At 37.5% G+C, this 135,920-nt stretch overlaps 2 protein-coding genes across 6 annotated transcripts; one reads left to right on the top strand and one right to left on the bottom strand.

The window, feature by feature from the left end:
* The first annotated feature begins 17,801 nt into the window (after positions 1-17,801).
* TNIP3 (TNFAIP3 interacting protein 3) lies at positions 17,802-116,517 on the top strand. 5 transcript variants are annotated; one of them, XM_082728455.1, is made up of 14 exons: positions 17,802-17,907; positions 30,414-30,499; positions 67,768-67,888; positions 82,374-82,460; positions 85,702-85,782; positions 87,468-87,533; positions 88,959-89,090; positions 91,294-91,422; positions 96,891-97,010; positions 100,020-100,145; positions 104,357-104,407; positions 105,277-105,375; positions 108,292-108,352; positions 115,904-116,517. In XM_082728455.1, the coding sequence occupies exons 1-14, from the start codon at positions 17,905-17,907 to the stop codon at positions 115,933-115,935; spliced, it is 1,194 nt and encodes a 397-aa protein (XP_082584581.1). In that variant the 5' UTR covers positions 17,802-17,904; the 3' UTR covers positions 115,936-116,517. The 5 variants fall into 5 exon arrangements, with proteins under 5 accessions (XP_082584581.1, XP_082584582.1, XP_082584583.1 ...); XM_082728456.1 differs by having other exon boundaries at positions 105,322-105,375; XM_082728457.1 differs by lacking the exon at positions 85,702-85,782 and having other exon boundaries at positions 17,846-17,907.
* On the bottom strand, positions 102,150-104,025 carry LOC309863535 (uncharacterized protein). Its single transcript, XM_082728460.1, has 3 exons — positions 103,885-104,025; positions 103,025-103,234; positions 102,150-102,421 (listed from the first exon to the last, which is right to left on the bottom strand). Exons 1-3 carry the CDS (start codon positions 103,940-103,942, stop codon positions 102,249-102,251), a joined length of 441 nt encoding a protein of 146 aa, XP_082584586.1. The 5' UTR covers positions 103,943-104,025; the 3' UTR covers positions 102,150-102,248.
* Positions 116,518-135,920: the final 19,403 nt, after the last annotated feature.

The following is a 135,920-nucleotide window of genomic DNA, read 5'->3' on the forward strand; positions in this document are numbered from 1 at the left end:
AAGCACAGAGCCAAGGGGCTCCATCTCACGATGCTGAGATCATGACTTGAGCCAAAACCATGAATTAGGTGCTTAACCAACTGTTCAACCCAGGCTCCTTCATTAAAGTATCATTTTAATCAATGGACACATGAAACTTTACTTTGTTGTATTACAATTAGTTTAGGGAATATGTTTTGTCAATAATTTACCTATGAATGTATGAAATCAATTCGAGATTTTGAAATATGATTTTCTAAAATACATCCAAGAGATTTCTTCTTTCACAAAAGGAATATTTACGATCATCCACAAAAGACTAGTTTTCAACAATTTGAAACTGATACTGAGAATTCCAGAAGTTGAAATGGTTGACTACAGGTTTAGTTCTGGTAATAATGAGGGGAAGATGTCAGATAAACCAGAGGCAACGTCCACAAATATCCTGCTTCCTTTTAACTGCCGAATGGCATTGCATGCTATTTACCTACCTCGGAGGCTTCCAAGAATTCAAAATACCGTGGCAATATGTGTGGCAGTGCCCTGCTTCCGTCTATTTACTTCCTTTGTCTCAACCTTGCTCTACTCTCCCATCACCTCTCTTTCCTATCTCACTGGAATTATATACTTCCAAAAGCACTCCATAATAAATAGACACAAGCCTTTTATGCATACACAACCCTTCACACATACACATACATACACATCTTACAGTATGCTTATGTATATACATTTTATGTTGTATCTATATATGGTGCTTCTATAAACATCAGTACCAATAAACTAATTTATAGACGTTAATACTAACATTGGCAGAAGCTAAAAAATGAAATCTAAAATCAACACATGTTACCATTTTACTTGCCAACTATACCTTTAAAAAGCTGGAAAAAATAAAACACATATTTCCTAACTGAAAAACAAGTAAAAGATGATAGGTAGGTAGGTAGAGATATGATAGGTAGGTGTGGGATTTTTAAATTATGTACAATTTGTCAACTCCAAATCATTGAAGAAATGTTACTAATATGCTAGGACATAAAAATATGTGATAGATTATAATCTGCTTGAGAATATTATTTTTTGAAAATTTTGCTAGAGGGTTTAAGTTTCCTCTTTCTTACTAGTATGGTTAATGGGATTTTTTTCTTCATTTCCTCTGAATGTTTCCCTATCTCCTGGAAATTGTAGAAATTAATGTTTTACTCAATCTACTTGTAAGGAGGTTTTAGCATATGGTTTGTGAAAGGGAGAATCACAGAAGGGCAGTTCATATAGAGAGTGTTTGTTTTTCTGAGGCAACATTTAAGGTGAATTTAAGCTCAGCATAGGTTGAACACAATTTCACATGTCATTGGCACTGTGTGATGAAATTGTACCTTGAATAATATCCTCACCCTTCAAAGGGAGTGTAGATATATTCTCCTATTCAGGCTCATTTCTCATGTCAGGTTTATATAAAATTGCCTGCATGTTAATTGCCCAAATTAAAGGGTAAGAAAATAGCAGTCATAATAAAAGATTTCCCACAAAATCATCATCTAGTCTTACTTTTTCCATATATCAGAATAGGGGCTTGTCTGTTTTGTCCAAGTCTCCAGATTTCTAGAACTGTCAGTGATACATCAACAAGTTTAAGTTTAGCTGAGGTGGTTTGTGTATGTTCATTTCTTGTCATCAAAATGTCTTCTGTTACTTTGAAAATCCTTGTAAACTTTTTTGAGTGTTCTTCACTGTGGCCAATTTGGAAAGACCTTTTCTTTTTAAATGCCTTTATTTAGAGGAAACATAAATAGAATAACCATCAAAATCCTATCTCTGCAAATGGTTGAATTCAGAGTTAGTGAAGTATTTCATCCAGAAAGTGATGCTATGATGTGGATGAAATGAAATGTAATGAAAGCAATCTTTATGCAATGAGAAAAATCTAGCCCCAAAGACATGGTGTAAATGCTTACTAGTTAAGTCTTTAAACTATGAGTCATGAGCCATGATTAGAGAAGTATTCCTTCTCAGCTTTCAGTAACCATGAAGGTAATTTTTATAAAAGTAGTTTTTTACCCTACCCATAGTGATAGCTAGAAAAGATAAACTCCCACACAAGGCAGTGGTGGGGGCAGTGAGGGAGGAGGTTACGATCTGCGTGGGAAGCTGTAGGTTGTCAGGGACGCTTTATAGTCCAAGATGAGGCTCCTACTCATCTAGCTTGAGCAGTTAGCAGCCACTTTTTAGTTGTTTAGCTGGCCCTGCTCTCTCTCTCCCACACCCCCCACCATCAAATCCAACACATATGTTCAAAAAACAGCTTGCAGTTCTTATTAGAACACTTGAGCTTTTATCTACTTGCACCAATCAATGGAATCAATTATTAAGATCTTATTAACACATATTTTATCATTCAAGCCATATGTTTCTGTAAATATCTCATTGAGTTGTTCCATTTAAAAATAAAGATAGTGTATCCCTCAAGATATTGTGTGTGTGTGTGTGTGTGTGTGTCCTTCAATATATTAAACTCAGCATTTCATTCAAAGTTATCCAAAGCCTTGTTCCCAGTTTTTACCAGACAAATAATTCCTAATTTCTATCTTGGCATTGCTCAGTCTGATACTGTGGCTCAAAATTATCTTGGAAAAAAATACAGTCCCCCTGAAGTAGCACTTACCAACAAGAAATTGATATTCTGAATTTATTTTTCTCTTAAAACTGAAGTCTTCACAATACTTTTTACATTAGCTTTTCTTTTTATCACAGACCAATCGGAAATGTCCACATTATATATTTTGTGTAAATGTATATGTGTGTCTATGTCTCTCTCTATACTCATGTGCATACACTCATATAGACAAAGGCATATGTGATGAAAAATAAAACAGAAGTCACAGCAGCACATTTTCACAAATTGTTTGTCAATTCCATAATCCTACCACCACCTGAAAAGGTGTTCAGTGGTGTTCAGATTAACAATCCTAATCTGAAAAATCTACAGATTCATGGTGGCCATGAAGAGTTTGAAAGTTGATGAAGCCACGCCTCCTTGTCACTTTAGAGGCCCTTGTATGCCTCATTAACACAGGGTAAGGAAACGGAATGCACTGCTTACTTCCCCAGCCTCTACCGCCTGTTGCCACACCCTGAGGAAGTACTTCCTCTTTATCCACAATTTTAGCAGGAGCTTTTGTGGTCTATTTTCCAGAAATTAACTCCCCTTCCAGTTATCACTCTGATTAATTCTGAGAGCCCTAGGGAACCATATCACATATTCTCCAAGGCAAAGGCCTCAGGTTTTCAGATTCTAGTAGACATGCCTGCAGTCGCTCAGCAGCTGTGGCAGAATTGACCCTCACAAGTTTGTGGTCTTCTGAGAAGAACAGTCCTCCAGTAGAACTCCTCTGGTGTTCCCTTGATGGCCTTGGGGAGTATCGCTACCCCACCTTATCCCCTTACCACAAGTAGGATGGGGATATAATTTTTCTTAAGAATTTCCCAAAGAGTTGAAGGTAATAGATACGTAACTCAGAAAGTACCTTACAACTGTGATTAGAGACCTGAAGATGGCTTCTTGTGACTCTGTGTTGCCAGCAGTAAGGAACAATATAACTCCCGACTCATAGGAAGCCCCAGATATTCATACCTCAGGGGTCACTGAGGAGAAATGTTCTCTTCTGTCCAAACTGATTAGCAGAATGTCTGAGATGATCTAGTGACTTTATAGGTAGCCTCTTCAATCCTCACAACAACCCTATCATAATGATAATTACTACCACCATCATAATAATCCTTTTTACAGATGAGGAAAATAAGATCCAGAGAGGTTAAAAGTCATCTTCCTCAAGATCACAAAGCCAGGATTTGAAAAGTGTCTGACTACCTCACTTCAGGGATCTAGAGACAACTAAAACTCTGCTGGTGATCAGAGCACTAACTTCAAACACTCGACTTAATGAAATTCTGACAGCTTCTTGAGTAAAGAAGACAGGAGGGAACCTTGCCACGAGGAAGAAGTCAGGTGAGAGAAAGCAGCAACCATATTCTGAAGGTTAGGAGGAACAGCTGACTCTGAAATGGCACCTCCCATTGCAGACCTCCAAGTTACAGCAGTGTTAAGGTTGATGCTCTCTGAGTCGAGAGGAAAAGACATTCTTCCAGCCGCACAACTGCCCCACCTCCCCCACCTTGAGACAGGAATCCCAGCAGATCCTAATACTGCACCCCCAGTATCATGTGCAGTGGGAAGGAAGAGAAAGAGACATATTATTTCCACTATCCTTTAAAAAGCTTCCTTTTAGGTGCCTGGGTGGCTCAGTAGGTTAAGCCTCTGCCTTCAGCTCAGGTCATGATCTCAGGGTCCTGAGATCAAGTCCCGCATCGGGCTCTCTGCTTGGCAGGGAGCCTGCTTCCTCCTCTCTCTCTCTGCCTGCCTCTTTGCCTACTTGTGATCTCTCTCTGTCAAATAAACAAATAAAATCTTAAAAATTAAAAAAAATAAAGCTTCCTTCCCATTCTAAAGAAAGCCCGGTTTTACAGGTAAGCATACCATATTGTTAAGCCATGATTAAGCCATGATTCGTCTGATGGCTTTTGGCTTCGTGGCTTGGGCTACGAAGGTAAGTACATATATGACCCTTGAACAGTATGGGTTTGAACTGTGTGAGTTCACTTATATGTGGACCTTTCTGAATAAATACAATACAGCACTGTCAATGTATTTACTCTTCCTTATGATTTTCCTAATGTTTTCTTTTCTCTAGCTTATTTTATAGTAAGAATACAGTATATAATACACATAACATACAAAATATATGATAATTGACTGTTTGTTATTCGTAAGGCTTCTGGTCAACAGTAGGTTATTAGTAACTAAATTTTGGGCAGGGGTCAAAAGTTATATGTGGATTTTAAACTGCATGGGGACTTGGTGCCCCTAACCCTCACTGTGCTCAAGGGTCAACATGCATATATATGCGTGTGTGTGTGCGAGCATGTATTTGTGTGTGTATACACACACAGTCAGAAATAAAGCAATAAGGTCAAGGTAAATTACTTGTCAGTGAGACAAGCAAGAATGTAAGTCTTACTCCTTAAAATACAGATGGCAATTTGCAGTTGCATTTCCTCTACATAATTAAATTCATGGCAGATGGTACAATTCTTTGCATTGTCATGTAGATTTTACAACTACTCTAAAAAATAACAATTTTAATGGCACATTACTTCATTTTATCTGCTATCCCAAATTACTTGATGCCATTGCTTCAAGATTCTACAAGCTCAACGACAATTATAGTGACACTTCCTGTAAAATTTATGAAGTATATGCTCAAGTTGTAGTCTAAGCTGAGAAAATGGAATGGCTTTAAGAGACTTTACTGCAGAAATCTCTATCCTAGCAACCATCTCTAAAGAGATGGATACCGGCCTAAGATAGCACACTTCTTCCTCAGTCAGGGTGTAAACATGATTCTTAAAGATGTACAAATATAGCTGAATCAGGTATCTTAGCTCTGCCCTCTAGGCATAACTAAACTTGACTTCATAATCCTAAATGCTCAGACTAATTGCCAGGGAGCACCTTTTCAATAACAAAACTTCCAGACTTGCAGAACCATCACAGCCAAGCAGCCCTCCTGTCTAAAGAACATTGTCCATATGATAATAGAATTTGCTCTACCTAAACAACCTCTCCCAGGAAGTTCAACTTTCCTGAACTTTCCATATTCTGACCCAATCCAAGTTAGTGCTTTTGTTCATACATGATCTCCAGTCATCCTTTCATTGGTCAAGCTTATTAACAAATGGCAAATGGACAAAATCATATTTGCTGAGGGATTCTTAATCCATTCCCTGTACCTTTCCTTAAAAATCAATCACTTCCAGTAAGTACACAATTATTTCATCGATCCTTTCTAAATATTTTTAAGTCTACTTTATTGTAACTACCACAATCATGTTTACCTTGATTCATCTTCTTTTTGGCCATCCTGATTCTGTTGTTTACCTATAACCATCACAGGTGTCAGAAAGAATTTTAACCTAAGCCAAGACCACCTATCTCCAACATATCTCTTCCAAAGCTGTGGTTCTGAGGCTCAAAGAAAGGCCCTGGGAATTTGATGATTATATTCAGAGTCTTTGAACTTTTCCACCTTCTGCTATCATAACCAACAAGCCTAAGTCTCACCCTATTCCCCTACACCGGGGTTCTCCTAACAGTCAGTACATACTGTGCAGATTTGTACAACTTTCCATTCATATAGACACAGACCACTTTGAGGAAGAAAAGAATTAAGTAAAACACTTCAGTTTCTCCTCCCAAAGGACTGTGGGTGTAATAGTTTGACTTACTCCTGACCCTCATGGCTGATTCTAAGATGTGATAACTGACTCTAACTCCCCAACTGTGTGAGGATGTTGGCCTATTTTCTCCCTGGTTCTCATTCCTGAATTTCTCTTGTAACCTAACATCCTGACTCACTGTTTTGGCTGAGTTTTCCATGCTAATTGGCAAGCCAGATCTCCTAGCCTCCCACAGAAAACATCCTGATATCCACAGTTTGCCCACATAGCTCTCTAGTCATATCATCAGCTGAAGCTGAACCTAAGCTGACACATTTCTCAAGTTTCCAGCAATGACTGGAACACTTGCTTTCTGATTTCTGCTTGCTTGGGAACTGAACTGCTTCCCAACTTGAGGAAGTTGTGTATATTTTTAAAAATCTTCTAATTGCAAATTTGTTTGCATGAAGCCTCATCTCACTCTGTTTTTCCCCATATAAACTCTTCATCTGGATCCATTCCTCAGGGATGATGCTGGTGATATGTCCAGAAGAGAGTGTAGACAGCATCCCATGTGAAAGCGTGAATGAGTTTCATACTCCGAGGCTCCTTTGTTTCCACATATCATCCTGAGAAGGATTTGCTTAGGTAACAAGGTGGAGATGCTTTTCTTTGGAAGATTTTTCAGAGGTTTTCTTGTAAGAAAAACAATGTGTGTGAGGAAAGAGCCCGGCTTTCCGAGGAGTACAGACCACAGGTGTCTAGTGAGCAAGCAATGACAAGGGAAGAGGCAGCTGCTAGATGTTCTGGCTCCCCGAGGGGGCAGGGACAGACCATTGGCCTCATTCCCTTAAGGGGGCAGTGAAGCATGACTTTTTGAGAGATGGGAAATGAGGAGCCTGGGTGGGCAGGGTGTGTGTTAGTATTTAGAGGAATGATTTCAGAATGAGGCAAGAAGTGTTCTAGACCTGCTTGAGGGATTACAGAGCAAATGGTAGAGGATTGATTGTGTTGTTTTGTTTGTTTCTCTCAGAAGTGAGGCTGTGAGCCTGTGCATTGGATACCCTTAAATGTTTTTCAGAAGACAAAAGTAAAGCCAGAACTACATAGAATTACAGAATTACAATGTTTAATAGTAATGCACATTTTTGAGTATGTGACAGGGCAGTCTTTCAGTTTTTGCTGTGCAGCAAATCACTCTAAAACTTAGTGATGTTATAAAACGAGCAATTATTTAGCTCACAGTTCCATGAATTGTCAGCTTGGGGTGGGCTCAGAGAGGAAGTTTTGGCACAGCGGGACTCACATATCCGTTTGTAGTAAGCAGCTGGCCAGGCTAGGCAATCGTGTTGGCTGGCCATTAAAATAGGTGGAAGGAGAGGGAGGGAGCACCTGGGACACATGTGTCTCCTCTTGATGAGAAAAACTGAAAAGTCACATTGCTTCTCCCATCAAGAGAATAAAGTCTATCTCTCTATTCCCTGCATCTGGGCTGGCCTTATAGCTTACTTTTGCCGGTATAATATACAGGAGGTAAAGTCATTTCTGAGCCTAGGCCTCAAGAGGCAGTTCGTTTCTGTCCCTCTTTTTCAGCACTCTATCAGTTACCAATGAAACATTGATGAAATATAATTGAAATGTGAATTGCTTTCTGGATGGGAATGTGTGGGTCAAAGCTGGCTGTTTCGGGTATAGCATCAAACTTACAAAATATTGTGTTGCTTCAATAACTTAGCCAAAGTCAATATCACACTTTTTGCCCAACATCCATGAAGAGTATATATTTCTTGAGAAATGACAAGTATTTAGGTTGGTATCCTTTTTGCTTTGACTATCACAGGCTTATTGTTCTCCTTTACTAAGACAGTACAGATTCCTTATGGAGGTGGCTATTACTGTGTGACTTGTAATCAAACAGGCTTTGAACTATGGGCATATGGAACTTCTACCCTAACTGAAGAAATTCACAGAGAGCACTCCTCTAAGATCCTAAGGAAAAGTTTGAATCTTGTTACCAGGGACACAAGACAGGATGGAAATCTCAGAACCTGGCAAAAATCAACAGCCAAAGAAGAGATTTCTGGGGTTGTTCATGACCTCAGAGACAGACAAACCATGGATAATGTCCAGGATAGATAGTGACTAAGAAAATTCCCATGGCTTCCCATCCCAAATGGAAGGCAACCACACAGATCAATTGGAAGAAGTGACAGCAAGATGCTTGACAAAGGAGAAATAAGCCAGGTCCAAATGGAATATATTTATAGCCAAGGATGTCTGAATCATTTTGATATTCCCACACAGAGATGAAGTAGGAAAAGATGAGTGTCCAGAAGTCCATCAGGAGCAGGACAAAGGAGAGAATTTCAATTCTAGAAGATGCAGTGGACTTTGAGAGCTAGCATTAATGCCATGGCTTCTGAAGTCAGACCCAACAAACAAGAACCTAATGGTGGAAATAATCAGGTTCTCCAATTATAACCAGCAAACATCCCACCAACAATTGACTTTCAAACTCTACACCTTCCTGTCCACCTGAACCTCATTTTATAGACTACATCAACTAATTTGACTTCAGTAGGATGAGACAGGTCACAAACTAGAGAGATAGTTACCTCTGGCAATTCACAAAACTGGCCATGGATAGGCAATTAAAGGGCTACTTCCTTGGTAGTGTTCTGCTTCTTGAAATGAGTGTTGTTTATACAGGTGTATAGTTTTTGAAAATTCATCAAGCTATACTTAGATATGTACACTATTTGTATGTATTATACATCAATTAACAATTTAAAATTTAAAAATAAAAGACTGCCGACTAAATTCTTCTAACATTGATGTTTGGACTTTGCTTTGGCTGTGTTGAGAAGAAACATGTAGTCAGAGGTTGTAACCATGAGATGTTTTCCAGAGAAATGAATTCTCCTTTTCACATTACCATTACCTGTAGTCACAACCTTTGGGATGAAAGAAGGAATCACACAGACACTCATGGATGAGCCTGGCGAGATCACTGGGTGCAGTGACACTGACCGGAGAAGAAGACATGAGTTCCTGTTAGATTGTGAGTAGGAAGACTGTGGGATCAAAATCTATATGGACTTCCACATTACAGAGGGTGACACAGATTTTACTAGGGTGGGACCAGAAATATTCCACACCATTTATTGTGAGAAGAGCAGTCAAAGAGACAAGATCATTACATTTTTGGAAGGTGTATTAGAAACACCCTATTCTGTTGTGTCTCTTTACTTTTATATTATTTCCACACTCACACAGGACTCTTCACTTCTGGCACATCTGGTCACCAAATGCATGGAAGTTTTCCCCCACAACAAGTAATTTTCTGTGACATCAGCTGTGTGTCCTACAATTGAACTCATATCCAACACTATCTACCAAAAATAACGTCAGATCCTGGAGGCTAAGGGCTCAGTCTCACAAGTCCGCCCACCTCCAAATTCCGAGGCCAGTTGAAAATCTAGATTACCATATGTGCTTTTGACAGATTGGGTCTAGATTAGGAGCTCCAAAAACTCCCTGCTTGGACTTTAGACACCAGTCACAAGTCCAGGCTTTTACCTGTCTTTCTGACTGATACATCATTGATGGAAGTTCCCTCCACTGCAACGTTGGTTAATTTGCTAGAGTACTTCACAGAACTCAGAGACACATTTCACTAGATTGTTGGTTTATTATTAAAGAATCTAACTCAGGAACAGCCAGATGGAAGATACACACACGGCAAGGTCTGGGGAAAGGGTGTGGCGCTCCCATGATCTCTCACAACATGCCACTTTCCCCAAATCACCATGCGTTTACCAACCCAGAAGCTCTCCAAACCCCATTTACTAACAGAAGCTCTCCAAACCCCATCCTTTTTATTGGAGTTTAATGGAATTTTAAGGGGCTTTTAATGGAGGCTTGTTTATAGAGGCATCATTGGCCATTATTGATTGGTTCAAACTCCAGACCCACTCCCCTCCCTGGAGATCAAGGATAGAAAGAAAAATTCCAACCCTTTAATCTCATGGCTGGTTAATAGGCAACCTTAGTCCAAAAGGTTACTCATTAACGTAACAAAAGGTAATTTTATGGCTCTCATCACTTAAGAAATTAGGGTTTATAGAGCTCTGTGCCAGAAAGGAGGACAAAGTCCAAATACATATTTTAAATTAATCGCAGTATCCACACAGTATCCACACAGTATCCTGTGTGGCTCAGTTGGTTAAGCATCTGCCTTGGGCTCAGGGGCTCAGGTATGATCCCAGGGTGCTGGGACCCAGTTCCCTATATGGCTCCCTACTCATCGGGGAGTCTGCTCCTCTCTCCCCCTTTGCCGGCTGCTCCCACTACTTGTGCTCTCTCTCTCTCTCTCTCACATAAATAAACAGAATCTTAAAAAAAAAATCAAATCAAATCAGTCAATCAATCACAATATCGCAAAACGTCTTTGCGGGTAAATGTCATGTTCTATCCATCCTCAAGAGAACTGGACTTTGTTTCATTGACTGAGACAGCACACCATTTTGGTTGGCTTGGATATATTCAAGCAGCGTGAGAGGACAGAAGAGATTGAAATGAAGAAATGAATGGGCAGAGGGAAATTGGAAATGGTGAAGTCTTTTAAGTTTAGTTTTGATCTACCACTTAACCCAGCTGACCTTAGAAATTCTTGGTTGATATGTGAAACAATCATAATAATCTGTGTGGGACGGACAGTGAGAAAAGTATGTTCTGAGACACACAAGCCAGGGTCTGAAACCTAGCTATGCTAATTACTGGCTGAGATAAGATAGCCTAGATGGTACTTCAGTTCTTGCTTGTCAGAGCTGATGTTGGATGTTTACACCTACTCTAGTTCAGCTGTCCCCTCTCATTGGCTAATGCCTGTGCTGACCCAGTCGTCAAATATTTTGAATATCACTTCGGCATCTCTGAGTTTCATTTTCCTCATGGCAGCTAGTGATGCCTTGTTTACTAGTCACTATAAAGAATACATGATATAATACAATGCTTCTCAAACTTTAATGTTTATTTTTTTTATTTTTTTTTTTAATTCTAAGTATTTATTGGTTACAGATTACTCCAAAGGTCAGAAAGAGAGTATAATTCAGATGTGATTAAATTTAAAAACCTGAAGAAAGGAATCTATAGCACATGAATCACTTCCTACTTTTCTTTCCATGGCCTAAACAAGAAAACCACCAACTAGTTACAACCCAACAGTCAGTGAGGCTGTTTTCAATGTTTGTAGCCTGTGTTGTTTAAAATTCAGTTTGGCTTCTACTTAATTTATGTTATTTTATCCCAAACATCTGTATGATTTAAAAATTGGTTGTTTTTGAGACAATGAACAACTGTTGAGAGAATCTTTCAACTTTAATGTTTATTAATGAGATCCCTTCTCATACCTGGAGATCTTATTAAAATGAAGATTTTGATTCAGTAAGTCTGGGGTGGGGTCTGAGATTCTGCCTTTCTAACAAGTTTCCTGCTGATCCAAAGACTTCACTTTAAGTAGCTAGGAGACATTGAGGAAGATATGTGTTGTGAGCACTGGCTATTGTGTACCTGTACTCTTGAAACAAATAACACATTATATGCCAATTAAAAATAAATCAATTAATTAATATAAATAAATTGGGGGAAAATAAAGGCACTGCTGGTAAGCAATAAATAAATAAATAGCCAGGAGATAATGTTTGTAAAGCATCTGATACATAATAGATGATCAGAAATTATTGCTAGTCATTATTCCCAGTGATCACGATCATGAAACTCATACATCTGAATGGCTTCTACTTATAGTTAATTGCCATACAACACAACAATGATAATATAAGTTATTTAAATTTATCCAAGCTAATGTTTATAATGAATTTGGCTCAATTTCAGCAATAGGCTTTGTCCATATGTGTTTATTCTTTATATTACACGAATCATTTATTCACAATTTTAGAAACTAGAGAGAATGACCATGAAAACCTCTTGAATTTATGACATTATTTTTTATTTTTCCCTCCATTTTAGTAGATAAAGGAGAGACTATAATTTATTAAATGATAAGAAGTGTTCTTAGCATTACCTAATCAGAAATATTATTGCCAACAGTAATACTTGTTATCCTCATTCAGTAACAAAATATTACACCTAATAATGATACCAATTATGATGTGTATAGAAAAGAAAAAAATGGGAGGGATATGCAGCAAATTACCTGAAAATGGTGTTTTCTTAGGAAATCACAGTCTAATATCAGGAATTATTTCCTCCATTTTTTTCTCTTTCCATGTGATATAGTTTTATACCCTTAAACTTGCCATAATTCCATGTTTGACATTTGTAATTAAAAAATTAAAGGAAAAAAAAAAAAAAAAAAAAAAAAAAAATTAAAGGAAAAGCAATGATTACTTTTGGTCCTTGGATATGCTTGACTTTCTGGAGTCCTAACATTTTTTTGTAAAATAGACAAAATTTTCTTGAGAATAAAGTACTTCCTCTTACTGCCAAGCATTTTTACAGAGCAGTGAAGAACATGGTGAGATCAGCTTTTCCTAACGCTTACTTAGTTCTTGGGAGTAAATTGGGCATTCGAGTATATACTTTTAAGTTGTGCTGAGAGTCCAACTCCTCTAGGTCGTGAATGCTTTGGTTTAAGAGTTGAATTAATACACTTCCATGAGTAGAACTTACTTAGGATAGACACACTTGTAGACAATGCAAGGATTGTATTTTTGATATTTTTTTTCTCCTCAAGGGACATTAAAAACCATAAAACCAATCAAAATGGAAATGTGCTGTTTGCTATTTGAGATGACACCAAATTATAGACTCTTTAGCCCAGGATAGGATTTTTAGGCATCATCTTGTCCAAATCTCATTTTTAGGTAAAGGAATAGAAGCCTTTGGGGGTTAAATGAATCTGATCTGTAGTAATGCTGTTAGAAAGAGAGCCCCTGGAGAATAATGAATTGGTTTAAATTATTGATCTCAGCATTTTTTTCCTTGGTGTATAAAATGATTTCCAATACAAATTTTAAAATTATTTTGAGTTTCAGAGTGCTGGAGGTGAAGATTACATTTGCTATGTAATCTTCTGAGTCCTCTGGGATAAAACAGTGAGGATCCCTCCCAAACGTCAGAATAGTAAATGACTTTTCCTTAAAAAACCATAAAACTCATCATTTTAGTAACTGTTTTTACAGTTTTAAAGTTCCTGTCTATTCCCGGGTGCACAAACCTCACAATGTGCCGATATGCAGTTTAGATCTGAAGAGCGTAAGAAGACATTTGGCTGTAAAGGAGGGTTACAGAAGGTAGAAATAACAGCTTAGGATCAAAAGTTATTTCTCTATTTTAGATTTTCAATTAAAAACTTCTAAAATTAGAACCTTCTAGAAGAAAAATTCCCTTCAGATTGGATATGTAGGGCTTCCAGTACCCAAACTCCATGTTCACACAGATAGGGAATGTGTAAATTATTCAATGCTAATCCTGTAGAATTTGATCCAGAATGCCTGACTTCTAAGTTAATGCTCTCTGGGTGGTAATTCCTACAAGATAGAAATGATCAAAAGCAAATTTAATGTTGAAAACAGTTATGGTTCCTGAATTTGGATGAGAAAATAGATTCATGTGTATTGAAAACAGGAAGGGATGCCGTTGTGGTGCAGGTAAAAGTCAAAGGAGTTGTGTGTCAGAGTTCTCCTGGGGCATCTCCACTTGTCAACACCTGGGTTGTCTTTTAAAGATCACCATGTCTTTGGGCCTGGTGTATAGTGATAACTGGACTTTGGTCCCTAACAGCTGCATTTCCGATTTATCTACATCCGTAATTCTCATCCATCCTTTCATCCTCTTTAAAAAGGAGATTTATGCCCCTTCTCCACCACCCCACCCCCCGCCAATTGTTTGCCTGATATATCCTCTTTTTGGCAGAATTTTTCAGAGAATGGTTTGTTCCAGTCCTTAGGAAAAAGCAGAACTATGATAATTTAATGGATCTAAATCATTTGTTGTTTAGCCCCTTGTTATCCATAACCGGAATTTTTTAAAAGTATACACACACATACACACAGTAATGACAGAGAACTCAGGAAAAATGTATAGAATTACCTAAGTTCTTAAAACAGCAGTTCTATTGAAAAAAAAAATGGAGAAAAAATTCAAATTTAACCATTATATATATGTTTCCAGAATTTTATGAACGGATATTCAGTTTTGCAAAATGATGACAAATTGTCTGTTCTCTGTGTCAGTTTTCATCCAGATGAGATTTCATCAAATAGCAAAGTCAGCTATACTCCTGGTTGTTATGATAATTTGAATCCAGGAGGGAAAAAAAACAACACTACTTTTTTTTATGAAGTAGAAGGCCCAAATTAAACACTAAGCTTTATTGCCAACAAACCAGGATAGGAGACAGTAAAGCACAAGCCATATTCCCCTTCTAGTTTGATATCCAGTCAGCTGAAGCTCTTGGCACAACCATCTCTGTCCTTCAAGTAGTATTACAGGTGATGTCCTTCAGTTATAATAAAAATACACTCTTTGACTCTCTCATGGAAACAGTAAGGACCAAAGTGTGGCAAGAGGCTGGGGCCTCCCCATTGAAGGGCTCTAAACGGCCATCAAATGTCCCTAATCCCAAGAACGCTCTCACTGAAGAGACAGAATCTAGTTTGAAGAACTCCCAAAGAAACTCTACTTTCATGAGACTAACATTGTCAGACTGGCTTTATCATATTTCTTAGAAGCTTTGAAAGTAAGTTCCTCAACTGTAGTATTTGCATTATGGTCTTCATTCAGTGAAGACACCCATGATGTAGAATCTGGGATGTTGGGAAACGGAGTTGGTGGCAGAGAGGGAGAGGGGGCAGGCCTGGCATGGGGCCAGAAAACAAGCTCGTGGAAGCACTTTGCTGGGCTTCCCCAGGACACTTGTGACTGGCCCACAAGGTGCACCTGAGGTCCAGGTAGCCTTCTTACTAGGAGACACATTTGGCTCATCCTTCCAAGCAGACTGGATTTGCCCTTTCCCAAGCCCAAAGCTTGGAAACCTCCATCTCTTAGATTCTTAAATACACTTGATATTACCTCTGGATAAAAGAAGAAACATTGTATGTGACTTTTTTTTCCAAACTCAACTCACAAGGACCTTGTCTTCCTTCTCTAGTCTCATTTCCTCCTTCTTTCCTCCTTTCCCTAAGACACTGGTACCTGCAAGCCATGTGAAATTAACTTTAGATCAATCACTTTAGACACTAGTCTTCAAGTTTTATGAACATATTTTTCAACTCATTTCCTTGTTTTTTTCTTAAAGGTAAAGCATTAAATAAAATGCTCTCTTGTGAATAGTAAAAATAGTTTGGTCAGCAAATAGCAATTTTTTATTCCAGTTGATACTGAGTGGCTTAAATATACATGAGAAGCAATGCAGTGCCTTATGGACCAGCCACATCTTTGTTTCATGGTAGTGTTCGATAGAGTATGGCTTCCCTTTCACCATTTGGGTGGTGGAAAGTGGAGGTAACAAGATCTGCCTTTGTGTTTATGGACTCGGTCTTCTCTAGCATTTCATGAAGTCAATAAAAATCATATCTTATTTCATTTTCCATTCACTAGCATCATCATCCCCACTGTCCACCTCATAGTTTTTAACGGAAATAACCTTCCTGCATAACCCTCGGTAGACTCTGAAACAAACTTCTATGCTTTCTCTACATTCTTTAATTTACATGGTTGTCAAATGAAGAGATGCCTGGCTTGAGACAAGATTGGACACACTTTGGGAACACTGGAAAACTTTAATGACAGCAATTACATTGTGCATTTGTGTAGCACTCTGTAATTGTAAAAGAAGTTACAGCAATGGAAGAGCTTAAGTAGATGTAGAGATTCTAGCCTGTAAGAATTACTTTATCACCTTATTGCTGTTTGTTGATATGTCTTCTTGCTCTTTTGATATCACATTAAAATGGCATAGTCTTGTGAAACATTAATTATTTTTCTCACATGGAAAGAAACTAAGAGGATAAGTGTCATTTTGTGTTATTTAAAAATACTTGTTAAAAGAAATGTTCAAAAGACTTTAGGAGACCTTGCAACAGTGGTATTTTCATATTAAGTGTTTAATAACTCAGATTAAGGACAGGTTGTTTGCTTCCTAGTTTTGTTTATATTTTTATTTTTTTTTTCTTTTTTTAGGTTAAGGGTCTATGCAATCTACATGGCATTATGGAATATTTTTTCTTTTGAAAAAAAAATTTTTAATTTAATTTTCTCTTTTTCAGTGCTCCAAGATTCATTGTTTACATATAACACCCAGTGCTCCATGCAATACGTGCTCTCCTTAATACCCACCACCAGCCCCACCCAATCCAATCCCCCACCCCCATCCCCTCCAAAACACCCAGTTTGTTTCTCAGAGTACAGAAGGGCATAAAGAAAAATATAATGAATGTTCATGACTTCACCACCCAGGATTGATACTTACTAACATTTTGTCATAAAAAAGATAATGCTGAAGTTCCCAATGTAAATCACTGACTTCACAAAGTCTTTGTGTCAGAAGTGGAATCACAGAGGTGGGATCCTCCTTAACTCACGTTGTGGAGTCTGTTTTCCTGTGGTACAATGCCTTGTGAGGAGAGCTAGAATCAGTCACCCAGGCAAACTCTGACCCACTCCGGCCTCTCCAGCGTATCGCTAACCTGCTATTTGCTGTTTACTCAAGCTTGCCATGACTACCTGAAGAATGAATGCTTTGACATAAACAAATGGTACAAATAACCATTAGTGATTACTACTGGGTGCTTCATCAGCCATGATTTCATTCCTGGACTGGCACAAATTTCTGTATCATTTTGGAGATGTTTGCCACTGCTGATAATTACATAGACTATTTTCTCATATGGTGAGAAAAATATACATAATTCCTATTCTTTTGTGCCAGTGAAACAAGATAGGGACTATAAATATAATTTCCCCTCTAAGTTAAGAAAAAAACAAAAAACAAAAAATAAAAAAAACACTCAGCAACTTCTTTTTTTTTTTTCTTTTTAAGGTACTGGGCTTATTTCTTAATTTCTTTGAAGGATGAGTATTTAAATGTTAACCTGGGTGCAAGCTCTCTCAGGGAAAGAATTAGGAAGATGAAACAGAGGAACATTCCTAGAAATGAGTGTGTGACTTACGTGGTCCTTACAGTAAATTATACTAATTCTACATTTATGTTTATGTGTTGTGGTCCTATTAAGCTGAGATAACTTTTCCATTAAGTGGGCAGGTTGATTTCCTGTAGTACCCCCAATTGCTTGAAGAGGTGTATTGTTTTCTTGTGTTTCCATTACAACATGTAGACTAAGAGGGAATCCTCTGTGGTATTTTCACATAGGTTATGAATCTTTTATCTGGCGGTTGTATTTGTATCTGAGGGGTGAATATTAATAGCCTCCTGGCAGCAGAGTGACTTTCTTAAAAAAAGGGGTTTCCCTATGTATGGGTGGATTAACCTTTCAAAATATATGTTTCTACTTAAACCACTCAGTTACTGTTTGATTCAAAGAAGCATAACGACAACCTCGCCACATCTCTGTTAGACCTTGTAGTATGCTTACCTAGATCTGAGAGGGACTTTCAGTAGAGACCATGGTGAGTAACGTAACGCGGTGTGCCTTTACTTTCATTTCGCTTGCTTACCAGGGTTTGCTGTATCTTCATTTCTTTTTTAAATGCTTAAAGTTTTCATATTAAAATGGCATGTGTGATTGATGATAAGTTTTGCAATGGCAGTTAAGATATGGTTTCGTGTATTCCAGGTGGAAAGTTAGGTGGAACTTCTGAAATGTAATAATGTCAGATGTTCTCCTTTAAAATTTTCATAGCTTTTACCAATTAGCCCCTTTGTCCACATCACAGAACCAAGCTTTTGAAATGACACATTGAACTCTATGAATGTTATCCTATATCCTTTATTATTTCTAGCAATTCTGTAGCGAGTAACTAAATTTAAGTACTTATATGAATAATTTAACTATGCCTTGTCCTTTTTGTCTATTATAGGGGCTAACAATCTTGACTGAGGAATAATCAGTGTAGGGAGTCAGGCAGCGTGTGTCACTGTAATCTTCATGGTACAATGTAATCATGTTGATGGATGGCATAATAAAGCTCTCAAAATGTGTACTTCTAAATATAAAGTCACTGGTCTGTTCTATTCAAATAGTCAAATGTTGCCAAGGAAATAGAAAAATAAACCTCCTTGGGCATACTTCAGGTGTAAGCAATCAAACTGACATCCAAGGGAAGTTCATTTTAAAAGTCAGGGGCAAACAAAGGTAGACTGAATGCCTATGATCATAGGGACCATGTTTCATTAACCAAGCAGCATTAAACTTCTGGCTTGACCACGACATTTCTTGCTATGAAATGCTAAGGGACTTCATTCTTAGGAATCACAGGTCATGCCCTGTTGCAGAAACTCCAAAAGCTCTCTTTTAAACAGTACAGCGTCCACAAGCCTATCCCTCGTAGCATAGGGCTTGCACAGGACCTTAACAATACGTGTGAGAAGCAAGTATTTGTAGGATGGGTTGATGTGAACTCACTATTTTCAAATATGTTCCCCTCACTTTTTTGAGGCAATTTTTAAAAATCAGAATTGTAATGTATTTTTAAAGACCAGGAAACATATCTTCTCATTTCCCATTTCCTCTTCATTCTCTGTCTCTCTTTCTCTCTGTGCCTCTCTGTCATCCTCTCCGCTTGCTTCTCCTCTCTCTCTCCACTGTCTTCATTTTAATTAGTATTTTATTGGCTTCCAGTACCACTTTTCCAATGAAATTCGTGGCCACTGTACCATTTTCCAATTTAAATGTGGTAGATGACACGTGAATGAGGAAGAAATCATAGTTTTTGAACATGGGAAATTTAATATTAAGCTCAGTCCCTCCTGTTAACGGAATGTGAAGCACATAGGCACTGAAGGAATAATACAGGAACTACATAAGAGAGATAGGCATCCCTATGCCTAGTCAGTCAAGGTCCCTGGCCCTGGACCGTCAGACTCTACTGGGGTTAGGCCTCTTTATTAGGTCAGTGGGGGTCAGGGTGGGGAGGAAAGCAAAGATGCTTACTAAGTTCTCTGTCAGCCGAATATTCCTGCTGAGAATAAAACCTTAGACCTCGTTTTAATTAACTTTCAAAAAGTGCTCTTTTATGCTCTATTTTTTAACGCTTTAAAAACTATCAGTTTTTAAACCTAGTGTCCTCATTCAGATTAGATCATGAGGATCCCTCAGAGGAAAACCTGTGAGTCACAGTTGTTCTCCCATCTATTTGGAGTTGGGAGTGTTTTGACTTTTCAAATATTGTTTTCATGAAGGATGAAAGACTTGGAGTAAAAGAAACGTACTTTATACACATATGTCCTCAAGTCTCAAGAAAGATGCAAAAATTAAAAATGACTTTCTACTGAAATTGCACAGAGCGCTAGTAAAAAACTCCTTTTATTTGAAAACACAGCCAAGATTCAATATCGTCACGGTTTTAAAATTAAAACAACATATGGATGAAAATTATTCTAGTGGCCACAAAGCACAGTTTCAACAAATGGATCCTTGGATTGATCTAAGAAAGTAGAAAACTTGGATGGCCGAGAAATAGTCACAGTGGGGCAGTTGGTACACAGTTAATAGATCATCATGGTAAGTAATCAAAGTTAATTATTCTATGCTTTTGTATAAATTCTGTGAGAAGAAACATATTAGGCGGCATAATTCATAAAATACTTTTGAAGGCAAATTATCCCTTTAACAGTTTTAAATTATATCTTAAATTACAAATATGGTGAAATGTTTCCTTTTGATGTGAATGAATATTGATAAACAGAACATGTTATGTCTTGGTGACTCTAAAATAGATTGTATGCTTACAGGTTATATCACTTTAATAGATCTACTTTAATAGATCATCATATTTGCTTTTTCTCCTTCAACTTTAGAGAATGTATCATCAATTTTCACAAATTCTTTCCTAGAAGAAGGCATTCAAAAGTTTTCTGGGAAGATAACTTACATTTTTTGAATTACAAAAGGCAAAACAGCTGGGGATACTGAATTAAGCCAAAAAGAAAGTTGTTCCACCTAAACAAAAGAAAAATGCGTGTGCTTCCCTTTTGAATTTTTCTTTTAGAGAGGAACATAAAATACTGGCACAGTATGAAAACTGTTACATTTGAATTATCATTGAAAAAAATGAGCAGAAAGAACTTCAACTTTAAGGTGTTTAATGTAGACAGATTTCATCCTACCTAAATATGTGTCAAAAAAATAAGATGACTTTCTCATTAGAGATTGTCTTGCTGCTCGTCTAAAAACAAGAAAGAGGGCACCTAGGTGGTTCAGTTGGTTGAGTGACTGCCTTCGGCTTGGGTCAGGATTGAGTCCCACATAGGGTTCTCTGCTTGGCAGGGAGTCTTCTCCTCCCGCTGACCTCTCTCCTCTCATGCTCTCTCTCTTTCATTCTCTCTCTCTCTCTCTCAAATAAATAAATAAATAAAATCTTAAAAAAAAATAAGAAAGAAATATCAAAAAACATAAACATTAACAGTAAGATAAGAATAAGGTGAAAACTATATAATTAGTGTGAGAGGATCTTAAATTCCACAGGTAAAAACCTAAGCACGCATTCTGTAGCTTAACTCCAGGATTCAGGGGTCAAGTCATCTCAACTTTGGATTACCAACAGAATTCCTTTACTAAAATCCCAGAGCTGAGCTCAACAATTATTAATTAATTCTTATTATAATTAAAGTCTTTCACTTATTTTTTCTAAGGTCATCTTGAGACAGTGTACTTATTTAAGTATGTTTGTTAATCTGGAGATAATCACCTGTTAAAATTCCAAGGTTATTTCTTTGTGGTCACTGATATTTAGACTTACTGCAATCATTTGATTTTTTAATATATTTTTAACTGAAGTAAAATTAACAGTGTTATATAGACTCAGATGTACAATATAATGATTCAACATTTCTATACATAACTCAGTGCTCATCGCTGTAAGTGTACTCTTAATCCCTTTTATCTTACAATTGCTTGCTTTTAATAATAACAATATTTTGAAATAGAGTCTCTTATATGGCTTCTATTGTTTAAAAATTTGATGTCGGTCAGAATACATTCACTTAAAGCATATTTTTCTTAAAGCAAACAACACATCCTTATTCTCACATTTTCATGATTATCAGCAGAACAATCAACATCCACAAATAATAACATACATACTAGCATTCATGTTCCATAAAAATCACTTTCTCTGTAGGCTTACAGCGAGTTTTAGACATTAAACAAGATTTAAGTTCCGCCATTTTTATTTAGTGTATACTAAATAGTGCATCTGATCATTACTATAGAACCGAATAGGCAACTCTAGGCAAATGTGCTTGTAATTAGAAAGCACTAATTACATTTAATGTAATTAAATTAATTACACTAATCACATTAAATGTTAATTTAATGTAATTAACATCTAACAATTAGATTATCTATCTAATTGTTATCTATCTAACATCTATCTAACATCTATCAATCTATCTAACATCTAACAATTACATTAACATTGTTAATTTAATTAACATCTAACAATTAAATGTTAATTTAATGTAATTAACATCTAATTCATTGTGCCAATGAATTAGAAATGCTTTCAATTCCAATCTCTTATTTAATCCTTATGTTCTTCCCTTTGAAGATAGGAAGTATTATCCTACTTCACAGATGAGGGTATATTGGGGCTCAGAGCTTAAATAATTTGCCAGAAGTCCCAAAGCTTGTTTGACACTAAATCCAATCCTCTCTACAATATACATGTTAAGAAAGGTGAATTCAGGGACGCCCGGGTGGCTCAGTGGGTTAAGCCGCTGCCTTCGGCTCAGATCATGATCCCAGGGTCCTGGGATGGAGCCCTGCGTCGGGCTTCTTGCTCAGCAGGGAGCTGCTTCTCTCTCCGCCTCTGCCTGCCTCTCTGCCTGCTTGTGTGCTGTCTCTCTCTCTCTTCCTCTCTGACAAATAAATAAATAAATAAAATCTTAAAAAAAAAAAAAAGGAAAGAAAGAAAGGTGAATTCATCATTTAGGGAATTCAGTGAAGTTCTTCAGTAGAAATTCACATGCCTGGGTGGCTCAGTCGTTAAGTATCTGCCTGCAGCTCAGGTCATGATCCCAGGGTTCTGGGATTGAGCCCCACATCAGGCTCCCTGCTCAGCAGGAAGCCTGCTTCTTTCTTTCCCACTCCCCCTGCTGTGTTCCCTCTCTAGCTGTGTCTCCTTCTATCAAATAAATAAGTAAAATCTTAAAAAAAAAAAATCCACATTCCAAGAATAGTTCCCAAAGCTAAGCTGGATAAAGACCAAGAGTAAACATATGCTTATCTTGCTGCAGAATGAGGGACTATTATATGGAAAACAAAATCCTCTCTATAGGGTAAGAATTGGCCTTTGGTTGTATTTTGGTGAATCTCTCAGATGCATACAGCATGAGTGATATTGCAATGTATATAACCCTAGGATGACCAATTCCATAGCGCCTGTGTAATGGAAGGGCTCTTAGCCATTATAATGTCCAATCTTGGCTCACTTCAGAAATGGTGATAAATACCTTATTCAGGAACAAGCATGTTTAGTGACAGCCCTAGTGACAGAATCTTGGTCTCCTGACTCCTGGTTCAGGAACTTCTCCAGTGTCAGTTTCCAGGTGTCAGTCTTCCATATAGAAGTAGTGCAGGTGGCCTGATAGGATTGAGTAATAGAGAATCTGTGATGGCAAAGAATTTTACTTTATTGCTATAAAACAAAAAGACTTCTTAGAAGGAAATAGATGATAAAAGTCCCCTGATTTGACACCTTTCTCAGAAACATGAAATGGAAAAAAAAAAAAAAAAACAAAAAAAAAAAAAAAAAAAAAGGCAGTTCTTTTGGGTATTTCTTTCTTTTGGTTTAGCCAAGCTATGTGTAGCCAAAAAATCTTTCTTATTCTTAATTTCCTTCAAGCCATTACTGTAAATGAGACTGGTATGTATTTTCCTCTCCTCCAATTTCTTCCACACTGCACTCAAAGGGCCTTAAGTATCTGTTAGATATAGGAATCTTACTTGCTAGAAGATATAAATGAATGAAAACCTAGAACATATGCTTATTTTTATGACATTATCATAGGTTCTTAAAAACCTTGAGTATTGGGGTGCCTGGGTGGCTCAGTGGGTTAAAGTCTCTGCCTTTGGCTCAGGTCATGATCTCAGGGTCCTGGGATCGAGCCCCGCATCGGGCTTTCTGCTCAGCGGGAGCCTGCTTCCCCCTCTCTCTCTGCCTGCCTCTCTACCTACTTGTGACCTCTGTCTGTCAAATAAATAAAATCTTTAAAAAAAAAACCAACCTTGAGTATTTGCCTAGTTTTGAATAGAAATTATCTGAAGTATTTTAATTGAATCCTAGCTTTTTGCTTATAAATTTAGGTTGGTTTTATAATCACCTGAATGTTTTATAGTTTCTGTTTCTAGGCTAAGTGAATTCCTTCTTTTTTTTTTTCCTTTTTAAAATTTTTTGGGGATATGATGACTTTGATAGGGATCTGTGGGGCTAAAGTTTCTTGAACATAGAAACTGGTATAAACAATAATTTAGACAAAGCTGAGGTATAATTAGGAAACTATATTCAAGAAAAATTTTACAGTTCTTTGGGCGCCTGGTTAGCTCAGTTGGTTAAGCGTCTGACTCTTGTTTTCGGCTCAGGTCATGATTCAGGGTTGTGAGATCAAGGCCCAAACTGGGCTCTGTCCTCACTGAGTGTGGAGACCGCTTGCGATTTTTTCTTTCCCTCTGCCCCTCCTCCCTCCTCTCTCTTTCTCTCTCTCTTTCTAAAACAAATAAATCTTTTTAAAAAATGTTACAGTTCCATGTACTACTAACTGCTGGCATAATTCATATTCTTCAATTCATTAACTGAATGTTTGTGGAACATTTAGCACATATATTACAGGCAGTGTACTTGGTACTGGAGATTCCGTTGTGAACAGAACAGGCATAAAATCACAGAATTTACAGTCTAGTGGAGAAGAATGGTCTTTAGTAAGTAATCACTCACACATCAAAATAGGGAAATTACAACTATAATTGCTACATGAGGAAGGTTCATATAGTTCTAAGAGTATATATATTAAAGGAATTTGTATAATATGGGAAGTCAGGAAAGATTTACTTTAAAGAGAAGAACAATCTAAGAAAGAACAACTGCTTCAAAGTTTACAGCAGAAGGGAACATGGCACCTTAAGAAACTGACAAAATTTTCTTGTGGGTGATAGAGAAGAGGCTGAAAAATGCTTCTGGGTCAATGTGGGGGAAGGGATCATTTTTGGTGATCATAATAATTGGGGGACCATGATGTTAAGCATCTTGCAATACCAGAAGTGTTTCCACACAATCAACAACTATCATCTCCTACATCCAGTATGTAACCCATCTAAGACATGCAGAGCTCCTTAGCTATTACCAGGACTTTGGTCATTATCATGAGAAACCATTAAGGTGCTTTTATTGTGGGGGTGGAGAAAGGGGAGATGACAAGGTCAGATATATGTTTTCAAAAACAGACAAACAAACAAACAAATAACCTATGCTTACACTGTAAAGAGCAGATAGAAGGGAACCAAGAGAAGGAGGCACAGCAGTTAGGAGGTTATTCCAGTGGCCAGGTAAGAAGGAACACATTACCAATGGCTTGCAAGCTTTGGAAAAAAACCTATATGCTTGAAGTTATTTCTTACTAGTCAATATAATAGAACATTAAGCATAAAGAAAACTTTCTTTGGCCCTTTAGCTCCCCAGTTCACTACTTGAAGGAGAGCCACACATGGAGGCAATAGCAACCATGCTGCACTTCTGCCCTAAGCGTTAATCCAGTAGTGATCATGTTCACCATCCCATGGTGACAGTAACTATTTGCCAGTGATAGTCATACAATTTCAGAATTCAAGGAATATTAGATATAATCCCATCGGACCTTGGTCCTGCAGAAGAGGACTGAAACCTAGAGAAAATAATTGTTATCCTTAAGATTTCATATCTAGGTAATTTAGGAATTGGGACAAGAGGAAAAAAGTGTCTAATGTGATGTGCTTTTTTCCCCACATTTCTTTCTTACTAATATAACAAGGAACTCAAAACTGTTAGCATTATTATCTGAATATTGGCATCAAATAAGCTCATGCTTTGGAAGGGACAAAAGGTTATGAAAAATACACTCAGTAATTATGGAAAGTAAATAGGGAGGAATTTTTTTAGAGAGAATTGTGTTTTGTTTGTTTACTTTGTTGTTTTTGAAAAAATGGAATTTTAAAACCTTTAGGCAGGGCATTCATTAACTGGTTCTTCACAGGTCCTACCACCGAGCCCCACCAATGTATGTTAGTTTCCTGACCCTGCAGGGTTTTCCCACTCCTGACTGAAACTAATGCTCTTTTTCTATCCTCCACTTAACCAACTCAGTATGGATTAACCATACTGACCATTCTCTTTGTAAAACACACAGACTGGCACTCAAGGCACGCTGAATGCTTACAGCTGAGGGCATTCACTTATTTCTGTTTCAAAGTTGAGTGGGACGTTACACCAAGAGTCGGCCTTTATTGTTCCCCTGAGTATTTATGACAATCTTATTTTTCCTCCAATTACACACTTTAGATACAATTTATATAAGCTGATGACACATGAGTACAAAAAAGATAAAAGAATTGCTGTTTCTAAACAAGCTCATTTGAGTACCTTGGAAACATCCAGTAACCGTGAGCTGCTAAATTTAAACTGGATGTGGGTGAGGCAAATATAAAAGATTGAACAAATATTATAAAGATCTAAAAGCATTATTTTCAGATAGCTTCGTAAATGTCTTAAAATTCTAGTTCCCTTGTAAAAAAAAGAAAAAACCACAATTAGAATTCACAGAGGATTTGTTGGGGGCCAGAAAGCCCATGTGGATTACCCTCAGTAGACTCCTCCTTGGAAAAGAGAGATTGCCAATTGGTGTGCACCTGGGTATTTTAAAATAGGATAAATTAATATGATACTAATATATTATTCTTCATGATTCCCAGCCTTAAATAGTTTTTTGATCAACTCAACATATATAGGTCTCTTATGTGAATGATATGAAAGCTTTTTTATGTATTGGACACTAAAACATCACTTCTAAAAAAAATCAATAAAATTACATTTATATGTAAGTATAAGTATGTATGCCTTTATGTGTAAGGCATGTGGTTTTATAACATATTTATTTTTATCATATTTTATCATATATAGAGAGATATAAGAATAGTAATTTTCATGATTTCATGTACTTACCTAGAACATTCCATCCTTAATGTATTGAATCTGGCTCACATTCGATTTTAGTACAGGTGGATACTGGAATGAAACAGACTTTCTAGGTGAGAATTACAGGTTCTAAATTATATGTCCCATAGGAAAGAGCACTATATACAGATAAAAACTCCTTGTCAGCTTCAAGGTTTTTCTCTCTTAAGTGGAGCTCTCAGGCCTTTGATTCCACATATGTTTTGATACATTCCAATGCTATAGCATAGGCTTGACCAACACAAAAACTTATACGATGGTGGAAGAATTCTTTGGTAATTTTTAACATGACATTTTCAAGGTCTATAAAACAGATTCTTGCAGAGTTGACTATGACCTCTAATACTCACATCCTAGTCCTTGAATCTAACTTTAGAAATCCAAGTGTATTAAAAGCTGTCACCACAAATGGCAAAAAGCTCATAAAACTTGGTTTACTTCCCAAAGTAAGTTTATCCTCTAAAGTTGTGTTATTTTGGAACTGTGGATTGTGTAAACTTCTGCTTAAACAATCAAACAGCTTACGATCTTCACTGATTTACTGAAATCCATCCAAGAATCCAGGACATCTTTTGGTTAAGTTAAACAGAAAGCAACAGCTGCTTCTTGAGCAGGGGTAAAAAAAAAATCCCTCCTTAAAAAGAGGAGTAAGGGAGGGGGAGAAGAAGAGGAAAAAGAAAATAACCAAATGATGGAAACAGAAATGTGTTTGCTTTTACCTTAGAGGGTGCTGTCAGCCAGTCAGGTACTCTAACATCTATGGTTTTAATTGCAAATCTTTTGGTTAAGATTTGAATCCTAAATCTTAAAATTAAGAAGGGTGAAGTACACTATCTTCCCTTTATCTTTCTACTGTTTGGTATTCAGATACAATTTGCCATAATGAAAATCCACCACGTTCTGTGTTACCTTGGTTGTCCCATTCTGTTTCAAATACTTAAAATGGTTAGCAAGATAAAAGGTTTGAATTACATATTTTATAAGACATTAATGAACCATAATCCAAGGTAAATGCAATGTACTGCTGGAATTGGCAGTTCTTACTCAATGTCTGCTAGTTTGTTGTAGCGGCTTTGTTCCTACATATTTTCATGTCTCCACACCAGCCAATAAAAATTTTGGAAATCCATTCCCTCCCTTTTAGACTGATTTTGTGCTTTTGCTCAGTGAAGAACTATTGAAGAGAGAACTTGAGGAGAATTCCTTATGTTACAGTTTCATGTCACCCTGAACTGTAATTAGTTAGATAAAGTTCAGAGGCACACGAATATTTGCTGAGTCTTAAGACACTTCTGAATTTGTTCATTTTCTCTGTGATTAAAACAAATGAGGCACTGGTATTAAGAAGCGCCCTGGGTCCTTAGGGTTGGCTTGTTTTATTTGTTTTCACCTGAAAGAAAAGTCTTTCAACTGCCAAGTGTCCTTTACTAATTGTCTTCTTTGTCGCCATTCCATTGGAAAAATATCTCTATCAATAAAAAAGGTTAAATATTAGAAGTTATAATATTGGCTTTTGGCTATTGGCTTTTCTGATTATCACTACTCGGTATTTTGACTTCTATACAGAATAATAACAAGTATAAAATCTCAGCATATGAAAAGGCTATTTAGAAAGGAAATACAATGTTCAGTAAAATAATACCTTATGATACCAGTCTTGTGTGTTTCCACTCAGAGGTTTTATCTGTGCATCTTAAACTGTAAAATTCTAAGTCTGGAAATTTCCCTCTCCACATGCTGTTTTGGGGTTATTTACTTAGTTCAATTGATACAAAGTCCTTACCTAAGAAATATACTTTTATGAGTTTTGGGAAGCACTTGGCTCAGTCAGTTAAGTGTTCAGCTCTTGATTTCAGCTCAGGTCATGATCTCGGGGGGTCCTGGGATCAAGCCCTGACTCAGGCTCTGTGATGAGCGTGGAGCCTGCTTAAGATTCTCTCCTTCCTTCTCTCTCTACCTATCCCCATGCTCAAGCACACGTGCTCTGTCTCTCTGAAAAAAAAAAGAAAGAAAAAGAATGATGTATACTTTTATGAGTTTCATTCATAATGTAAAATTTTTGTATGTTACTTTTAAAATATTTTAGTATTAAAATGATATCTTCCCTTATTTCAAACTTGAAATTTTGTCTGTATCATGTTTGAATATTTAAAAAAAAAAAAAAAAAAACAGTAGAAAACCACGGATTACGAGTTCAATTGGCTTGACATCTAATCCTAGATCAGCCATTTTTTAGCCAAATCACTTGTCCTCTTCTAGCTTCTGGTTTTTTCTCTTGTAAGATGATGGTGCCAAAACACTCAGAGTATTCTCCAAGGTCTCAATCCCATGATTCTCTGACATTCCAGGACTCCATGTGTCATTTCAGATCTTTTGTGATATTATCACTCTTTTAAAAGTAGCTTTAAGGATAATGAAGGCATTGAAGACATTTTTAAAAACTTTTCTACAAATTTATGTGAAGGAATTAAATACATTTTTAAAAAGTCTTTCAGAAATTACAGCATAAGCACTTACTGCAAGTTAGTTTGTCAGGTAGCACCTCATTTGCCTGCCTTTTCAATGCATTTGCAGAACTGTGTAATAATTCCAGAGTGCCATATAAAGAAACTGGGCACTTTTGCAATACTCCATAATTAAAAGATAGCTGTACTAGTTGGTGGTCCAATTCCTACAACAGTCCTGAAAGGCATTTGCTTTCATCTACTAACTGGCTACCATGGTGGTAACAGATGACTTTTAAACAGCTGTCACAAGCTGAAAACAAAACAAAATAAAAAAGCCACCCTCCCACACTATGTACAGACAGCTTGCCAATAGCTGAAACAAATCTTAAGATCATTTTAACAAACAACCTCTCCTCCCTTTTTTTTTTTTCTTTTGGTTATTGTTACAATTAAATAGAAACTCATAAAACTCAGACAAGCTGGTTTCATGTTTCTTGCAGACCTGAACTGCCTACATTTTCTAATGGGATCACAGCAATTAGTGGTTTCCAGATGCATTTAAAATGTGTTAAGTGCCTGCAGGAATTGGCTTTTAACACACACACGTCTTCAAATGCTTCAATCTCAAGAATCTACTATAAGCCCCACGAGGTACTATGAAGTCTATATAATGTTTGAACAAAGTCGGGTGCTTACACTGCAATTAATAGGAAAAAAATGGGAAATTTCAAAAATTCTGTGTCTTACATACAGTTTTCTTTTTATTTCCTTCTTCTCTTTTAATGGTCACATCACCAGTTCCCTTATTATCCAAAAATCATAGAAATAATTATCAACTTTCATTAGAGAAAAATCTAGAGTGAATGGTGTTCTGAGAAGAAAGTTCTTGGTGTACTTGGGTCATTAGGATTTCTGGAAAACTCATTCCTGGACTGTGGCTAATTGAACTACAAACATGTCAGTCTGACAATTTTAACAGTTTATGACTCGTCCGTTTAAATGTCCAGCTTTCTTTTACTTGCTCCTGGACAATTTCTCCCTGTCATGAGACTCTTCTACAACCGAAAGACTGAGTCTTTATGTTTATACCTAGTGTTTTACCTTTGGTTGAAACTAGGCAGAAGACGACTTTGTGGTCTGTTTTCTCATAACTGGCAGTGCTGAAAATAAGACATGAGAATAAAAACATGGCTTTTGATGAAAAATGTATTTAACAGGTGGTTTTCTTCTCTAGTCACTGACATGGTTACCTTCCCTGGAGACCCATCCAAGCCTCACGTCCTTCATATTTTTTTTTTCTTTTAGATTCCATGTGGACGACACATAAACAAAAATGAGAAACACGAAGAGAAACTGGCAATGTTCACCAATCAGCTTGAGGATTCTGAAAGGTAATATGACATTTGATTTAGAGGACATATGCCTATAATAATAATGTTCTAACTGAGCACTTCTGCCATCAGACACAGTTGATGAGTCCACCAAAAGTGGATGAGAACCTAACCGGATCAAACCACATAGGGTAGATAAGAAAAAGAGGGGGGATAACAATGTGGATTACTTGAATATATTTTCTTTCATTGCTCTCTTGGGGGCAAGAATCTATAGTAGGTCATGGAGGTTTTTGTTTATTTTTTTAAGTATTTGGTAAATTTACCTTGGCAAGTTTGGACCTTAAGATAATTTCTCTTGAATAGTAGAAATTAGCTCCTAGAAAACAACTCTAGTTTATTAATAACATGAAGTGATCATGATATCTTCTCTCCTGAGTTATTAAATCCTTAGCTGAGGGATAGGGTGAGAAATTTACTACATCAAAAATTCCCATCCTTGGGCACTTTCCATATTCTCTCAACCCTTTATAGATTTTCTCAAGCTTTCTATTCATTGACCCACATAGATTTTTCTTTGACTTTTTATATGGCACCTTTTAGGTGCAAGATATTTTGCTTGCTACTTGCAGAAGATGAGTCAGATACTGACCCTATCATCTAGCTTACTTGCTGTCCAGAAGTGAAAAACCAGACACATACCTCAGTGTATTATACCTTCAGCATTTGCCTCATAAGTAAGGCCTATATACACTTCTCTGAGAAATCAGAGGAAGGTGAGAATCCTAGTTGTGGCCATAAAAAGATGCCAGAAGAAGGAGTTGTCTGGCCTGACTTCTAGCAAAAGAAGATGGGAAAAAAGATGAAAAAGTGAAGGAAGAAGTGTTTCAGGCTCAAGGCAGAATGTGTACAAAAATGTCCTCACAGGAAAATGAGGACTTGTGTAGGGACCAGTAAGCAGTTCATTCTGGCTTCCACATCTGGCATGTAATACAAAACACATCTTGAGTGAGAGACTAAATAGCCGGCAACTTATTCTGTGGAGCAGTGTTTCTCTGTCTATAAAGACAAAACTTCTTTCAAGTTAAAGTTAAAGAAATAATAAAACTCAGGTTCATAAGCCGGTGTTTCTCAAATTAGTGCTCTCATAACCTGTAGTTCTGGAGACACATGTTCAGGGTTCTTGGTCTGTGAAAAGCTACTCAAGAAGAGAGGTCCATATGTACTTCCAGTATGGGAATCATGACCCCATATGAGGGGAGGGAATTTTGAACAGGGCATTGACAATAGGGTAATCTGGCAACAGTGCTTACAATTGGCATGGAGGATGATTAGAAGCTTGAATAAATATGGAAATGTCAATTCCTCCCATTCCTCTCAACCAGTTTCTATAACAAGCATGTTAGTCTTCAACTGTATAAGTTTAGCATCTTAATTTGTACTACTCTTTGTTATTCTATAACTGTGCTGTGTGTATCAGTCTTCTCTCCCTGATAAGATTTAATCTATCTCAAGAGAAAGAACTCAACATACAGCCCAACAGTATAACCCACCGTAGGTCCACAATAAGCACTGATCTATTTCATATAGAATTTTATCAAACGTAAGTAAAATACAAAATGTACATCACAGAAGTACTCTGGGGATTAACCAATTATACTGACAACTCTAAGATACTATAGATATTACAGAAGCATAGAATACAACCTACAATGTTGATTTCTAGGAAAGCTGATACCTTACTCTCCTTTGATAGAAGAGGTCCACGTTTGCCATATTTTACCAATTTAAAAGAGAAAGAAGAAAAGTAAGGAAAAGAAAGAAAGAAGGAGGGGAAAGAGACGGAAAGAAGACAGTCAAATCCATTGTTCCTGTGTTTTGAAGATATGTATATCCTTAGCATTTTCTGTATATCCACTCTGAAGAGGTAGGGATTAACCTCCTCCCCTCCCCCCACACCATTGTCTTCATGTGGAGAATTATAAGGACTCCATGGGTTCCTGGGTCTTACTCTGTTGCCTCCTCCTGCAATGCACAGGCATGTTGAGATTCTCTCCATTTACTAATGGTGAAAATTACGCAGAATTTAGTAGTAACGTATTTCTTTCTCAGTAGTAAAAAAAAAAAAATGTGTATTTCTGAGAGAAAGGCGGGGTAGGTCTTTAACAGTAATTTGAAATGTTCAAGAGATAGTTTTCAGGTTAACCTTTCAAGGTGTATATGACTCAGGGTCCAGAAGAAGTGTGAATGGATGAGGCAGATACTGCAGGCTGCATCTCTGTCTCAGGGGAGGTGAGAAGGAAAGAAGGATAAAGGGAGATGAGAAGCAACAGGGCAGCAACAGCAGTGCGAATGCTGAGTCATCGTTCCCTTCTGCTTTCCTAACCGGACTCCCTTCTAATTGAACCGTTTTAGGCTCTCCAGGGGTAAAATTTGCCATCTCTTCAAGTAGTACATGGTGATACTATGGATGTCATACCAAACTTCTTTGCAAAGTAGAAGTAAATAGTAGAGGTTTTTATGGATCCCAGGGAAGGATTATCAAAGTAAACACAGTATTTTATAGGTTTTTATCTCCCTTTAATAGGATCTCAAAGCATCTTTGTTTTGGAGTACTCTCATAATGCTAGCTCCTCATCTTAATTTTTCTAAGGTAAATGTTTGTCTGTCTTAAAGTTTATTTTAAGAAATGTGAGTATTTTTAAAATGAATTATGTGTTCAGAAAGTTATAACTTAGCAAGGAAAACTACTATGATTCATTATAGCCTCATGTAGAGGTAATCTCAGAAGGATAAAATGAATGTTAAATTCTCATGAATTGCCTCTTTTACCTGGCATTAAACTTATTCATGATGGCACTCTTTCAGCCTATTATTAAGCATGATTGAATACAATCTCAGTCATTCATTGCCTTCCCAGCACGATGTACAGGTTTTAGATGCACTTAAGGAGCTTCTGTGAAGTTCAGAGAACTCAAATGCCATTATGCAAAACATTGGTGTACTTTAAGAAAATAAAGCAAAGAGACTCAATTATTACTAAATTTGTGGTTTTGGGGGAAATGTAACTAGCCAGTCTGTTAGCTTTTCGATTAAAAAAAAACAAATAACCCAGGGCACCTGGGTGGCTCAGTTGGTTAAGTGACTGCCTTCGGTTCAGGTCATGATCCTGGAGTCCCAGGATCGAGTCCTGCATCGGGCTTGCTGCTCAGCAGAAGTCTGCTTCTCCCACTGACTTCCTCTTCTCTCATGCTCTCTCTCTTTCATTGTCTCTCTCTGCCTCTCAAATAAATAAATATTAAAAAAAAAAAAACAAATAACCCAAAAAAATAATAAAAATAAAAATAAAGCAATAGTTGCTAGGGTTTTGGGTTTTTTTTTGTTTTGTTCTGTTTTGTTTTTTAACCATACGAATAGTATACTCCCCTCCAGATGCAGTATTTGGCAGCCAAACAGCTGCTGGCTATTAAATGTCCCTTAAAACTCCATTTTTTGCTCATAAAGGGAAGAGAAGTACAGGGACATTTATGGGCTGACAGGCAGATGTTTTTGTTAGAGCAAGACTGTGTATTTGGTAAGAGAAAGCTAAAGTGATCTCTTTCATGATATCATCAGCATTTTTACAATTCTTTTGGCTTCTTTGTTTTTAACTTCCTTCTTACCTGACCCTGAATTAAACTATTTTGGAAAGGCAGAACAAAAGACCGCTTGTACAGTTGCTGTCCACATTGAAGAGAGGTTAGTGGTACCATCTACTTTCTCAGAGAGACATAAACTATTTTCTGTCCCCTCAGATTGTTTCATCAGGTAGAAGAGAAATGATTTTGAAGTGTTGAGTATTTTTAATGACTCACAGAACATCACAGGTCATCATGATTTTTTTTCTCATAAATTTTGCTAATTCTTAGTCATGCTTTAAGTAGTTTCAATATTAAAGTTCATGAAACAAATTTGTCAGTTTTTCATAAATTATAGATATTCAAACTAGTAAACATCAAAGTCATATTGGATTTCTGGACAGTATCTCAATTATGTGTTTATGTGTAACATTAAATAAAACTAATTTTTTATTAGATGTATAAATTCACAGAGATTTAAGACAAGAGACGAGAGACTGTGGACTCTGAGAAACAAATTGAGGGTTTTGGAGTGGAGGGGTGGGGGGTTGGGTGAGCCTGGTGGTGGGTATTAAGGAGGGCACAATTGCATGGAGCACTGGGTGTGGTACATAAACAATGAATTTTGGAACACTGTGAAAAAAGTTAAATTAGATTTAAAAAAAAAAAGAATCTACTTATCAGTTATCTGAGAAGGACGGCTTCTGCCTCTCAGCATGAAATTTGTGTATTCAGAGGCTGTCTCTGCCAGCTTTTACCTCAACAGAAATGTCTCTGATATTAACTGTGGAGGGACAGAGCTTGCTGAGCAGGTCACAAATAACATGCAGTTAGCTGAATGAGCTGTATATTAGTCTTCTTTTTCTGTATGTGCCAACTCTTCGAGTTGCCTTTTTTGCTAAAGGCTTCAGAATTTAAGCTCAAGGCATCTCCTCCAATGTGCTAATTAAATCCACAGATCCTTCTAAGGTGGTACAGTCAGTTTCCATGGATCAAACTTGACACAGTTTGAGCTGAATAACATGATGGAAGATACTGCATTAGCAAAACTCTGGTTTTCAGGGCAATTTGGAAATAACAAATTCACGACTCTCTTTGTGCTGTTTGGACAGGAAGTCACGTAAATATACTATGTGATGAAATAATGAAAAAATAAAGGAACTCAAATTTGGAAAATTTACTTTATGTTGGTTCTCTCTTATTCTTTAATATAAATTGCAAACTTAAATGCCCTCAGCAAATCAGGTTTTTTCAACCTCTGGTAGGTTTCTACTTCGAAAACTCTCTATGTCTGTTCAAACATAGGTTTACTTTAGAGAGTAGACAAGTTATGAGCAGAATTTGATATAAATTTTTATTCCCCACTTTTAGTCATTTATATCATTTACTAATTTTTATTTTGATACAGTACTCTGGCTGTCGCTTTATATTCGGAATATACTGCTCTGTTAGGATTGCAATTACTTACTTCACACATCACCTCATTTTCCAAGGCAACTAGACTAGAGATTTCACATCCAGAAAATATTTCTAAGATAGGGACATCTGCTTTCCAAAACAATTACTTCCATTGCTTTAACCATGTAAGTTCCATTATTCTCTTTATATTACCAGATCAGTGTTTTCCGTTGTTGTAGAAAATACCAGCACATTAAAAAACAAAATAAAACATATTTTTAAAGGTTTATTTATTTATTTGAGTTGGGGAGGGGCAGAGGGAGAGAGCGAGAGAAAGAATCCTCAAACAGACCCCCTACTGAGTGTGGAGCCCTACTCAGGGCTGGATCCCAGGTCCCTGAGATCTGAGCCAAAAAATCAAGAGCCGGCTGCTTAACCCCCTGAGCAACTCAGGTGCCCCCAAATAAAACTTATTTTAAGACTGAAACCATTTGGCTTGCTTTGCCTTTAAAAAAAATGTTTCATTTTACTTTTTACCATATCACCCTTTATATTAGAACACAAGCAAGAAAGGAAACATAAATATTAGCAGCAAAACTTAAGTTTCACAGCCTATCCTGTCATTATTAATACTTGAAATACTGGAATACGACACTGTTGGGGTGCTATTATTCATAATCAGACTTAAATCTGTTTACTATTTTACACAGCTTGGAAAGTCTTTTCACATCTATATCTAAATTTGGAGTAGGTTAAAAGGGTACATGGAAAAGTAAGCTTTGGTGTGTGATTCTTGGTTTCTTCCAGTGGTTTCCATATCTTATCTGCTGAATGGTTAGTTTTGCTTTGTATAAGAAAAGAGCTGATGACAATGTATAGCACATGGTATGTGCCCTGAAAACATTTGCAAAATGAGGGGATACAGTGGAGATTAATTTAGCCTGCAAGGTTGCTCTACTCTTATGCTAAGAAGAACCATTTTCTGGTCATTACAAATTAACCTGCCACCATGCCATCTTCTTATCCTCCTTGTCTTTCTCTTCCTTTTTGAAGTTAGTTTTTGTTTTCTAATTACAACATTAAAACATTAGCTCTAAGTCAGTTCTTTCTGTGTATGGCAACTTTCAGAGTTCCTGTATTTATGCAAAACGTCTTCATGTTTAAAATACAGATGGAAAAAGAAAAAAAGAAAAGAAAAATTAGGTTTAAACCCACTATCCCAAATAGCTACTGATAGAATTTTACAGATGTCTCTCTGTCTCTCCATTTTTTTCTTTAAAAATAGGACCAAAGGGGTGCCTAAACTCAGTGGGTTAAGCCTCTGCCTTCGGCTCAGGTCATGATCTTAGGATCCTGGGATTGAGCCCCAGATTGGGCTCTCTGCTCAGCAGGGAGCCTGTTTCTCCCTCTCTCTTTCCCTGCTGCTCTGCCTACTTGTGGTCTCTCTCTCTGTCAAACAAATAAATAAAATTAAAAAAAAAAAAAAAAAAAGGACTATAGCCAAAGGTTGTTTTGAAACTCTTTTTAGTAGGTGTATTATAAATATTTTCCCAAGTAAATATTTATCTCAATATATCTAGTTATATAATGTTTCAATATTTATTTATTTATTTATTCTCTATTTGAGACATTAGATTGAACTCAATCTTTTACTATCAGGAAAAAAAATGCTACAAGTACACTTGTATTTGAAATTTTTGTGTACATTCACTTTTGTTTTTTTGAGTAAATTCCTTTTTTTTTTCCTTTTTTTTTTTTGGAGAGAAAGAGCAGAGGGAGGGACAGAGGGAGAGAGAATCTCAAGCAGATCTCCTGCTGAGCCCCAACCTGGGGCTTGATCTCAAGGTCCTTGGGATCATAATCTGAGCCAAATAATTCGAGAGTCTGAGGCTTAATTGACTGAGCCACCCAGGCACTCCTTTGGATAATTAACCTAAAAATCCTAAAAGTGGATTATTGACTGAAAATTTAGAAAAACTTATGGCTTTTGATATGTATTGCACAATTCTCTCAAGAAAAATAACACACACCAGTTTACCTTCTCTGCAGGAACAAAGAGAGTGATTTCTTCTACAGTATTGTTATTGCTCCAAATATTATTCACTGTTGAACCAAATACCTTACTCTGGTCAAAATTTCTTCCCTAAGAATATTATCCTTTTCTTCAGTTAGAAGTTTCTCTCCTACTTGACTTGGTTGGCTTTCTAGATGTCCTCACTAAATCAAATAACCTACCTATGATATTTTCTCTACAGTAAATCCCAGCAGACCCTGTTTTTTCTAACACCCTCACTTCTTGAATGCCATTCAGCTCTCCAACCTGGAATTTTCCTTACCACCTCAGAATTTCCAATCTTTGCTTCTTTTTTGGCCATTCCGTTTTTCTAGTGAGGATTTTCCCAAATGTGTAGTCTTGGGACACATGACTGGTTAATAGGTATTTAGAGCAAAAGTGAGGGAAACGATCTCAGGCTACTACAGTTGACCTGGTAGATTTTGGTGCAGCCTCTCACCTCCACCCCTCCGTGTTCTCCTCTGTGCCTTCTGTCCCTGAATCCAGAGGCTTTGGTTTTATCTTCCCAAAAGAATCAGCCTCTGGCCACACAAGGGATGTTAAAGACAGTTGCCAGGCTGCAAACGTCCATGTGGGAAGAGACCTCAGGGATTCAAATGTTCCAAAATCAGACACCAAATCAACCCCCTTGTTTTCAACTTTTTCCTCACTCCTTTCAAAAGCTTAGCCTCTCAAGGACTCTTTGTTGCAAATTGTCCTTACTTCCTGGTGGCTTTCTCTCTTTAAAGAGATGGATTTTAACTTCCTGTGTCCCAGTAATGCAATTTCAACTTCTGCTTTTCTTCTTCGAGAAACTGATTGAGAAAAATCTCATCTACTGGTGTCTCCTCTCCCAATTCTCCTTGTCATTGTGGGTTAATATAGTTTAAAGAATTCATTTGTTGGGATATTAACAGAGCTCCAAGAAAAGAGTTTAATTGTTATGTATAATCTACCTTTTTTTTTTTTAAGATTTTATTTATTTGAGAGAAAGAGAGAGAGCATGAGCAGGGGGAGGGGCAGAGAGAGAAACAGACGTCCACTGACCATGGAGTCCGACGCAGGGCAACATCCCAGGACCCTGAGATCATGATCTGAGCTGAAATCAAGAATCTGCTGCTTAACCAACTGAGCCACCTAGGCACCTCTGTACTATCTACCTTATTGATATAATGCTTATCTGATTGTTAGGGAAATAGAGTATGTTCAAGATCAATTTTAAGAATTAGTTTATAGGGGAACCTGGATGGCTGAGTCAGTTAAGTATTGTTTCAGCTCAAGTCATGACCTCAAGGTTATTATGTCAGGGTCTGGAGTTCGAGCCCTGCACTGGGCTCTGGGCTCAGTGTGGAGTGGACTTCAGAGTCCTTCCTCCTCCCTTCTGTTCCACATCTGCATTTCCCCCTGCTCATGCTCTCTCTATAAATATATGCATATATATATATATATGCATATATTTATATATTTATAAGTGAGCCCAGTGTTTAGGTACCATCTGAGGTTTAATGTTTTCTGACATTTTCAAATTAATGGCCAGAGATAGGTGAACTATCAAGTGTACTCACTTCCAACTAATTTCATAGAGTGTTAACTTGTCTCATTTAATGCTTCGAGTCTGAATTTTGCCTCACTGATCTCAAACCCAGCATTCTCCTTGCCTTCATTCGTCTGCTATGTCTTAGCCCAGTCCTTTCCTTCTGGCCTCTCAGAATCACTTGTTTTTGGAGTGTGTGTTCTTCAGCAAAGATTTGTTTTGCTTTGTAAGCCACATTGAAAATCCCGTTTATTAAATAGCCAAGTTAATCCCATTTACATTTGTTGATATTACCAGTATGTTTGCTCTCAATTCCGTCTTATTACTTGATGTCAGTATTAATATTAGATTTACTTTGTTTCCCCCTCTTCTTAATCTGTCGATTTTGCTAATTTTTATTACTTACTTTTGCATTTAGGAAAGCTTGTATTTCGATTTTAGTAGTTGATTAACTAGCTAATAACTCTTTAAATTCCCTTTATCTTTTTTTTCCCCTTAATTAGGCTTCTATGATTTGTTAGACTTAAATGATATTATTTGACTTCTATCTATAATCTATGCAGCAATCAATGAACTTATTGTAATTTCTACTTTTTCTCTTCTCCAGTTTTTTTCAGCTACTTTTACTTTGTCAGAACACACACAATTTACATAAGACCTTTTCATACTTGTTCTTACCTTTGTTTGAATCCTGGATGCATTCTTAGATCTATAATTTTAATACTCATCAACAGTCCATTTGCAAAGATTTCCTTTAGTTTTGATACATATAAAACAGTTTCGCGGGATACAAAATTCTTTATTCATACTTCCCTAAATTAAAAAAGTCATTTTTTGTCATGTTTTTGTTATGTTTCAGTCAAGAAACTTTCATAAGTTTCTTGGTTTTTTGTTCCCCTAATCATATTTTTTCCAATTCTTTAAAAGTAAACAGTTTTGCTCGACTCTGTCTTATAATTTCCAAGGTATAAATTATAACAATAATATTAAGATTTTATTTTTTTCTTTGGCTATAGTTTTAATAGTAGTTCTACTCCATTGTATTTTTCTTACTAAAAAGAAAGATTTTTTCTTATTGAGGAAAATCCAATGTATATATGATCTGTTTTGTTGTTCTATACCTAGTACTTCTTTCTGATCCTTTCATTTTAGTTGTGTTCCCTTACTCTAAATCTCTTATTAGACTTGCACATATCTATTCTCCCTAGGATACTTTGTAATTTGGGCTTAATGGGTGAAATTATTTTTCTTTTTCTTCAATTTATTTCTTGAATTTGATCATCTCTCATTTTTTTTAAAAGATTTTTTATTTATTTGACAGACAGAGATCACACGTAAGCAGAGAGGCAGGCAGAGAGAGAGATAGAGAGAGAGAGAGGGGAGGAAGCAGGCTCCCTGCCGAGCAGAGATCCCGATGTGGGGCTCGATCCCAGGACCCTGAGATCATGACCCGAGCCGAAGGCAGAGGCTTTAACCCACTGAGCCACCTAAGAGCCCCAATCATATCTCATTTTAAATTGTGCTTTTTGTTCACTTCTGTCCTGAGTTTTCTGAATTTATGATTTAAGGTTGTCTTTTACATCTATGAGTACTCATTTAGAGATGTTTACATTGTTGAGGCATGTGTTTTATTGCAGTTTTCCTCTGTTTCCTGTTTGTTTTTTATTAAAGAATATTTCCATCAGCTAAACTCCTTTAATTCTCATTTTCTATTTTTTTCTTTCAGTTTTTAATGGGCACTGCCCATCATCCTATAATCATTTTCCTGAACTGAGGATAGGAGTTGTTTCTTTGTAGATATGATGAGTGTGTATTACTAGGTTCTTTAGTTCAAGAGAACCCTCTTCTGCTGATGAAGATAAATGATTTTCCTTTGGTAGTTGGTGTATTCCTGGTTGATGTATATTCTGATTTTATTTCCATGGGGTTCAATTCCACAGCTTGTTTACTTATATCCTTTCACCACCAAATTCCACAGGGCTTTTCTCATCCTCCCCTCCTCAGTCATGCCTTCCCAAGGTTGCCACTGTTAAAGAGACCTTGGCTTTCCAGACTCCAGAATGGTGAGAAATACGTTTCTCCTGTTTAAGTAACCCAATCTGCAGTATTTTGTTATGGAAGCCCGAGCAACCTGATACTTATTTATGCTGCAGGTGCTTGTTATGGATTTTATTTCCCATTTTGCTGATCTGTAAGGATTTGGGAGTATGTGTGGAGCAATTTGGATTAGCAGCTGCTAATATATAATAGGTATTTAGAAGTACAGGTAATTTGCATTCCTTAGAGAACCATAATAACTTTTAGTAGCAATCCTATGATTACCAAACCTAGCTCAATTCAAGACTATTAGAAATTAGAACATTTCTAAGAATTATTTCATCTCTATATAGTGGTAATCTTTGTTTAATTATTATATGGTGTAATTTATTAGGAGATGGTGAAACCCCTTATCATCAATGGCCCAGGGTCACTCACACCTATCTCTTTGTGCAAACTTGAGAGAAGTTCTTATATACTGACAAGTAAAGGGCATCCACTATTTCAATCTCACCATTTAAAAACTGTATTGTGGTTAAGAATGTGGTTTCTTGAGTCAGACTGCCTGAGTTCGAATCTCACATTTTAAGTAAATTACTTAATCTCTCTAAAATTTTCATTTTCTCATCTTCCCAATGGGGATAATCATAGTTCTGAAGATTAAATAAGATAATACATATAGAGCCTCTGACACATAGTAAGCATTCAATTGCCATGCAGATCTATTTAAAACAACCAATTGGCAACCAAATTAGGCTATGGTATATTTCTAACTTTGCTTAGAAATATTTTCAAATTTCAGTAGTTATCTTAGAAGCAGTCATGTAAGATTAGGTATAGTTATATGTAATGTGAAAATTTGTTACTGGCTTATCTCTTACAATAACAAATGTATTATAAGAAACATCTAAGGCAGTTCTTGGCCCGTAATAAACTTTAATACATATTTGTTGAGGGAGTAAATAAAAACCACCTAACAAAATGATTAACTGCTATTTATCTCACCCCACTTGGGATCAAAGAATAGAGGATCCTGATTCTTCTGCAGTTATTTTATGGCGACTCAGAGATAGAAATAAGTATGTGTGAGATTTGTCATAACTTTATTGATCTGAATTTATAAGACTAATCTGGAGACTTATCTCCTCTGGGCTCACTAATCTTTCTATCATTATATAGAATTTTGGGTTATTATAAGCATTATTTATACCCATTGTGACATCTTTCTTTCCAATAGCAAATGAGTGGTTTTTGCACACCAGATTTTCCAAAGCCAACTGGGTATTTGGCAATTCAATTCAATTCAAGACACTCTCATCACTCAGGAAATTCCAAGGGTGTTAGGGGTTCTGCCAAGAACAAGGGACAAAAACCTATATATATATATATATATATATATATATATTGTTGTTGTTGTTTGTTTGTTTGTTGTCTTGAGATATATATATATATATATATCTCAAGACTTTATTTATTTGAAAAAGAAAGAGAAAGAGAGAGAGAGCAAAGCAGGGGGAGGGGCATAGGGAGAGGGAAAAACAGACTCCCCACTGAGCAGGGACCCTGATGTGGGGTTCCCTCCCAGGACCCTAGGATCATGACCTGAGCTGTTTGTGGACTTAATGGACTGCTGCTTAACCGACTGAACCATACAGGCACCCCAAGACCAAGTATATATTTAATTAGATGACACCCATTTTTTTGTTCCTTTACTCTGGGTGGTAAACTATGCCCCAAATCTGCATGTTTGGGGCACCTGGGTGGCTCAGTCTCTAAGCTCCTGCCTTCGGTTCAGGTCATGATCCCAGCGTCCTGGGATCAAGCCCCACATCAGGCTCCCTGCTCAGTGGGAAGCCTGTGCCTCCCTCTTCCACCCTCCCTGCTTGTGTTCCCTCTCTAACTGTGTCTCTCTCTGTCAAATAAATAAATAAAATCTTTAAAAAAAGAAAGAAACTGCATGTTTGTTGTTGTTTTCATTGACTAATATCTTAACTCAGAGCAGTTAAATAAAACACTTAAAAATTACCTGACTTATGAAATAGTGTAAAGAGGAAGATTTAAAGGAATATAGCACTTACATAGAATTAGTTGCTTAAGCCATGGACATTTAACTATCATAAATCATGCATTGGTGTATCCTGGTTTCTACCAAACTTCAGTAGATTTAACCTTAATTAAATTTTCTGATTTTTCTGAGACTTATAAATTGCTCTTTGTGATTTTTAGAAGTTCTTGCTTTGTAATGATCAGACTCTAATATCTTCTTTATATTCTAGATTAAAATACATCATTGACCATTGTTTTTTATTCATATTGTGCTTGTTTTTCTTTATACTTTTGAACACATCTCTGAACATTCAGGGTCATTTTTCAATTGTCAGTAGTTAACGATGCTAAAAAAGAGGAAAAAAAAAAAAACCCAGACCACATACACAAAGATATTTTCACTAATATACCCTCCATGACTGTTCTTTTCCAACAAGATTTTCCTCTACCTGACCACCTTGTTTTGTTCTTAGCTCTTTGCCCTTTGGAGTCAATACTTAAATCTATTTGTACTGTGAGTCAAAATGTCAAGAGGCAACCCCATAAATACAAAATTAAACAGTTCTGTAGCTCAGGGGCTTCGTATAAGAAAAAACCTAGAGTAGGTCTAAGCCTCATATTTCAACACCTTTAAATAAATTTGTATTTAAAAGATCAAAATACTCAGTCATGTGTCTATAATAAAATGTTCTGACAATAATGAATAATTTGCATTATTATCTTTAAGAAAAAAAGTCAAACATGATTACACTTAACTTACTGCAAATCAGGCAATAACCACAACTTCCTTACTGTGTTAAGGTGAGGATTAAATTTGGTCAAGTCTTATTCATTTGCTTACTCAACATATCTACAGAAATGTCTTTGTAGAGATGTCTAAAAGATACCTAAAATAAGAGGCTCAAAAAACAAAAACAAAAACAAAAAACCCTCCTTCTGTAAGTATCCCAAATTTGCTCCTCCCTCAGTCTTCCGTCTCTCAATAAAGGGCAACTCCATTTTTTTGGTTGCTTATTTTCTGTCTCTCTTCCCCTTCTCCTTTCCTGTCCTACAGTTTAAATTCAAACTACACCCAGAATCCAACCTTTTCTCTCCACTTTCCCACTAACACACTGTCCAAACCATTAGCACCTCTATCTGGATCACCGCAATTATTTTCTAAATGGGTTTGTGCCTTTTCCCTTACCTCCTTAAACCCAGCAACCAAGGGATCTTTTCAAAATCAATCACATCATTTCACCCCTTTGCTCAAAAACCTCATCTCCTCAGAATAAAAGCCAAGACTCTTTTTCTTTAGTTGAAGTGTAGTTGACCCACAATGTTACATTAGTTTCAGGTGTACAACATAGATATTCGACATTGTTAGGCTCACCAGGAAAAAGTCATGTCTTTTTAATGCTCATCACACAAGCCCTCATTGAGCTGACTCCCTTTTATTTCTAGTATTATGAGCTACAGTCCCCCTCCTAGCTCCTTCTACTCCAGTCATATCTTCCTCCTTGCTATTTGTAGGACATATCAGGCAAGCTCTAGCCTTAGAATCTTGACACTGGCTACCTTGACAGGAAATGACTGTTTGCCCAGTAAGTTACATGGCTCCCTCCCACACCTCCTGCAAGGCTTGCCCAAATGTCCCCTTCTCAATGAGCCCTGCCTTTGATCACCTATATAAAAGTGCAATTCTTACCTCCTCAAGCTAATACCCATAGCCCTAATCCCATTTATATTGCTTTGTGTTTTTTCTATAACTCCTGTACCTGTGAAAATGCGCACTAAACAAGGAACTAGTGCAGATGGGAAAGGAGAAACACACATAAGGAAAGTCAGTCAAGAACCAGAAAAAACAATTACAAAATAGAACAAGCAAATAAATAATAACCATATTGAAATATGATCAACATCACTGATAATTAGGAAAATACAAATTAAAATAACACTGAGATATCCATTTCGGCAAAGATATTAATACATACAGAGCTGACTTCATTGCACGAAAATAAGAAGTCTTACACATAGATGACATAAATGAAAATTACTATAACCAATTATGAAAGAAGCATTATTAAAAGTTTGAACATTCAGGGATTAAGTGTCAGGCATCTGCTCAGGTCATTATCTCGAGGTCCTGGGATTAAACCCCGTGTCTGGCTCCCTGCTCCGTGAGGAGTCTGCTTCTCTCTCTCCCTCTGATTATATCCCCCTGCTTGTAGTCTGTCTCTTTCAAATAAATAATGAAAATCTTTAAAAAAAAAAAAAAGTGTGAATATTCATACTCTTTGACCCAAGAATCTAACTTTGATAGATCTATATAAAAAAAGTTCAGTATATAAGAGTATACCTAGACAAACACTTCTTTTTTAAAAAAATATTTTATTTATTTCTTCAAGAGAAAGCACAAGGAGGTGGTGGGGCTGAGGGTGAGAGAAAAGCAGGCTTCCCACTGAACAGGAAGCCTTTGGGGCTTCATCCCAGGATCCCCAGGATTATGATCTGAGTCCAAGACAGAAGCTTAACTGACTGACCCACCCAGGCAACCCTAGACAAATATTGCTATTACAGATTGATTCTAGTGAAATTAAAAAAAAAAAAAATAGAAACAACTAGCTTTTCCATTATAGGGAAATGAATAAATAAATTTGGTCCATTTATAATTTTCAAGTAATATTTGGCCATTAAAAATCATTGGTTAACACTATATGTATGAACCTGAAAAAAAATTTCAAAGTGCTACAAAATAACCAAATAATTAGCACAATGATGTGTAATATGGGTATATTATTATTTTAAAAAAGAAAGGAATAAAATACATAAATTGAATAAATAAATATCATATACACTTACATTTGTTATGAGCCTAGGAAAAAACATGGAATATTTGTGTTAATATTAATTATTAACTAAGGTAGAACTCAGGGAAGGATACAAAAATTATTAACTTTTTCTTTTTGTCTTCACTAATGTCTGCTTGTTAAAATGCATGCACTCTTATAGTGTAAAAATATCCAATAAAAAAAGTGTATTACTTGAAAATGCATAGCCCAATACTTTAATCAATATGTAATAAATCTACGTATTATACCACATTCTCAAAAAGAAAAATGATGACATTTTTAAATCAACCATGTGCTTTCAACATTGAGTTGATCTAGGATATTTCCTTTGATTCCCATATGAAGAAAATGAGATCCTCGTGCACATAGCAGTTTCTTGGTATCTGGCCACTGAATAAATGAATAGATGCATTAGTTACTAAGCAAAGAAGAAGCTAAGTACTTGCCCAAATAACAGGTAGGTAGGGGCAGAGGTACATCCGGAATCCAGGCCTTCCAATTCTGGGTCCAGAGCTCTTTCCATGACCACATAGGCTTGGATGAGCAGCAGGGAGAAAGATGTATTGCCTGAAGCAGTGATAGACTTATCCGAAGACTTATAAATATTCTACCTCTAAATTCACCTAAGGCAAAAATCATAACAAGGAACAATTAACTACATTTTCCTCTAAGAAAGCTAGTGATATTTTGTTTTGGGTTTTTGCTTTGGTGTTTTGTTTTCTGAAGCATGCAAAATAATGCTTAGAAATTAATTTTAAACACATGAGACAGAAAACAATACCTAATAACCAGATGTTCTACTCTGGAGCCTGCTGTTCTGTCAGAAGCAAGCCGGTGTCCACACGCCATCTTGCATGGTTTCTTTTGTGGGGCCTCCTGTGGTCCTTTCCAAGCACTAAATAAAGCATTAATATGGCTACCCTGTCGTTCTCTTTTGTGGAACATTTGATTAGCACCTTTTCTGGACTTTCCTCACACCCCAAAACTTCCTCTCTTGCCCCCTACTCATTCAGGCTCATCTGAAGCATCCACTGACGTAGCTTAGAGTCCATTCATAAATTAACCATAGTTACTACAGCCACCAAATTTCCCCCTTGACCTTCAACTCCTACTCTTTTCCCCAACACACAGTTCCACTTTTACTAATATTCAGAGTCTGTTACCAAAAAGTGACCTTTACTTTCACTCCCACCTTGCAGATCCAAAGAACAGTTTCACTTTGTGACAATCTCCTCTGGGTTCGTTCTACCTAAGACACACGATTTTCCAGTACAGTTCTGCTTTCTCTTTTGAGTCTGAGCAGAGGACTTGGAATGGCCAATGAGACTGGAGTTCCAGAAATCCAATGGATGAAAAGAAACAAAAAGCTCTCTTAAGGGAATAGAAAGAAAACAAACAAACACACACTCACACACACAAAATCTATTTAAGAAAGGCTAGCCAGTGTGCCTGTTTGCTGGCAGTAATTCCCTGGTCATTAAATCAATCATGCCCTGAGCGTCAGCCAGAGCTCTTTTTTGAATTAGAGTTCTGTCATAGGCAAAGGAATTTTCAGATGGGCAGTTCACTGGTGGTTACCAAAAGCGCCGTGGGAGCTGGAAGCCTGCTGGTCAGGGCATGTGCGCTCAGGGATCCCTTTATGCATCCAGAGACCGCCAGTGGCTCTGCAGCTGCCAACTGTCAAAACTGTGTGTAAAGATGAAAAACGTTGCTCAGAAGCGTGGAAAATCCCCTCAGCCTGACAAGTTCTAACTAGGTACAGTTTTGAGAAATTGGGTCTAAATAAAGCCTGCTGAGGGCCCTACTATAACGTTTTTGAGAAATCTTGGACTGTAAAGTGTCCTATTCTTAATTTAAGATTATGCAAAGGGAATTTGTAATTTTCATAATGTCATTGTTGTAAAAACTCTTCTGCAGTCATCCTAGTCACCCTTCGCCAGTGCTTGGTTCTCTCAGGTGTGATCGGTGTTACCTGTTGGGTGAGAACTAGCACGAGGAAGTTCTTCCCCTCGTCTGTATCCATGTGGGGCCAGTAAAGGAGCTGAGGCAAAGTGGTTGCAACGCCTCAACATACAAACAGAAGAGATGCCAATGTCACCCCAGTGTTGCCAGGTAAGGGCTCTGCCTCTGACTGTAGTTTTGAAGAGTGGACACGGTTGCCTGGGCACCACCAGCCCATGGAGTGCCTTCGTGTAATTGAGAAACAGGTGCTTCTCCTTCTGGGAATAAGCAGCCCAGTGCAGAGCTCTTAGAGAGGCAAGTGGAGAACCAGGGAGATCCCAGCCTTCCCTGCCCCCTCAGTCGGGGCTCTGATGCTGCAAGCAGAACCATGCACGCTGTCAGTCACCCTGACAAGTTCCCTGTCCCAAAGTCACCTCAGAAGGATTGAGTTCCCTTAGCTTCCTTTCTTTGAAACATTCTTCTTAAGGCGTCTCAGTCTGGCACACACCATCCGTTCCAGCTGAGTGTGGGAGAATTGGGGAGATAAAAATCAGTTCAGTTATAAATTTAATCTCACAGCTCTCAACTTGTCGTGGGTTGAAACATTTAATCGATGGTTGCCGGTGACATTTTCTAATCCATTTGACGCCTAGACTAGCTCCTGACCGGGACATGTGGAGTTCTGTGGGTTCCCCGGCCAGCACAGGGGAGCAACATTCTTTCCTCAAAGGCTTCCCGCTCACCTTCTTTTACTCTTAAATAAAAGCTGCTGTCAATAGCTATCACAAATATTTTACTCAACTCCTCCTAGCTCTTGCCCTGGCTGTTCCCTGAGGTTATGCATGGAGTGGGGAGGAAGGGGCCACCCCCATAAGCTCTTCCCAGTTTTCTTGTCCTCCACAGGGTCTCTTGATTTTCTTTCTTTGTTTTGCTTTTGGCTGGAAATGTCTATCTCCTTGCCCTCATCCTTGCCCAGTGCTTTCACCTGGGGCTGCTGTGGTGTGTCCTGGCGTTCTCAGAGTATTTTATTTTTTTGGAGCGTTTCACCAAATCCCCTCTCAGGTTTTCTACAACTTTTTGTCTCTAGCTGTCATAGAGGATCTGTACCGTTTTCAAAAGAATTTTTGGAAAGTTTTACAGGTTAAAGATATTATCTTTCTTAGGAACCTCCCTAATTCTTCATTTTTATTTAAAAAACTTAAATACTTAAGAGTTTTGTGTATATTTTATGACGTAAACTCTAGGGTCTTAGTGCAGACCTTAGTCGCTTTTGAGAGGGGTTGTTCTCATAGCATATTCCATGATTTTGTTAACATTCTTCTTGAAACTACTTATGTTTTTCAAACAGGTATACTAAAATTTTAATTATTTGAAAGTAATTTAATCTTCCAATCGGTATTCCTGGTCCTCACTGGATCTTCTGAGCCATGTTTATTAAGCAAATTCACTATAAATTTGTTTGGAGGTCAGGTAATTATTGTTATTTTTATGAAATTCTGGAATGTAATCTCCACAACAGCAGAGATTTTCTTCTTCTTTTTTTTTTTTAAGATTATTTATTTATTTGACAGAGAAAGATCACAAATAGAGAGGCAGGCAGAGGGGGAGGTGGGGAAGCCGACCCCCTAAAGATCAGAGTGTCTGATGCAGGGCTCCATCCCAGAACCCTGAGACTATGACCTGAGACAAAGGCAGAGGCTTAACCCACTGAGCCACCCAGGTGCCCCTTCTTTTTCTTTTTTGTTCATTGATATAATGTGCCAATCAGCAAGAAGAACGTCTGGCACATAGTAGGTGTTCAATAATTATTTGCTGAATGGATGAATGATAAAATCTAATCGTTCTCTTTTTATTTTGCTTTTTTTTACCTCTGTAAAGCTGTGAGGATGATTTCATAAGCAAATAATACGTTTTGGGTTATGTTTTCTCTGAATGCGGTTCCTTACAATGAAAGTCATATACCACTTTTCATAGCTACCCATAAACTTAGTATCTTTCCAGTAGTTTATTGTTTTTCCTTTAGCATTTTGGTTTGAAAAGGTTTTAAAAATGTCATTGTCATTGCTTCGTTTTTCTTTCCTATAACTTACAAAAAAAAAAAAAACCCAAAAACAAAAAACAAACAAAAACATTGAAATCTTTCCTAGCCTGGATCCTTAAGAGGAACCAAATATTTATACTGAACCAGAAATATATCTATTACCTACACCCTTCAGTTCTTTTTTAGAACCCCTTTTTAAAAACACGACAAAATATTTTTATTGCTACTCAATTTTTAAAATTGCTTTTGCCTACTTGCAATCTTAGTGAAGTTTTCCCATGTGTGTTTATTCAGTGAAGCAAGATCTGTCCTTAGGGAAATGTTTCTTTCTATGACTTAAATTTATTTTCATACTAGTGGATCTGTATCATGAAATTCTACTGCTCACAGATAAGGCCTTTGACTTTCTAATATGGCTCTTCATATTAATTAAATTATTACTAGAAATCCTCACATCTCTTTCTTGATGGCGACCATATTTTGAGGAAGATTCCTAAATTTGCCCTCAAATTCCTTCAGAATCTTTGGGTAAATCCCTTTTTTTTTTTTTTTTTTTTTTAATGTGTAGCTGTGTCATAAGACTTAGAATAGATCCTACATGTGCTTGAGCTTGGACTTAGGTGTTAAGAAACACCCAAAGTCTTTAACGGGAAAGTCAAAAACCAAGTTTCTTAACTCTGAACAGTCACCTGCTTGTTCTTTTATTTTTTTAAGTTTTTATTTTAATTCCAGTTAGTTAACATACAGTGTTTTTTTAGTTCCAGATGTACGATATAGTGATTCAACACTCCATACATCAGCTTTTACATTGCCCTGATAGTCTCACTCTCTTCTGTTTTTTTTCTGTCTTTGGGGTTTAAATACACTGTATTTTATTAACGTTTATTAAGCTCCATAATTTAAGCCAAGTTGGCTCATGTTTATTCTTGAATATTTTAAATTGAATTCCTCTCCTGCCTATGGATGTCTTTACTAAAGGAAAGGCCTTTAGTACTCTAATAATACATTAATCAGCAAAAGCAAAATATGAAAGTTTATATACCCTTAGCCCCAATTTTAAAAATACGTATGTGTATCTAAAGAAAATATTTATTCAAATTTTCTGCATTAAAGTTGTATTCTTATCATTATCATAAAAATATTTATTACAAAAGATTAAAATACTTGTTATTCCTATTTATTCAGCATATTTGAGACTTGACATTGTTAGATATTCATACTTACATTTAGCATGAATATATATCTTTAAGCAATTAATTTTTTTATCTACAAAACTAAATTCTTTTCTCTGCATATTTATGATTTCATTTTTCTGAAAATAGTCTGACCAATGTCGTGGTTTTCCAAATCTCACTGGAATTATGAATCTAATTTTTTTGTGTTATGATCTCCATGACATACATAGTCAACCACACAAAACTATTTCCTGTACCAGTCCCGATTTTTCAGTTCTTCAGGACCTAATCTTGCATGTGAACCTTCTTTTATACGTGTCTTCTTCTTTCAAATGATACTTGCTATGGGGGTGGGAGAACAAATTTTGAAAAGATCTACCTTTACCAGTGTCACTATGATCTTTCTAATCCTTTACCTTTGGCAGTGAACACATAATCCTTGCTCAGTGGAATGCAAGAGTTAAGAGGGTAAATGATCTCATCTCTGGGAACCTCAGTTTCCTCAACTGTAAGATGAGGCAGCTCCAACCTCAAGAGGGACTTTGGATTGAATGAGATAAAGCACATACAGTGTTCAGTACAGTGCCGGGCTCAGTAAATGCTGCCATCCACATGACTAGCCTGGATGGGCAGGCTATGTTTGTCATATTTCAACAAGTGTCTCTGAGTGAGGGTGAATGTCCTGTCTTTAGGAGAAGGCTACTGTTTCCCACCCCTCCTCTCATCACTTCTCAAAACAATGTCACCTTCCCCACCTGTTGGTCTCTGTTTTCACTACAGAATGCTATCTGGCCTTTGAAGATGCTCCTTTTTCCACTGGATATCTGAAATACCAGTTATATGGGAGGTTCACTAGGTTGCCATATATTCTGACCTACCCAATTTAATAATTCCTATTCTAGTATTGTGTGTGTGTGGTTGCACTTACACAAATACTGCATTGCTTTAATGTCAATCTTGTAAAGATGTATTAAGAACAAAAAGTAATTTTATACCAAATAATAAAATTATTTTGCTTTGCTGGTTTCTTTCATAATCATGACCCTTGAAAATTCACTCTTAATTCAGTGTTTTGATATTTTGTAAAAACAAAGAAAAGCCAGTGGTTGTTTTTTTTTTCCCCCATTTCACCACACAAATAAATAATCCATTCTCTACACTCAGAAATGACTATATAAGGTTTGTATAGTGTTAGAGCTTTTGCATCTAAAAATAATATGGTGATAGGGGTGCCTGGGTGGCTCAGTGGGTTAAGCCTCTGCCTTCGGCTCAGGTCATGATCTCAGGGTCCTGGGATTGAGCCCCACAATGGGCTCTCCACTCAGCAGGGAGCCTGCCTCCCCCTCTCTCTCTGCCTGCCTCTCTGCCTACTTGTGATCTCTCTCTCTATCAAATAAATAAAATCTTTAAAAAAATAAAAATAATACAGTGATAAAACCTCATTATAAACATCTGTGATGTTCTCCAATGTCAAAGGTCTCATCCTTGTGTAAAAAAAAATTATAATTATTGAAAGGAAAAAAAAATCCCCTTTTATGCACATTCCTTTCTTTATGAAACACATCCAAAATGATGAGGACACTCTTGGTTGATTTTGAAGGTTAATGGACCTTACACAAAGAAATTTTACGAAAATATCTGTGGAATCAAATGAGAAAAAAATGTCTTTCTAAGACTTTTGTTTTTTCTAGTGTGTATGGATTTTAGCACTAACCCACATTTCCAAAAGTAAGCTTCCACAATATGAATTCAACAGAGCCTATATATTTATTGTAAGTCCACAGGGAGGTGAAATGCCAGCTATTACAGAGCAAAGGTGAAGACATTCAAAGTTTGGGGTTTTGTTTGGTATTTTGTGCATTTTTTTCCTAACTGGGTTTTAAATAATATGGTGAAAATAGCTCATTTGTTTTTCTGAAATGGCTAGAAAAGACCATCAAACTAATATGATTCATACAAATGTTCTTCCTCTGTATTCTTTTACAAAACACTTAATCATCTTTGCTTTGTTTTGGTTTGCACTAATTTCACAAATCTCAAAGAAGATTTATTGGCCTGTGTCTTAGTGTCCGCTGCATAATGAAATGCTAATTTCATTTTATAAAATGATTTCAACATTGAGCATAAGATAATTTATGTGTCGAATCAGATTTTATTTTGTAGGTTTAATATTTAAGTACTTTTTTACTTTGAAATAATTTCAAACTAAAAATTTCTAAGTGTACAAAGATCTTTTTACTCCTGGGCCATTCAGAAATAAATTACCCCTGGATGATTTAGTTGGCATTTCCTACAACCAAGGACACTTTTCTGTGTAATCACAAAATAATCCCCTATCCACTAGGACAACCTTTACCTCTACCCTCTGAGGCTCAGTATCCGGGGTCTGCTAATTTACCTGACAAAGGCTGCTTAACAAAAGAAAAGTAATATACACGTACTAATGTTTTTATTTGCACAGGAGTTCACAAGAAAACAGGTGAAACTTAAAGAAGTAGTTAGATTCGGGAGCCTATAGATACTTCTTAACAAAGGAAAGAGGTGTGAGCGTCAAGGGAAGATAAATTGTAGGGAAATGAATATCAACCGTTGGATGATAAAGATCATTTCGGTCAGTATGTTTATGCAGATTAATTTCCATGCTGGCTCTCCATTTCTGTGGATAAAAGTCTCTCTTCCCATCCTGGTAGAGGAGAGGGGTGAAATTTATGCCACTGTCACAAAGGAAAATGCATGCTCTGCTTTTAGGGAGATCAGGGAGGACCGAGAAGTCTTCCTGTATTTGTCTACTCATAATTGCCCTCCGCTTCAAATCATCCTATGTTAAAGTGAAATAAAAAGCTACACGTCAAAATCAGAAAGTGAACCAAACTGATACAATACTACCACCTAACCCTCAAACCCATTCAATTTTTTGCCAATTTTCTGGTTCATACCCTTCATAGGAAAAAAAAAAAAAGGATGCAATCCAAGATCACACACTGCATTTATTTTTCATGAGTTTAAGCCTCTTTCAGTCTGAGATAGTTCCCCAGTCTTTGCTTGACATTCATGATGTGACACTTTATAGGCCTGATATTCAGTGGAATGTCTCTCAGTTAGCTTTTATCTAATGTCCCTCATAGTTAGATGCAGAGTATGCATTTGGGGCAGGAATATCACAGATGTGAAGCTGTGTGTTTTTAATGCCTCCCATCAGATGGTCACAGTTTAAATTTTTCTCATTACTGGTAATTTTAACCTTTATCATTTGGACTAAGGCGATGCCTATCAAGATTCTCCAATGTGAAGTTCTTCTTTAGTATTTCCTCCAGTATTCACTAAGTATTGGGGTGGGAGATCCCATGAAATTATGTAAATATTCCATTCTTCATCAAAATTTGAGCCACTACTGTTAGCATCCATTGATATTTCTCAATTTGAATTGTTACTGTGATGGCTGTCAAATATTGATTTTCTAAGACCATAGTTTCTTTTACATTTATTAGTAGGCATTCCAATGTAAAGAAAATATTTCTTTTGTTCCCATTTCTGTTCATTTTAAAATTTGTGTATGTATAAATTAGTGAGTTCCTATTTTATTTAATGAGATATAATGCATTCTTATCATTATTTATTTTAATGCTAAAATTATCCCATTTGTTTTTAAAAGATTTTATTTATTTATTTATTTATTTGAGACTGAGAGAGAGAGAAAGCCAGGGAAGAAGCAGAGGGAAATTGATAAGCAGACTCTGAATAGAGTGCAAGAGCTAGATACGGGACTCGATCCCTTGACCCTGAGCTCATGACTTGAGCCAAAATCGGTTCAGCTGATTGAGCCACTAGGTGTCCCTAAAACTGTCCCCCCCCTTTTTTTTTTTAAGATTTTATTTATTTGTCTGAGAATAAGAGCACAAGCAGCGGGGAGGGGAAGGCTGAGGGAGAAACAGACTTCCCACTGAGCAAGGAGCTTCATGCCAGACTCCATCCCAGGATCTGAGATCATGACCTGAGCAAAAGACACTTGACCCACTGAGCCACCCAGGTGTCCTAAAATTATTCCATTTTAACCAGTCTTCTGAATACTTTTTAATTTTTGGCACAAGAAGAAACTCTAGGTTCATCAATTTCACATTCATATGAACATTGCAAAGAAAAAAAAGGTAAATAGGGACTATTGCTACCTTTAATAAACCAACTAACCATTATAGGAGGAAATCTATTTGGTGTAAGTCTATTTACATGAGTGTTAAACAATGATTGCAACATAAAAAAATAAACAAAAATGTAGTAAAAATTGAATACAATTTTTATTAAAAGACTTTAAAAGGAAAATAAACAGAAGTAAGCTACAATTATCACACATGTGTACACTACACATCTCTCCTCTCTCCCTCTTCTGTAAAATTCAAAATGAAAATGTGAGCAACGTGAGAAACTAGTTTCTACCTGAACTGAATGCAGAGTGCCCTCTAGAGGCTTTATTCAATCAACACAGTCTTTCCAACAGAGGAACCTATTTAAATTTCTGTACGTTTTCACACACAGTTCTCAGAAGATCCATAGGATTACCCCACACATGATAATAGCTGACCATGTGATAATTCAGCCTATTAGGTACCGCCTTAAGAAAACATGCAAGGGAGCTAACAAAAAGTCGGCAGGTACCTGATGAGTTAGACAAAAGAATTGGAAATGTGCTGTCAGAAGATACCAGAAGAAATTAAATTCTCATATGTCAGTTTGCAACCTTTGGAAAAACTGTTATGAAATATCCCCCAAATTTATGACACAACAAATGTCTTCATAACTTATTCCATCATTTCTTTAATGTCCGTAGACAGACCAGTGTGGATGAGCAAGCTGCCTCACTTGCCAGTCTTCACTTGGCTCTGCACCTCTGTATGCTGTAGGCCACTCCAAATCCACAGATGGCTCATAAATTAAAACCAAGAATGGCAACCATGCTTTAATGAAACTCCAAAACAGATGTGGAAAAAAAAATCACATTTAAGCAGATATAGTTTACATAAGTATTATTTAATGATCATTTAGAAAGATCAACTATTCTAAAATTTTTATAAAGCTCTGGAATTTAGTGTCTAAATTACTTAATACCTCAAATATTGACATTAAAAGCATCTCTCGCCATCTTTGATATAATTTAAAAGAATTTGAATGAAATCATTTTGCTAATAGCTGCTTCTTTAAAATAGAAAGTCTTTTCAAATATTTGTCCCAATGAAGTTCAACTTTAGCAACAGTGATTTAATAGTTTTAAGGTGATACTGCTTTGTCGTTTGATGGTAACACTTACCTAAATATATGGTCAAGAAACATCATTTGAGGTACAAGAGGAGGTATTATAATTAATTAGATATGACTCAAACTTTAGTCTTAGAGTCTTCCTAGTCACAAGTTGATACTGTGTGGAGATTTGAGTTACTTTTTTAGAAGTTAAAGGAAAACCACAGTCAACACAAGAATGTGGTTACATCAGATGAAAATCCCAGGCCTAACTTACCTCTTTTGTTTTTTGATATGGACTCAACTGCAAAATATACCAAAATATTCCTGTTGAAATTCTTATTTATAAGAAAGGTAAATTCTTTCTTCTGCCCATTTTAGGGCTTGGCTGGGGCTCTGTAATGAAAGTTTACAAGAGAAAAATATACAAATGTTTCTGTGATATGGGAGCCCTTCTGTGGAAATGAAGAGCCAAAGAAAGAGCGAAACCTAAATGCTTTTCTACGAGGTTGAACAAAGAGAAGGTTTTGTGGAAATGTAAAATATATAGCAAAGCTAAAGGAAAATCAGAATTATTTTAACAAGGTCTGTTTGTGGCAGTCTTCCTGGCCTGGGTAATAGGAATGTTTCTTTTCCCCTAGTAGAGGGAGGGCATCTTTCAAAAGGAGTCTTATCTCAGTTTTCGGGAAGAAAAGGGGAGATCCGAATGCCTTCCTTCCATCTGCTGTTTTCCAAGTGACTTTAGTTCAAAAACAATCCTCATGCTGGAGTGCCATATTTTGGAACGGGATATTCTGCCACCGTTCAACATGAACAAAAAAAAATATGATTTTTCTGTGCGTGAATATCTAGTTTAATTTGTTCTCTTCCAGATATTCATCAAGAAGTCAATATGAGAATATTCATACTCCAGAAAAATAGTTCAAAAGCACTGACTAGGTAATGCAAATGGTAGAGTAAGTGCCAAGGTCTTCTTGTCTCGAAAAAGCAAGGCTTAACTTGCTTTTCATAATGGTGCTTAGGGACAAAGTTTCCTATCACCTCAATCTTTAAGATTATTCACTTTTTATACTCTGCTTCTTGAAGAGAACGAAACTTTAAACAAACAAACAAACAAACCCTAATGATAGTATCCCATATTAAAACAAAAATAACAACAAAAATACCAAGGACTCTTTGCTTGCCTCCCCTCCCCCCACCATCGGTCGTCAAACCTGTGAAGCTGTGTTCTTCCTGCAGCCTTGTCCAAGAGGGCATTTTGTGTTATTTATAACTCTGTGATAAATGATAGGCAGAATAGCAATGTTTGCTTGACTTCTTCCTCAAGAAACATCATCTTCCTTTTCTTCCTTTTCCACTTCTTGGATCCTTGCTCCCTGGGGTAGAAGAACTCACATCTCAACACAGAGCGCTCTTCATGATGAGATCTAGTGTGGTATCATTTTCCTCTCATCAAAACTGAGAGAGTGTTAGTAAAGAACTGTGCTTAATACTTGCTTTTGAACCCTTATTTATGTTTCTTCTCAAGCGTTGATGTGACTGTGAGTTTAATTAATTAACTGGAAATTGCCACTCAGAAATATCTCCTGAACCCTGCCTACTGATGCCTGAAACTACACTTTGTAGCAGAAAGTTGTGTCCCTTTCACGATATTCATAGCTGTAAGTCTTTGTCAGCTCCTTTTCTCAGAGGCAAATGTATTGACATGAGGAGGGAAAAAATAACATAGATATCGTCGTGGAGAAAAACACTCTAAAAAGGACAGAGGGACAGCCTATTCATGACTTTTAATAAAAGCTTCTTCAGGACTACCTTCTATCTTTGTTGACTTAAGATCTAGTTGTTCTTAACTATTTGTTCTCTAGTGCAATATTTAATAATCCTGGCGTGGATCTGTATGTAGATGGATAAGCAAGCTAAATCTGTCCCTGCCTCCAGAAGCATATAATCGAATGGAGAATGCATGTAAGTAAGCAAACACACAATTACGATAAAGCGTAATAAGCTTTGTAATGGGAGAAAGGCAGGTTGTGATGGAAATACAGAGTTGGACTATCCCATGAAATCTACGATTCAGTTTCCCTCCCATATTTAAGGTGAGAACCGTAGGATGGCTAACATTAAGCCAAGCAAGGAGGCCAGTGTATGCACATATTAGAATATTTCCCGAGGCTATATCCTATCTCTGTTCTTCTGCCCTTGTGAAAGAGAGGGCTTCACCTGTACAGAACAGCTCCAGTGAAGAGCCAACTCAGTAGGGTAACTGTTAGGAGGATGTGGTTTCTACATAGCTTTACTCACTGGTGCCCTTCCGTGGCCTGACCAGCACTTGCCGCAGCTCTGTATCTATTCTCCAACCTGGCGTCTCTGTGTGCATGCTCCTCGTGGGTGCAGCCCAGGAGCTCTGCCTTGGGTAGGAGGCGCATTAGTTCAGCAACCTGGCACATTTCAAAAGCAGGGACGAGATAGGTAGGGATCTAGCCAGGAATGCAATTTGAGGGCTATAACAGACTCCATGTTTCTAAGAAATAACCCCATCCTCTGCGCTTCAGTATCAGGCATACCAAGACCACTTTTAGAAAATATTTAAATTATTAAACCACATAACCTTGGGTAAAACTTTAGAAATATTTGTTCTTGCCTTAAGCCAATGCTACTTTAAAAACTCTCTGAGTAATCATTTTATCTTCTACTACCTTCTTAAGCCACAACTGTTGAAGTTCTCAACTACTAAAATAATTAAAACACTGTGACTTATTCATTTAGCACACATATACATATTACAAAGTAATATATTACATATCACATATTACATATTATAAAACACATATTACAGAGTAATTTGTTTCTCTCCACATTGGCCAGGACCATACTCAGAGTACTAATATAATAACAAAAAGTAAAACCTAAAAAATTACTCTTTGATTATACTCTTTTAGACAACACTTCTCATTCCTGGGTCAGCAAAGATTACAATTCCCAAGCTTTGAACATCTGGAAGCATTTCCATTAGAGAAGACCCACTATCGACTTTTCCTTGTCTTATATTTGCAAATGTGCTTTGTTCTTCAAATTCTTCCCTAAAAGGTCTTGGCTTAGGAGGTAAGATCAAAGCACAAAATGTGACCTTGGCAGCAGGCTGGGAGGAAATGTGGACATTTGAAGTGGGCGAGTATATGTGGAGGAAGGAAGAACATTAGTGTCCTTAATTCTTGCCCTGTCTTTGCAATCCATCGTTTAACCCCTCTGTGCCTCATTTGTGTGTGTTCTAATGCAGGAGATGAAGAAATGAATTTCAGGTTATTTCCAAGATTGTAGTTATTTGTTTTGTCTATTGAGTAAAATAATGTTCTTCAGGAATTTACACTACTGGCCAATACCAATGATGCAACCGTAGCATATAACCATCAAAACCAAGTCTGGTGGATCTGGATTGCATGCTCACCATGAGTCATTATCAACAACTAGAAACTTGATGACTTTGAAGTATAGATATCTAGTGATATTAATGTCAATGCACAAAAAGTTGAAAACAGGATCATCATAAGGCTTAAAGTGAACTTCTGTTCATGGTTTTAATTCAACTCATTAATTAATGATACCCCAGAAGATAAGAAGACACATTCAAAGAGCATTTGAGGAGCTGGGTAGTTATAGGCAATTTGATGAAGGAATGTTAGAATAATATGCTAAGATATTAGTTAATGCCCTACAAAGCAGGAACCCATAACCTTCGGGATTATCTTTTCTAACAGAGAGGTTTCTACAAATGAAAAATGTCTAAGCTCTAATCAAATAGTAAAATTTAAATAATGAAATAATCCTTGGATAAGCTTATTAAACCATGGCATTCAAAGACATGCTCTATACTTTGTTTAACTGGATAATTTTTTTAAGGCCTCTGTACTGGAGACTTTTGAATGTGTAAAAGAAGTCTGAGGGCTCCAAATATACCTATTTGGTATATAGTTCACTTCTTTCCCTATTTTCTGTGGTTGCTCACTGGGCGAATCATTTTTTCCTCGTGGTAGTCTAGGGAAAATCAGCTCACACATCATACATAATTTAGGGAAACTTTTTTTTTTAAGCTTCATTGTCATACTGGATTAACTTACTATCCTACTGGTAAAATCTGATTCATATTAATACCATTTCTATTTACTTTTCTATGTTGGTTTGTTTTTGCATGTGAAAGGTAGGAATGAGGGATAATAATTCAGGAGATTTATATTCATGTGATTTTAAAATAAACTATGAATAAGTCAGGGTCCAATGGGGATTTATTAGACTTCATTGAATTCAGTCATGCTCACCTCAGAGAACTCTGAGCTTAACAATATTATCTCTGTAATTCTCTGTTCACTTGTGATTTAGCAGGGAAGCCAAGTCAAATAAAAATTTTAGTAAGAGTGTTTGAGTCAAAGAGACATTTATGAATTTCTGTACTTTATTCATGGTAAAAAAGAAATTAAAGTGTACTCTTAGAGAAAACCATGCTGAGATTTGATTTTTTATAATATTCACTCATGACAATAATTTAAGTTGGGTCAGTAACTTTCAGCTTTTTGGGGGAAGTCCAGATCTTGATAAAAACTATAGAACTTTCCTTTAGAGGGAGACAATGAGCATATAATGCATCTATTATTTCATATTCACTTTTATTTGGGATGATTTGTGTACCATCTGCATCTCATGTATGCACCTTGGCCAAGAACTCACAGCTTAGAGAAAAGGAGTCACATTGAAGATAGATCATAGGTGAGACACCTGATCCTTATACCTTGTCTCCTAAAGCTCTCCTAACAACTGACTTTGTAAATCAGCTGCATTTCACTTTAGACCCCAGTAGGTTGTTTTCTTTGAAGCTGAAGCAGACACACTCAGCAAGATGGAAAACCTCAACTCAATTATTTGGGGATAACATAGCACTCTTATGGTCTTGCTGTGTTGACAATTCACACCATAGAGTGAAATGTCCTGGGCTTCAGAGTGCATCCTTATCCTGTCCCTTATAATGAGAGACCTTAAGAAAGGTTTTTTAGGACGTTTGGGTGGCTCAGTTGGTTGGACGACTGCCTTCGGCTCAGGTCATGATCCTGGAGTCCCGGGATCGAGTCCCGCATCAGGCTCCCAGCTCCATGGAGAGTCTGCTTCTCTCTCTGACCTTCTCCTCGTTAATGCTCTCTCTCACTGTCTCTCTCTCAAGTAAATAAATAAAATCTTAAAAAAAAAAAAAAAGAAAGAAAGGTTTTTTATTGTTTTTGTTTTTAAGATTTTATTTATTTGAAAGAGAGAGAGCGTGCCCACACGTGAGTGGGAGGGAGGGGGAGAGGCAGAGAATCTCAAGCAAAGTCTGCACTGAGTATAGAAACAGAAGTGGGGCTCAATCTCAAGACCATGAAATCATGAACCTGAGATCATGACCCGAAATGAAACCAGGAGTCAGACACTCAACTGACTACCACCCAACCACACCAGCATTTCTTTCCTAAGGCTCAATTTTCCAATGAAAAATAATGGTGATTAAGAAATAGGGACTGGAGTATATGTAGGTCATTGGAATCATAAACCTCAATCTGATCAGTGGGGTAGAAGTAGAAACAGGAAACAGATCCAAAAGTGAGGATAATATGTACCCAGTAAAACTCACACAGGATCATGTAGGTTTTGTTCTATTTGTATATAAAAATTTGGTAGAGTGTTATTATTTTTAACACAACTCTGGACCTAGAGTTGAAATGTTATATTAAAACTATAACTATGGTGCATGATCATCATTATTTAATGATCTAAAGAGAAAAGCAGAGTTTATCAACTTTGATTCTTCCTCTCAACTATCACATTGTTGAGCCTAACAGAAAGAAATAAACCTTGTTAAGTACTGTTTTTTTTTTAAGATTTTATTTATTTATTTGACAGAGAGAGATCACAAGTAGGCAGAGAAGCAGGCAGAGAGAGAGGAGGAAGCAGGCTCCCCACTAAGCCGAGAGCCCGACACGGGATTCGATCCCAGGACCCTGAGATCACTACCGGAGCCGAAGGCAACGGCTTAACCCACTGAGCCACCCAGGCGCCCCCTGTTTTTTTTTGTTTTTTTTTTTTTTTTTTGTAGAATAAATCTAAGGCCAGTTGAAATTCATGAACTAGAACAAATTTCACTAATAAATGATTTTATCTAACAAATTCTCATATTAAAGAATAATCTAAGAGATTTGCTAAGAATGTTTAAAACCCAAATAGCAACATGGCTATCTTTTTTTATCCAAGGTGTGACTAAACTTTGGATTTTTGTGTGTGTTTTCTAAATTATTTTTCTTTTCAGCAATATATGCTAAATGTATTTTTCTTACTTTCCAAGCTCATTTGTTAGAGCATTTGGTAGCTGGGCAGCACCCTCAGAATGAAAAGAGTGCTCTCAATTATAGAGCACCTACAGCAGGGCTGGCCCTGGGCTAACCCTTGTACATGTTATCACTAATCCTACTGATAGTCTCACAATATAACAGTATTTCTCTCTTCTTATAAACCACACCAAGAATGTTCAGAGAAGCTAAGAGACTCTCAAGGTCCCATCATTAGGTTCAACTTTTAAGGCTTATATTCTACTTTCCACTGAATCTAATGCTTCTTTCAGAGGCTTCGACTGTACGTTCTGAGGTATACTCATTATAGTGACGACAATGGCCATAACAATGCCAGTGAGAAATAAGCGCAAATCCTCACTGTGGTAAGATCTCTGGAGTCCCACCCCTTCCTGTGTTCTTTCAGTTCCCAGGTGGGGTCCTGAGCACTCAAGCCCTGTCCCTGCCACAGTGGTCAACACTGAGACCCACCAGCTCCATATATATGACCAGGAGCTCCTTGCCTCTGGTCACCACCACGTGGTTCTCTTCTTTTTTGCTGTCACTTCTCCTCTTCCTGTAGCAAAAAGTCACCACATGGAGGCTCATTCTTCACCAAGTCCAGGGACCACCACCCTCATAAGACCCTCTGTCTTTGGCTATTATTCTGAGCCCTACACTCAAGAGAGGGAACAAGGTCCCTGCTCAGAAGCAAAACATTTACTCACTTGTCCAAATCAAAAAGGAAGTGGTGGCTGTTGGCATCTAACCATATTCACCATTAAAGTTGAGACAATGTGAGAATCAACACCATGTGATTGTTTCTGTGAAAAGTGAGTACCCTGCAATATTGAATACTCAATGAATTATCGCTGAACATTGAAGAATGCACATAATGCAAGTATAGAAGAACAAGGCAGGGGAACCTGGGTGGCTTGGTCAGTGAACCATCCAACTCTTGATGTCACCTTTGGTCTTGATCTCAAGGTTGTGAGTTCAAGTCCCAGAATGGAGCCTACTTAAAAAACAAAAAAAAAAATAAACAAATGAACAAAATACAAGGCAGCCATGAAGACAGTAATAACTGAGCTCAAGTGTCCATTAGAAAGCAACTCTTAGTGTTTCCTTGCTTCATGATTTATATCTCAACTTTATCAGTCTTATGAGTTTGAGGTTATTCACATACATTTTAAATAAGCATCATAATTTAGTGGCTAGATTTGAGTTAAGGTTAGGTATTTTGAGTTAAATTTTATCACAGTCACATTTATTTAATGACAGATATTTATTGAGTTCGTATTATGTGCCAAGGAGCAGAGCAGCTGAATAAAATCAAAGGCCCTTCTTTTCTGGGGCATATATGGGAACTCTGTGGGTGTCAGAGGGGATAGCAAATACATAAAAAATCAAAATAATAGAAAATTCTAAGAAGAAAATGAAACAGAATTAAGGGATAGTAGTGATAGGTATGAAAAAGCTATTTCAGATGCATTAGTCAGAAGAGGTTTTCTTGTTAAAGTGATTTTTGAGGCAGGACCTGAGTGGCAGTGGGGAGCAGGTTTTGTGGAAGTAATAGCAAACACCAAGTCCCCAGAGTGGGCTTTGTGCTTAGCATGTTCTGTACCCTGTGATGGGGCAAGAGTGCATGGAAGATTTAAAAAAAAAAAAAAAAAAAAAAACCCAGGTAGGAGGGGAAGAGAATATGAGCTCAGAAACATAGCAAGGGAGCTAGATCATCTTGGGGCTGGGTGTTAATGGGTCATACCAAAGTGGAGATCCTGTCTGGGGTTTGAAAGGGTTTAGGAACATGTTTGCCACAGAGGGATGTTGTGACAGAAAGTATTGTGAGCTGGTGATAGGCAATTCTGGTTCAGATTTGGTCTGAAAACTGCCTCAGGGGCTTAGCCTTTGGTTTAGTTCAATCCCAAGGCTATTTGGGACTCTAATCTGAAGGATTTGAGGGAGTTTTCAAAGGAATTTTGCAACTCTTCTCAGAGGGTTGTGGGAAACAATTGCAGACTCAATGTCATGCCTATGTAACAGTTTGGGCCATGAAGAATTTTACCCTAGACCCAGTAGCTTATAACGTAAAGTGACATCATATGTGGGGCATGAGATGCAAGTTCACAGCCTGAGAGAAAAAATAAATATAAATATGAAGGTCAGGGTGCCTGGGTGGCTCAGTCATTAAGCGTCTGCCTCCAGCCCAGCTCATGATTCCAGGGTCCTGGGATTGAGCCCCACATCAGGCTCTCTGCTCCTCAGGAAACCTGCTTCTCCCTCTCCAATCTCCCTACTTGTGTTTCCTCCCTCGCCAGGTCTCTCTCTGTCAAATAAATAAATAAATAAAATCTTTTAAAAGAAAAAATAAATATAAAGGTCAAGATATATTACTTAGGGATTTTATATCACAGATAACAGAAACCAAGCAAAGCTAGATTATATATAAAAACAAAAAGACAGAGATAATTCACTAAAAGGACATGGAATGGTTCCCAGAATATAAGGGTGGGAAGGCAATTATGCCTTAGAAAAGGATTATTCAGAAATAGAAAATTGTCGGGGCACCTGGGTGGCTCCGTGGGTTAAAGCCTCTGCCTTCTGCTCAGGTCATGATCTCAGGGTCCTGGGATCAAGCCCCGCATTGGGCTCACTGCTCAGTGGGGAGCCTGCTTCCTCCTCTCTCTCTGCCTGCCTCTCTGCGTACTTGTGATCTCTGTCTTTCAAATGAGTAAATAGAATCTTAAAAAAAAAAAAAAGGAAATAGAAAATTGTCAAGACTGAATTTTCCCTGAATTTTGCCCTGAATTTTCCTACCCATAGCTCTCTGCACACAGAGGAGAATCTCTTGGCTGGGATCAGTTGTTTTCTCTTGGTTCAATTAGTTACAACCAAAGAAGTGAGGTCAAGAAGGCATGACTGTCAGAGTCTGCTCCTAAGAGTCACTCCCAAAGAAGGTGGCAGGTTGGGCAGACAAGCCAAGTAACCTCTTCCACATAGGTCTACACCTAGGTCATCAACTGATGCATTTATTTTATGTGCAGACTATTTGGAAAAGTACTCCTAAAAGATTTCCTACCCCAATCTAAGGATAATTTTTACCCATTAAGAAATTATAAGGCAGGGGGAAAAATATATATATATATATATACATATATATATGTATATATATATGTATATAAAGAAGAATCAATGTATACATTTTTCCTGTGAATTGTGTTTTTAGTGAGAAATTTTCTCTATCACATAACATGGGACAGATGAGACAGAAAAATAGACTTAAGTCGGAAATCTTGGTTTAGGTGCACCTGGGTGGCTCAGTCAGTTAAGCATCTGCTTTCAGCTCAGGTCATGATCCCAGGGTCCTGAGATGGAATGCCACATTGGGCTGCCTTCTCAATGGGGACCCTGCCTCTCCCTCTGCCTGCCACTCCCCCTGCTTGTGCTCTCTCTCTCTGTCAAATAAATAAAATTTTTTAAAAAATCTAGTTTAAATCTTGATGTTATTAACTAATGGTCATGGCAAGGTGAGCAATTCATTTTAGTTCTCATAAATGATAACCATTGGACTAGATTCTTTTTAAGGTAATTAATCTTTGACCCTAATACATTATTTCCATTTGGTAGCAAATAATTGCTTAGGCATATGTTCTCAGGTTAATTGCAAACATATATCAAGAATGGTTAAGAAACAGGCTTTACATCATCATTGATAATAACCAAGACATGGAAACTACCTAACTGTCCATCAGTGATGAACAGATAAAGAAGTCGTGGTGGGAATGTGTGTATGTGTGTGTGTGTGTATAATTTTTTTTAAAGATTTCATTTATTTGAGAGAGAGAGAGAGGAAAAGAGAGAGCCCAAGTAAGGAAGAGTGGAAAGGCAGGGAGATTGGCGTGGGGCGCGATCCCAGGACCCTAAGATCATGAACTGATCTAAAGGCAGACGCTTAACCAACTGAGCCATTCAGCTGCCCCTATACAATAGAATATCATTCAGTCAGGAAAGGAAATACAACTATTTGTGACAACATGGATGGACCTTAAAAGCATTATGCTAAATGAAATAAGTCAGACAGAGAAAGACAAATGCTGTATGTACTATGTGATCTCACTTATATGTGGGATCTAACAACAAAACAAAACAAAATAAAACAAAAAAACACAAGATTGGAAAACCCCCACCAAACTCTCAGAAAAAGAGATCAGATTTGTGGTTACCAGAGCAGGTGGGGGAGTGCCAACTGGAGGAAGGTGGTCAAAAGATACGAATATGCAGTTATAAGATAAGGACTAGAGATGCCATGTATAGTATGATGACTAGAGCTAACACTGCTGTAGGATATATGAGAAAGTTGTTAAGAGAGTAGATCATAAGAGTTCTCACCACAAGGAGAAATGTTTCTTTCTTTTCTTTTTATTGTATTTATATGAGAAGATGAATATTAGCTGACCCTATCTTGGTAATCATTTCACAATATATGTAAATCAAACCATCATACTTTAACTTATACAGTAATCTATGACAATTATTGCTCAACATAACTGGAAGGAACAAATAAAAAATAAAATAGTAAAAAAGTAAAAAAAATAGTAATAAAACATATGCACAGGCACATGCACATACAGAGGCTATAGAATCCTATAGATTTGAGTTTTCTCTTGCCAGCATCTGACTTTGCATAAATTCGTAAGTTGGTTAATTTCCTAAATCTAAGTTTGGTTAACTGTAAAATGTGGGTATGGGTGATACTTCAATGGACTCTTATGCCACTGAGTAAGAAACTGTAGGTCACCCGGTTCACTGTAAGTGCTCAGTTCTGGTCATTGTTATCAGACTGTGAAAATGCCTAAACTTGTCTACCTCTTACTTTATCATTTTGTATAAATGTGCAAGAAAGTGAAAATTAAACTCCCGTGTTCCTTGAAGTATTCTAATGGCATGGACTAATACAAATGAGATCAGAGATTGGGAGACTCTAGAAAGGTACTGTATACCTCCATGCCATTGAAAACTCATTGTACCCTAAAATAATTTTTAATTGGCTTTATAAAATGTGCCTTTCCCATTCCCCCCGCGCAGATGTGAAAGCATGGAATTGGACAATAAAATCCGAGATCTGATTGAGAGGAATGCTTCTCCTGATCTTAAAGGGGCGACCCTGGGAGCCATACCAAGTCACAGAAATTCATGTTCCCTAAAGGTAAGAAACCACCTTTTTTTTCTACGTTTTCTCAAAACACTCTTCAACAGTGTGTTCACCCAGAAGAATTTATGGGGACAGTCCCCAAATCATTTACAGTAATATACTTCCTTGATGACTGAGAGGATAAAGTCAACCACTATAAAACCTCTCTTACACAGTCACTTCCTGTTACTGAGGAAACCCTTCAGCAGAAACACTTTCCCATTTAAAGTGTGATGCCAGGCAGGCAAGTGTTGCTGCAGGGAAGTAAGGACAGGCTTCTTCAGGCTATGAAAAAGAATGTTAAATACAGCAACATCTCTTTTTGGGGGAGTTAAGTCACCCAATTTGTGTAAACATTCTTACATTGGATTACTAAAATCAGTACAATTCATTGTCTTTTTTTTAACATTTAAAAAAAATTTAAAGATTTTATTTATTTGAGAGAAAGAGAGAGAGAGAGCACAAGCAGGTGGAGTGAAAGAGGGAGAAGGAGAAGCAGACTCTCCACTGAGCAAGGAACCCAATGCAGGGCTCCATCCCAGGACCCTGGGATCATAACCTGAGCTGAAGGCAGACGCTTAACTGACTGAGCCACCCAGGCACTCTACATTGTCTGTTTTTTAAAAGAAAAAACAGGCTTTTCAAATAGAAGGAGTTATCCAGCTATGAATTTCTTCTTGTTTCAAGATACTTTTGTATGGTGCTTCATAGAAGCAAATAAAATTCAAGGGTAAGGTCAGGCTCGGAACCTTGAGGATGACTTTCTTGAAATGCATCATAAATGACCACACGAACTCAAGCTCTGTAGCCCTCCTGATTAGAAACCATCTCTAATGATCTTTTCAACTATAAAAATCCATACAGAGATTTTTATAGCTTGGATCTCATAGACAAATATTTAATTATGCACCTGAGTTGCTTTCATACACGTATATCTTTTTCTCTTAAAGACGACCCTGGAATTAAATAAGGTTTAAACTCCGGACCTCAGTGAAATCTCTTGGCCCACCACTCCGAAGAGAACATCTCTTAGCATTTGAGATCTCTCTGTGTCTCTCTTTTTCTCACACACACACACACACACCCAGTTCATTGAACCTACCTCTTTTGTCTTTAAGAATATGCTACAGATACACCTCTACCTTTTTTTTCATTCATTTAATAAATATAGAATTGTGTGTGTTTGGTATCTACATACTTTTTCCTGTTTAGAAACTCACCTGTTCCTGACAAAACAGTATCTTTTTTTTTTTTTTTTCAAGATTTACTTATTTATTTTAGAGAGAGAAAGAGAGAGTGCACAAGTCAGGGGGAGGTGCAGAGTGAAAGAGAAAATCTCAAGCCGACTCCTCGCTAAGCACGAAACTGGGCTGTGGGGCTTGATTTCACAATCCCGAGATCATGATCTGAGCTGAAATCAAGAGTCGGACACTTAACCCACTGAACCACCCAGGTGCCCCAAGTAGTATCTATTTTTAAAGAAAGAAATGAATGTCTGTGGATGGTTAGAGCCATGGAAGGCTTATTTCTCCTTTTCTCATCTCACCTCTTCTTCTGAACCCTCATATATACCATTTCTAACTCCCAGTTAGGATTTTCCTCCTTCATGGAAATGTATGCTTTTCTCAAGTAGCTTTCTTGTCTACTTTATGACGAGAGTTTGAATCCCCTCCAGTACCCTGATCCTCATATGTTTTGATTATGAGCCCCTGAGACCCATTTGCTCATGACTGACTTCCTCCCAACTCTGTTCATTTTGTCCTCTGGATTTCTCCTCATATGGTAAAGACCTCTTCTACATCCTTATCGTCATCCTCTTGGTAATTAGTTCCCCCTATTTAGGGAACTTACCCAAAACTTGTTATCTTTCTTTAATATACTGCTTCTCCCATCAATTCCCTGATGAAATGTGCTCATTTTCCAGGCAAAGGGCTGCAGATTCCAAGCTGATGGTTTGCTTTGCTGTGTTTTGTTTGTTTGTTTGTTTTTGTTTTTGTTTTTTCCTTGAGAAGTATGAGATCTGGAGGAAAACATCTGGAGAAAGTGAGAAGGTGAAAGGTGAGATCCAGTATTTAAGGAATTTGCAGAAGGTATGGCATGAACAGTGGGAGATGAAAGAGAGGAGTAAAATTGCAATGAGTTGCTGAAAGCTGTGAGGACAGAGCTGAACTTGTCCTATCACCACTCGGTGATAGGACAAATCCCTCCATGGCATTTGGGCTCCTGTATCTTCAGTAACCCCATCACCTCTCACCAGCTTAATATATGCTTAGCACTCCTCCACTTTTAAGCATGTGTGAGATCCCATATTATTTTATGGATAATGTTCTAACTTATTCTTGCGCATCATATCCAAGCTTATTGATCAGGACATTCAAAACTTTTCAGCCCCTTATCACATCACTAATAAGCTCTGCCTTGAAAAACCCAATGGTCATTTTGCATCTGATTTTTCACTTGTTCTCTCATGCATTTGATGCTATTTCCTAATTCAACCTTTTAAAAATGTCTTTCTCCATCAACAGCTATAAAATCAATCTCTCATTACCCCTCCCTCTCCCCTACCTACAACTTTTTTTCTCCAATCTTCCCTTTTCATTCACCTTCACTGGCTTCACTTATATAATGTGCCTGTGTTGTATTAGTGTTACCCAGGGATCTATACGTAGTCCTTGGCTCATTAAACTACAAAATATATGCCAGTGACTCCACACACATATAGCTTCCTAAACTTGGAGTTCTTTTCTTCATGCACATCAATTTCACTCAGTAGTTGCAAAATGAATTCAACATCTTTCCTGTTAAAACTGCTTGCTTTTTCCTCTCTACATTTCCCACACTAATGAATGGATCATTTTTTTAATCCAGTTATCCAAATTCGGGTATAATCGAGGGCTACCAAGCTGTCCAAACACAGGAGGCATTCATAGAATAATGTCAGTCTTCACCCTGGACCCTCAAGTTATTACCTCTTTTACCTTGGTAAAATCTTTGGACTTCATTTTTTTTCCCTTCACCCTTCCTACTGTGCCATGGTTTGTATATTCATTATCTCTTGCCTAGACTATCCCCAGGAGATGCCTAGTCGCCCTTCTTAAGTTTTATTCCACATTAATCCATATTTACCAATATGGATCTTGCTAATGTGCAAATCCTTAGAACTTAAAAGTAGACCATCATACCTACATCATAAAGTCCAAATGCCTTGGCTTAATACATAAAATCCTCCAGGGTCTAGTCCCTACTTATATTTAGAATAAAACAATAGGGAGAGAATCTAGTATTTGTAGGTCAACTACCATGATAGCTATGGAGGTATTTTATATTATGCTTGAGATCTATAACAACACTTAAATATGGCTATCTTTATCCTCATTTTCTAGATTCCTTTTTTGTGGCTCCATGGTGTGAGGTAGGAGCTTCATAGTAGGTTCTGGGAGTGGGGAAACTCTTTCTTGTGGCTTTTGCTCCACTTTTATCTTCTCGAACAGTGATTCAGACCCAGAAGGGAATATACTTCTCCCATTTCATAAAGGGGAAACTGAGGCATTGAGGAACAGACTTTTGGACATGGTTCTTGCAGCTTCCATCTAAGCCATTTCAGGGTCCCAGTGCTCCTATCACCTTCTTGCCATCCTCTGGTCTAAGACAAGGTCAGAATATGTGAACCTCCCCCAATAAAATATTTGACAAAGAAAAAACAAAACAAAACAAAAACAACAACAACAGCAAACTGTGCTTTCACTCTCTCTTTGAGAAAAGTTTCCCAGGAACAACCCCTGGGAGTCTCTCTGCATCCCAACAGACTTCAAACACATCTTCCTCAGTTGTTGTCTGAAGGTATCTTCAAAAACTTCATTGCTTGAATGAACACAATTTAGTTTCCAGTTGGAATCTCAGCTGAATTACTATTTATCCAAAAGAACTGCACAGGAGGGAATCCTACATTCAAAACAAAACAAAAACTTTTGCATTCTCACTGAGATATCTATAGGACTGAAAGAAGTATATGAATATTTATTTTGGGTGTAAGACAAGGGTTAGCCAATGACAGTGAGACTATGGAGGGTGTCTCTAATTTTCCACTGAATGAAGTAACCATAAGATCAGTAAGATCTCTTTCCAGGAGCAGAAAATAAATTTCTTTATAACTTAAGAGATAGGAAAAAGTGTAGCTGAATGAAAGAAATATGATTTAATGAAAGGCCCCAAGATATATGTCAAGTTCCCTTTTTCGCTCAAGAAAATGAACAGACTGACTCATTGCTGTGAGGAAACAGAAAAACATTATTGATGAACATGAGGAACTCCATAAGTATAAGAGCATTCTTTAATATTTGGGAGAGTTGAAATAGACAGTTGGTGAGCAAAGAGCACTGCAGGTCTTGTAGCCAAAAGAAAAATAATTGTCTAAGTGACGGGTGTCTGAGTGGCTCAGACTCTTGGTTTCAACTCAGGTCATGATCTTCATGGGTCATCATCTCACGGGACATGAATTCCTGGATCATGAGATCAAGCCCCAAGTGGGGCTCCATGCTCAGCGGAGAGTCTGCTTAAGATTCTGTCCCTCTCCCAACTAACATGCATGCATGCACTGTCTCTCTCTCTCTCTCTCCCTTTCTCTCTCAAATAAATAAATAAATATCTAAAACAAAATGGTCTAAGTGAGAATAATATTCATATTCCAAAATTAATGTTAAAAATATAAGTGACACTAAACCAAAACATGGTCCTAATACTATAAGAAAATTAATGTATGAATATTCTTTTGTGACCCTGTAATTGTCAGTTGTCAATGGAAAGGGGGAGGAGAATTGAAATGCATTTGTCCAAAAAATATAAAAATAAATTCTTGTAATTTATTGTAACTCTTGGAAATAAAAATGCAATTTGGGAGTAAGAAGAAAAGCTATCCAAATTTTAAAAAGATCCACTAGAATTGAATTTGTTTAAGAAGTTTGTCTTGTCTTTGGATTCGTCTTCCTTTTCCTCTTTTTTTTTTTTCTTCTGTTTTTAAATAAGAGGCAGCACCTGAAATTGGCTTTCAGTAATTTTGGCACAAGCTGAGGAAGGATTTCCCGGTAACTAAGAATAAATTCTAGATCTGGACATTCTTCCCAAAATAAAAGGCCCTGGGAAAGTTCTTTTGATGATTCAGAGAGTAATATAAACTTATGACTCTTGGAAAGATTATAAAAGAAAAACTTCCTACAAACTACAGTAAGTTGACACACGTTTTCTGTAACCACATTGTTGAAAAAAAAAGTTTCCCTTTCCTTATTTCCCTTTTTTTTAAAGCTAAGCTAGTATTCTTTATCAAAATGCAATTTTGAAGATCAAAATATTGTTTTCTCATTTGTAAAATGGAAATGATAAAAATATAAAGTAAGTGAAAATGTGAAAGCAGTTTGTAAGTATAAAGGGTTAAATGAGCATTATTGCCATCATCACCATCATCATCTTCTTCTTCTTCATTATTTTTATGCTAGTAGGATGATCTTGAGCTCCTCCAATCTTTTTTTTTTATTTTTCTCAAATAATAACTAGCTGCTTCTTTGAATCTCATTATCTAATTTCAGCAGTGATAGCTGTGTAATTTTTTTAATGTATTATTTATTTTGGGGGGGAGGGTCACAGGGAGAGGGAGACAGAGAATCTCAAGCAGGTTCCTCACTAAATGTGGCACCTGATGTGGGGCTGGATCTTAGAATCCTGAGATAATAACCTGAACCCAAACCAAGAGTCAGACACTTAATGGACTGAGCCATCCAGGCACCCCTCCAAGCATCATCTTTATATACATATGCTTTTTCTTAATTATACATACTTATAATTTATATTTAAAAAATAGTATCCACATTTATGCATATGATGTTGGTATGTATTGTCTCAGGAAGGAAGGAAGCTCTTTTACCTGAAATGTCCAAGCTAATTACTTGTTGATTATGAAATGACACAGAAGCATTTCCATCCTCAATGGAGTGGTCCCTTGGATCTTCAGATTTATATTCAAAAACCAGAAAATATGTGAAAGACCTGTCTGTTTTGTTCATCTTTATATCTATAGTTAGCACAGTGCCCAATCCATAACCCATAATCAATAAATAGTTGTTATAAGAATGCATACATGAATGAAGATGAGGAAACACTTGAGCAAAGTATGAGAAAAATAAAGTTATCTGCACTGATATAGCATGATAAGGAATTAATGTTCTCACTGAGAAGAGAAAAAAAATTAATTCAAGTAGGATTATAGGATTTGGAAGCTAAATTTCTCTTTGCAGATGACTAGTTATTCATAGTAGAAGTTAATCTCTAGGCAAGTGGTGGTGGAAACTGGTAAGATTTTGTTTGGATATAATCTCCAAGGTCAAGCCAATTCATATCTAGCCCACAAGAAAGCTCAATGACCTTGAAACTTTCCTGAATTCTATTCCTTAATGGCTTGGGCTCCTGAATGATGTTTTGTCCAATAATTTTCAGCTGTGTTATTTGTATCTTGCCCATATAGATAAAAGGTTCTTCATGGGGAATAAACATGGGGGATTAAGTAAACTCTGGTAAGGGTTCAGCTACCCACATGTCATACAATGACCATGGCCATGTCACTTAACATCTCTGAATTTCAACTTAATCCTTGTTATCATCAAAGATAACTCTCCTGACAACCTCATAGGGTTGTTATAAAGTTCAAATGAAAGCAAATATAATGTTCCAAACCACAGAACTCATGTATGCAAAATATATATATTCTTGCTTTCTGAACTGAACTTAGTTTCAGTCTAGGACACCATCCTGTCTCTTACAAGATAAAGTAATCTGCTTGGCTACAGAGAATGTCAGCCACTCCATTGTTTTCTCTGGCAATTGACATTGCAGGCCTTCTCTCATTTCCCTCCTTCTCCCCATAATGGCACATAAGGTCTGTGCAGCCAATTTTGTGAAGTAATCAAGGTGGAGGAGGATTGTCAGAAATAGCAAATAAAAATGTCTTGTATTTTCTGGCAAGTTTAGGGTGAAAGCATTTAGGCTACAAAAATCCACCATCCTACAATGCCATTGGCACTAATGTAAGCTCCCCCTTATGGTCTTTTCATTGGTCCATATCCTTGGTGGCAGTCATTGAAGCTTCCACAGCGCTCATTTCATCTCTTATCCTCGGGGCCATATATATGGTAAATAATGCAAACTTCTCAGTTAACCACTTTTTCATTCTTCTCAGAAATGTAGGAAATAATCTGGTTCGGCTTCCACAGCACTTTGGTGTTGAGCTGTCTCAAGACCTAGACATGCCACAAAGTCTCAGCTGGGTACCATGGTGGTATGGAGAAATTCTCTTCAGGACTGGCCCTTTCTCCAGACTTAACCCAGGGGATGAGGCTGAAGCTGTCTCTGTTCTTAGGCACAATCTGAGCACTTGGATAGATGATGGATGAGTCCGTAGAAGTAGGGGAGTGGAGCTCCATTTCTTCCGGAGCCCTCACAACCACCCAGATACTCTTATTCCCTGATCTTTTTTCATTTTCCCTCAGGCCATGAAACCTTGAAACCTATTCTTCAGTGAGGGGGTGGGAGTGGAAAAGATAAGGAAAAGGTTATATTGACTTCTCAACTACCATCTTTTCTATCAGTTCTTAATGGCAAAAGGTTTATGCCGGGATTCTGTCTTTTTCTCAAGCATTTTATTCTGAAAGTTTCAAATATATAGCCAAGTTGAAAGGATTTTATGATATACACTGGTATATCCACCACCTAAATGTTGCTACCAACCTTTTACTATACTTATTTACCACGCATCTATCTACCTGCTCACCCCTCTTTGTATGCATTAATCTCTGTTATTTTTTGAGGCATTTCAAAATAAACCACACAAGAGGAATTCATCTTTAAAAAGCTTTTAAAGATAATTTTCAGAGAAAAAAAGTATCTTTTGCAACTCAAAGTTTTGGTCTTCAATATGGTCCCTAGAGTTTGGAGAGTCTATTTTGAAAACCAAAGGTTAGGTACCTCTTGGTGATTCAGTCAGTTAAGTGTCTGCCTTTGGCTGAGACCACGCTCCTGGGGTCTGGGAACTGAGTCCTGGCATAGAGCTTTTTGCTTAGTGGGGAACCTGCTTCTCCGTCTGCCTGCTGCTTCCCCTACTTGTGCTCTCTCTCTCTCTCTCTCTCTCTCTCTCTCTCTCTGACAAGCAAATAAATAAAAATATTAAAAAACAACAACAACAAAAGAAAATCAAAGGTTGAATAGGGACCGTTTTTCTCTTTGCATTTAATGGCAAACTTAATCAGCCCTGGAGGCAGAAGAGATCATTAACCAAGCAGAGAAAGGATTAGTTACAGAAAACAAAGAGCAGTGCCTATTTGGAGCAATCATGAGTTAATCAAGATATTAACTTATCTCATAAGATGTGATAAAGCCCTGTGCAAATGTAGGAAATGTTATTGAAGACCACATTTATGCCTTTTAAAAATTCCCACATAGCATGTACAAGTATTTATATTGCTTATTATGAAATAGTAACCAAGATTAAGAGAAAAAAACCTTAAATCAGGATTTATATGGAGGCAAATATATAGAGAGATCATATAACTAAAATAGAGAAGGATAAAATATTTACCTATAAAATGAATAAAAAGAAAATACACAGAAATAGAACAGGTTTTTTTTTTGTTTTTTTTTTTAATGGTTGATGCCCCTACTCGATCTTTTTTGATTTGGAGGCAGAATATATAGCTTTGTGTGACTGTGGTAATTCTCCTCCAGGCTGTATTCTTAGAAGTGGAGGTGTGCTATAATTTCCTACTGAAGACTCATGCATAAACAGATACATTCAATAAAAATGGATGGCTTCACTACTCTGGAGTCGGAAGGTACTATGTTAGTACCCAACATTCAAGTGATAAATATTGACCCTAACGTTAAGAAGCTTCCAGCCTCTCAGAAGGGAAAGGTACATAAAATTAATGAGTATTTTACTGTAAATGCTGGAGTTGATACCTCACAAAGCACCTTGGCATCACCAAGGAGGAAATAACTAATGGCTGTGAAGAACCAGGGCTGCCTTCACAGGGAGGGCTGATGGCCCAGCTGTCTCAGATTGCTGGCTACTCTGTGCTGTGCTGAGAAACCTTCAGATGTGGAAGTCGCATAGAGTCTGCAGTTGCATAAAGACTGCAGACTAACCAGCAGAAACCACTTTGCCCTAGGATGTATCTGATATGCACCAAACACTAAAAGTATATAGAGAGAACAGACTTCAAGCAAGTCTAAATTGCCTGAAAGAATTGCTTCAGAGTCAGAAGCTAGAAGGACAAAACCAAACCCCGTCACCCATGATGTTATGGAATTTGGGACACCTCCCTCACCTGACTCTCCTAGTCCAAACCCAAATTTGGGGTCTGAAGAAGAGGTGGTTTCCTAGTTTGGAGGCTAAGAAGTTGAAGGTTTTGATCCTTAGATCTTTTATAATCTCTTCTGAAGATAGCTGATTCAGGAACATTCTTGATTTAATTTTGGGTAGCAAGGAGACTATGGGTGTCTGAGCATTACGTGTCCTCGAGTAGGCACTAAAATAATTGACATGATCTTAGATTTGAGAAACATGGAATGAACACAACAGACAAAAATTATTATCATGAAGTTTACATTCTAATGGTGGGAAGCCACAAAGAAGAAAAATCTATATTGCATTATACATAATGGTATGGAAAAAAACAGCAGGGAAGGTAGATAGATAGAAAGTGCTGGGAAGGAGGGCAACTTTAAATCAGGAGGTCAAGTAGGAATTCAAGAAACAGCGGACATTTAAGCAATCACCTGTTGAAGGCGAGGGGGTGAACCCAGTGGATATTAGGGGAAAGGTAGTTCTTGGCAGGGAGAACAAGGAATGTGCCTGCCAGGTTCATGGAGCAGCAGTGAGGACAGGACACAGGGCAGAGTGAGCAGAAGGAAGAACAGTGAGAAGTCAGAGAAGTGGAGATGACGCCTTGTGGGCCCCTCTGTGGAGTTCTACTTTCACTCTGAGTGTTCTGTGCAGAGAGGTGTCATGAAATGACATATTTTTAAAGATTCACAATAGCTCCTATATTGATAATAGATGGGGAGGAGGCGCAAGAGGAGAAGAACAGGGGCTATTAGGTTATTGCGTCTACGGGATGAGCATGGCTTGATCACTTCAGAGCTGCTAAGCACCTTGCCCAGGTTCACATAACTAGTAAACGTGGAAGCAGGATATGACACAGAGACAGATTTCAGCCACGACTGGACGTTCTCTGAAATTGTGTACGTGAATAAAGTCAGGACACAAACACTAAAATTCCCATTTTGAAAAAGTTATCAAAAAGGTACGTTTACTTCACCTTTGCTGCTGTCGTTGAACTGGGAAGCCTGTAGGCTCTTGAGCCCATGAAGGGCTCTCCTTTCTGGTATACTTTCAAAATGTCTACAGAATGTTCTGATAAATTGGATACAGGTTGGGAGGGAAAGAGGAATCAAATATGTCAACTCTAAGATTTATAACATGGAGCATGAAAGGTGCTATTGAATGTGATGGGGAAGACAAGTTTTATATGGAAGACCAGGAAATGGGTTTTATACCCAGTGGAGAAAGAGATGCATCCAAATAGAGATGACAAGTGCATGATTAATACTGGAGTGAAGCTGCTTCATTCTGTGTGCCCTAGACAAAGTGATGGTTAAATTGTTGAATATTTCAAATATTATTTTTCATTATATCTATAAGGAGGTATTGCAGTTGTGGTACATAATGTGTATATCCAGGTTTCTTTTTATGAAAAAGATATTTTGATCATGTAAAATTCCTTTTCTCAAGGGCCTTCAGTGGCCCCTTATGGCCTATGCAATAAAGTCAGAATTTTTGGCTATGAAGTGTAAAGCCTTTCACAATTTGATCCAAATCAATGTTAGATGAGCTCTACTTGGGTTATATTGGGCTTGTTAGAATCCTTCATACTTGGGTCTGTCCACCTCCATTCTGTTTATGTTGCACACATTATAGCAGTGTACCTCAGCTTCCACCACCTATCAAAATCCTACCCACCCTTCAAGGCCCAGCTGAAACTGAAGCTCCTTCCATAACAATTAAGGTTGAGAATGAGCTCTCTTTCCTCTGAATTCTCACAGACAGGTGTGTGCGAACACACACATATGTGTATATACATTAATTTCATTAGAAGCAAGGACCTTTGCTTATTTCCCTTTGGCATCCACTCAGAGTCAAGTGAAATCTAAATGATAGATAGTCCTTCTTTTTCTCATATTATTTGTACAACAAATCGATATCCCAATCTTTAAGATATTATTATTAATATCTAAATATTAATTAATAATCAATATTAATTATTGGTTGATCATTAATTAATTGTTTGATTGATAATAATAATAAATAGATATTATTATTGATATCTAAACTTTTGTATGTTTTACCAAAGATAGCAAGGAGGACACAATTGTGCCCCAAAGAGGAGGAATCTCTTCAGATTCCACTATTACCACTATTACAATTGTCATTTTACAAATGAGGAAGTTGAGGGATGTCTGGATGGCTCAGTCTGTTAAACATTTGCCTTCGGCTCAGGTCATGATCCTGGGGTCCTGGGATTGAGTCGCACATCAGGGTCCTTGCTCAGTGGGGAGCCTACTTGTGCCCTTTGTCTCTTTCTATTTCACTCTCTAACAAATATATAAAATCTTTTTAAAAAATTAAAAAAAAAAAAGCAACAAGTGGAAGTTGAGCCTCAGAGGCCTTAAGGATCATGCCCAAAATCACAAGTGGTGAATGGTAAAGCCAAGTTATGGGTGCAAATGAGCTGACTCCAGTCAGACCTTTGCATTCCCTGTTGATGCTCTCAGTCCTTCCTGGATAGTACACTCACTTAAAAATTTGTGCCAACAGGTTCAGGAAGCAAAATAGGGTTTCAACCTTCATTCTAAAAGGATAATTTAAAAAAATGTTTATTTTACCTGACAAAGAATGCCTCCAAGCATTTATAGAAATGTGATGATCTCTCTTAGAATAGTTTTGAGAGAATTATCATCAACTCACATGAGAGTTGCAAACCAGTGACTGGTGGTTCCTTGGTCCTTTCTTCACCATATCTCTTTTTGTTCATTATTTTCCTCTATGTAATATTTTAGTCACTTGAGAAATGAGGACTCTTCAGATTCCACTTAGAAACATAGAATGACATGTCTTTTCCTCTGAGGTTTATTGCAGCCAGTAGGACTTGTCAGGAAACAAAGCCTGGCCACAAGCCAGACTCTGACACGGTGCATGTGAGAAGGCTGGAGGTGAGGTAAGGAGGGCATGTGTAACAGAATATATCTAGCTTATTTCTCAGGCTGGCATAGTGCAAGTTCCTTTTTTCTCAAACCAAACTGGGGGCTCTCCGGAAGAGCCGTTGTTAATTCATAAGTTACCACACTGTTCTCTGGAGCTAACTGAAAATCCGTTTGCTGTTAAACTGAATAGCAGAAGAGGCAAAGGAATTGTGATGAAAAATGCAAAGGTAGAGGACTTCCACTCCATAGAGCCATCATGCCATGTTGTGCTATAACGATGAGTGTGCATTGGGAGAACTATACAAAGGAGACCCAAAAGCCACCAAGGCCAAGGACGGTACTTTCTGGCAAGAAATGTCCTTTCCAACCACCCCTCTAGGCTAATGTTAGCATATCCACTAGTTTTATTATTACCAAGTACACAGATGAGGCTGAAGAGAACCTTGAACAATATGCGTTTAACTATTATAGGGAGGAGGATTGGGAAAAAATATTTTCACATTACAGTTTGTTTTCTTCATTTTTGATGAGCAGGTTTTAGTGTTAATGAAGTATCAGTCTCCAGGGAATCTCTGCTTATATCCCTTAAAATCAGATCATATGTGAAATCTGAACAATTTGATTCCCACCTGCATTTTTGGATATTGCCTTAAGGAAACATCACTCTATTTCACTAGAGTGCACACCTACGACAGACCAAGAAACCAGGAGAAAACAAAACCATGTACATATACATATAGACAGCAAAAAATCTATAAATTTGGCATGTAGATATACATCAATTATTCATTCAGCAGAATGTGTTGAACACATGCTGTGTGTCACGGTGCTGTCACGGTGAAGCAACCATGCAACCATGCAAATAAACTATTTTAAATACTAAGTAAGGGCTCTGCTTGGTTGGTAAAAGGAAGTCAAATAATATCATGGGCAAGAGAAGCATTAGCCAGGTTTTCCAGGTCAATTAGTTGGAGTGGGCCCAGAGGAGGGAATGTTCGGGGTAGAGAAAGCAACATGTATTAGACATATGGCTTATTTCAGGAAATGAAGGGGATTCAGGATGGCTGGAGCACAGGAAGAGCTGGGAAGTGATGGAAGTTATGAAAGAGAAAAGGGACAGCCGAATTTGGGGCACCCACTATTCTCTTTTAAAGAGTTTGAACTTCAGGAGTTTTAGGATTTACCCCACATATAAGAGCCCATCCCATAGGAAGGTGTAAAGGAAAATGTAAATTAAGTGATTGACTATAAATTCTTTCTTTTGCTTTCTATATTCTTGGCTGGTTTTTTGCTCCCTCTCCTCCAAGCCCAGAATGAGGTCTTCTGCTCCACCATGACACATTTGTGTAGCTCCAAGCATCCATCTTTTCACGCTTTTATCTCCATGACCCAGGATTCCATTACCTCAATGTCCAGTAAAAGGATACGTCAACTAGTTAACACTAAGATATTAGTGATAAAATGACAACAACAACAAAAACAAAACAAAACATTGAACTGCAAATGAATCATGGAGAAAATCTGGACTTGATCTATGGAAAAGATAGTCTTAAACTAAGCTTTCTGCCAATATAAAAGATAAGCTTTGCAAACAATAGCCAGGTTTTGTTGTAATGGATTTTCGCTTTTAGTTCCATAGGAATTAGTAGCACTTACAGAATTGTGAATGACTCATTAAGTACAACATGGCTCAGTGTACAGTTAGAAGGCATTGCCAGAAAATCTGGCCTTAAGGGAAGCAAGTAACCGAGTTGTCAAAAAGTCAACAGTTACCTAATTCTCTGGGAAATACAATGAAGTTATAGAAGTTTGGCTACTGAGGCAAGACTTGGTTTGCCCAGGCTTTCTGTGGTAACTTCCTCCTCCAGTGGGAGAAACTGCCGGTAAAGGAAGAATGACAATTTACTTACCATAGGCAAGGCTAATAGGCCTGTCTTAGTCACAGCCTGCCTCCTTGAGACATCCTGGGAAATCCCTATCTAGAAGAGAAGAAAAGTTAAAATCACAGATGCTGTGCCGATGACCTTATTCTGTGTAAATCGTATACGGATTCACTTCTCTTCATTTTTAATGAAAACTATGACTGTTATTTTCTGTCATGAGTTAACTTTGTAGTCTTTTTAAAATTGTACATATTTGATCTCACTTTAAAAAATACACAGGAAACATTTTCTTTCTCTTTATCTCTCTGTCTTCCAAGACCTCAGGAAAAACAGCTTCCACGGCACATCTTGCACAGGGAACAACTAGAATGAGTGCTGCAGAAGGTTCTATGGAGCATGCAGAGGTAAGAACACATTTCTAGGGGATGAGTTGTCCATCTCTAGCATCAACTGCATTTCCTATGGTTCATGAGCCAAGGATGAATAAGAGTAGAAATGGCTAGTTTGTTTTCTTTAGGTACTATCTGCTACATATTTTTAATCAATGTTATTTAACAAAGGAAAAGTATCTGGGTGATCCTAGCATTTCCTTTGGTCCCTCTGAGCTACATTTCTTCTTGTACTGGTTTACAAAGTCCTTTCAGTGGTCTCCTGTGGGCTCCATATTTTACCCTTGCTTTAGAGAAACTTGGTTCAATGTAAAATTTAAAAAAACAATATTCGTGTAGTTGGAAATAAAAGAGTATGTATGTACAATTAATACCATAATTTTGTTGGGTTACTGGTTACTGTAACAGAGACTTACTACATGAATGAATGAGTGAAAGTGCTCTCTTAAAGTTCTTTTTAGAACTTTTTAGAACTTTGGTTCTTTTTAGTTCTTTAGAACTTTTTAGAACTAGTTTTTTAGAAGAACTTTTAGAACTTTAGAACTTTACTACTAGTGTAGAATCAAACCAAGTGATTTAGACATTTAGATACTTAATTTAGCAGTGTCAGAATTTGAGTATCTTAGAAGCTCTTTTGGGTGTTATGGTAAATGAGAGAGAAATGCCCAGATACTTTAAGCACAGATTACACTAGACAAGGAATAATTGTTTTGTAAGTGGGCCCTTAGTAGAAGCAATGACTGAAAATCTTTGTATTTATTGAAACATCAGATACCTTCGTAAGTAACTGGAAAGCAAAGCAAATACAAATGGAAATTTCTCCCAAAATTTTGTGTTTGATTGACTTTGCTTTGTTTTAATACATTCCTGAGACATATGAACCATGGTAACATGTTGATTAATTTCCAGAGAAACCTCTGGTGATATATTTATGGCATGTAAGAAATTCTTATTACTGTGCTTTCTCTCTCTCTTTTACAGATTTAGGATCTAGTTTTTCAGTAACTCTTATTTATAAAATAAAAACTAAAGTCCAAATGTTTTATAATTTCTTTTCAGAGAAAATTATATATGACAAAAAAAATACACACTATATAATTACTTTTAATCTGGATTCCCAGAAGCCTGGGTCATACAAATGTTTGCTGGTGGCGTTAAGTTTGGGTTTTTTGTCTATATCACAAATAGAGAGGAGATTTTTTGAGGACCCCAGATCTATGCCTCCAGGCATAGTCTGGAACAGGAGAAACTTGAACTTTAGTATGAATCACTATAACCTCTGAAATTTATTAAAAATAGAAATGGGATAAGTAGCCTGAGCACAGAGGATTTTTAGGGCAGTGAAACTATTCTGTATGATACTGTAACATCATTATACATTTGTTCACATTGACAGAATGGGCAACACCAAGAATGAACCCTGATGTAACCTATGAATTTTGGTGATGTGTCAGTAGAAGTTTGTCAATTGTAAGAAAAACACTGCTCTGGTGGGAGTTGTTGATAATGTGTGCATAGGTATGGGAGCAGCAAGCATATGGGAAATCTCTTTACCTTCCACTAGATTTTGCTGTGAACCTGAAAATTCTCTAAAAACTAATTTATTAAGAAGAAAATGGAGTGCTATACTCCCTTTTCAGAAATTCTGTTTCAGTGTTCATGATGCCCTATGTTTAGCAAGCTCCTGACAGTGACTTTTATCTGTTCTTGTACTAAGCACCACTGGTTTGGAATCTGGTCTCACTGACTGTCTGCTTTGCCGAGTTCAGGATACCCTAAATACAGTTTACTCACGGCACTTTCCAAATCAAATGTACCTAATAGTCTGTTCTGAAGTGGAAAGAGTCTAGACTTCCTAAAAAAGGGAAAGCCCAGTTATAAGACCAATGTATTGTCACCTGGATTTTGATGTTCCTTTTGGAACTCCGCCAAATCAGCTTCTTGAGGTCAGTCGCAAGCATAGTAATTCTAAACTTATTGACCCCCCGAAGAATATCTCTTTTTAAATGTGGCCCTAATTGTTCATGGGTCTGAATAAGAAGAAGCTAAGAAAACTAAGAACAGTGTCTATAGAGATATAAAGTATCATCTAGCCCTAAAACATCGAGTGAGATACAGATAAGTAGAGAAAAGATAGAAAAAGTTTTATAAATCATGTCTAATGAAAAAAATCCTGGAAGTCCCATGATGATTGTAAAAGAACATGTCCTATAAATATTTTTGGCAAAGGCTGACCCATGTTGAAAATATTTAATTGTTCATGAATATCTGTAATCAATTTCCAAAACTACTGAGCCTAAAACTGAATAGCAGACTTTGGACTATCATCATCACCAGATTCGTTGTATTGTTTATATGACTTGGAGATGAGATGGTAACAAGACTATTGAGTTAGAATAGAGAAAACAGCACTTAAGTGAACTTTGTTGGTGGTCCATTTAGACAGATGGCCCACAGTTTCCAGAGCTTTTGTTCTTTCTTTAAATAAATACCCCCAGTGCTAGGTGGGTGGGGGAGAGCTGAAAAGAAAGGTGGTTAACTTTTTTGCTGTGCCAATGATTTATTATGTATCTCAACTTATAACCTATTGGCTTTATTCAAAAGGCTGGTGAAAATTGCAAAATATCGGATAATCTACGGCAACCTCTCTATAACATAATTGTATGATGGACACTGAGGTAGCTAATTCATTATAGTCTCAGAATCAGTTTGCTGCCTTTTAGTTATGTGTATTGGTCTTTTTTTCTTGATGATTCTATCATTCCTCTGACTTTTGCTGGGGTTACTCTTCAGATATGGACACATCTACAGAAATGACTTTTTAGAAATATTTATTACTTACTATAAAAATCCAGTGCTCGCTTCAGCAGCACATATACTTAATATAAATATCCAAAATGTGTCCATTAACCTACCTAATTTCTATAAGAATTATTATTATTTTTGTTTGGAAAGGGGTTGAAATAAAAACTCATGAAATCCTAATTTCTTAGGATTTGTATAGATACATTTGTAATTTATTAGAGAATTATTTTGTCAATTACTTCATATAAAGGAACCTGAAACATAATATAAACAGGTCTCTATGATGGACTATGGTGTGAGGGATGGTACCTCTAGAATAAGATATTTTTATGAATCACCACAGGAGAGCTGGGCAAATGCATGGAGTTTGTGAAGGATAACATTTCCCCAACTTATGTTGTAGACTATTTTGTTTCACTCTTTTTTCTTTTCTTTTCTTTTTTTTTTTTAGTATGATCAATCATCAAGCAGAAAGAACTTGACAAATTCTCTTGAACAAAAGATAAGGTGTTTGGAAAAACAGAGAAAAGAGGTAATTTAGAAATATTAGTTGAAGCAACATGTAACATGCTTTAATGCTAAGAATAAAATAGAATGTATATCTAGAGTCTTTTATTTTTGTTATTGGATCACAATAGTTCTAGGATATTGAAAAATGTTATTTTGAGAGCGAGTGCTTTTTTCTTAATCACTTTTATTTCTCTTACTCACTCTCTCAGTTTTTGTGTAGAAGAGTGAAAAATGACAGTCATAAATCCCATTATTATAATCTTAATTTTCTCAAAACTTAAATGTTTCATCCACATGCACTATGGCTTATCAACTATGCCATTATGCCTTGCAAACTGACACACCTTGAGACTCAAACTGTCACAGGCTTTAAGTGTAATTGATTTAGGTTCTATGACTTTATGAGCTGGGCATCCAACCACATAGGGGTTAAGGAGCAATATCATTAAAAAAATATATATATTTCTTTCTAAAATGCCATTAGGGATGTAATGGATGTTATTTTGAGTTCTGTTTTTCTCAGTTTAATGAATGTTAGAAACTCTTTTTTCTTCTTGACAGAGAAGTGAAAAGTATAACAATTTTAACCCTGTGTATGTTGTCAATTTTTAAATTACTTTTCTAAACAATTAGAAATGTTATATGCTTCATGTCTTCTCTGTGGTTCCCTCTACTCCTTGTTGATACTACATAAAATATTGAACACTTCTGGAAAATTACTGAACGATAGCAGAGTAATGTTACCATAGCATAGAAATGTTAATCCTTAAAATGCCAACAGATCAAATATCCTTATAGAGTAATATTATATAGTCCATACTAAATACCCATATCTATTTCCAGCATAAGATTCACCTAGTGATTGCCTGTCAGGATTAGGTATTTTGTTTTATAACTGGGAGAACATCTGCTTCTTTTTAGTCATTGTGACTATCCTCTTGATCTCTGTCCCATATTGACAGTGTTGGATTTCTCTTAATGTAGGAAATTACAGACTTCCCTTACAAGAAAACTAAAACACAGGTCATAGTGTTTTTTCTTCCTTTTATCTAGCATATAATTTTAAAGCTTCCAAATTGCAGCCTAAATTATTTCTAAATATTGTCTTACAGTAAAACTATTATTCCTTGAAAATCTGTACTTTGAAAAAGGTGATACTATCCATTCACTGAGTATACTTTACAAATCATGTGTTGATTTTAAAAAGCACAATATTGCAAGCACATGTGATCAGTTAATATAAATTGGAATTTGTTAACATAAATTCTGCTTTTTAAAAGCTAAAAGAAATATTTCATTGTAATAATCAATGTAATATGGAAAGGTTTGAAAAAAGACCCTTTATATATTAATAAATTTTACAGAAAACCATCAATGCTCTCACATATTTTTCCTGGATTTTAATTGGGCTAAACAAAGATGAAAATTCAAATAACTAAGCAAAGTGGAAAGTTGCTAATAAGTGGTTCAGCTGACAAGTCAAGATAGACAGAAGACTTAATAGTTTTTCATACATGAGCCACTTGTGAAAACAGGAAAAGTGTGCTCATTTAAGTCATCGCAGCCCTACCAGTACTTGGTGAAAGGAATACTGTCTTCACCCATGGCTTGCAAGATCTTAGTACCCCCAAAAAAGGGATTTTATTTTGGCCAAATTTCCAAATGGGCAAAAATCCATATTGATTAGCTAAATTTTAATAATTTCAGCTCCTGGAAGTCAACCAGCAATGGGATCAGCAATTCAGAAGTATGAAGGAGCTATATGAAAGAAAGGTAAACATCTCCCTGTTTAGTATTGTTTAAATCAATAAGCACTGGGACCAAATCTATGAAGATTCTCACTGATTTCAGCTGAAGGAGATTCGTGACCAGCCAACTGTTGAAAAATGATGGGGGCGGGGGGAAGGTGCTGAGTGTATTATTGGCCTCTTGGTACCGAAGATTAATGAAGGATATCAGTGAATTCTCTTGCGCATGGCAATACAAAAAACAAAGTACTAAAAATAGCCCCTCGAGGTGTCTCTAGAGTTCTTATGCACACATTTATCATAGCTCACAGAATATCGTAGCAGGAACGAACACAGAAGGTTATAGGTGAGGTGACAGATGGTTTAAGGTTCATACTGTTTTTCGCAAGGCTAGTTCTCGACTTCTTTAATTAGATAGCATAAGCTCTTTCCACAGATAGAGAAATCAACAACGGTAACAGTGAAAGTGTGAGGGGAAGTGGTGCATCCCCTTTCCCCCCTAAAGTATGTTCTCTGTCAAAGAATCTTTAGTTTGGGTGAGAAATTTTTGGAGGGATCAACTTATCATTTTAAATCATTTCACGTTCAAAAAGAGGGAAAGGGAGAAAGTAAATTTCCCTGAATAATTCAGAATTAAGAAACCGGACCACGATGAGTAACATAGCAGTATTGCTCTTCTCCATTTTGATAGGCATAAGTATTAAATTTAGTTAGTGCACGATTATGTTCCACGACATGAGGCCACGGTCAGGTCACCTTATTAGAGTCAGTCTGGGACAGCTTTTGTGTCCCCAGATTTTAAAGAACACGATCCCAGAGAAAATGTCTAAGCTGCTCAGGAAGAATGGCACGCAGGTTTATGAAGACCGGGGGTTAACAACGGGCATCTTTGATGAAGCACCCTTTCCTAAAGCTTCTCAACTGGACCGGCGTCACTCTGAGGGCTGATTCGGCCTTTCGTAGGGGGTCCAACAACATTGCACGTGACTGATGAGTTAAAAGCCATTGTTTTTCTCTGGTGTAGACATATTCACTTACCCCCTATCCCTCCATGCCGCCCTTTTCTAGTCAGGAAAGGGCCCGTTTTGAGAGTAAGGAATAGAATGACAGGCCCAGAAGTGTCCCCTCACCCCGTCTAAGGTCCAAATCTTTATTCCCTCGGAAGTGGTGTGGTTTGGAGAAAAGAGGGAAGGGGCTGAAGTCTGTTGCAGGGGTTTGTTTTTCCCCCGGAGAGGAAGTCCTTTTTTTAGATGCACTCGTCCCGATCTCTGCGAAGGGGTGGGGGAGGGGGGGAGTAGAGCTTCTCCCCTTAGGGGCCCGCCCAGGAGGGGGGCGTGTCTGTCCCCAAGTGCCCTCGGTGGGAATAAATCCGGGCGGGGGGAGGAGGGTGTGAGTTTCAGAAGCGGTTTCAGAAGCGGTTTGTGCGACGCTCTGTGAACGACTTCCTCAGGTCGCGGAGCTGAAAACGAAACTGGACGCCGCCGAAAGATTTCTCAGCGCGCAGGAGGAGGAGCGGCAACAGAGTCAGAGAGCGAGCGACAGGCGGCTCGAGCTGACCCGCGAGCGGCTGCAGCGCCAGGAGGTGGGCGGGGCTCGCCGAGCGGACCTCCCCCGCGCCGCGGCGGGGAGTCGCCGGACCCCACACCTGTGTGCGAGCGCGGAGGGCTTGTGCGAGTCCCAGAGGCGCAGAGCCGGACAGTTCTCCGCAATCCGAACCCGGGACAGGCCCCGCTCGCTTCCTCCTTTGTTGACCAAATGGGCTTGCGGTCCTGTGTCGGCAGAGCACAGATCTACCGGCAGAGAGAACTGATCTGAGATTTGGAGCTGTCTTTTTAGCGCATTTCAGCCTAGAAGATGAATTTCGCTCTTTCGATTTTACTCACATATATTATTTTATTATTAGTGTTAATACTAATAGGACAGTACCTTGTATTTTACAGCTGCTTTTCAGCTTACAGAGTTTTACAAATAAACATGGCTTTTATCATAAAATTTAGGACGTTTTAAAAAGCGGCCTCACCTTCATTATCTCACTTAACAAGCTCTTCTCATCCCTGAGGAAAATATTATTTTTGCATTTTAAAGACAAAAGAGCTGAGATGTGAAGAGGATGCGTGACTTGCCAACCTTGCCAGCCCAGTACTTGGGAAAATGGGAGTTGGACCCCGTCTCCAGATTCTAATTCTCCATTAATTCCTGCAGAGTGCAAGGCGGTGGTCATGAAGGCGAAAAGTTTCTCCTAAAATACTCTTGGTTTTGAGGCTAGTGGATATTGTAGAAAATGGGAGAAAGACCTTAAGTTCTAATGGACTCTCATTTTTTAATGTATGTTAACAAAAAACAAGAACTGTAAATATTCTAAGGTGAAGTCTTGTGACTGATTCTGTAAGGCATTGACTGTATTTTAACAAATGCACCAATCTTAACGCAGTGCCTATAATCAGTGCAGACATTCCTCGGTGTAGGTTTCCTATTTGGGGAAGGGTGTCTCCGTCTCAGTGAGAAAAAAACGAAGTTTAGCAAGTCCTTCTGGTCCTGGAGCAATACCTTCCTGACCAACCGGGAATCGTGACAATTGTTCCTTCATGCAGTTGGAACCATATTCTAGTGAAGTCCTTTTCTTCTAAATTATGCCAAGTTAGAAAATGATTGATTCATTTTCTAAGCGTATATGAGCTCATTCTAGTTAAAGCAAATAGAAAGGTTTTCACTAAAAACAAATAAACAAACAAAAAGAATAACCTAAAGTAGATATCTTAAATCTCATTATTATATTGGGAGATATTAATAACTAAAAGAGCATGTGTATTAGCTATCTTCTCATCTTGAGAAGAAATATTTATTAGGTTAAAATCTGAATGCCATTAAGAATCTAATTCACTCCAGAAAAAGTTTACTATCTAAAATACAAATTAAGAATTAGAAGACAGATGTTGTCTGAATCCAGAGCTGGCTAGTGTCAAAGCAACAAACCTTACTTCAGTTGTTTAAACCACAGGACATCTTGAAGGTTATCTGGAACACGGAGGAGTGATGGCAGTTGGACTAATTGATCTTTACCTTTTTTTGTCTTTTTTTTATTTTTTTTATTTTTTTTTTTAAGATTTTATTTATTTATTTGACAGACAGAGATCACAAGCAGGCAGAGAGAGAGGAGGAAGCAGGCTCCCTGCTGAGCAGAGAGCCCGATGTGGGGCTCGATCCCAGGACCTTGGGACCATGACCTGAGCCGAAGGCAGAGGCTTTAACCCACTGAGCCACCCAGGCGCCCTGTCTTTTTTTTAAACCTCTACCTTTTAAAAGTAATAATCACAATAATACAGTGCTCTGAATAATTATCTGTAGTGAAGGCTCTCATTGGCCTGAATTTGTATCCTCTTCTCCCCCTTTTCAGAATGATGCAGGCAGGATTGGGTTTTGAGATATTTTGTGTTTTTGTTGCAATGATTTTTTTATTTTTTTTGGAGTTTAATTACTTTCACTAAGTCGCTTAACTATCATTTTGTAATAGTACATGGGAACTAGCTTATTCTGTGGACCCATTTGACCCTTGAAAATGAGGATTGGGCATTTTGAGCATTTTTGGCATCATAAAACTTAACAGCACTGAGTAATAAAGAAAGATTTTCTCAATCCAAACCCTGTCCTCCACCCAAAGAATATTGCTTAAATGGATCAGTTAAATGAAAATCTAGCAGATTTTCAGTTGTATTTCAGAAGTATTCCTACAATATTATGTCCTCTGAATTTTATTGATTTCAATTTTTTTTTTTTGTTTACTTCAGAAGGAAAAGGAGAGCCTACACGAAGAATTACACGAATTGAAGAAAGAAAATAAGTTCTTGAAGGAAAAAAATGCTCTTGTGAACAAGAAGAAGGAACATTATGAGTGTGAAATAAAACGCCTCAATAAGGTATTAACTGGGACAAGCTGGGGAGATGGAAGAAGAGGTCCCTTTATAAAGAGCACATTCTTACCTGAGAGTCACAAAAAAATCCGAGCTGCAGTGTTGTTCCCAGTCCTGGGAGCTTGCACAGAACTTCTCTGTAATTTTCTCAGTCATTCCTGTCTGCATCTTTCAGCCATACTTGACTAAGGAGGCTTTAAGGAATTAGTGTCCCTACAAAGAATCGCCATGAAAAAGAGAAACAAGGAGAAATTTTAGAAGACAGAAAGAACTTTTTTTTTTTAGTTCAAAGAACCATATTAAGCGAGTGTGTTTTGTGAACAATAGCATACCTCTTGGTCAACCGCAAAAGTTTCCTGAGGAAACAGGCTGCTCTTTAAAATCATCACTATGGAACTGGCTGTGATGCAGACTCTATGGAATCATGCTAAATACCAGACCCAAGGCTGAGATGGTGGCTTTCCTGATAAGAAGCCTAAAACTCACTTTTTTTTTTTTTTTAAGATTTTATTTATTTATTTGACAGAGAAAGAGATCACAAGTAGTCAGAGGCAGGCAGAGAGAGAGAGGGGAAGCAGGCTCCCCGCTGAGCAGAGAGCCCGACGCGGGGCTCAATCCCAGGATCCTGAGATCATGACCCGACCCAAAGGCTGAGGCTTAAACCAGCAAGCCACCCAGGCGCCCCCTAAAACTCACTTTTAATTGGGGTGTGGGGTCCCGATGGGGGCCGGGGGCTGGAGGGGCAAGTCTGTTAGAAAAACACAAGTGGTTAAATGCCTTTGCTTCAACTTAGCTATTTCAAGGGGCTACCTGTGAATTGCTTACCAAAGGATGACTAGGGAGAGTTTGTGCATTTGTGTGTCTGCGTGTCTTCGAGAGCTAACAGCTTCATTTTCCTGGGAAAGGGATTGCTGACTTGCTCAAGAAAACAAATCCTTTGCTGTTGATTTTTCAGAGAGCCACATCAGATGTGGACCATAGGAATACTTTTAGTACATGTTTGAGTCAAGATACTCATCTCTGAAGTTAGCGATTTCATTTTTTTAAAGATTTTATTTATTTGACAGAGATTATAAGTAAGCAGAGGGAGGCAGAGAGAGAGGAGGAAGCAGGCTCCCCGCTGAGCAGAAAGCCTGATGCGGGACTCTATCCCAGGACCCTGAGATCATTACCTGAGCTGAAGACAGACACTTAACCGACTCAGCCACCCAGGCACCCAGGCACCCCTCAAGTTAGATATTTCTTAACCAAAATAACAGAAGTTGCCTTCTAAAACAAGAGTAGGAGATTGGCCTTGAAAATGTACCCAGTGCCTGTATTTTGGACTGTGCGTCTTGTGGTTAACTAGTGTTGAGAGGATCTTTTAAAGATCCCCCAAGTGTTAAGTTTGTGCCTGTACAGTTGACAGGATGCTTTACAAATGTGCTGCTATACTCGATCTGCTTGTGAGATCAGTTACTGATCAGAAGATGGGAAAGTAGTGACTAACTTCCTGAACAATGTACTTCTCTATCCTCTAAGAGAGGAAAACGATGTTCAGAGATAAAAATTTAGGGCAAATGAATTTTCCCTTTTATTCTCTGTTGGAAATCCTCCACAGATGAATTAGAAGAACGAACACGGAGATTATATTTGAAATCTTTCCCATTTGTGATATATTGTTTGATAGATTTTCTTCTGTTCTCTAATTCATTTCTGTAAGTGTTGGCACAAGAACATAAATGCTGTAGAAATTAGAACAGCCAAGAACTCTGTTTTTTGCTCATGTCTACATGTACCCTTCATTTTTGTGTATCTGTATCTATAGTCAACAGAAATGTTTTAAAAGTCAGTAAAGAATTTTAACCCTTAGGATTATAATAAAATTGAGAAAGTAAGAACAATTACTTTGAGTAAAATTCAGGCCTTAAACAAATGTCATCTTCTCACTGAGAAGATTTTTCTGGCCATTTTAATTAAAAATACATACCCCACATCTGATATTTCCTATTTTAATGTTTCTTTGTAATTTATTGCTATCTCATGTATGTTCAGTGTCTCCTATTATCAAATTTGTTTCCTGTCTCCCAATCTTAACTGTAAGCTCCATGAAGGAGGAGTTTTATTGAACTGACTTCTCGATCAGGCTAGTAGGCACAGGACTAGGGCTCATGATACTTATAGTGGACTATTAATATGTTTAATTTCCCTTAAAATCAGGAGAAAAAATGGACTTCAGGTTGAAAAAAGTTTTCATATTAATATTATTACATTCATCTTTATAAGAATGCAGTTATAAAACATAATTTTAATATGTATTCTTTGAAGACAAGGACTCACAAATATAACAGTCATAGTGTGGCCTAAGCTTTTCTGTTTTTTGTTTTGTTTTGTTTTGTTTTTTACGGCTATAGTCTGACTGCCAGCAACAGGGCCTTGCTCACAGTATGTTCTTAGATATTTATTGAATGGATGAATTAAATAAATAATTTAGCTAGTACATAATACGTTCAATAGCCAAATCTGGCTCTGAGTTTCCTGCTTTAGCAGGCATAATACATTACTTATGACTAGTGGGAAAAAAAATAAAAATAAAAGGGCACTTCAAGCCAGAAAACATTTTGTCTGCCACATCTATACCATAAGGTGTCATTAAAAAAAACATAGATATACAATGATAAACTATGAGGTTTTTTCCCTCATTTAATCATGTATTAGGGTCTAATGAAATGTATAAGATATTACTATTCATTTTTACACCGTAGATTTGACTTGGCTTTTCTTTTCTTTTCTTTCCTCTCCTTTCCTTTCCTTTTCTCTTCTTTCCTTACCACTGTAATAAATAGACGTTACTCAAAATGTTGATTTGGGTAGCTGATTGTGCATACCATCCAACACAGCATGGAATTTGGGGCCCAACCTCCTTGCACAAGCAGACCGCCTACTGACCCATTCACTCAGCAGAAATTTGTAGCATGTCAGTTTAGTAATTAACATATGGTTTTCAGAAGTTCACACAACTGTGTGTACTCAATTCAACTTATTTGCTTTGAAGGAAATACCCAAGGGCATTGTTTTCTTTGAGTTCTTAAAGAGAAGCCAGATGTTTAACCAAAGTGAGAGAAATTACCTGAGGCTAGTCAGCCAGTGCCACCCATGGGCAAAATTGATTTGTCCAACATCTCACCGTCATGAGATGGGTAGATCTGTTTAGTTTGCCTGTGCTGATAGTAAATTACTATCCTAGAGTAGGTTACAGGTGTTTGTTCAAGGAAGTTGGAAAACCCCAAGATGGAATAAATGTTGACTAAACTCACCTTTCGTTTATGACTCATTTGTAAAATTTCTAGGAGCCTGAATAGCATGAAAGGTAGACCAGGAAATTCAAATAAAACAAGACCCACAAAAATAATCTTTTCATAGGGGTAGGATATGAAATCAGCATTTTTGATTTTAGTCTTATTTGGCTCACTCCATCCTAGATTCTCACCATTACTATTAACACATTTTTAAAAATTATAATATGATACTTCCTAAAACTCTGTAGCTTAGCAACAAATTCTAACAAAACATAAATTATTAAATGACATTTGTTGTTTTTTTAAGTTCCTCTCATTTCTCTTACAATTTCCTGAAAAATGGTACTTACAATCAGGCTAGACAGTACCCATAGGGTTAAAAGACATTCTTTTTTTTTTTTTTAAAGATTTTATTTATTTATTTGACAGAGAGAGATCACAGTAGACAGAGAGGCAGGCAGAGAGAGAGAGAGAGGGAAGCAGGCTCCCCGCTGAGCAGAGAGCCCGATGCGGGACTCGATCCCAGGACCCTGAGGTCATTAGGAAATTCTTAGCCTGTCTACACATATTTAAGATAGTAACTGCTTTTCTTTTCCTATCTTAATAACCATATTGTACAGTAATGCAGGAAAGTAGTTACTAATAGTATCACCAAACGCACATCATTGAAGCTACCAAAGCAGTTTAGAGGAATTGAAATCTTGGAACTCTGAAAGTGAAACTTTTCTGTTTGTATAAAGGACTCATTTGATAATGAGCAAGTAGTCATTTTGTATGTGAGCTCCCAAACCACACCAGGATGAGGCGTGTTGTGTCTCAGTTTTCACAGCTATTTATTGAACTCGTCGTGAACCGAGGTCTTCAGAATAGAGGTGATGTCTTTTATATGATTTGACGAAGTATAGTAAATGTAAGAGATCATGGGCTAGTGAATAACGAAGGTAATCTTGTTGGCAATTCTAAGTGTCTCTTGTTGCTTTCACCTCCTCACCAGTGAAACCACTAAGTTGGGCTGGGTGTCAAGAAATCATGGAGCACTTGGGTGGTTCCGTCAGTTAAGCATCCAACTCTTGGTTTCGGCTCAGGTCATGATCTCAGGGTTATGAGATAAAGCCTTGTGTTGGGCTCCACACTGAGCATGGAACCTGTTTGAGAGTCTCTTTCTTCTCTCTCTACCCTTCCTGCCCAATATCTTGCATACTTTTGTGCTATCTCTAGGAAAAAAAAAAAAAAAAAAGAAGAAGAAGAAAGAAAGAAAGAAAGCAGAGTACTCTTTGTACCCTGCAGTGGGTTAATGAATTTTTTTTTAAGATTTTATTTATTCATTTGACAGAGGGAGAGAGATCACAAGTAGGCAGAGAGGCAGGCAGGGTTGGGGGGTGGGAAGCAGGCTCCCTGCTGAGCAGAGAGCCCGATGCGGGGCTCGATCCCAGGACCTTGAGATCATGACCAGAGCCAAAGGCAGAGGCTTTAACCTACTGAGCCACCCAAGCGCCCCTAATGAATGTTTTATTAGAGAATAAATATGACTGTGGCTAGGGCAGGGCACGGTATACTGAGGACGACAGGGCAGAAGAGCAGCAAAAAAGTAGATCTAAGGAATATAGATCTGCATGAGCTAATGTTTCCGTGGGTCTCGCTCTCTCCTATCGGGAGCAGGGCTGGATAGCACAACATCAGTCATGATGTCATCTGGGACCAGCAGCATCAGCCTTTGAGGAATGCAGATTCTCAGACTCTCTCCCCACATCTACTGATTCAGGAACTCCGGGGATAGTGCCCAGAGATAGGCATGTTTGCTACCTCTCCAGGTGATCCTGATGCTCTCTAAACTTTGAGCATTATTGATAAAGTATGTGTTTGACTGAAGCAGAGAATCTGAAGGAAAGTTATAGAAGTTTTCTTTTCGTGGTTGGCTTGGTGGCAGGGAGATGCCCAACATCAATATCAAAAGCCCTTCTAAATAAAAATGACAGTTGAATAACATAAGCATCGTCATGGAGAAAAGATAGAGATTCTGAAAAAAAAATTGTATGCTAAAAAAGGAGAAAGAAGAAAAGTTATTCAGTTGGAAAGGTAGCATCAAAAATGGAGTTCTGTCTTGCAGGGGTCATTTGAGATCATTGTAACAATTATAGAGGAATTCATAAGATGTGGTAACTCTTAGCTCAACCGCATGCTTATTATATAACACAGGCTCTTCAAGATGCCTTGAAAATCGAGTGTTCTTCATTTTCGGAGGACTGTTTGGGCAAGTCTGCAATGGAATACAGGCATGAGGAGATGCGAACAGAAATGGAAGTTCTCAAACAGCAGGTGAGAAGTTGAAAGTGGCGCAATCATGTAGAAAACTCAGGGCCCATTGTTCATGCTCCTTTGGACATTTTTGGAAATCTTTCTATTCAAAACATGTCCAAAGTCTTCGCATTTATTTTCATTAGAATTATCCAATTTTTTTTTTAAGATTTTATTTATTTATTTGACAGAGATCACAAGTAGGCAGAGAGGCAGGCAGAGAGAGAGAGGGGAGGAAGCAGGCTCCCTGCTGAGCAGAGAGCCCGATGAGGGACTCGATCCCAGGACCCTGGGATTATGACCCGAGCCGAAGGCAGAGGCCTTAACCCACTGAGCCACCCAGGCACCCCTAGAATTATCTAATTTTAAAGCTTGATAAGAGAATATATATCAGCTAGCCCAACTCACACTTCATAAGAGGGGAATTGAGTTTCAAATGGGTGAAATGGTTTATCCAAGATTATACAGTTAAAAGAAGGGCTTCCTAATTAACCTTTTGGTGAGATTTTATTAGCACTGGTCTAGAGAGTTTCACGTGGACACAATTTATTTTGAAAACACTACCACCGCAAACTGTGGACCTTTTCAGAAAATGCTTGCAGCCAGGCTGTTGGCCTCCAGGCCTTTGAACAACACAAGCAGTGTTAAATACTCTGCACTGATCATAAGCACTGAAGAGCCAGCTCTGTGCACCGACAGCTACATGTGGATGGCACCACCTAGCAATTTATTGACACACAAGGCCCTCCTCCTCCCCACTCACCCAGCCTCAACCCCACGTGACCAAGTGGACAGAAGAGTAAAGGTGTTAGCTTCTACATGTATCAGCAACATGGGCTATAGGCACAGAGCACTGCCTGACTGATTTGGATCTAAATTTAGTTCAGCCAGCTGGAGCTGGCTTAGCTGAGGGGCCACCCATGCATATCATATCTCTTTTCCTGTAAGAGGTTAAATAAACTAATGAAGATAAAGTTCATGGAACAGTTCATGGCGATGTCAGTAAATATAGGATACATATAGGAATCCTATCTCTGAAGCACACATTGTCAGTAATATATTAGCGGTGGGGGAGAGGATGTGATAGAACAAAGGGCTGGGAAGTATGTCCCTGGAACTGATTTGTTGGCTGTTCTGCTCTGAACAAGGCCAACTCCAAGGATTCTTGATGCAATACGCGAAAGAATGAAGCAACTGCGTTCTTGTTGTTTATCGTTATCACTCCTAAGAAATAGCCTATCTGTAAATCTAGAAAATTCTAGATCTTGCACTTGATCGTAAAGTTGCATTTTCTCTTCTTATAAACCATTTGAATATTCGGCCCCATTACATTCAGGATCAAATACATGGTTTTAAAATAAACCTATGAAGAGAATAAGGGTAGTTTTCGGAGTATTAAAGCTCTGCCAAATTCTCAACCCCTAAAGTACCATTGCCACTAGCCAGGATTCCTCTGAAAAAAACTACTTCTTATGTTCAGACACTTGAATCATCTTTGATGCTCTCATATAATGGATCCCACATGCGAGAGAGTCACTCTTACACATGCATAGAATTTGCAGCAATGGTTTAGCTCATATTGGATGCAGACAATGACAGGTATCCTTTTTTTCATTCTCCCCAAGAGGTCCAGAATCCATCTCCTTAGTTTTTGCTAACTTTTTGCTAACTTTATGCATACACATTTTAACGGTGCACATTTTTAATTGGACACCCACAATCACTATATCATCAGGTGTCATGTGATACACTAAAGGATTTCAATTCACAAAGAAACTGAGCTAGAATCTTGGCCACCTGGCTGCAGTGATGACATCGCTATCAGTGTTGTGTTTGATAAAGAGTGTTCAGTTCTGATTAGACGAGCTTCTCCCATTTCAAATGCCTCTGGTAATTGTTTACAGAGCATTAGTTTGACTCTGTCTGGAACTGAGCCTCAGATCTTAACCCAAACCCAAACCAAAACAAAATGTCAGCTTAGCTGGGTGTAGTTCCCTTGCAATGCTTCTGGTGGTTGAAACCTTAAAAATTAAATGTGTATATCTGCATCTAGATCTGTATAACGTTTAATTTTTTCCTTTTTTGCCTATTACATGTTGTTCTATTGTTATCAACTTTAATAAGCCTCTAGTTAAAACGTGGTGCATTATTCATGGTGAAGGTGCAGAGTGCATTGGTATTAATAGACAAAAATCTAACTACTAGGTTCCCTTGGAAGTTGTAATTTAACTCATTGTCTTAAAGAAATTCCTTTGCCTTATTCCCTAAGCTTCATTTATTTTTATAGTTCCACATGCTAGTCTCCAAACCATCAGTTAACACTATGCCAGTTAAAAACAATAATGATCAAACCTGTTTTTCTTTTGGTTTGATTTTCTGGAATATGTGGAATATTTCTTGCAAAGCATTCCACTAAAATATTGCTACTTTTAAAAAACTGACATATCCCCAAAATTACTGAGGCCAATTGTGAATACCTTTTAACAATCATACTTGGCTCTTTCACATACATGAGCCTTTAATTTCTATTGCATATTCAATTTACTATTTATATTTGGAAACTGGCATGCCAATATTTAGTGGCTTCACTTAACAGCTATTGCCAGTTAACTGTCTTTTAGAACTTCAAACACTATTCCTACATCAAAGCCTTGTGTTGGGGATGGATGGCTTGCTCCAAAATAGAGATACTTAACACTAGGCAAGGGGAATGCTTATCACAATAAGGAAATATGCAGCGAATAATGGGTAAGGGAAATATTTTTTTCAAAATATCCATGTTGTTACTTTACTTCTGAATTCCTGACACATACTCAAGGAGGAAAAAGTTGAGAACTGCCATTCTAAAAAAAGCAAGAGATAAAATTATGGCCAGATCCATTAGGATGGAGTCTCATCATGAAAAAATAGTGATGAAAAGAGGATAGGAATTACTCAGATTGGACAAGCCCAGATAGCACGTCTTCTGAAATCATTTTAATAGTTTAGAGAAAAGGCTGCCAACAGTAACAACAAGTCAATATTTCCTAGGTGCAAATATATGAAGAAGATTTCAAAAAGGAGCGATCAGACCGAGAAAGACTTAATCAAGAGAAAGAGGAGCTGCAGCAAATTAATCGAACTTCTCAATCCCAGTTGAACAGGCTGAATTCTCAGGTATAAGTCAAAACAAAATAATCTTTGCCAGCACATGTGTGTGGGTTTTTTTTTTCCATTAAAAATATTCAAGACTTTGGCTTCTGTTAATTGACATTGATTTTCTTTGAGAGGTAAGCACCTGGGATGAAATCATTCTTAAACAATCTTGTAAAGAGATGAAAATGACTGGCGATTTCTTTTAACTTAAATCTATTAAGGAGTTACCTAAGAAATTGGATTCCAAAGTCTTTTATAAAATTCAATTCTTTTGATCTTTTTCTCATAATATTTATCTTGGTAGAAAGGGAGTTGAACTACTTAATACTCAAAATTCAAATCCAAAGCACTCCAGCATCGTGAATTTGTTTCTACAACTCTTGTCATTTTCTTTGATGGGTCATATTGGAATGTTCCTGTCTTCCAGAAACATACATATTTCTAAAAGTTATTTATAGATATAAAATACAGTGAAATCGAGAATTTTATTCAGTGGGTTCCCCGATTAAATGTAACTGGATCACTCTCAAGGAAGCCACATAATGGTAGTTTATTGGAATAGAATATATTAAATATAAACATATTATAATTAAATGTAATAGGATATATTAGAAGTAGACTCAGGAAGTGGCATGATGAGTAAATATTGATGTTAATGAGGAAAATGTAGCTAACACAACTTTGGCTTAAGAAAATGAACCACAGAATTTTTGATTTGCAAAATCATTCAGTGCTTTTCAGTAAATAGGAAATTGTTGTGGGATATACTGTGACAGCTTCAGAGCTGCAGGATTCTTAGTCTCAAAAGAAATGTTTAACTATTTGTCATCCTCTTCTTCCAAATACAAAGTATACTGTGAATTAAACTCAATTTCTTCTGTGACATATTTTCAAGGATTCATTTGGAATTCTTAATCTTACATGCAAAAATTATTTGGCCAAACCATTTTCTAAGAAATTTAAAAAAATAAAATAATCATTAAAGTATAATAAAATGCTTTTCTGAAAATGATTCATGCACCTTACTTTATACAAACGAGGAGCGAGGAAATGTTCTGATGACTCTCGGTGAGGAAATCACTCTTGATTTGTATCTATGTGCAAAGCTCCGTTAATTTCCTCTAAGTTGTCACTGCACTAATCATTTTACTTCCAGCCAGATTTTAATTTGCTCATTCCACTATATTAAATTCAGATCGATGATAAATCTGTGTCTAAGATTGGCAATGTCTTTGCCATTGTAGACGTTCTAGTGCTTCCAGGAACACATAACAATCTAAATAGAGACTATAATCCACAAATAATTTTTATTTCTCTGTCATCTGTAAACTAACTTTTAATTGATATCAGCAAAATAATGCATTGTCTACATAGAGTATGGTATAATTGTATTGATAAACTAAGGGATAATCTTTATGAACCTTAAAATTACCAAAATTTTTCTTTAAATGATGATAGTCCAAGCATTTATTTTTCATCTTTTTAAAGATTTATTTATTTAGGGCCCTTGGTGGTTCATTCGGTTAAGCTACTGCCTTCAGCTTGGGTCGTGATCCCATGGTCCTGGGATTAAGACCCACATCAGGCTCCCTGTTTGGTGGGGGGCCTGCTTCTCCCTCCCCTTCTGCTGCTCCCCCTGCCTGTGTTCTCCTGCTTGCTTTCTGTTAAATAAATAAATAAAATCATTTTTAAAAATAAGGATTTATTTCAGAGGGAGAGAGAGCTCTCGTGCATGCATGAGTTGGGGGAGGGGTGGAGGTAGAGGAAGAGGCAGAGAATCTCAAGCAGACTACCTCCTGGGCACGAGTCTGACACAGGGCTCCATCCCATGACCCTGAGATCATGACCTGAGCTGAATTCAAGGGTCAGACACTTAACCAATGAAGCCACTCAGGCACCCCCAACCATTTATTTTTCAAAAATCTCATTCACTCTAGTCAAAGATATAGTAGATGGCTTAACAAACTTTGTTTAATGTATTAACAGCAAATCGAATGCCATGATACAATAGAATTAGCATGATGTTATTTGAATAACGTATTATCTGTGGTCCAAAAAAGGAATTCTTAGGTCAAATTATTCTGGCACTAGTTTCCTGTGTACCAGAGTTTATACATTCTATCGCTAAGGATGTTTTAAGCCAATGACTAGTAAAATATGAGTGTGGTAAAGAGCAAGATGCTTAGATATACTTAGGAGTAGGAGTAGGGGTAGAAGCTTTATGTTTGTCCTTGCTTTGACAATCAGGGACGACACTGAGCAAGTTCTCCAACTTTTCTGCGCTTCGTTTTCTTCACCTGTAAAATGACAAAGTTGAACCAGATGGTCTCTAAAATATTTCTTATAATTCTAAAACCTCTGTCTCTAAAAGTAAGTTTCTAAATCTCTTAGTATACTCACCTGTGAGATATATGGATGATGGTTTCCACCACCTCCTGACTTCACAAAGTTGTTCTCAGGGTGAAATGGAAAAAAAAAAAACCTATACAAAAACATCTAGTTCGGGACATGCCTCACAGGTTTTTCACAAAATGATTTTAGTCTGTTGGCAGGGGGAGTTTTTAAACAGAGTCAGTTAGTTACATAATTAACATGCCACATTTAGTCCCTTGTAATTTAATTTTGATGCTTTATTTCTCCAAGGCATTTGTTATATACCGTGAGGAACTAAAAGAATGATCCTTGCTATTAAAGACTGACAGTATCATGAGGGAGACATATATAGCCTATCCATATGGATTCCTTATAGTCTATCCTTGTGGATTCCTGATAGTCCTTAAGGATTCCATATTGGTGTATCTGCCTACTCACTGAAATGTATCTGTCACCCCAAAAATCAATACTGGTGCCACCTAAGTCCATTTGTGAATATGTACAGAGCAGAAAAAAACTTGAGTCACCTTGCACAATTGTTCCCAGTTGAGGTCCAACAAGGCCTTGCCTCCTTGCTTCGGCTCTCAGACTATAACAATTATCTTTTTTGTGGTTTATTTCATCCCACGTGTTCTCATTTTTGTCCTTTTTGTTGGTTATTGCTTTGCTTAAAATGCCCTCCACAGAGTGCTGAGGTGCTACCTCATTTCCTTTAGCACAAGAAGGCCATGCTGTGCCTACAGAGAAAAGACATGTTAGACAAGCTCGTTCAGGGAATAACATGATACTATAGGCCAAGAGTTCAATGTTAATGGACCAATAATCTATATTTAATAAGATGCCTTTAGCAGAAACACACATAAAACAAGATTCTGTACTGATCAGTCAGCAAAAATGGTCTGACCAGAAGCTCGTAGGAACCTAACCCTGCATTTCCCGAGGAGCAGTGGTTGCATTCGCCACTTCATGTTCATGGTGACTTTACAGAACATAACTCCTGTGGGTTATGAGAACTGATTGTACACAGTAAAATAAAAAGTCACATGGAAAATGTATAATGCTAAATGGGAGGACAAAGGAAGGAGAGTGGCGGGACTTGGAACAGTATCATTCAGTGGGGATATATGCCTTACATGGATGAGGAACAGGGTGTGTGGGGATGACAAGAGCATGACTAACGAGTCAAACAAAAACGGCTTTCTCTAGTTGTGTCAGATGTTGAAAAACTCCAGGGTGGGTAACTCTGCTGGGCCTTAAATAGGGAGAATCCATAAAGTACAGCAGTGCGACATCGGACAAGTTCCTCAGTATCTCAGAGCCCCGTGTCCTCATCTGTAGAACAGGGATAATAACACTGAGGCATTGGGAGGAATCAGTGAGTTATTACATGTAAAGCCGTAGATTAGTGTCCGGCACGGAGGAAGTGCATGCACAACTTCTAGCATTGACTGTGGTAGCTCTTGAGTGTACAGCAGACGGATTCCAATTTTGCAATAAGCCGTGGAAGCTGTTTCTGTGGCTATCTCTTCCTTCCTCTATCTCTTCCTATCTCTTCCTTCTTCTCTACATTTATGTCTGTATATCAGAATATCAACCTAAAACTGAGAATGACAGTTGTTTCAACAAATTGAAATAACAATTTAAAATGATTCCACTTTCCAGACTTTACTTGGGTTTTCAAGATAGAATCAACGCGGGTCTGGAAAATCCAAAACGTGACTGTTTTCAATGGCATGACTGCTGTATCAGTGCTTCACTCCTGGGGCTTCTGAGCAGATCTTGACAGCTGGGTCAAGAGTAACTTTAGAATGAACCATGTGGACTCTTTCGATAAACAAATGCCTTTGTTTTGTCTATAGATAAAGGCTTGTCAGATGGAGAAAGAAAAACTCGAAAAGCAATTAAAACAGGTACGTCACTCCTTAACCTGAATTCACCAATCTTCTGATTGTAGTTGAAATGGCAACATTAAGTTCTGCCCCCACATTTATTCCTGGGCACAGCAGTTCCTCATGGTTGCAATTAAAGATGTATTCAGGCTCTGCTACAGATGTTCAAGAACAACCCAGGCTTTGCTTTAGGGACTAAAATGCCAGTGGATAGATAATGCTTACATTCCACCAAAGCCTCTCAGCCCTAACACTCATGAAAAACACATGCTTTCCAGAACATGTTACCAGTAGCACATGCCTTAGCGCATAGAAGTCTATGGGGATTTTTTCATAGACCCATGAACACCTGGTAAGTATATTTCCTAGGTGTTTCTTGCAGTTGCGTACACAATGTACAGTGGAAAATTACATCAAAGGTTTGTGCCTCTTCAAGAAAATACAATATCTTCTTGGCACGGAAGTGTTCTGTCCTATTGGTTCTCTAGTAGGCTTCAGGGAGGAATATTATTTCTCTTAATTCTTAATTTCCTCTCTGGACTTCTATTATGCTGTAGGAGTCTTGTTAAAACTTCTTTTATGGCTTCAATGGCTGGTTCTTCTTAAGTGAGGACTCTCTGTGAAGATAACTCAGACACATAAAGTTCAGTCTATACCATTTAAGTGTTTCTGATGTCTTCAACATCAGAAGCTAATCATCTTCCCTGGGTGCCTCATTGCTGTCAGCCCAGAGGTCACATCCGTGCTCCCACTATGTTGAGTTGGAATTATGAAAGAGTTCGAAGGAACCTTAAGATTTCAGCCAAACCTGGGGTTGTATAAAGCAAGTGTCAGTGTGACTCCCCAGTTTCACCCACTTTCAGTGAACCAACGACATTATCCTCCCCCAGATGTTGTTCCCGATGTGTAACTGCGGCTTGAATTCCCACGGGCAGGATCCATGTGCACCAGCAGGCCCTGGAGCTGCACGGGATCAACAGAAGCCCCCAGTAAGTAAGAGCTTGCGTCTCAACACACGAATGCTTATATTACCTAGTAGGTGCCAGTATTTTTTTTTTTTCCGGTAGAAATGCTGTCTGTCTCTATAATTTGGACACACACTCTTGTCCACAGAAAGAGCCTCTTTTTATCTTGGCCTCTAAGTTAGAGAGTTACAGTGGTCATGGTACACTCTACACTTTTTGGGACACGGAATCCATAGGACACACGTGGATACAAATAAATTCACTGAATGGCATCAAATTGAGCTGTAATTCATTGAACGAACACACAACATTTTATAAAGGCCATTTTAAATGACATACCTGACTCTTCCAAAAGAGGGCTTTTGTGCATAAAGAGAACCAAAATGAATATCGCAAGTCTGAGAGATGCCTTTTTCAGTTGTAAACTTATATTGAACTACTGGATATGGCTACATCTGTGCAATATAGTCTTTGACATTTTCCAATTAAAAGGATATTCTTAAAGGATCCCAGCAAAAGTGACCCACTTAAGTTGCTCTCCGTGGCTGTGTCTAGCCAGGCAAAATGAAATGAACTGTGGAGCAATTATTTGTGAGTTGAATTGATTTGGACAGTCAACCTGAATAAGCCAGAACCAAAGCATCCTTCCTTCCCTTCTCCATAGCACTATTCCCCCCACCCTCCCCCACCATCTGGACGCTGGTCTCTACTCTGTGTTTTGGCTACATAGACAATGTCTTTATGCAGGAAAAAAAAATTATGCATTTTCTGCATTTTGGAAATGCTCAGACAACTCCCTTCCCCCTTACTTTGTGTTAACTATGTTTTTAATTATGCAAAGAATCTTGAGATTTTAACTGGGATTTTCCTGGCAGAGCACTTACGGAGAGCATGAATCTCTTGCTTGCCATACTTTTGTATTTGAGTGTGACTCAAAGCCCTTTTCCCAAGGGAGGAGGTAATGACTCTTTGGGTGGCAGAGGCATGTCAGAATTTAATGAGCATCCCTTCTTTGACCCTGGTGTGACACACAGCACACTGCTGAGAATTGGGTTCTTTTTGTGTTATCGCCCGTTGTCACTTCTGTCTGCTCACCCTGTCCCGTTTCTTTTTTTCTTTACCTGTCTGCTTACTTTTCAATCTTTACCAGAAACACTTCTGGGAATCCCCAAACACAGCTATCGTTCCTTAAATTTTTATCTTTCAGAATGTAGAAGTAAATTAATATTGTGGGAAACATAAAGAGATGAGAGTTCACTTTGGATTGAGCTCCTACAGGTGCGGGAATTGGAGAAATATTCTTGTGAAAGGTTAACAATAAAACCAATGAGTCATGCAAGTTTATCTAAAAGTAAAAATGACTGTTTTCTTCAAATACTCATTTATGAAAAGAAGACAGAAATTCACCTATTATAAAATCTCATCAGACTTGCCCAATCAATTATAAGAGGCAATACCTTGTCCAGACCATGTAAAATTATCACCAAATAAAGTCTTGTATTTGAAAAAGATTCCAAGCCATGTATAATGGCCTACATTATCAGGCAGTGTTCAGTCAAACAGAATCTTGGTATAACAGTAGAATTTCACTCCTGGAGTTCATTTTAAAAGAACAGTTCATGCTTTATGCTTATTTCTAAGCCTGAATTAAAGGACAAGCAGTAGTGTTTGTAAAATTACAGTATATTTGCCTTCTTTTGGCAACTCTCCTGGAATCTAAAACCGAGGCTCACGTCACTTATCCTATGTGTTCTTTGAGACATCTAAAAATAAACGAGGAGATAAAAAACAGAGGTGATCTCATTTCCTCTTTTAGCTTTTTCGTGGACCAAAATGAGCCAAGAGCCTAGGTGTCTGAGTGGGGGTAAAGTGGGGTCAGACTGTACTAAATGCAGAGTTTCTTAGTGTCTTGTCAGATAATTGAGCTTTAAGGCAACTTTCAGTGGTCTGGCAGCCCCTGCAAATTCTCCCTGTTGGCTTATCGGTAGAGACATTTTCAGGAGTTATTTCAGTAGGTAATTAATTAAGAGAACAAAAGATCTGTATTCTGTGTGTCTTGGGAGGTGGGGAGTAGGAGGCAGGGGTGAGAGCACTGGGAGCAGGAAGACAGACCATCTTCATGGGCAGGGGAGGCTGGGTTGCTCTGTTCCGAGTGGCTAACTATAGAGATACTCCATCTTGGATTCCTCTATCTCTGACTTGGAACTCTATCTTGAATTTCGGGTCAGTAGTTTATGATTTACTCAAAGCAGTTTGTTTGACATGTTCCCCAATGTCCAATATCTAGGTGTTCTTAACTGGTGAAGCCTAGAAGAAAATCCCACAAGAAAAATCCAAGTCTACCCTCACCTCTTACCTCCTTTCTAATCTAAACTCTCTGAACGATCTAGAGAGTACTTTCTATGGAGGAACAGTACGAAGAGAAAGATCAGCCCTGCTTCATTGTCCTGAGCCTCTGTAAGCGCTCTCCTCACTGAATGGCTTAGATTTCTTCCTTGTACCCCAAAACACTAAACTTGTCACTATTCTCTTGGTCTCTCTGTTGTCTCCCGTGTGAGTGCTTTAAGCGCAGTACTTATTGATGGTAAACTGCTTTGTTTTATTTATGGACTGTAGTAAGTTTTACCGAAGTATTTATACTTCTGCAGATATCCCAAACACATCTGCTTAAAAAAAAAAAAGAAAAAATGCCACAACCCCAAAGTAGAAGGAACTCTGGCCAACACAAAGTGGATTTGGCAGGGGGGGGGGGGGTTGGGAGATGGGGATAGTGATGAAGGAGGTAAGAGAAATAAGCAAGATTGGCAACAGGTTTGGATAGAAAGGACTTTTGTGCTGCCTACGTAATAAAAGCCACATAGTATAATTATATTTTTAATATGCCACTATGTTTTGTTTGAAGTCCATATTGCTATAATAATGTTTTATTGTTCCACACAGCCAGACTATCAGTGGTATGCTCCTGACCAGTTTCCGCCAGATGTGCAGCACAAGGCAAATGGTAAGACCACAGCTGTATTGAGCATTCTTTCATGTTTACATTTTAATGGGATCTTTTTGGGATGTTTACTCAACATACATTCATTCATACTCGAGGAGGGCCTTCTATAAAGTTGTGTTGAATACACAACTCTAATTTGATGCACCTGGGGTTAACTTGAATTCCTTCAGAAACAGAAAATGTTCGAATGTAGAAAGAAATGTAGGAATCTCAGTTCTGGCTTCTGCTCCTATTCCAGGCTCGGAGTCAGTATTCCATCTGGGGCTAGAAATGAAAACTTCAAGTGAAGCTATACTGTAACAACAACAACAAAGCTCTGGGATTCCACTACAAAGGGCAGATGCACATCCACTATTCCAGGTTGAGTTTGCTAGACAGATGTTTTAAATGTCACTGGCAGACAGACAGAGGAAACCAAAGGCTCAGAACTGTGTTCCCAAGTGACTAAATGTCAGACTCCAAGTTTAGGCCAAGGTAGCCCACAACACCCACCTCTAAGTGTGCTGGGGAAAAAAACAAAACAAAACAAAACAAAAACACTAAAAAATCACCTTTCAAGTACTCACAATGGAAAACTCTTTTATTTTTCTTTGGTTGACTGTTCTCCTCTTCTTTCCAGAATATGCCACACTTTCTCCTGCTTGTTTCTGTGCTCTCATGAGATCACTCAGGAACAGGCTGTATAAACTGGGCTATAACTGTAATCCCACCTCTATTCTCATCACAAGTCAGCCATGCCTGCTACGTGTTTAAAAATCTCAAATGACACACACCTGTGACCCTACATTCTTAATTACCAGAGACTTTAATCTATCTAGAAAGGCTGAATATGAGCCATATTCCAATTTCAGGCCATACTTGAAGCTTGATCTCATTTAGTTCAGATCTGAGATCATAGAATTCTAGATTTTACTACAAGGAGCCCATTATGGAGTAGAAATAGAATGCCAGGGATAACACATGTGGTTTTGTAGATTGTGTACTTCACAAGTTCAAGTTCTGTAAATTGAGCTTCCTAGAGTTGCACAATACACAACCTGGACAGGTGTCCGCAGCAGCACTAGGAGTGGCAAGGGCCATAGCTTATAGCAGCTTTATAGAGAAGATAAAAAGTGAGAACTCTATAAAAAAAATGTCTAGGTATGTATCAGAAAACTGTAGGACTCTTTTTCTTCTCTTTCTACTATGAATACAACCATTGGTTTTAATGAAGTTCTTGGGTTCCAGTCATAATAGAGAGCTTTTATTAGAAAGACATACTATTAACCATAATGGTTGTTGCATAATGTCTGTGTTTTTGAAATCCATTGTTGTATAATAGCTGAGCTGCCACCCAATTATAATTTTCCACTTCATATTATATTGGTCTGAAATGAATATTAAAGGTATTTTCTCCCTGAATTGGAGTTTAACCACTAGAAAATACAATTATGCAGTAGAGAATTCAGTAATATCATAAAGCCATTTTTGTATCACTAATAGATTCTTCTTGGACCAGTGTAATAGAAGCTAATAATTATATAAGGTAGAAGTGAATTGTGATGACCTTCAGAAACTAAATTAAATATGTAAAAATATAATGTTATAGGCAGTATGTAAGACCTAATGATTTTTGTCTGTTGGGAAGAAACATAATGAAGTTTGTGTTGCATAAACATGCTGTGTAAGAGTCTACAGATGTAAAATTACAGTAAAATATAAACCTCTATTATGTAGCAACCTGAGTATTTTTAAGGACATTGCATTAATCTTCACAGCAATGCTATAAAATAGGTTTTATTATATTGTACCATTTTACAGATGGGGAAACTGAGGCTTGGAGTAAATTAAAGTAGCATGCGTATATCACACAGTTGGTGAAATTTAGTCCTGGGATTAGATTCTAGTCATATAGGACTTCAAAACACCTGTGCTTTAAATCACATCCTATAGTGCCCTCAAAAACCTACCTCTCTCACTATATTAGAGTTTTCTATAATGACAGATACAAAATGAGAATGGGATTTAACTTGCATAATTATAGAATTTAAATCTAACCCAAATAATCTTTTCTTCCTATGAAGCCATAACATGTGTTATTTGTACTATTCACTTGGTATTTTGAATATCACAGGGAAAAGATAAGGTATTATGTAAGATTAAGTATGTAATAAATATGTTATGAATCAATGCATGCTTGGTCAGCCCTTGTCGAAACTGATGGGATATGTTGCTGTTTGAACCCTTTCCTTCTGCATACCAGCCCAGCTCTGCAGACAACTGTGGCTTGTCTGCAGCAGGGACGAGGGCTAATCAGGGATAGGGAACCACTGGAGAAATAAATTCCTTACTCAGGAATCTACCTGTTTTTGATTTCTATTTCTCCTCTTCTAGCTTTCAAAGCTGATGCTATCTCAAGGTTCAAGTCAGTTTGGCAAAAACTCTGAAATCACCCTTGTCAAAAAAATCCCTCGTATGCCATTATTTAACTTCAGGGGTGGTTCTTATTATTCTTTATGTCATTTAATTGGAAAGCTCGTAGATCCAACTCAATTGCTCAGAATTCTTAAAAGTAACTTTGTGGTATCGTTAAATAGTTTGAAAAAGTTTTTGTTAAGCAGACATTTTTGTTATGTTATTACTCATTGTCTTAATACTTGGCTAATATGTTTATCTTTCACTATTCACAAATACACTGCTAGTCAGCACACCCTGTGTTTTGGGCTATAAATACCCAAATTCAAACAATCAAGAAAAAAATGAGTGGAAAAATTAGGCTCTGTTTCTGGTAAATTATAAACAGAAAGTATTTTTAAAACTCTTATAAATATTTATTCATTTAATAAGTACGGAAGTTTTTACTTGTATTTCAGTGAAAATAACCCTTTCAGAAATATGGATATTCAAATGAATATTAATCTGTGTGTTTGTTTTGTACATTGTCCTAGTTCTCAGTTTTTATTAATTTCCTATGACTCCCAACAAATTTTACTTTTCTGACCCCAATATATATAGCACATTGTAGTATGATCCTAGTATCTATCCTTATAATTCCTCTTACGGGAATCTAACCTGAAATAGTGGCTCTGACATCTACACGTGGAAGCGTTTGCAGAACAGTAGCCTTTTGGGTAATGAATGATTAAATTGCTATGATCACTAGATCCTCCTTTAACATTCCCTGAGGCATGAATACATGGAGAGCTTCGTACTTCAGGCTCAATATTTAAACGTCATGAATCAAGCGTAGAAACTATTATAGTCTATCCTCCTATTGACAAATATAGCTGGAAGGGTAGATGAAATTTAAAATGCTCTCATTCCACCCAGGACACAGTGGCCCAGGAGGATCTGAGCTGTGGCCCATCCCCTTTACTTCCCACCTTTCCACTGGGAAGGATCTTGAGTGTGAACTTGCCTACAGCCCAGTTGGCACATCCGTATGTCCCTCATTACACTACAAACAGCGTAGCATAATGAGGGACTTCAGGCCTGGGCTTCAGGCCACATGAGGCTGAGAAGCAGAAACAGGATCACTTGGGCAGGAATTTTGAGGTTCCTCATGTAGGTACGAAGAACTTGTTCTAGAAGGAGGCAGATTTACAATGGGGAGGAAAGTGGCTGGAGGAGGGCCAGAGCAGGGTCCTCTAAAAGTGGGAACCGAATGAAGGGCTTCCTGGCCAAAGAAGAAAGTCAGTAGGTACTGAGTACTATCATGCAGTCTTTGGGTCACCGTATTTCCAGCTTTGCTCTCAGTTACATTCTTTGGGGGCTTTTTGTTTTTTGTTTTTTTTAAGATCTTATTTATTTATTTGACAGAGACAGCGAGTGAGAGAGAACACAAGAAAGGGAGTGGGAGAGGGAGAGGCAGGCTTCCTGTTGAGCAGAGAGCTTGATGTGGGACCCGATCCCAAGACCCTGGGATCATGACCTGAACCGAGGCAGATGTTTAACGACTGAGCCACCCAGTCGCCCCATTTTCTGGTCATTTTAGAATGCTTTGCAGACACATTGAAAATTAACTCTTCTTACAAGAACTCAAGATTTAAATAAAGGTTTTTAAGGCATTTAAGACTTACTTGGCTTTCTCTCTTCACATTACTAAATAATTGCATTTTTATATATTGAAGTCTATAGATGTTAAGGGGTTACTGTTTCTGTTAAGAAACATATGATTTTATGCAGAACATTTTAATCTCATTTCATCTGTTATCAGAATGGGATGCAAAATGACTTCCATGTTTCTAGAACAATTATGGCATTTTAGAGTTAGTATAACCTTGAAAACATGTTTTTTGTTTCTTTCTTTGTGAAATGTTGAAAGACTGTGTTTTCTAACTATATCACATGCCAGTCTCTTCTGTACCTTCCAAATTTTTCATATGCTGCAGAGCTGAACTTTGTCTAACAAGCTAGAATTCAATTCTTACATGTTTGGAAAGACATGAAGTGTAGGCACGTGAGATTGTGTTGTGAGCAAACATAATTATTTCTTTATGATATAAGAGATCAAAGCCCAACTATTATAATTGGTCTTTACTAATCTAGTAATAACTAATTAACCGAATACTGACTAAATTCCTTTCCTAGGGCTACCAAAACAAAACACCAAATACTAGATGGCTTAAAACAGCAGAAATTTTATCCTCTCATACTCTGGGGGCTAGAAGTCTGAGATCCAGGTGTTGGCAGGGTCATGCTCCTTCCAGAACCCCTAGGGAAGGTTCCTTCCTTGCCTCTTCCTGCTTCTGGTAGCTCTAGAAGTTCCTTGGCTTTGGCAGCATAACTCCAATCTCAGCCTCACTCTTCACATGGCCCTCTTCCCTCTTGTCTGGGTCTGGGTCCAAACTTTCATCTACTTATAAGGACTCTAGTCATATTGGATGAGGCTAATCCAGTATAATCTCATATTAACCTGATTATGTGTACAAAGTCCTATTCCAAATAAGGTCACATGCAAAGGTACCAGGGGTTAAGACATACACATTTGGGGGGGGGGCACAATTTAACCCATAACATTGGCCAGGTGCCAGAAACTATTTTAGGCATTGTATATATTTATATATTATTTCATCAAAACCTTAGAGCAACGCTATGGAATGAGTACTACTGTTGTTCCTGTTTTAAAATTGTGGAAACCAAGAAACAGATAATGTCACTCGTCCAAGACCACATAGCTGGTTATTGGCTAGGACACAGACAAGCCAGGAAGTCTGCCTCCAAAGCCCACGCTGTAACCCCCAAGCAATAAGGACAACTCCATGCTACATTAAAATATAATAGTGTCATCATTTAGATCTATTCTATTTAAATAAATTCTAATGGATCTATCCTGAAAGCCAGAATCTGCAATTCTCAGTTTGTGTCTTTTTATAACTGTCTTTATAACTGAAAATTACAGATAATTTTACATCAGTAAAATGGCAGATTAGTTGGATTTTTTGCAGTGGAATGAAGAGATATAGGAATCAGCATAAATAGTAGAAGGTACTTAAGAGATGTAAGAAAGAAAAAACTTGGATACTATACTTGCATGATTTTCAATACAGATGGATAAAATACTAAGAATATTTTTCTTTTATAAAATATACTTAATTATCTTACCAGCAGTTAATAAAAATAATCAAAATTTAGAGACAAATAGTTTTATGTCTATTTCTGGATTTGTAGAAAGAATTGCAGGAGAAATGCATCCTCACCTTATAATGCCATAAAGGTCGACTTAATGGTAAGCTAAGTGATTTTGCGAAGGGACATTAAATAAAGTGTAAATGTATAATTATATGTACAGGAACATATTAAAACACAGGTGGTAAATATATTCCTATGCAGACATTGATTTATAAGCAAAGACTAAACATTCTGATTAACATCTTATATAGATAAACATAGGTAGGTAGATAGAACCTAGATGAGAAAAATGCCCACAATAAGCTTAGACTAGTCACAATTCTATTAGGTGAATAAAATTGCAATATTTGTCTTAAACCGAAGATAAAAATCTGTAGGGAAATGAGGTTTCTATTACATGTCGCATCCCAGCTGGGAAGAATGTCTACTAACCTACGTTTCCATACTGTTGATGCTTGAGCACGCACGTTCTGAGGTGAGTGGGCATGTAGAGAGCAGAGTCCTCCTTTAACCTCTCTGCTGCTCTGGGGCACCTCCCCTAGTAGAGGACTTTAGATTCAGCCGATCCTTGAGGTAGAGTCAGACATGGCCTCTGCCACCAAGATCTGTGGGTCCTGTTCAGATCACTTCAGCATCATGGGAATTAACCTGCACTCTTGTGAACATAAAAGCATAGAGTGTAACGCATACCATTAATAAATGATAAGGCACACAATCGGTTACTGGAACTCTTTATCAACCAGTAAGGCAAAGCAGACTGTGTCTGCACTATGAGAACCCATGTTTCCCTGGTGGCATTTCTCTTGCCCTGCCATTCGAACCATGGAGCCAAGTCCGATGACAGAAGTCTCTTCCCACATTCACTGTATAGGCACATTCTGTCTTCCATTCAAGAAACTGAAGACCTGTTTTTTTTTTTCTTTTGTTCACATTTCCATTCTGCCATGGGTCCTCTCAGGGGTCACAACCTCTCTCTGCTAAAACATGGGAATACTGATTTCACCTCTATCTATTTCACAGGAGTGCTATAAAAACTATAGAGAAATTAATTTTTCTTAATGTTTTAAGATATCTAGGGGTAGGTATCATAAATGGATTAAATCTAAACTTTAGACTGGTAAGACCAGTGGATTATACTTCTGGGTCCAAAGTCATGCTCTCACCATATTAGATACCTTTTTAGTAAAATGGGCACCATTCTTAGAGGAGTATTTCATTTAAGCCTGGAAATGAAACAGTTCATTAGTTTGAAAGTTTGTTTATTTGAAATACCAAGTACAGGGCAACAAGTGTAGAACATTTAACATGTTCTCAGTTGTTATCATGGATAAGAAAATACCTTACTTCTTGAAATTTGTATGTATTTTTTTGTCACCCTGAGTAGATCTCTTTGATTTTGTCTTCCCTATAGTGCTCATTTGTGGTATTCTATCCTAGTCTTACTGAAATATACCACGTTTTTCGTATTGGTCTTCATGGTACATTAACACATCTTAAGTACAGTGATCTTTTCTATTGCTCTGACAATAATGTACCCTTTGCCATACTTAAAGTAGTTTATGTGGTAGTTATCTTCCCTGGGCTAAGCACTAAACCTAATAGTAACAAATATGACTTACTTTCCTAAGCAAATGCTTGAGCTACCAAAATGCCAACAGAGATAAGAAGTAGTACAGAATATTCCTCTTCAGGCATGAGTAGAACTAGGCCACAGCTGATTTCACAAAGTGGTAAGCATATGTCAATGCTTAAAATAATAACCCTCCATTTCCCGCCTCTTGATTTTTCAGTGTAAACTTGTGGGAGCTCATGAATAAAATATTTCTCTTTATCTTTTTTTTTTTTTTTTTTGCTAACCTCAAAGTTTATGTTAGCCCTGAGCCAGAAGAAGAGAAATAAATTTTTAATTTTTAATCTGAAACATTTCTCTGTTTTTCATAGGTTTCTCCTCAGAAAAGAAAGTCAATCAGTAGAAGCACACGCAAGTAGAGGAACACTCGGGCCAGAGGGAGAGCTTGGCTGACAACCCTCATTTTTCTTTTTACTGGTGGCTTATGTTGACACAACTGCACATCCTCTACTCCATGATTCGTGCGTGGTAGTGTTTCCCTTTGGCACAGAGAGAGGAAAAGACTTGGGACAGCTAAGATCCTGATCAAATCTGAGAAGCCAGCATTACACAACCAAATGCAATGTCCAGTTTCCTCGAAATGAGATTTAGCAGATGGATTATGCACCATTCTTTGAAACTCTCTTCAGCATATTGCTGTTGGACTTACAGAGGCTGATCTCATGATTTCAGCAACTCCACTTTTGGTACAGTGATATTCTATGTTGATTGAAATATATATTCCCTGGGGGAAGAGTTACTGCAGTTATAAATTTGTAACATTGCTCCCATGATTTCTGTCGGGGCTTGGTTCTTTAGCCAGTGTGACTAGGTACTGTGCTCGTCATTGTTGGTCTTGGTGAACCTATGAATAGGACTGAAGACATGTATAGACCTCCTTAAACTAAATGGATGGTTCAATCTGAATAAAATGGTAACCTTGAAACTATGCTTTGAACAGATCATTCCCATAAGGCAGATAGAGAAATTGTGAGCTTCCTTCATTCTTCGGTGGGATAGTTTATGAAAGACAAAACTCCACTGTGATGTTGATGGCTTCGCTGTGTTCATATGTACTGCAGTAGTAGTTTGGAGACACATGGATTTAGGGTGGAATCTGTTTTTATTTCCCATGGATTTGAGTAACTATTGATGAACAACACGTCTGACTCCTCAAACCTATAAAATTGAGAAATGAATGTATCCAGATTCTATTGTAATTAAATTTTACCGTGGCATGACAGATGTCTAAAGATTAAGCAGATTTAAAAGTATTACGTTCATCCATTTAATAAGGTTTCTGCTAGGACCAACTGGAGGTCCTCTTTGTGAGGAGATGTAGAAGTGTGAGACCCATGGATATATGTAATCCTAGAAGCACCTAAAGAAAACTAGGAGCATCTGCTGAAGCCACAGTCAAATGAAACCATCCGACACACTGCTGAAACTCTGAAACTCTTTGGCTCCAGCTTCCAGAAGTTAAACTACTTATTTCCAGCTCAGATTCTTCTTTTTTTTCAACTCCTGAATATACTCGCAGCTTTGTGTAATGGGAAGGTGAACCAGCCTTAGAAAGTTAAATACTTTCAGCCGGGGTCTGGCGACTAGGAAGATAATTCCTGAGAAAGAATTATCCTTCCCTTACATTAATTCTCCTAAGCTTTGTTTTTGCTGCTACTTATTAAAGAGACAAATCATCCTTGAGCAATTCTTCAGCATAAGTGAATCAGAAAAACAATGGGGTTTACAAGTCAGTTTCATCAATGGGGTTTACAAGTCAGTTTAATCAAAGCTTTTTTTTTTTTTAATTTCCATTTCCTCAGATTTGTGGAATAGTCATTTCAATAATACCTTTCAGTGGTGGATTAAGTTTGCCAACTGAGATGTGCCTATAGGAATAAAAACTGAACATATACGCAAAACGTACCCTTTGATAGCCTCATTCTAGGTTAATCCAACAGCAATAAAACATGATTTAACCATCCTATTACTATTACTGAAGTCATCCTATTATTAATTAGCAAGTTGGCAAACATTGGCAAGATTATGCAAATGCTAATGTAATGGGAAAAACTCCAATTTAAGTGAGACCTAATTTAATTTGAATTCCCAGTGGGTGACTGCAAATGTGGGAAGAGGACCCCTTGCCCAGAGTGCAACAAAAGAGAATTTCTACAAGAAGACAGATTTCTACAGCCCCGGCCCAAGAGCCAGTCAGTCCCTTCTGTGTTCCTCTTTCCAAATCATTTGTTTGGGGACTTCTGTCTCAGCTCATGCTTCATCCTCAGCTGTGGCCCTTGCTTCATTATCACACACAATTTCTGGAAATTAGGTGAGGAATAGCTGTGTCCCTTTGTAGGAGAGGAAATCATACCACACAGTCTCTTTTATTGAGGAAATGGAAGACAAGGGCACATTTTAAGTTTTTGACAATCATGGAGAATTTAACCTTGAAGGTATCACATGAAGAAAATGATGTATTCACCTTGTCTTGGTTGTGACATGAAGTAAAAAACAAACAAACAAACAAACAAAAACCTTCCTTCGGACCTTCAGGTCTGGTTAAGTCTGGGAGTTCGGCCAGCATCTGATGCTACTAGCATAGTTTATTTTTACTCCATTTTTCTGACAGAAAGGATATTTTGGACTAAATTGCTAATATGAAGCATGAACATACTTCCAGGTGATTTTCTTTATTTACTGAGCTCTATCCCTTAATGTTCAAGTGCATTACATGGTGGAAGTATGGGTCTGAATGGTCACTTTCATGTATTAATACTTTTACGTAGCTCAGTCATAAATGAAATCATATCTAAAAAGACATATGACCTCCCAACTCAATAATTCAGTTTTACAAATTTTTTTTTAAATTAAAAAAAAACAAACAAACATGGAGTGCTTCACCAATCTTTGCTCAGGGGCCATGCCAATCTTCTCTGTATCATTCTAATTTTAGTATATGTGCTGCCTAAGTCAGCACAACAATTATTAGATGAATACCCACTTGTTTTCCAAAATGTCTAGGCAACAGCAAACATCAGCCCATTCCTTTCTTGGTTTCCAAATAACCATTCCTCCCCCCCACCTCCCACCGCCAACCCCCTGGAATAGCACCTGGGTATGCTTTAGGAAAGTTACCCTTTCCTCATTGGACCCAGTATGATCTAAAGTGCCCTGGCCTGTTCTAGTCAAGAGGCAACCATGTGATCCAAACCAGGCTAACTGGACACCCTGTTGCTGAAATTTGAATTTCAAGCCCGCATAGTCCTGGGGAGGCCATGGTCCTTACATTTGATCATGTTCTGCAAGTTTCATATATTTGATGTGAGTAATCCGGTGTCTCTCCAATCAATTCTTGAAGTCAGAGTTTCTCTAGTTTGAAACAAAAGAACCTTAAATTACACACGTGAGAGTTAAAGCTCAGAGACTGTCAAGGATATTGTGAGGAACACATATGTATGTTACACACACACATTTTTAATGATATATTTCAAAGTGGAAAACAAGCCTTGTAATAATATAATCAGATAAGTTAATTCAAATGTTATGCTTGCCAGTCTTACAAAATATTACTTTGGATCATTGTGCAGTATATTTTAATATCTTTAAAGTGGAAAACACCATAATAAAAAATAAAATACAAAAGCCCCTTAGGAAAAGCCCCCTAGGAAAATATTTTAACTAGGCAAACTTGGGAAAAGTTCCAATGAAATAAAACCACCAAAGCCCATGTCTAACTTCCTTATTTCTTTTTCTGAAGTGCTAACTTGCATGTAACTGATCATTTACATTTTCATAGGTTGTTAATAAATAAATTATAGGAAATAGGATTCTTTTGTGTAAGAACAATACCAAATGAATTCTCCTATAACATCTCAGTGGGATGATGGTTTTTTCCTCAGCAAAGTTAAACTCACATTATAAAATTCCCATTATTCTGTAGCAGAATGTTAATTCAAATGCAGAGTAGTTCCTTAATGAGAAGTTAAGATAAAATTCCTGAATGCTTCAAAATTAGTATAGTTTTATTTATATTTGATCAATTCTACACATATCCTAATTCTCATCTTGATCAAATATCTATTTTGGATGTTATCCTTTGTCAATCTCATTTACTAGAAATTTGTTTTGTTTTTGTGAAAATGTGTGTGCAGTGATGGGACATGCAAAAGCAACAGAGACACTTTCTATTCTTTTTACTGTCTAAGGAGAATTATTCTAGCAGCTGTAGGCAGGAGGCTCTGAAGCCAGGGTGAGTGAAGCTCCTTTTAATTTCCAACATATTTTTTGGCCTTTCAGTGTCTTCAGAAGTATCATATTTTTACGCAAAGCACAGAAGAGAGTCAGAATTTGGCAATTTATACTGAGCAAGATATTAACATATTCAAGTGCTGTAGCAACATTTTATAAGTTTTCCTTTTTACAAAAATGTGTTCTTTCAATAATCATCAGAATCTAGAATCATTTCCTATGAAAGGACAAGTAGCCTTTAATTCACTTTTATATTATTTCTAGCTCAATAAGTTTCTAGCAGTTTGACAAAAATCCATCTTTCCCATAAGGCATTAAAGGTTAGTCTCAGAATATAGATTCATTATTAAGAAAACTTACAAAATTAAAATGTATTTTTTTTAAATACAGGAAGTGGAGAGCCAATGTTCTGACTTAAATTAATTTTTTTTCCCAGTTTCATCATGTTTTCCTAAAGAAAATTATCATTAATACTATTCTGAAAACTTTTAACTTTCCTTTGGACGTTCTTTCTTGCTTCAGCACCAGATAATTTAACATCTATTTCTTTCACCTCCTCCACCAACTGGGGAGACAGGATGTGTGAAAAAACTTTCCAGTCAAATGAAAAAAAATCAAATAAAAATAAGTTATTATGGGTTTTTTGTTTGTTTTTTGTTGTTTACCAACAGAAGGAGTCAAGGTAGCTTAAGACCTTTTATCCCAAATCCTTCAAGAGAGCCACTTTTATCAGAAAGAATGTAATGAGTGGGTATAGCAACATTTTATAGAAAGAGTATGGTATTAGAGTCAGGCACAGATTCTGCGCCTGGTTATACCAGCTGTGACTATGAACAAGGGTGCCTAAACTAGTGAACCTCGGTTTCCATAACTGAAAAAGGACAACAAGAAAACAGTCTCAGAAGATTTTTGTAAAAACCAATTCATATCACACACGTCACGTTTCTCCCTAGGTGGTGGTTGGGATTTGTTAGCTTCCTTCTGCTTATTGTGATAGTGGAAGAAATTTCTCTTGGGTAATATTCCATATATACACCTGAAGTTATTAAAGTAATAGGAAATTAGTGGTAAAAAGCATAAAATCTAAATGTTTTTCCTTTATAATCAATCTGTGAAGACAGCATATATATAAGTATTACATATATTTTTTAAGTAGAGCACTAAATAGATGATGAAAATATTCTAACAAATGTAAAAATGAAAGAACTGAGCTTTAGATAAAACTGTTTTTTTCTTCTGGTAACTTTCTGAAAGTCCTTTTGTACCAATAAACATGCCACCTGGTACCTTTCAGATTCTTTTTTATTTTTTTAAGATTTATTTATTTTAGGGAGAGAGAGAGAGCCAGCAGCAGAAGGAGCAGAGGTGAAGAGAAAGGGAGAGAATCTCAAGCAGACTCCTAGCTGTGCAAGGCTCTATCCCAGGACCCTGAGTTCGTGACCTGATTGGAAATCAATAGTCAACAGTCTAACTGAATGAGCCACCCAGGAACTCCATTAGATTCTTTATAAGGGATATCCAAATTGATTGCTAAGGATGTTACATGTCACTCGTAAAAGTTAGAAATAGTCATGCCAGTGTGGCTTTTGCATGATTGCTAGAATCAGAAGGAGAACTCAGAATGTAGTAGCCCTAAAAAAAATTCTCCTTGCATTCTCATCTAAGCTCCCTTCACAGTCTTCTGATTTCACTAGTCTCTAGGAGTAACGGGAAAGGAGCTGGCAGACTAAGAGAAGATGGAGGGTTAATAGGTGAGTTCAAGGAAGGGTGACATCAACGAACACCCATCATCTGACACATCCATGACCAAAACCAATCAGCATCATTTAGTTGAGAATCCCAGGAACATTACAGCCAGAAGCCAACTTAAGTGCCAATGTCTTTGAAGCCTTGAGGTCCTCTGATAAATTAGCACCTAGGACAAGCTACATGGTAACCATGAACAAGGCCAGCCACAGATGGCAAAATGCTATCTGAATGGCTCATGGAATGAGTCATCATGTTCTTAGCACAGAGTTCACAGCCTAAGAAGTTTCTCTGTTCGTTACTAGCATAACGTCAGCTTTGAGAACCCATAGGAAAAAAATGGCTATCTTTGCTCTGCTGTACTGGCATTCACCAAAATCACTGGATTTTCTTCTTTTACCCTTTACAAGCTTTCTTAAGGAAAATAGTTGCCTTTGTTCTTCACTTTTTCCTCTATTAACAGTTACTGTCTTTGATTTTTTGAGGATGATACTTGACTGAGGACCTTCTCATTATTGACCCAGCACCAGCCATGTTGAGCCATGTGGCCCTTTCCTCAGAGGGTGAGGACTGTATTCCTAAGCTTTCTAGATGGCTGAGAGCACCTCTCTGAGCCAGACCAACTGTCAAAAGTCAGAGAGGATCCTTATAAAATATTGAAAAGAAAATACTGTGACCCAGTATACTTGCCAAAATCTTGTACCATGAGTTCCTATATACAGGAGCTCAGAAAATATATCACCCATGTGAAAGTCTGAAAAAAAATGTTTTAAAGATACTTTGCAGCTAAAGAATATATTCTAGATGGATTAAATAGTAAAAAGAAAAATATAAAACCCTAAAAGCAGTATTTACCAAAATGGAAGAAACAACAACTAAAACCAACTTATTCAATCTATAAAACACAACTATAAATATGTAAATATACATGAGGAAACATGTATATAAACATGAACCATAAAAATCATAAATACTATATGTGGTATTTACATATAACATATAGGTGACTATTTTTAAAACAATATAAATATGTAAACACTTAAAAGAAATATATATGTATATCAAATATGATGGACAATTATCTGAAACTCTAATGTATAAATAGTTTTAATAAATCTTTAAAAACACGTTTATTTAATAAATATTTGTTAAGGAATTACGTTCTATGCTATCTAAAATGAGCCTGGAATTTTCATGTATTACTAGTGAGAATGTAAATTAGTTCAACTTTTCTGGAAAGCAGTTGATGCCATGTATTATGTGTTTTAATAACCCTCCAGTCTTTGATCCCATAAAGTCCTCTTCTAAGAATCTAAAGAGTCGGTAATGTAATCAAAGGTCTACACGAGAGTTGTTAAATAAATTAAGAAACATGTAAGAGCCATTTGTTATTATTAAAATTATTGGGGCGCCTGGGTGGCTCAGCGGGTTAAAGCCTCTGCCTTTAGCTCAGGTCATGATCCCAGGGTCTTGGGATTGAGCCCCGCATCATCGGGCTCTCTGCTCGGCAGGGCGCCTGCTTCCCTCCCTTCCTCTCGCTCTGCCTGCCTCTCTGTCTGCTTGTGATCTCTGTCTGTCAAATAAATAAATAAAATCTTTTTAAAAAATAAAAATAAAATAAAATAAAATTATTTACAAAACTTTAACATATTTGAATGTTTATTTAGCTCTAAGTAAAGAAAAATCACCATTTTAAAACATGTACTTAGGTTCATAATTCATTATCTGCAATTCTGAAATTTAGAAAGTCCAAGTAATAAAAATTATTTTGTAACTCTTTTAATAGCAAAATATGACCTGAATTCATATAAGGCTATTTATAGTCCCTATTTATCTTATTTATTGTAAACTTCAAAATTTAATATTAATGTATTTGATTGAAGGGTCCTACCCTAGCCCCCACTGGGGATATTATGTAATATATAGTTATATCATATTATCTTTACATAGCTAATCAATTCTCAATTCCCAAGCATATTTTGGTTCGGGTAAAATTTCGGGTAAGAGATTGAAGACCTATGTACAGTCTCAACTAAATATATCTATATCTATATAAATATATATATATATATATATATATCCATCTTTGTATTTATTTTTCATTCTATCTAGATGGATGGATGGAAGGAAGGGAGAGAGGGAGAGAAGGAGGAAGGAAGGAAGAAGGGAAGGGAAGGCTGAGGAAGAGTACAGGTATGAAAAAGAAGGATTTTTCTAAAATAGTAGTTATCTATGAACAGTGGGACTATGGGTGATTTTATTTTCTTTTTAATGTTCTGAATTTTATAAAATAAGCAAGATTTTAGAACAAAGAAAAATTTTAAAAATACAGAAAATTATTTGGGGAGTATTTTATATTACAAGCTCTTCATGGAAAACACAAATCTAAATTTTTTAACCAATCTGTGTTTGAATTATCACAAATTTTAAAATAGTTAGGGATATAGTAATAGATACTCAGTATAAAAATACATGTATCTATATATAGCTAATATTTAATTTTAATTTAGGTTGTGTTTCTGTAGTCATGTAAATATATTATACACACACATACATTATATATGTACAGTTTTCTCTCATGAGATCTACCCTGTCCATTTAAAAAGGCAAAAGGCAACATCTCTCATGCTCTAGATTTTCTTTCATGCTCTTTTTCTCCCCAATCGCACTTACTACCTTCTAACATAGTATATTTACTAATAATCATGTTTATCACTCCTGCTAGAACATTAACTCACAAGGGCTTGGATCTTTTCTCTTTTTGTTCACAAATGTATCTCAAGCACCCAGAACAGCGCCTGGAACATATTAGGCATTCAGTGCAAATTTGCTGAATTAATTAAGATACATATAATTCCAAAATACCCAATAACAAAGAGAACAACACACATTTTAGTAATTCAGAGAATGTCAGACTTCTCAGAATCATATTATCTGAAAGGAGCTTGAGTGCTCTTCAGTATAGATAAATATGGCTTAGCTGAATATGGTTTTAGGACATTACTCACTTTCTAAAGGTTTTCCACTGAAGAACCTCCAATGGCAAAGCAAAAATGAAAATGTTGACAACACAGACACTTTTTGGAAGATTTCCATCATCAGTAAGAAAAATTTAGGACAATGTTGCCGTTGTATCTATTTGTTTTCATATATAAATATTGACTAAAATTGAGATGTCAGAAAGATGTGCCATACATATTCTGTGACTCCACTCTATTTATATTCCAGACATTCCATATTTCTTAAGGAATATGCATTCTGTAGTTTTAAGACTTGAGAAAATAGTTTCTTCCTATTTTAAAATCTTAAGAACTTATTTCTAATGATGTTAGACTGCAATATCATACGTCGTCAATAGGTGCCACCACTTCACAGAATTTACCAGAATGAGCAAATTTTTTAGTTCAACGTCCATAAGTTAATTAGTACATTTAAAAAGGAGTATCATAAATGTAGAAGATACATTGAATAGCTTTATTTAAAATAAGGATATTTTTCAATGGGAATCTAAGAGAAGTAAAGTTGCATAGATAAATACTACCAAAAAAGCTTTGTGAAATTTCATAAACTCCATAGAGGATAATGGATGCATCTTAGTACAGCACCCATTATTTTCCTTATGTTCCTAGAGTTTAGGATACTAAACTTGCTATTACGATAGATTATGCCACATTCAAACTTGAATTTTTTTTAAATGAAAAGATATGATTGTTTCCAAACATATTTAAATCACTCTCTTTTTCATTTCAAAATTTTATTTAAATTCTAGTTAGTTGTCAAGTATTTTTGTAAAATTGGTTTCAGGTATAGAATTTAGTGATCCATCACTTACATATAACTCAGCGCTCATCTAAAAAGTGCTCACCTTAATACCCATCACCCATCTAGCAACCCCCTGCCCACCTCCCTCCATCAACCCTCAGTTTATTCTCTATAGTTAAAAGTCTCTTATGGCTTGCTTTCCTCTCTTTTTTTTTCCCTTCTCTTGTGTTCACCTGTTTTGTTTTTTAAATTCCACATATGAGTGAAATCATGATATTTGTCTTTCTCTGACTTATTTTGCTTAGCGTAATACATCTTAGTTCCATCCATGTCATTGCAAATGACAGGATTTCATTATTTTGATGGCTGAGTAGTATTCCATTGTGTGAGTATATATACTTTATATATATATATGTGTGTGTATATATATATTTTATATATATATACATATGTGTATGTATATATATATATATATACACACAGTTATATGCATTTCCATCATTTGGCTATTGTTGATAATGCTGTTATAAACATTGGGATGCTTGTGCCCTTCTGAATCAGTATTTTTGTATCCTTTAGTTAAATACCTAGTAGTGTAATTACTGGATCATAGGGTAGTTCTACTTTTAACTTTTTGAGGAATCTCCATACTGTTTCCAGAGTGGCTAACACATACTTGGAAAGATGCTCACCATCACTCATCATCTGGGAAATATAAATCAAAACCACTTGTGCAAGATACCACCTTGCACCTGTCAGAGTGGCTAAAATTAACAACACAGGAAACTAACAGATGTTGGTGAGGATTGGGGAAAGGTGAACCCTCTTGCACTTTTTTAAAGAAAAAAGTAATAATGGCAAAATGTTGTGGTGGAAAACACATGGGATTTGGAGTTAGAAAGATGTAGGTTCGATCCCAGCCTTTCCACTTACTACTTGGACAATCTTAAACAATTTACTTGACTTTTTCTTTTTTTTTAACTCAGGGTTGGTATATCTTAATCGCAAGGTTTACACATCTGACAGAGTTTGTGGAAGATTAATAATGCATATAAATCACCTGATACATAGGAGGCATTCAAAAGTTAGTAGTTATTAGCTGCAGTCATGTTTCAGCAAAGTCTCAGAAACTACATTATTACCATGGCATAAATATGGTGGTGTTGAATGTTATTATTAATAGTTGTAATATTAAGTTATAATATTAATTTTAATGGTTTCTAATCCACTATCTAACATTTGAGAGGTAAATTTATTTCCATATCAGATCAACTTCCATTTAGCGTTACTATTCTCTCGTTGGAAACTGAATTTGTACTTAGATTTAACTAATCTGGTGACCAAACGAGGTAGGAAAAAAGACTCATTCCAAATATCGGATGCAAAGGCACTTAAAGCAATGGACTTCCATGGCCCTGTGCATGTATTTTTGCTCCTGCTCTCAGGACACCCCAAGTTAGGCATACCATCATTGTAGGTCAAAGTTCAAGGGTTGAAGAAATGAAGTAAAAGAACATCCCCTTCCTCAATCCCACCCTTGACATGATAAACCGCTTCAACCTAGTGTCCCTTATAGAATTTTTCCCAGGCCCAGAGAACCAGAAAACAAAAGATTGCAGAGGTGACATCCTCACATAAAACGACCTCAGAAACTTCGGGGCAGGCTTGGACCTGACCAAGGAGAATAGGAAGGACGCCCTGCTACTGAGGGCATCATTCCCGACATGCTCTATGCCACTGCCGCCATCTGCAGAGCACATCCTGACAAGTGGCTGATCATGGACTGTATACAGCGTGAGCATGGGTGAAGCACTGCCCAACAGTGATGTCTGCATGAGTTTGCCAGGGTTGCTGCAAAGTGCCACACACTGGGTGGCTTCAGTGACAGAAGCTTCTCGTCCCACAGGTCCAGTGGCTGGTGATCTGAGATCAAGGTGCCAGCAAGGTTGTCTGTTCTGAGGGATGTGAGGAAGGATCTGGTCTTTGCCTATCCCCTAGTTTATGGTGGTTAATTGACCATTTGGGGGTGTTCTTTGGCTTGTAGAAATAACAGTTCATTTTTGTCTTTATCTTCACATGGTCTTCTCCCTGTGTGCATGTTTGTGTTCAAATTTCTCTTTTTTTATAAGGACATTAGTCATACTGGATCAGTGGTTCACCCAACTCCAGCGTGAGTTCATCCTAAGTATAATTATATCTGCAATGACCCCATTTCTGAATAAAATTGTATTGTGGGGTACTAGGGTTAAGACTTTAACATATAAATTTCGAGAGGGTGCAATTCAACGCATAACAGTGTCACTTTAGAAGTGGCTCCAAGATACCCTGATTCTATGGTCTGAAGGTTTGTGTCCCTTTCCAAATTCCTATGTTGAAAACCTGAAGTCGAAAGTGATGGTATTAGGGCCTTTGGGAGGTGATAAAGTCATGAGAGCAAAGTCCTCATGAATGGGATTTGTGCCTTCACAACAGGCTCCAGAGAGCTAGCTTGCCTTTCTATCATGTGAGGACCCAGAGAGAAAGAGGTAGAAGTTATACAACTCAGAAGAAGGGTCTCACCAGAACACAACTCTGTTGGCACACAAATCCTGGATTTCAGCCTCCAAACTATGAAAAATAAATTCCATGTGGCACTGACTGAAGATAAGGAGAAAATCTACCTTAAAGATGCCAAAGTTAGAGCTAGAACTCTTATTTGGCAACTTGGAGAGCTAGCCTTGAGTAATGGCAATAGATATTCTGAAAGAGTCAGCCATCTTGCTTTAATGAAAGAAACAACTTCTGTAGAGAATCCCTTCACGGCAACAAAAATGAAGCCAGAAAAATGGCAATCACCATCGCTTTGTCATTTCTGGCCTCCAGGACTCTTATCTTGCAGTTTTTGTCTTCAGATTCTCTTCCATTTGTTTCACAGTACTTTTCAACACATTATTTGGTTGAAAAGAGAAAAACAAATTCATGCATGATATCCTCAGGCTTTCCTAATGAAAACGGTCTTACAATAATGACCATCCAGTTTTGAATTGGGTCTTTTTCTTGGACTTACTTAGGATGAACACACTTTCTGAAAGAGAAGCAGAGGGGATGACTGTAGGGACCAGGTCTTCCTCCATGGTGGAGAAGCCCAAATATTCACAAAAGCTGAGAGCATAAGGGTGCTGAGCACATGGTGAGTGCTTAAAAGAACACCAGCTGCTTGACTGAAGTGGGCTTGGAGTAGATCTTTCCGGATCAGTCCATCTGGGATTTGCGCTTACCTGGCTCCAGCCCACATGCAGAGTGAAGAATGGCGACCATGCAAATACTTGCATCGTGGGAAGAGGGCTAATCGAGGTGCCTTTGTGTGTACAGTGAAATAGCATTCTACACTGGTCTTAGTGTTTTGCATTTATATGGGCACATTCAAGACATCATTCCACACCAGCCTAGCATGTAACTAGAAGTGGAACAAACACATTTTTTCCAGTATGACAGAGCCATAACTAAAGGGTGCCATGGAGGCTATGTCACATTGATCTCAGCTAGTCTTTATTTTACCATCTGGCTCCTTTTCTAGGGCTCCCTCAAAAGGGATACCCCTAACTAACCCATCAGGGCCTTCTCTCCCATACATCAGTCCATGTAGAAACAACAAAGGAAGTCAATTGTGCTGATTTTCTGTGTAAGGCCCCATACCAGGCTTGTTAGCAGAAGCCTCCTCCTTCACCCAGCCTGGCTGGCCTCCCCTGCGCAGTCAGGAGTCTTCATTTAAGTCCCTTTTAATGAGAGGAGCGGCTGGAACTCAATAGGCCCAACCTTCCTCTTAAAGGGACTGAGCCCCACCCTCCCACCACAGCTACTTCCAACAGCATTCCTAATAAGACTCTGTAATGTTTCCTATGATACTTATTCAGCGTCTCCACATTTTTATTTTCGGAACCAACAGTGCTATTTTTCAGAGTAAGTGTTACGTTAAACTTGTCCATTTGAAATAGGACCCTATCACCTACTGCTTTCCCAAATTACCTTGTAGAATGAAGGCCACACATTAATAGGCCGGTTTCTATACGTAATATATAGTAGTGAAGGCTTGGTCGCTCACGGATGAATATTGGAAACCCCTTCACCAGTTTGAGCTTATTCCATAGGAGATCTAATCTACTTATCATTTCATTGGGTTAAACCTGTTCACTGAGGAGATGTGTTCAGCAGTCAAAGAAAGAAAAACAGTGTCTAACAGCTACTTCAGTTTCCAATTATTTCGGTGATTTATTTGGAGCCGAAGAAGCCACTTAATCTAAGAATGCTTAAATAATGCACGGGTAAGCTGTAGCTTGCTGAATCTCAGTGGTAGTTCTTTTGATTTAGGATCCGTGCGGGTTCCCAGACCTGCTTGTGGACATCACCAGGAAGTCTATTCTGTGCTGGTCTCTTTGTGCTTGTCTCCAGCCGACAGTGTTCTTCAAACACAGTGGCATGTTCAAACATATATATATAGTGCAGAGTGTGCTCTGATTGGTGACTGGAGCAAATACATGGCCTCAGATTTACTTGTAAGAAATCTTTTTAATCATCTAATAGAAAATTCAAAACAAACGTTTGTATTTTTCATGTCCTCCATTTACTTGGCATGACCCAATCATCTTGCCTAAAATGATAATCAACTCTCTCCCACGGAGGTAAAATTTATCAAACAACTCCCATATTGCACATGTCGTCTTGTGTGTGAAATCTTTGGGAAGCAGGCTGGGCAGAATTGGCGCGATCTCTTCACAGCAGCATGAGAGGGGCTCCAATTTCCTCAAGTGTTGCCTTAACCCAGTGGCTTGACCACAATACTTCAGGAGCCCTCTAAAAGCTGTGACTTTTGCCATTTACACACTGATTTCCTCATTGTAAGAAATAACGTTATTAATGTTTACAGACAGTGGTTCTCAAAGTGTGGTCCCCAGACCAGCTGCATCCGCATCTGCAGAGCACTTGTTTGTTAGAAACACAAATTCTTGGGTCATACCCCAGAGGTTGAATCAGAAATTCCAGGAATGGGAGTCTACCAATTTGTTTGAACAATCCCTCCAGGGGTCTGGTGCATGCTGAGCTCTCATGGGTGAGATACTTAGCAGATGGCAGATTTTACCTGAACATGAAAGTAGATAACATAAGGAGTCTCTTGTTGTTGAAAGTCTTAATAAAGCAATGCACAGAAGACGTTATATCAGCTTTTTTCAGCCTTTTGCCTTTATTCTAGAAATGGTGAAATTTCAATATTTCGTTTTCACCCAAATCATTTTTAGCACATGAATCATATTCTCTGACACCATAAGCCCTGTTGAAAAGATGGAGGTGAAAAATTCTAGGCCATGGGAACACCAGAGATAATGACAGCAGGCCTGGTTCCTTCAAAAGGGCCCGCAGGCTGTGGGCCTTTTTTAATATTTTAAACATACAAATCTCCATGTGCAGGATTTTCTCTTTCTTCATTACTGAAGCTAAATCTCTCACTCAGAATGGGTTTTGCCCAAGGACTTTGGTCTCCTAATAGGCTTTCCTCTGGAAGCCAAGTTTCTTTAATCCTCTCAGGTCAACTCTAAATACAGCCACTCTAATCATCTTTTCTGTTGTTGTTTATGGACTTGAAATGCCAGTCATTCCCTTTGATCTTTTCACATGAGTTCCCAAGTTCAGGTCTGGAGCCTGCATGTCCTGTGGTCATCTTCAGGCAATTTGGTCCTGTGTGGTCTTCTCTGTTCATTGACTATCTTCACCTAAGCTATTATTTTATAAGTGTCCTTCGACTGGTCCTTTGGGTCCCATATCTATTTAATATCTGGCAGCATCGCCTGTAAGTAGGTAAGCTAAAAAGCTGTCTACAATGACAGGGTAGATCCAAGACAGGGTAAGATGAGGACAGCCCCTTGTGGATAAGGCATTTTAACACAGCATCTGTGTGTGAAAGAGGATTGAGTTTGCTGAGGAGAAAAGACCATTGGTAGAAGTCGGCTTGGCCAAGATGGCGCCATGGCTTCACCATTGTTCATGTGTTCTGAGTGTTCCAACCCACCTCCAATTCCACCTCCCACTCCCTGCTTTGCACATCACTTACACCCTTGGCACACCCCATGCCTCTGTGCAAGCTACAAAAGAAAGTGATCCCTTTAAGCAGACCAATGATGAAAAGATACACAGGACAGACATTCTGCAAAGGGGCCCTACCAAGTGGACAAAATAGGTGACTCTTCCTTCAGGTTAAGGTAGTCCTCAGGACTCAGGAAGTGAGGTAGGGGCTGGATTTCAAGCCCCCTCACCACCACCACCTGTACTCAAACTTTGTTTCATGCTAACACTGCACAAACCAACCCATGGTGCTCTTGTCTTTTTCCCCATTACTTACTGCTCTGTCTGAAGCCGTGGTTCCCAAGGTATAATTCTTGGGCCAGGGCACTATCACCTAGAAATAGGTTAGAAACATTAATTCTTGAACTGAGTTATAGACCTTCTGCCTCAGCAAACAGCAGTCTGTGTTTCCATAAGCTCTCCAGATGATTCTGATGCACTCCTGACTTTGGGCACATTAGAAGATGCCTGGTACTTTCTATCACTGCTGCATGACAGGTACTCAGTAAATGTGTATTGTGTTTATTGGTTGGGTGGATAAATAAATTTTCCATCAAAATTAAACTCAAGCATCCCCCCACCACCGCCCTTGAGAATAGCCTCCTTCAGCCTCCATCTTATCTGGCTGTGCCCCTTCACAGGGTTCTGTATCACTGTGTGATGAGATGTAAAGCACTGTAGAAAATCATTGGCTTACTTGGCTCTTCCCATGGCTTCAAATGGCACTACTTGAGGTAGGAACTGTGTTTCTTGACTTCATTTCTGTACCCTCAGCCCAGTGCTTGCTCCACAATAGTAACTCAATTCTCATGAAAAGAAGCAAAGGAGGAAGACACAAAGAAACAACCAGGCAGAGAGTAAAGTAGTCACCGGCCAGGAATTGGTGCCTCCCCAAAGGGTCCTGGACTAGCTGATTGGAATTGTAAAAAAAATTCCAATCAATTCAAAAACTCGTGCTTGAAAAGGTCTTTTCTTATTGTGACTGAAATAATGTACCCTTTCCTCTTGTTCAGTGGTTTTGCTTACTCTTAGTTAAATAATAAAATTTGTTTATTAAAATATTTAAGCCCCCTGTGATTTGCCACGGGCAGCATTTGCTTCTGTTTCTAGATCTACTTGGGAACAGGATAAGGAATGAAGATGGCTGAGTGTTTGAGATGCTAATCCAGTCAGCAGCAGGAGTCTAAGGATACTGGAAAGTTGGCCTTATATGGGTGAAACTCCAGAGCTAGAATGTGTGAAACTTGCAGAAAATGGTCCCAGCACTTCCCTGTCCAGACAACTGCCTCTCAAGTCACCCAAAGGCCTTTTTTATTAGACTTACGGCCCTTTGTTTCCCCTTCCAGGGCCCTCTTCAGCACAGCATGTGGAGGATTAGCTCCTACATCTCTATAAGTATTCTACCATAGACCAACAATACCCTAAGAAACAAGGTTTTTTTACTTGTTTTAGTCCACTAGAGCCATCATAGTAAAACACATCAGAAATGCATTTTCTCATAGTTTTGAAGATGAATGTGTCCATATGTTGATTTCTTCTTGGTTTGCAGATGGCCACCTTCTCCTTGTGGCCTCACATTGTCCCGCCTCTGGTATGTGAGCATCCCTGGTATCTCTTTGTGTGTCCAAATTTTCTCTGCTTATAAGGATACCAGATTAGATTAGGGTCCACTATAGTGACCTCAATTTAAATTAATCACCTCTTTAAAAATCTTATCTCCACATACATTCATATTCTGAGGTACTTACTGGAGGTCAGGGCTTCACCTTATGAATTGAGGGGAAGGGAAACATAATTCAGCCCATAATGCAGCCAAAAGCAATATACCATGTCTCCTGTTCCTGGATTGAGTTGGAAGCAGGTTCAGCTATTAATTAAGGATCTTAATGGGCAAATCAATACACTTTCTTAGGTAGGTTGATGCCCTATTTGTTTCTTTTTTCCCTTTGATTATCTGTACTCAGACTTGGCTGAATCCTTGGATCCCGGCTCAGTGCCCAAAATTTTCAAGCTCTATCCTCTGACTTTTCTCGATATGTTACAAGTGCATAGTTTGCTACAGTCCACTGCTCCTAATTTTATTTGAAATCTTTGACCATTCCTCAAAACTCTTTCATGGTCAATAAAGTCTTTTATGTTTTTGTTTGTTTGTTTGTTTTTTCTTTTCTTTTTTTTTTTTTCCTAGAGAGAGAGTAGGCAAGCAGGGTGGGGGATGCCATGGGGCTAAGGGAGAGCGAGAGAGAGAGAATCTTAAGCAGGCTCCACACTCAGCATGACACCCTACAAAGGGTTGGATCTCACCATCATAAGATCATGACCTGAGACAAAATCAAGCTTAACCAACTGAGCCACCCAGGTGCTCTTCTCTTTCATCTTAATTATAGTAAAATACACATAGCATAAAATTTACTATCTTAACATTTTTAAGTATTCAGTGTCATTAAGGACATCCACAATGCTGTATAACTATTACCACTATCTATTTCCAGAATTGTTTCTATTAACAATAGAAATTGTTTCTATTAACCCAAATAATTTCCTGTATCTCCCCATTCCCCAGCCTCTGGTAACCTCGATTCTGCTTTCAATATTTGTGAATCTGCCTATTCTAGGTTCTTCAATAAGTAGAATCATATAATATTTGTCCTTTTGTATCTGGCTTAATTCACATCATGTTTTAAAAGTTCATACCTATTGTAGGTATGAAGCCAGAACTTCAGTCCTTAAAAAAAAAAAAAGAAAGAAAGAAAGTACTTCACTCGTTTTAAAGGCTGAATAACATTCCATTGTATGTACATTCCACATTTGTTTCTACATTCACCTGCTGATGGACACTTAGATCGTTTCCACCTATTGGCTATTGTGAATAATGCTGCTGTGAATAGTAAAACTTTTTCTGAATAGAGTACTGCAGTGGTTTCAACCGCTTTCCATGAATTTCCATTAGTTTCCTATATCAGCATTTCATTTGAGGGTGAAAATAATAGTTTCTTTGGTAAAGCAGAGCAAACTAAGGATTTGGAGTGAGACCGGAAATGCCATTCTGCCTCCTATTTTCTGTGTGAATTTGGGAGAGTAATGTAATTCCTATAGGCCTCTGTTAAATGGATCAATGTAATAATCCATTTATCTGTTAAATGGATCAATGTAATAATTTCTGTTGCCCAGAGTGTCGTGAAATGAAGAACACAACATATGGAAGTACCTGCTAGAATGTTTGGTGCCAAGTAAGGTAAGAGAGACTGGTAGTCATTGGTTTTCTTTCCAAATGGCCCCATACTCCAGTCCTTACATTTCTAAACTAACCTAGCTGCTTCCTTTATCCCATTGCCACAGGTTGGAGCTTTGTTCCCACTTTTTTCTCTCATCGCTCTTGAGAGTTTGATTTCAGTCTCTTGCATAGATCACAATAACACTCCTTAATTTTCTAACCTGTTTACCATTTCATTAAAAGGTCTAGCCAGCACGTTTACCTTCAAGTCTAGTTTATAAATTCCATTATAGAGAAAGATCATTAGAGAATACATTATAGAGATTCAAGACCATTCATGTCTGTCTGAATTATTTTGAGGCTCATATACTGAAAAGTACTTCTGTCGTATCAAAGACAGTTGGTAAGACTCCCTCTATCCTGGGAAATGATAGTTAACTTCTGAGACCCAGAGGGAAGAGTTCCAAGGACCAAAGCCCTGAACCACTGTTTTACAATTGCAAAGTGGCGTTTTGTCACCACACAAATATATGGGAATCCCAGGAGGACTACAAACTCACATGCCAAAATTGAGAAAAACCTCAGGAGGCCCTGGGATTGGTTCCAATGTGAACCAATTGTACAAAAAATTGGTTCCAATGTGTACAAAAGAGGTACAGAAACACGACTTAACCTAAGACTACCTTGGTGCTCAGTTTGTCTGCTCCGGGTTGAGCCAGTCATAGTGAAGTCATAGAAGGGATTAAAGGGAGCCAGAAATGCCCTGCCTTAATGCAAAGAGCCCTGCACCTGAAAATACAATCTGCACATTTTAAAAGATTTACTCGGACCTTAATCATTTTAGTTTTTAAACCAAGCTAAAATTAAATAATGATTCAATCAACCGTTTTGGTTTTTTGAAATGAAATTCATGATAGGTCTATTCACAGCCATTCCCAGAAGAGTCAGGTTTTAAGTTCAGCAGGAAAACAATGACAAGAACTGTGACTTCAGGCTCACTTTATTCCAAGAGCTTCAAAGTTTACTCTTAGGCCTTCAGTCAGCTTTTGGAGATCATGGAACTAACTAGAAGTGACACTGCCAGATCAATTAAAAAACCCAACGATGTTAATACTTAGGAACACGTCCAGATGATTAATATTCTAATGAATCATCTAAATAAATTGGATATTTTGCTATTGTGTTGCAAATTAAGCCATTCTCAGAGGTCACGTTTTTATATGCCCAGTGGTTTGTAGTGTCAATGATATTGGTAGGTAGACCCTCTCGTGCCCTAGGACTAAAGC

Source organism: Mustela nivalis, assembly GCF_964662115.1.
Source record: "Mustela nivalis genome assembly, chromosome: 4".
Taxonomy (NCBI): Eukaryota; Metazoa; Chordata; class Mammalia; order Carnivora; family Mustelidae; genus Mustela; species Mustela nivalis.

Bases quoted from the DNA above. Each gene is read 5' to 3' on its own strand.
- TNIP3 (XM_082728455.1), top strand. The intron at 89,091-91,293 runs GTGGGCGGGGCT...TGTTTACTTCAG, and splicing joins AGCGGCTGCAGCGCCAGGAG to AAGGAAAAGGAGAGCCTACA. The intron at 105,376-108,291 runs GTAAGTAAGAGC...TGTTCCACACAG, and splicing joins GGGATCAACAGAAGCCCCCA to CCAGACTATCAGTGGTATGC.
- LOC309863535 (XM_082728460.1), bottom strand. From the start codon at position 103,942: ATGCTAGAAGTTGTGCATGCACTTCCTCCGTGCCGGACACTAATCTAC. The intron at 103,235-103,884 runs GTAATAACTCAC...TTTTCTCTGTAG, and splicing joins ACTAATCTACGGCTTTACAT to GCACAGCATGGCCTTCTTGT. The intron at 102,422-103,024 runs GTGACTCAAGTT...GTCATTTTACAG, and splicing joins ACTGGGAACAATTGTGCAAG to GTGAAGAAAACGAAGCGCAG.